The sequence below is a fragment of the Acomys russatus genome, chromosome 29 (genome assembly GCF_903995435.1).
Source record: "Acomys russatus chromosome 29, mAcoRus1.1, whole genome shotgun sequence".
In the NCBI taxonomy this organism is placed as follows: Eukaryota; Metazoa; Chordata; class Mammalia; order Rodentia; family Muridae; genus Acomys; species Acomys russatus.
In genome coordinates, this window is record NC_067165.1 from 25,852,530 (window position 1) to 25,975,929 (window position 123,400).

General features: G+C 50.1%; 2 protein-coding genes and 1 pseudogene across 4 annotated transcripts; 2 read left to right on the forward strand and 1 right to left on the reverse strand.

Annotated features, from left to right (window-relative positions):
* Window positions 1-32,198: 32,198 nt before the first annotated feature.
* Ptpru (protein tyrosine phosphatase receptor type U) lies at window positions 32,199-118,653 on the reverse strand. Of its 3 annotated transcripts, XM_051170947.1 has the most exons (31): window positions 118,473-118,653; window positions 103,266-103,397; window positions 100,012-100,283; window positions 99,479-99,560; window positions 99,258-99,373; window positions 98,808-98,982; window positions 98,111-98,404; window positions 86,285-86,593; window positions 73,481-73,590; window positions 73,018-73,219; window positions 72,584-72,686; window positions 70,434-70,707; window positions 69,637-69,673; window positions 68,718-68,856; window positions 65,948-65,977; window positions 64,479-64,636; window positions 53,523-53,713; window positions 52,975-53,050; window positions 52,469-52,545; window positions 45,548-45,584; window positions 44,804-44,901; window positions 44,594-44,710; window positions 43,739-43,893; window positions 40,828-40,963; window positions 40,207-40,356; window positions 37,173-37,346; window positions 35,551-35,691; window positions 34,573-34,698; window positions 34,284-34,441; window positions 32,605-32,740; window positions 32,199-32,414 (listed from the first exon to the last, which is right to left on the reverse strand). In XM_051170947.1, exons 1-31 carry the CDS (start codon window positions 118,543-118,545, stop codon window positions 32,352-32,354), a joined length of 4,341 nt encoding a protein of 1,446 aa, XP_051026904.1. In that variant the 5' UTR covers window positions 118,546-118,653; the 3' UTR covers window positions 32,199-32,351. The 3 variants fall into 3 exon arrangements, with proteins under 3 accessions (XP_051026904.1, XP_051026903.1, XP_051026902.1); XM_051170946.1 differs by lacking the exon at window positions 65,948-65,977 and having other exon boundaries at window positions 44,813-44,901; XM_051170945.1 differs by lacking the exon at window positions 65,948-65,977.
* On the forward strand, window positions 96,933-97,427 carry LOC127211162 (thymosin beta-10). Its single transcript, XM_051170944.1, has one exon. It carries the CDS (start codon window positions 97,003-97,005, stop codon window positions 97,135-97,137), a length of 135 nt encoding a protein of 44 aa, XP_051026901.1. The 5' UTR covers window positions 96,933-97,002; the 3' UTR covers window positions 97,138-97,427.
* Window positions 118,654-122,060: 3,407 nt separating the features above from the next.
* Window positions 122,061-122,383, forward strand: LOC127211161 (60S ribosomal protein L36-like; annotated as a pseudogene).
* The last annotated feature ends 1,017 nt before the right edge of the window (window positions 122,384-123,400 follow it).

Below are 123,400 nucleotides of genomic sequence, written 5' to 3' on the forward strand. Positions count from 1 at the left end.
TATAGAAACAGAAAGTAAATTAAGCTACGTTCAATTCAAGGCAAGCCACCAAAGATAAAAAAATACAAAATTATCTTTCTTAACACAACTCTACCCACCACCACTCACACAGGAAGCACATCTATGGACATTAAAACAGTCCCTGTTTAGACATTCTAGCAGGCCCTAGAAGGCCCTTGTTGTACCTCACACTCCCCTGGAAGGGATTTGCTGACCCTAGCTCCATCTCAAGCTAGTCGGAAACACCTTCCGCGGCGGAGGTGGCAGGTGAGACCAGCAGGGCTTGGGCAGCACCAGGAATGAGGGGCAGGTGTGTGGTAGGTGCTACAACCTGAGGGCCATTCTCCTGTAACAAAGGCTTCTGGAGGTGTCTAGCGAGCAGAGAGCATTGACCCTCCTCTGCCCACATCATAGTGACCATAGGCCCAGTTACCTCCTCAGTGCTCTGAGCCAGGGAACAGGACCAGCACCACCCACTGCTATGCTACAGCATGGCATGTACCATAGACTGATAGACAGGGTCCCTCCCTATCTCCCCTGGTCCCCAGGGACCAAGGGTGTGAATCCCATAGTCTCGCAGCCAAGATTTGTGCTCACTTTGCTGTGTGATCCTGGAGCGGGTAGGAAACTATGCTTTTCTGTACCTCAGTTTCCTCATCTGCAAAGGGAAGATAGTAAGAGCTTTTCCTTCTGAGCTCCGTTTAGGAACCCCAAGCTCTTTGCACAGTACCCAGCACAGAGCCTGGCACAGAGGGCATCCTCCGCCCCCAAGCAGCAGGTCTGCACCCAGGGCCTATAGGAGGGCTTACTAGTCTCACAATACTCACTGCTCCCTAAGTTCATTCCAGAAATACTGTAAGCAGTCCATAGCCTCCCTGTCCCACCCCAACACCTTCTCCCTCCCTCCCTCCCTCCCTCCCTCCCTCCCTCCCTCCCTCCCTCCCTATCCATCTTTGACAGGTCTGAGCTGGTTCTGGGTGGAAATGGATTTTCTGTCCCCATAAAAACCTCATAGAAAATGATCATATCTTCTATCGGATGAATGATGAAAGCAAAACCGCACCCGCAGTTAGGCTCTCCCGAGCGAGCAGGCTGCCTGCATACCTGAGAGGCTCATTAAGAGCTGTTTGGGAAATGTGCTCTCCTCGCCATTAAGTCACATTGTGTTAAAAGCAGTTTCCACTCCGCTGCCTGCTAAGTTTTCTCCTTTTCCCCTCCTTTCAAGTGAACGCAGCCCTGTTCGTTGCTACAGCCCCCCAAATTGATACATTACAGGCGGAGCTGTAAGTCCCTGGGTAATTGTATTAGTTTCTTTTCTTGTTGCATTTGACAAAGTAGCTGACAAAAGCAACTTCAGGGAGGGAAGGGTCTGTTTGAGCTTATGGTTTAAAGAAGGGACCCTCCTGGCTGTCTGTCTCGCGGCTGTGGAAGGCAGGGCAGTGGGAGAACCGAATGAGGCAGCTGGTTGCATCCTGTCCACAGTCAGGAAGTAGAGAAAGAGGAATGTCAGTCCTTGGCTCGCTCTCTCTTTTGTCCCTAGCTCGTGGGATGGTGCCACCAGGCATCCAGGGTGGGTTTTTTCTCTAGGAACAATTTCACAGGCATACCCAGTGGTTGTCTCTTGGCTAGTTCTAAAACAGTCAAGCTGACAGTGAAGGTTGGCCATCACGGTAGTTGTATTTGAAGAGGGGACCTTCGGAAGGTAATCAGAAGCGTATTGGGTCATGAGGATGGGGCCCCTCCCCATGACAGGATTAGTGCCTTTATAGGGAGGCAGCAAGCCCCTTAACTGGCATTGTGGTCTTGAACTTCAAGCCTCCAAAAGTAAGAGAAAAATAACTCTTGGTCATTTAAGCCTTCTATCAGGCAATGGCCTTTTATTATGGCAGCCTAAATTGGCGGTGACATTTATTCTTGAAAAAGACCTGTTCCGGGAGAAGAACTCGAGACTTCCTGAAAAGGTGCAGTGCTTTTAAAAGGCTGTATGGCTCAAACATGGCTGAGTGTGAGCATGTGACAGTGCCCAGTAGGCCATTAGGAAGAGGACTGAACAGGGCTTTTTGATTTGGGTTGGGGTGTTTGTGTGGTATGTGCACGTGTGTGTACATGCATGATTGCGTGTATGTGTGTGTGTATGTTAGAGATAAAGGGCACATGTGCACATGTGTGCAAATGTGTGTAGAAGCCGGAAGTCAACAGAAAATGTCTTGACCAGTAACTCTCAACTGTATCTTTGGAGATGGAATCCCACTGAGCTTGGAGCGCCCGCTAGACTGGCTATCCAGGAAGCTCCAGGAATCCCCCTACACCACTTTCCCCACAGCTAAGCTTACAGTCATGATCTACCATGGCTGGCTTTGTTTTTTTTAATATTTATTTATTTAAGTATACAGTGCTTCACCTTCATATATGTCTGCAGGCCAGAAGAGGGCAGCAGATCTCACTGTAGATGGTTGTGAGCCACCATCTGGTTGCTGGGAATTGAACTCAGGATCTTTGGAAGAGCAGGCAGTGCTCTTAACATCTGAGTCATCTCTCCAGCCAAGGGTTCTGGGAGATGGAGCCCAGCTCCTCATACTTGCGTGGTAATAACCCTGCTGACTGAGGCCTCTCCAGCCCCAGGTTAAACTGGTTTACTGCCAAGCCATTGTCTGTAGTTACCAGCCCCTAACTAGCACTGTGGAGGCCACTTTCATTTCAATATCCAGGGAAATAGTGAAGGTCTGGGTGAGTTCTCTCACCTCAGCGCCAGTCCTACAAAGCAGCCAGCTGCCTTTCCTTTCACCTGCACGGCTCTCCAGGGCCCAGATTTCCTCTTTAACCCCCACCCTTGGGCCTCCACATCCCGAGGCTGCAATCTCAGGACCTTTGTCTCAAGGGAATAAATAGAGTTAAAGGTGAAAGAGGACACCTGACATCATCCTCTGGCCTCTGCATGCATGCATGGGCATGCTCACCCTCACACACATATAAATATCACACACATGCAGACACACACACTCTCTATTTTTTTAACCTACTTTATTTAGGGTTCTTTAATGCCTCTACCTCCCTTCCATCCCACCGACCCTAAGTAGAAGAGAAAGAAGGTTAGTAGGGAGAGGGGAATTGGACCTTTTTAGACTCAGTTCCTTGGATCGATTCTGTTCTTTGTCATCAGGATTCCAGCAGTCCAGCAAAGCAACAGCAAACACATCAGCAAGAACAGGCAGCAGCAGAGACCAGCAGCAGCCTCTTCAAAGTTTTCTCCAGAGCATTTCTCTTTAGGAGCATCTGGAAGCAAAGCCAAACAATGTGGAGCGATGTCTCTGTGTTTTGGTGGCTCCTATTTATATCCTCTCTGAGTCCATATTAGGATGTTTTCCATCTGACAAAGACCAAACCCACACACGAGGCAGTTCCCAGCTGACAAAAATCATGAGTCCCCCTCTCCTGAGTCTGTTTCCAACCGACAAACATCACACTCCATCTCACAAGGCAGCTTCACATACCACACTTGGGATCAAAAGCAAAACCATGTTTACATCTAACACACACACACACACACACACACACACACACACACACACACACGATCTTCTATGACCAGGTTAGATTGCTCCTGAGTGTTTGCCTGAAAAACTCTAAGTAAATGCATAACAGAGATGCTCACACATCAGTGTATGCTACAGCCCTGTCCAGGGTAGATATGACATGGAAGCAACCCTGGTGTCCAACAACACAGGAACAGAGAAAGAAAATGTGGTATATATTCACGGTGGAATTTTGTTTGTCTGTTTCTTTGTTTCGGGAGACAGGGTCTCACTCTATTTAGCTCTGGCTCTCCTGGAATTTTCTCTATAGTATAGGATGGCCTTGAACTCACAAGAGATCTGCCTGCCTCTGCTTCTCAAGTGCCGGGATTAAAGGTGTGCGATACTACATGTGGCCACAGTGGAATTTTTTGAAAAGATATTTTATTTTTTATTTTTATGTGTGTGGGAGTTTTGCTTGTATGTGTATGTATGCACCATGTGTGTGCCATGTGTGCATGCTGTCCAAAGAGACTAGAAGCAGGAGCCTCTGGGCATGGAGTTAGTTACAGATGGCGGTGAGCCACCCAGTGGGTGATGGAAACCAGACCCAGGACCCCTGCAAGAGCCCTAACAGCTGAGCCGTCTCTCCGGCCTGCACAGTGTAATGTTTGATGAAAATCGTATTATTCACAGAAAAATAGATGCAACTCGGAAAATACTATTAACTGATTTAAGCCAGTTTCAGAAAAACAAGTACACTGTTCTCTCCTTGGTAGTTTCTAGGCACATAGTTTGTAGACACATAAACTCATGTGTGTACACTTGATGACATGACTGTCTCTGGGTGATGGAGGGGACTCATGGGGGGGGCAGAAAGGGAGGATAGTAGAGATGAGAGAAAACAGGCTCAGCATGTAGTCAGCACATGAAGGGAACAAAAAAAATAGCAAATAAATAATTTTAAAGGGTTGATGCTGTCAGTCATAGCAGCCCCCATAGCTCTGTAAAGCAACCTAGGCAACTTGTGTCACAATCTACATGCCAGAGATGTCTACAGCATACCTAACAGGAACCTACTGATTATATACCTGGCTGTACAGCCTCCAAGACTAGTCATCATTAAGTCGGTTAAAGTCAAGTGAAGTTGGAAGGCTTATTTCAGCTTCCCTCCAGTGACACTCAGACTTGGGTCCAAGACTTAGATTCTACAAGGCTGCTTCTCTACCCACACCCAACTATTTCAACAGGAAGCTGTGGGCATACACCCACTGGAAACCAACTTTCAATTTGCTTTTTATTTTATATGAATATTTTACTTTATATGAACATTTTGTCTGTATGCACGTATGTGCACCACAAATTTGCCTGGTACCCACGAGGTCAGAAGAGGGCATTAGATCCCTTAGAAGTGGAGTTACAGATGGTTGTGAGTCAGCATGTGGGCGCTGGGAATCAAGCCCCAGTCCTCTACAAGAATAACCAGTACTCTTAACCTCCGAGCCATCTCTCCAGCCCCAATTCTCACATTCCAACAGTAGTGTGGGTCCCTGAGACCCTAAAATCCAGGACCCTACTTGGTGAGCCTCTTTGCTGGTTGCAGCTCCCAAGGGTGAAGTATACCATGAGTGAGCATAGGCCTGGGGAGTGTCCCTGGAACAGCTGCTCCGAGGTTCTAGGTCTGCTGTGTGGTGACTGTGTGCCTGTGAGGCTCTCAAGATGGAGAGACCAGGGGTTGCATTGGGGTCTGGCCAAGGTTGGCTGTGTTTGTGTGTGTGTGTGTGTGTGTGAGAGAGAGAGAGAGAGAGAGAGAGAGAGAGAGAGAGAGAGAGAGAGAGACAGAGACAGAGACAGAGACAGAGACAGAGACAGAGAGACAGAGAGACATAGAGACAGAGACAGACAGAGACAGACAGAGACAGAGACAGAGAAATAGACAGAGAGAGACAGAGAGAAGGAGAGAGAGAGAGAGAAGAACTGTTTGTGTGTCTTGATTTTAAACATTTTGTAATATCGATGCCCATTGTATTCTACAAATGTGAAGTGCATCCTGGCCCTGGGATCAGCTGAGATGAAGCCTCCAGGCATCATCCCACAGGTATCACATATCTCCCTCCCCACAGTCCTGGGAATGAGGGTACCAGGGAACCCTGTCTGGTCTGGCTTGGTCAGGGTCAGATGGAGTTATCCCCTGCAGGGCCAGCTATTGTCAGTCCTGTCCCCGGTGACTCAGTGTCCCTAGGATGTGCTCTGAGCACAGCCAGTGCCGAGTCTAAGAAGAAGAGGAATTTGTTGGACATGTTCTGGGAGGTGGTGGAGACTTGTGGCTGGGGCTCTGGGCTTCCGTCCTCAGCCTCTGGTCTCTGCCCCTCACACTGTGTCCTTCCCACTTCTTTAAGAGCAGCTGCCTCAAGCCACACAATCAGATGTGCACCTCCACTCTCTCAAGATCACACCAGCACCCTGTTTGGAGTCATCAGAACACACAGAGTGTGTACCAAGGGCAAGCTCGGCAGGGGTGAGGGTGGGGGGCACTTCTGGGAGCTGAGGTCAGCTAAAACTTTACACCCGTTTCCCTCCACCAGAGCTTTAACATCCAGCACAGAGCACACACAAAGCAAACACTCCTGAAGGCTGTGGTGCATGCTGGGATACTACAGCAATGACAGCAGAATGGAGATGCTCCCTCAGCACCCCTCGGCCTGATCCTTCCTACCTCTCAGCTTCTTTAGGGCACTGCCCTCCACCCCGTTCCCTTCTCACATTCATGGTCTTCTCTCAGCCTCCCAGAATGCACTAGCTCCCACCTACCACAGGACCTTTATGCATACTTCCTCTATACCCAGATCAACCCCTGGTGGGTGTGGCTCCTCCTCACCTCCTTGGAGCAAGACTTTGTCTATATGACCATGTCTCTACTGGATACTATCTTGTTACAGGGTCAGAGCCGTCTTGGGCACAGCCTCGCCCTGGTTGTGATCAATTCACCATGTGCCCAGCAATTTGCTCTTCTGGTGGCTGCAAACTACTAAAAGGAGTCTGTGGGATAGACTTGGTCACCCTCCACAGGTCCTGTAGAAGGCACAGGAAACAAGATGGTGCTCAGTGGGCAGAGCTGTGATGATGCTCAGTCCCCTACATCTTCTCTTATTATGACAAGAAAACCATTGACAAACTCGGGAGTGCTCCCCAGTGTTGAGACGACTGTGGCCTCTGTCAAATCTGAGAGGTACTACTGGTAGAATAATGGCTTTTAGCTCAAGTCCATCCCCTTGAGGTCTGGCATCTTAAAATTCATAGACTCACAGCGTCTTGGGGCTGCAGGGAATTTCCTGGGCACTTACTGATAACCTGCCTGGCAGGAATAGATTTATGATAGTGCGTGTGCTTGCAACCTCACACACACACACTCATTCACTCACTCCTAGGGAGAAGACTTTATCTTCCTCCACTCGGCTTCTCCCCTTTCCCTGTCCTCTAAATGAGAATATTATCTTCGCAATATTATCTTAGGTTTCTGACGTGTGCGCGCATACTCGCGATTCTGAACCAGGAGATTCGGCCATTAAAAAAGAAAATCAGAGAAGAGACCAGGAAGAAAAAACTGATCTTTCCATGAAAAGAAGACAGGGAAGGAGACTGGCCCTGCAGACTCTTTCTGGGGGGGGGGGGGTTGTTGAGGTCAGGATGTGCACTGCAGTTCTCTGTGGGTGAGGAACACGTTGTGAGCATCCATTCTGGGGTACAAGCCACACCCCTATAGCTTGCCTTTCAAGATATTCAAGATGGCTATACTGAGGTGAAGTAGGACTCACAGTCCCGCTGTGACCCCAACACGAATACCTCAAAGTCAGGATGGGGTTGCATGCCATGTTTCTGTATCTGGTGGCCATTCAGATGATACCCTTGGTTAATAACTACCCAACAAATGGAGACAAAGAAGCCTTCAACACAAGACCGAGATCATACCTCCAAAAGGATAAGAGGGTTTTGTTTTTTGGTTCTTGGTTTTAGTTTTGGTTTTGGTTTGTTTTTTTTTCTGGAGCTAAGTGTAAGGGACCGTAGCCCAGGAACACAGATCTGGGTTACTGTAAACACCATGTTCCACTGTGGCAACAGTTTCACGGGCTTTTATAGTAACAGAACAAAGAAGGCCATAAATTAAGGTACTGTTCAAATACACTGCTGGGGACATCAGGTCACTGGGGTGCAACAGAGTGGGGAAATCTCCTCTATAGTCTTCAGATGTTATCTATGCCTCTCGTGGCCTTTGGGATGGCGGGGGCTAGAGAACTATTTGTACATCCCAGAAAGGACTTTACAAGGATGTTAGGTCAGGCAGAGGTGAGCAATAAATAACTATTAAGGGGCTAAAGATAGCCCCAGATAATTTGGCTCCAGCGCTGCACCGTTCTGCCCCTTCACAATCGCGGGTGTTCTGATCCGTCCATAGGCCATGCAGGATCCCTAACAAAGGTGTGGGGGCTCTTTTCTTTTCTGGAAACTTCAGCTCATAGAACAGAGCAGAGACTCCTTGCCTCTGCGACCTCACTTCACAGTGAATTTGAATGCCAAAAACTAAGACTATCCAAAGAGGGGTGAACAGAGCCACTGAACTCTTGGTATGAGTTGCGCCAACAGCCTGAGGTGGAGGTCCTAGATGCGGAAATAGACTCAGAGAGAGGACAAAAAATGGGCCTAATTTATACAGCCAGACAAGTCCCTCTGCTGGCTTTCCTACCATGATCTCTGTGTTCTTTCCACTCACTCCCTGGAGCAACATACAACTCCTGAGATCCGGGTAGGGGCCAAAGGTAAGTTGTCCGTGAGCTGGCCTTTCAATGGTACAAGCTATGTCAACAGATCAGGTGAAAGGCCCAGGGTTGTAGGGAAGCAAGTGGCCATAAATAAAAAAATATGGTTCATAACCAGGATGCTTATTTTGAAAGGAGAAAGTGGGGCAACACAAGGGAGGAGAGAGAGAGAGAGAGAGAGAGAGAGAGAGAGAGAGAGAGAGAGAGAGAGAGAGAGAGAGAGAGAGAGAAAGAACTCAGTCTGGGAAATGTGGAGCAGGCTTTCTGATAATAAACTGAGACCAGAATGTCAGAAGAGCCAGTCAGGCAAAATGGAAAGGAAAGGTCTTTCCTGTAGAAAGAGCTGCCTGTGCTGAGGCCCTGAGCCAGGAAGGAGCTTGGGCAAACTGGGAGTGGAGGTCCCAAGTGTGGCTGGAGCCTCCCAGGCCCTAGAACCAGTCAGGCAGGACCACATGGGCTATGGCAAGGATGCGTGGTGGTTTTAGCTGAGTCTAGTGTGTTCACAGCCCTCTCTGCCTTCAGTGTGGAGAGTGGCCAAAAGTCAGAACATATCCAAGTCCTCCCAGGAGCAGGTGATTAGAGCAGCAAGCAAAAGTGTACATGTCAGATGGCCAAAGACAGATCCCCTTGGTTTTAGACTCCCAGCCAACCCCAAGAAAATCAGTGCCTGCTGTTTAAGCACTTTAGTCTGGGACAGCCAATGTGAACCAAGGCACCACCCTCCCCCAAATACCTTATGGTATATATAGCGTTTGGCTCCTGACGTCAATTCTGTATTGATTTGCAGTTTGTTCTTTCTTCCATATGTATTAGACACTGATCTACAGAAAGACAAACAGCGCACCTGTTCCCTGAGTATCCCCAGGCCCCAGGTCGGCACTTCTTCCATAGTAAGTCCTCAATAAATGAAGAAGTCTAGCCAGGCGTGGTGGCGCACACCTTTAACCCCAGCACTCAGGAGGCAGAGGCAGGCGGATCGCTGTGAGTTCGAGGCCAGCCTGGTCTACAAAGTGAGTCCAGGATGGCCAAGGCTACACAGAGAAACCCTGTCTCAAAAAAAAAAAAAATGAAGAAGTCTAAGACAAACTTTTGTGGCACCAAGTTCTGCACCATCCGCCCCCTGAAGTGTAGTCCTGGACTGCCTCCTCTTCTCTGAGCCCAGTGTGCATCATCTGTTAAGTAGACCTGACCGCCATGCCAACTCCTGAGGGCCTATGAATCAATGGAAGATGAACACAGCCAAATTGCCCAGCTCCAAAATCAACAGATAGCATCTGTTGTGCTGTTGTTCTCCTGGCTGTGGTGAGTCCATTCACTCATCTGTCCCCTCCCTCAGCACCTGCCGGCACCTCTTCTGATGCCAGCTGCTGGCAAGACTGAAAAAAATATCACCCCGCCTTCTTAGCTGCAAACTCACCTGCTCACAGATCGTTGAGGGAAAAGGGGTCCGTAGCTCGGGGCTGTGTGTACACAGAAGTAGGACCAGCAAGTCAGGCTCCAGAGACAAGATGTTGAAGAAAAAAAAAGAGTTCACCATCCAGGCCAGCAGGAAGGGACCTACATTCAGGCAGAGAGACAGGAGGAGGCGAAATCAAGGACAGGTTTCAGCTGATGCCCAAGCCTTCGTGTGACTGGCATCGACCTAGATGATGGTGACTGTGTGTGCTGTGACCCCAAGGTATTGGGCACTGGGAAGTTGTTTCCAGGTGTGGGTGAGGCCTAAAGGCGGAGTGCTCTTACTAATTACTATAGAGCAGAATGGAGGGAGAAATTTGAAGACAGTGAGGCCAGGGGTGTTGACCCTGGAGCAGGAAGGACATTCAGCCAAGCTCTATGGAGAGCACAGAGGGTCAGGGCAGGCCACAGGTCAGGAGAAGAAGCGACCAGGCCAGTGGTGGCTAATCATGGAAACATGTATGTCTTAGGACATGTCTCCCTCAAATGCCTTACCAATGTCTGGGCCTTCCTGCCAAGCAGAGCTGGGCTAGCAAGTGGGGTGTGCCAAGTACGGTGCCAAGGCTGTGGGGTCAGAGTTGAGTCAAGCCAGGACAAGGCCATCATACTCACAAAGACGTCAGAAGGAACATTCTGTGAACCGGAACCAGGCCAGGAAACTTGATCAGCCAGTTTCCTCCCACCCTGCAACTGAATGAAAACACATTTATTTCCACGACACACTTGGTATTTGCAGGAGACAGTGCAATTGTTTTCTTTTTTGCACTGAGGAGGCAAGAAAAGAAAACTCCACCTGCCAAAACAGCCTTCCTCCCCCCAACACAGAGGACAGAGAAAGCTCCAGTCCCCAACTTACTGGTGCCTGAAATGTCAAGGCTTCTTCCTGAGGCTGCAGGCTTTGTTATTTGTCAAGATGCAAACAACTTCTCAGAAGTTGGGTCTTGAAAACAAACTTGTTTTCTTTAATTTTAAAAATATTTACTGAGTCCTTTCTTTAAGCAGACAATACCTAGAAGCTGGGGATAGAGAGATTTGATTAAGACTTGCTCAATAAACAAACCTCTCAAGGGATCAGCGGGCTGTGTGGGTGGGTGGCAGGTCAGTAGGTGCAGGGAGGAAGCCAGGCTCTGATGGTACTGAAGGATTGACAGTGGGCCCAAAGACTGGGAAACCACAGCAGTACATTTTGTAACTGTGTAAAGTCAGGCCTGAGCTGTCAGCTAAGGCTAAGAATCTCCCATTCGGAATGGGGGCACCACAAGACAAATGAATGCAGGCATGAACCCCTGGGGTGTGGTATCCTCCTGCCACTTAGCAGGCTTAGATGGAAGGCAGGATAAGGAAGAAGAGACCAAGCAGCAGGGAGCTCTCATTGATTGGGGCCACTTAATGACCTAAGGTAACAGCGTCTGAGTCAGTTCAGTACCCCTCCCTCCACTTCACTTCCCTCTTTCTCCTTCCAGAACTGTCCTGTGCCCACTCCCTTCACATAGACTGGATGGCCCATCCTTAGCTCCAAATATGGATTCTATTTGAGTAAGCAGCCAGTCTATCTCGTTCTGTTAAATACAGTGGTTGGTTCAGGGAAAGACACATAACTCTGTTTAGACCAAAGGTGATGTTGGGGTCGGAGTGGTGGGGTTCTTGAAAAAGGAACTGCTCTTTATTTGAAGGAAGCTTCTAGAAGGAACTCACTGTCCTCTTCTTCCCTTAGGCTGAGGATGTAGCCAGCCAGGACTCAAGGCAGCAGGTGGATGAGCACAGAGAGGAACTAGTGGAGACAAGTAGGATGGGGGTACACACCTGAAACCCCAAAGGTAGGAGGATCATTCAAACCTTGGCGCTCCAGGCCAGTCTGGACCACATAGCGAGACACAAAGAGACAACGAGAGAGGGGATAGGAGGGTAATGGCGATGGTGCTGAATGAACTGGTTAGTTTATAGTCAACTTGACACAAGCCTGAGTCGTCTGGGAAGAGAGACCCTCAATCGAGAAAATGACTCTGTCAGATTGGCCTGTAGATAAGTCTGTGGGTCATTTTCTTCCTTGGTGATTGTTGTAGCAGGGCCCAGTTCACTCTGCACACGGCCCTTGCTGGAAGGTAGTCCTGGGGTATTATTAGAAAGCAGACTGAGCAACCCAGTAAGTAGCATTCTTCCATGGTCCCTGCGTGGGTCCCTGACTCCAGGTTCCTGCCTTGAGTTCCTGCCCTGACTTAGCCTACATGATAGACTAGAATCAGAACGAGCAAGACAAATAAAAACCCTTTCCTCACCAAGTTGCTTTTGGTTATGACAGTTTATCAAAGTCATAGAAAGCTAAGACAATGATGACGGTGGCAGTGATTGTGATGATGGTGATGATGATGATGATTGTGGTGATTATGGTGATGATGGCAATGATGTGGTAATTACGGTGTTGATAATGATGATTGTGATGATGGTAATGGCAGCGGTGGTGATAGTAATGATGATGGCAATGCTGCTGATGGCGGTGCTGCTGGCAGCGACGAGGACAGTGATGATGAGTGTGATAATGATAATAATGATGGTAGGGATGATGGCAATGATGATGGTGGTGATGATGGTGGCAACAATGGTGAGGGTGATGATGATGGTGGCAGTGATGATGGTGGTGGTGATGGTGGCAGTGATGATGGTGGTGGTGATGGTGGCAGTGATGATGATGGTAGTGATGGTGGCAGTGATGGTGGTGGTGATGGTGGCAGTGATGATGGTGGTGGTGATGATGGTGGTGATGGTGGCAGTGATGATGGTGGTGGTGATGGTGGCAATGATGATGGTGGCAATGATTGATGGTGGCAGTGATGATGGTGGCAATGATTGATGGTGGTGGTGATAATGATAGCAATGACTATGATGATGATGATAATGGTGATGATGGTGGCAACAAGGTGAGGGTGATGATGATGGTGGCAATGATGATGATGATGTTGATGATGGTGGCAACAATGGTGATGGTGGTGGTGATGGCAATGATAATTGTGGTATTACAGATGTAAACCACTCTATCCAGCTTTTTAAAATATTTTATCCATTCTTTAAGAATGTTATACATGTATACAATGCATTTTTATCATATCAACTGCATCAAGCTTTGCAAGTGGGTTCAGGTTGTCCTGAACTCACTGGCCCTGTTTTTCTTTTCAAAAACCCCAAAGGGGGTTAATGAGACCGCCCAGTGATAAAATCACTTGCCACCAAGCCTGAGGGCCTGAGTTTGATCCCTGGACCCACATGGATGGTGGGAGGAAGAGAAGGAAATACAACAAATTGTCTTCTGAACCATATGCACACACCCTTCCCACTGCACACTCCAAACAAGTAAATAAATGTGATTTTTAATGTAAAGGAAAACAGTCCCAAGGACTTCCTGTTTGAGTGTATGCCATGCATGCTTATTCACCTGTGTTTGCATGTAGTTCCTTCTACTTTATGCCTGTGCATGATGATGGCTGCATGTAATTGACTCTGTGGGATGATATGTATTTTGCATTAAAAGATCTGGCATCTCCGAATACACAGGAAGATTTGCAAACCTAAGACAATATTTAGCTTGTACTTTATCCACTTCCTGAGTTGTTTCATCTCCACCCACAGCCCCGTGGTCGCAGCCACCCAGGTAGCATCTGCTTAGAAGAGAAAACTCTGCTATCCATGTGGTAGTGATACTGCCAAGCTTGGAAAATGCTGCAAGGATTTCAAGGTTCCAGGGCATGAGGAGCCCACAGACCCTTGCCAGCCTTCCACAGGTGTGGTTCTGAGCATAGACAGGGGATGAGTCAACTGTGAGGTTTGATCAAAGCTCAGCCATGGGTGGAGTCGAGCTAGACTCCAGATTCTATCTTTTTGTTTTGTTTTCATTTTGTGCTATGCGCTCTCTCTTTCTCTCCTCCCTCTCCTTCCCTCTCCCTCCCCAACCCTCCCCCCTCCCTCTCTCTCCCTCTCTCCCTCTCTCTCCCTCCCTCTCTCTCTCTCCCTCTCTCCCTCTCTCTCTCTCTCTCTCCCTCTCTCCCTCTCTCTCTCTCTCCTCTCTCCCCTCTCCTCTCCCCTCTCTCTCCTCCCTCTCTCTCTCTCTCCCTCTCTCTTTCTCTCTCTCTCCCTCTTTCTCTCTCTCTCTCCCTCTCTCTCCCTCTCTCTCTCTCTTTCCCTCCCTCTCTCTCTCCCTCCCCCCTCTCTCTCTGTCTCTATATCTCTCTCTGTGTGTGTATGTGTGTGTGTGTTATAGTGTATGCACACATGGGAGTAGGGTGGATGTAATATAGTATATTATTTATGAAGTGTGTATATATGCTGTGTGTAGTATATGCATGTGCCTGTGCAGAGTATATGTGTGTACACATGTCTATGTAGCAAATGCACTGGTGCACGCACATGTAGAGGCCAAAGGTCAACTTCAAGCATCTTCTCTATTCCTCTCCATCTGTTTGTGTGTGTGAGGTAGGGTAGGGTTTTCATTCTGTAGCTGTGGCTGATATGGAGCTCACTTTGTAGACCAGGCTGGCCTCAACACACAGAGGTTCTCTTGCCTGCTTCCTGAGTGCTGGGACTAAAGATGTGTACCACTGCATCAGGCTCTACCTTTGGGGAGGAGATGGGATCTCTCATTGAACCTACTAACCACCCAGCTAGACTGGCTGGGGTTCAGGTTCTCACTGCTACACCCAACCTTTTAAGTGGATGCTGGGGATCCGAACTCACATCCTCACACTTGCACAGCAAGCACCTTCTCCACTGAGTCCTCTACATAGCCTGAGACCAGGCTCTACCTCTCATGCTGTGGCACTGGAGGTGGTGTTTCATGGGCTGTGTCTAGTGAGATCTTGAGTCAGATCCCAATGAGCACCCCAGGGCAGCTGCTCTACAGTGGGTGCCTGTCACCATGATCCCTCTTATAAAGGATGACATGAACAGTCATTTTCTCAGATTCCCCATTTATGTTCCTTCTTGCCTGATCTGCTGGTGCGACACTTGCTGTCAGCTCCCTATGTATTCATGGGTTCAGCCACTGTTCGCACACGAACCTTTGTCCTCGTCAGCAGAGTTGATGCTCATTAAAGGAAAATCTCTTATACCACCAGCATCATGAGGATGTGCCTCCTGCCTCCTTCACCAGGGTGTGTGATCAGGCTTTCTGGGTATGACAGATTCATTGGCTTCCACTCATGCACGACTCTCTTGTCTGCCTTATCTAGCCAGTGGCATGGGTTTCACAGCTCTTCCCTGAAGAACAAGCCAACTTGAAGATTGACAGCTCCTTGTTCTCCTGCCATTCAATCAGCTCCACACAGGGGGCGGGGGATTGGGGGACCTGTTCTGGGCCAGACATGGTGATGAGGCCTTAATAAGAGGATCCCTAAGGAAGAGGCACCCCCAGTTTGCACACATGGAAAGGTCTAGATGACAGCAACATCCAACCATAATAAGTGGGGCCACAGCTTTCGTCTCTGGCCCTTCTCATCCTACAAGCCACGGTTCCTGTTGCATTTACCACCACAGGCTAAAAGCAATCCTCCTGCAAACATCTTTTGTCCTTCGTTCCTCCTCTTTTTTTTCCCCCCCATAAACATTTCCTTTCTCTTTTCTTCCACAAGTTTTTTTGCTCACAGCCCTATCGCTGACACGATCAAGTGGGCAGGCAACCCAGGATCTGGCATGCCCTGTCACTCACTGGGACAGTGAAGGGAATCTGGCTTCAGAGCATCTGTCTTAGTTAGGCCTTTATTGCTGTGAAGAGACACTATGACCGTGGCAACTCTTATAAAGGAAAACATTTCGTTGAGGCTGGTTTAGTTTCAGAGGTTTAGTCCATTACTGTCATGACAGGAAACATGGCTGCATGCAGGCAGACATAGTACTGGATAAGGAGTTGAGAGCTCTCCATCTTGATCCGCAGGCAGCCTCAGAAGAACTGTAAGCCACTAGGCCTAGTTTGAGTTTCTGAAACCTCAAAATCCACCTCATACTGGCATACTTCCTCCAACAAGGCCACACCCACCCCAACAAGGCCACACCCACCAAACAAAGCCACACCCACCAAACAAGGCCACACCTACTCCAACAAGGCCATGCTTCCTAATAGTGCCACTTCCTATAGACCAAGTAATCAAACACTTGAGCCTATGGAGGCCATACCTATCCAAACCACCATAGATAGCGTCCCACATTAGAAGAAAAAAGCCCAAGGCTCCACAACTTGCTACACACCAAAGGCAGCTCCCCACCCCACTCACCCCACTCACCCCCCTCCCCACTCAAGCTGCTTGGCTGGAGGATGACATCATAGCTGTGCTCTTTCTGGCAGCTCTGATGTGGAACTGCCCCTGCCCTGGGTGTCTCATCACCACAGAGGTGTAAGTAATGGGATTCGCTTCCTCTAGGTCTCATATGGCCCCTGTGGAATCTTAGGAAGGAGGGTTCATGGTAAACCCTGAGTGGGGATCCCAGGGTCCCTAACTCTCCAACCAGTGTCTCTAACAAAATAGGTACAGCATGGCACTGTGCCATCATGTTGTTTGTTGTCATCTGTTTTGTTTTGTATTACAAAGGGATTTTCTGTTGACTAAGACTGGCCTAGAGTTCCCTATGTAGCCCAGGCTGGCCACCTACAGCCTCTCCTTCCCCAGATGCTGGGGTTGCAAGCCTGTACCGCCACACTTGGCTTGGGTTTTCATGTTTGTTTACTTTTCATTTCCACATAGGCTACATCCTTCCAGCTCCTCAGAGCCCTCAGGAGGGGGGACAGAGCTACTGGATCCACGGCTCTGAACCAGGGGCTGCCTCCGCCCCAGTATGTGTGACTTTGGAGGGCCAATCATTTGCTACCCTGGGCCTCCATTCCCTCATCTGTAAGAAGCTCAGGTGTAACCAGACTTTTTACTACTTTGTGGGTTCTTCTTTCTTCTTTCACCCTTTCAACCCCCTAACAATAAATAGGAAAGAAAAAAGAATAGAGGGCAAAGGACGCGATGTTACCATTAGACTGCTTCCTGCTAATTAGGGGCATTGAGTTCCTTGGGGCAATTTTGGACTTTGCCATCAGGGTACCTAATTTCTTCGCACATAACTGCTTGACAAACTACAACCAGCAGCACCCAACCACCAACCAGCAACCCACCCTTGCCTATCGGGGCCCTAGCATTTGTATACCCTCTGAAAAGTCCCCAGAATCCAAATGTCACACAGTTTTTCAGAAACTATCTGCAGCTGGCAAAAACCACGCCTCTGCTAGAGCACGAGGCAAATCATACTCAGCTGCTTCAAAGCAGCCCCACATCCCCACACCTGGGATTAAAACAAAAACATATCCCCATGATATTTCTGAATTTTTAAAAAAGAAACCAAAATTATAAAATTCCAACTGCACCCAGGTACTCAGTTTGATGGCCCAGAGCGTCCTATGCCCCAAGGGTTTCAAAGTTGGAGGTGGCACATGGGCCATGAGACTGGTTGGCCTGGCAGCTACTGTTTCACATCTTAGAAAGATGCGATTCCTCACGCTGGGTTTAGAGCCCGAGTGCAGGGCTGAGCGAATGCAGAAGCCATGGTTCTCTGCAGTTGCTCATGTCGGGACCAGCGCGTGTCTGTTCTGAGCACTTCAGAGCAAGCCCCCAAGTCTACTGCAGACAAGTCTATCCCCCCAAAGCAGTATCTGCTAGAAGGAAAAATTGCAGTATGTTGCACGATAATACATTTTATTCCATCCCATAGCCTTTATTTAGCCAAAGTTGGAGTCTTCTGAAGAGGTCTCTGCCCTGTTTGGGAATGTTTCCCGGCAGGAGACATCATCCTGGGCAGGCAGAATCCCAAAGGACAAAGGACAGAAGGACATTAAGGAGAGAGTTTGGGGGCTCCAGGACAGACAGGGCAGCAGTGATGGGGAAGGGAAAGCAGCGCTGAGGGACCACATCATGGACAGCTAGCCAGGCAAGGCCTGTAAAGCCAGCATGGATGCAAGAGGATCAGGAATGTCTTTTTTTTTTTTTTTTTTTTTTTTTTTTTAATGCTTTGGTGTTTTGCCTGCATGTATGTCTGTATGAGGGTGTCAGACATCTTGGAGTTATAATCAGTTGTAAGCTCCCATGTGGGTGCTGGGAATTGAACTCGGGTCCTTTGGAAGAGCAGTCAGTGTTCTCAACCACTGAGCCATCTCTCCAGCCCTGGATTAGGAACATCTTACAAGCCCTAAAACAAGGGTTCTTGGGCCAACGTGCATCTGAGAAGATGCACAGTGAGGAAACGGAAGGGCAAGCCAGCATCTACATGGGCTATCAGGAACACTGATGTCTGCTCCTTCTAGGCCCCTCTCAGTCACCCTCCTAGTGTACATTTAGTTACCAACTTGAGGCATCAACTCTTCCTGTCCCTGTACTGGCACCTGCTGCACAAACAAGCAGGTTCCTCTGTGCTGGAGAAAGAGGGAAAGAAATGCAGACATCTGGAGTCAGAACCATCCAGATGCTGGGCACTGCCCTCAGCTGCAGGACTCAGAAAGAAAGGGAGACACAGGGCAGGATGCTGGAAGCATCTTCGTAGCATCTACAAACTCTGGTGTTCAAGCTGGTGGGTGCTGTGAGGATTCTTGCTGGCTGAGCTGACACGGTGGCGGGGGGACGAAATGAAAGTTCTCCGCAGGCCAAAGGGTTTCAAGAAATTGATTTCAATTAAAATTAAGTCTGGGGGGGGCACTTGGGCTACCTTTATGCAGGAAGCATAGATTATGGGGGAGCTGACAAGTTGGGGGAGAGGCAGAGGAAGGAGTGAAAAAGGATTAGGGGAGAGAAAAGTTGCACACAACAGAGGCAGACTCCCTGAACAGGCAATGAGGAAATTTATCCAGAGGATGGAGACAAATGGGTCTGAGGCAGGGAAGCAGAAACGCCCCAGCAGTGATGGCAGCTAAGCTGTCTGCTCTGGGCAGGCGAGCTAGGTGGGAGAGGAGGGGGCTCTGGAGGAAGTCAGGTTCCCGAAGAGCAGCAGGAAGATGATTGGGGGAGGGGCTTAAGAAGGGGAGGCAATTGAGTTGAAGGTGAGGGGAGCGAGCAGTCTGAAGGAGGGTTGGAAGAACTAAGGATGATGCTGCAGCCAGCTGGCCTTAGCTCCTGCCCCTTGGCGATATCACCAGTACTGGCTGGGTGCAGTTCTCTCGGTGGCTTCTCAGCAACTCAGAACAGAACAGACGTTAAGAGCGGCAGATGGTAGCAGTGGGAAAAGGCTGGGACTTAATAAGCGCTGTGGTTTGGATATGGTATGAGTGTGTCCCCCCAAGGTGTCATGCTCTGAAATTTAATCTCCATTGGAAGGTGTGAAGAGGCTGGAAAAGACCCAGCTCTGGAGTTTAGCAACGGGCCTTCGTGGAGCTGTGATGGAAATTAAACACAGGCGTCAGGGGAAAGCCCCAGGATTGGATCCTGATGGCTATACAAGGGGGGAAAGAAGGCGAGGCAGGCCCATAATCCCAGCCCATGAGACATGGAAGCCTGAGGATAAGGTGTCGACTAGCATCCTCAACTATATAGCTAGTTCAAGGCCAGCCTGGACTGCATGAGACCCTAGCTCAAAGAGGGAGAAGGCGAGGCTGAGGAGGAGAAAAAGGAGGAAGGAATCAGAAGAGACGCATGGACACCCACGTTCCCTGTCTCTTGCTACGTGAGGTCTCTGTTGTTACCCAGAAGACAAACCTCTGGGCACACCTGTGAGGGACTGTCTAGATAAGCAGTTCTCAACCTGTGGGTCGCCACCTCCTTTGAGGGTCAAATGACCCTTTCACAGGGGTCACCTAAGACCGTCAGAAGACACATGTGTTCACATTGCAATCCATAGCAGCAGCAAAATTACAGTTATAAGGTAGCAATGAAAATAATTTTATGGTTGGGGATGACCACAGCATGAGGAACTGTTTTAAAGGGGAGCAGCATCAGAAGGGTTGAGAACCACCAATCTAAATTAAGGTGAGCCTCCAGGCATGACGGTAGGGGTGTTACCTGGACTAAGTTCATTGAAGTGGGAAGACCCACCCACTGTGGGTGGCACCATTTCCTTGGCTGGGATCCTTGGCCTGGGCTCATCTCTAGCCAGTGGGCTACCATGGTCTGGATCATCTTCCATGGACAAGACCCTCCCTCTCTCCCTTCAAGTCTTAGCCCTTGGGACTGCCCTCTTCATCAGATCACAGAAGGAGTTCGTAGGGAGTCATAAAGCCCCTGAGAGTCTAGCCATTAGTACATAATTCTGCTCTAATTGCATATGGCCTCCGGGTCTTGGGAGGTGCTAACGTGTAAAGGCTTAGAGAGCTTCACTGAGGAGGGTGCTGGCTTGCATCTAAAGAAGTGGTTCTCAACCTGCGGGTCGTGACCCCCTTGGCAAACTCCTAACTCCAAAAATGTTTACACTACAGCTCATAACAGTAGCAAAATTACAGTGATGAAGTAACCGGGAAGACGGTTTTACGGATGGGAGAGGGGTCACCACAACATGAGGAATTAACTGTATTAGGAAGATTGAGAACCACTGATCTATGGGGAAGCCATCATCCATGGGGTGTCAAAGCCTTCTAGTGTGGCTATTTTAGGGTCACCCAGGCTCCTGTCAGTAACCCATGCTCTATAAGTAAGCCTAATACACTCAGTGGATCTCCAGGGTGAACTGTGGTGGAATCATACTTTGGGTTGTCACTGGGACCTTAGGAGGAGGGAACTGACACTGTTTGCATCTCCCCAGAAAAGGGACCCTCGAAACATCCCTTTAACTAATGTTTCTGTCTCCTAGTTAGAACAGACTGTGTAAGAAATAAATTGTTCTGGTCCATTTTCGGTGTGCATTGTGCTTAGAATTCATCAGAATTATGGGTGAGTGGGAGGCTCCAGGCCTTCTCCTAGCTGGCAGCTGGAACTTGCTCATCTCAGAACTCTGGGAGTAGCAGAGCACAGACATCTTTGTGACTGAGCCCAGGATCAGAAAAGAGGGTAGTCTAAAGCCCTATGGTGGTTTGAACAGGAATGGCCCCGAAAGACTCATGGGCTTGAATGCTTTGCCCATAGGGAGTGGCCTTGTTGGAATGGGTGTGGCCTTGCTAGAGGAAGTGTGTCACTGTAGGGGGCGGGCCTTAAGGTCTCCGATGCTCAAGCTCTGCCTAGTGTAGAACAGTCCCCTTCCGCTGCCTCTCCCCGATCAAGATGTAGAACTCTCGGCTACTCAAGCACCATGTCAGCCTACACACTGCCATGCCTCCCACCATGATATAATGGACTAACCCCCTAAAACTGCAAGCCACCCCCCAATTAGTTGTCCTTTATAAAGATTCGGCATGGTTATGGTGTCTCTTCACAGCAATGACACCCTCTATGACTAGCGCCAAATGAGATAACACTTTACACTGTCAACTAAAAGGATGAGGAATTCAACAAGTGGGCAAATTCTGGCTAAGAGGAATAGAGGAAAGAATTCCCGCTATCCAGAGACTTCAAAAGCCACTGTCCAATCAGCATGCAGCCCTTTTGCCGGCATATATTAAAAAACTGCCTCGTTTTCACTAGTCTCTTGAATTTATTATGATCTTCTTGTGGGCATGAGATCACTCCCAGTGCCTCTCCTTCATTAGTAGGCCAGTGCATTCTCAGGAGACGGGAAACAACACTGTACAAAGCGCTTCAAAGCGCATCTCCCAACCGGCGCCACACCTGAGCCCCCAGTAAGCCCTTGCACCCTTTAATTAGGTCATCTACTTGCAGGTGATGAGCGGTGCGGTAAGACTCGTTAATTCCATGGATAAGCCCACTATTCAATTTTCTCTGTTGTGAAGTCAGTTCTTTGAGAATGAGCGATTTTGCGTAGATTGCCGCAGTGCTGAGGGCGGATTCCAGGAACATGAATAGTGGTGCAGATGTAAATATCACCGTTGGGAACAGCAAATCCAGACAATTATTTTATCCCAGCAAGAAAGGACCCTTGTCCCTGGGTGATGGGACAAGCACAGTAAAATCAGCCTGACACAAGGGAGCTGCGCGGTCCAATCCAAGGAACATGTCAAATTCTGGGGTCCCATTAGCTTGTGTGTTGGGGGACTGAGTGCCAGTGGTGGCCGTACCTAGGGCAGCTGTTGATAAAAGATGGCTTGGGGTTTGGAGAGCACGCATATCATACACCCCAACCACAAGAGTCTCTTGCTTCATGGGAGCCCCCTGCATAAGAACAGGGACAGCTGGGTAAAGAAGTCAGTTGACAAATATGGAGCCCACCAATCATTCCAGTAGATGCCCTTTGGTGAACATTCACTTGGGACACGAGTCTGCAGTTCTGGACCTGTCCAGAATTCCCTGTCAGAGACCTAATCCCCTCCTGCAGCTTCCAAGTCCCTGACCAACCAGTCAGACCATCTCACTAACTGCTCTGTAATCAATGGAGATCCAGTGCTTCTTGGTCATCGCACTTTACTTCAAGTTCTACTACCAAAAAAAAATTTCCCTCACACTGTACCTTAGATTCCCCTCGGTGGGGTGATCATATCCCCACCTTATCTTTTGGATGGTTTTAAAAATGTAAACCCGACTTGGGGGTTTCATTCTTCAGTCAGCTGGTCATCAGGAATGCCACACAAAGACGGGAGTTTGGGGGAGAGGAGGCAGAAGTGGATGCTAAGGAAGTTTGAGCCGCTAACTCACGCGAGGGAGGTCCACTCAACATCAATCTCAGAGAATGAGGAAAGGCTGCTATTCAGAGCTAACCTTATAACTAGTTGTTTAAGAGAATCCTAAATGAGGGGGTGGAGAGATGGCTCAGTGGTTAAGAGAGATTGCTGCTCTTGCTAAGGACCAGAGTTCAATTCCCAGCACCTACATCAGGTGGCTTATAGAAACCTATAACTCAAGTGCTAGAAGATCCAGCGCCCTCTTCTGGCCTCTACAGTTAACTGCACTCATAAGTACATACACCCACACAGACACATAATTTTTTTCTTGTTGTTTTGTTTTTCTGAGACAAGGTTTCTTTCTGTAGCCTTGGCTGTCCTGGACTCACTTTGTAGACCAGGCTGGTGTTGAACTCATAGAGATCCACCTGCCTCTGCCTCTCCAAGTTCTGGGATTGCAGGCATATGCCACTGCACCCAACTCACTTATTTATTTATTTTTAATCTTTAAAATAAAAAGAGAGAACCCTAAATGGGTTCACAGGCCACGTGGCTACCACACTTTGGCCTCTAGCTTCTACTACATCAAGTAGCAAGCTAGATGCTACCCAGAAGGAAGGGAGGAAGTTTACTATGAAAGCCTAGAGAATTGTGCAGGATTCACCTTTAAGGGGTTGCCAGGGACTCCACACAGCATCCCTACTTTCTGTGGGTACCTGTATCACCAGTGGTCCCTCCCAATCATTAAAACCAAGAGACAAGGACTTGACTAGAGCCTCATGGAAGATTTACCAATAACTCAAGTAGCAAATACTAGGGGGTGTGCAAAGCCTGAGTTTCAGGCCACAGCACCACACGGAAAGTTAGCATGCACCCATGTATCGTGGTTTGCCTCTAAAGCACAAAAGCCTATCCAGTGCTGTGTCTATCTTCGTAGTTGGCAGGGTCCTTTGCAACAGCTTGACTTTCGCATAAGAGGAGACAGCTCCATGTCTTCTGCACCATGGAACCCTCGGACTTCTCCAAGACAGGAAAGCCTCTGAGAGTCCGCGTAACTTGTTCAGATGTTTTACCTGCTATTTCCTGAGAATGGTCAGCTTGCCGTTGGTCTAGTACGCTGGTGTGAGGCTTCTAGGTTCTCGGGCTGAGAATGCTGTTTATAGACTGTTTAATGAGAAGGAAAGAGATTGGGGGGGGGGGGTAGCACCCAGCAAGACTTGGAATGTAGACTGTTCGCCCCTTCCGGGTAGAAGATAACTGTTTCTCACAGCACCTGAGAATTGGTTTAGAGGAAAATCCAGTAGGTAGATCAGTGGTTACAAAGCATGGGTGCATTATGTTGGCCCTGCGAGTTTGGCTAACACCCGGATCTGGGGAAGGAGTGGGCCCATGCAGTGAGTATCTTTGATGATTAATTAAACTGACACAGTGGCAAACTACACTCTAAGTAACTATGGTTAGGAGGCTGGAGAAACAGATCCATAGGTACGACCACTTGCTGACCTTGTAGAAGACCCAGATTTGGTTCCCAGCACCTACTTGGTAGCTTACAGCCATCTGTAACTCTAGTTCCAGGGGATCGGATACCTTCTTCTGACCTGCATGAGCACCAAGTGTGCACATGATGCACATATATACATGTAGGTGAAACACACAAAAAATACTACTACTACTAATAATAATAATAATAAATAATAATAATAATAATAATAATAATAATAATAATAAATTTTAAAAATAAATTTAATTAATATAACCCATGGTTATACCAGCATAGCCCCAACCTTATCCAGTAAAACCTCTGCTAATGATGGACAGAGAGATCCAGTTCACGAGCACTAGAGAGAGACCCAAGAACTTCTGCTAAGGTTCTTCCTTCCATACTGGGTCGCACTTCATGAGTCAGAGACCCAAACTAGGGTTTCTTCCAGCGGCCAAGCATGCCCATTCCAGTTATACATTCAGAAACAGGAAATGACTAACTGTATGCTTAAGCCGAGCATCTATCACTGAACGACCTAAATCACCACCTTGATGGGGGCTACAGTAGCATTCTGTACCCTAGGGATTATCCCCTGTGCTCCAGAACCAGGACCTAGTAACATCCAAAGGTGGAGGTACCATCCTTCCTTGAGGGCAGTCTTCCCAGTAAAGGACTGCAGGATCCTGCAAGGGAGGATTGGAATTAGTTAGACATATGGAGCAGACTTACACCAATGCCACAGGAAGCTTCCCCAGGGGCTTGGCATCCTCTCCAACCAAGAGACTCTAAGTCGGTGAGCTACCTTATGTCTGGGAACTGGGAGTCAGGCCACATCTCACAGGTATGTGATTCAAGTCGGCTGTTGGCCAGTGCACGTCTAGTAGTACCTTGGATGATTTTCCTTTTATATAAAGCAAGCGATAATTCAGTAGGCAGTCCATCTATTTCTTTCCTTGGGACATGACGACCAGACTGTCATTACCAGAGATCACAGAGAGCCAACACTTTCAAAGTTCTGGGATAGCCACGCTGCCGTTCATAGGCGCGCTCCCATCTGCTTTTGGCTACTGAGGGAAAAAATTCAGCCTCTCCAAATATAAGGCTCTGTTGTTCCCATGAAATCAGGAAGCCCGTACAGACACAAGCATGCTAGAGTAATACTGACTGCAAAGGTGAGCATGCGCAGCATGTGTCTAGGACACGGGTTCTCTCCTTCATATATTCCCTTAATGCCTTCGTTATGAGTCTTCTTCCAGGAATTTGTATGTATCATGATTTGGGGAGGGGGCTACACATGTCAATTCTTTTCAATGCTCCTCCAATACCTGTCTCTCTGAGCTTCTGGAACCCCTCTTTTAGTTTTTGAAGCCCTTCCTCCACATTATGCCATAGGGCGTTATAACATCTCGATTGAATAAAACCCAAGCCACATTCATGGCCAAGTCTCAGCCAAGCAACCAAGTAGGCTGTCAGAGCCAACCTCAGCTGTAGAATTAGCACGTTAGATCCCTGATGCACCTCCATGAATTTAGAATGACTGCGTAATCCCTCCCCTCCTTAGGATGACCTCCCACACACATGCCCTGCCCAAGGATTACGTCAAGTCTCGCTGGTAGCAAACTTTTGCCTCACGTTTGCTGTGTAAACTCTCTGCGCTGCTGCCCCAGTGTGCGTCAGACCCTTTGAAGCACAGTAGGGTTTGGCCTCATTTCCGCATGTTATAATGGTAGCCAAGTGTCTTTGTGACCTGTCTTTAAAAGGTCTGCCCGTCCCTTTTCAAAATATCTGGCCCATGTAAGGCCATCACAGAGATTTTAAACAAAGGAAACTCAGTCTCCTCAAACACATTTTTAAAAAAAAAAAGTCATTTTTGTTGGCAGGGGAGGCCCTGTGGGTGACTCTGGGATCGAAGAGTCTCCATCCCACCGAATCCAATCAAATGTCTCTATCCCAGATGTGAGGCCTGAAGTCTTCTGTGAGTCATCCTCGAATTTTCCCACACGACACTTGCAGGTGTTGTAAACTCTAATGATGCGACCCACACAATCAAACTTTATGATTCATCTTTCAGCGATATCATCCCCGCGGCTACATAAAACCAAAGATGCCTTTGCAGGTGCCACGGACACACCACGGCTCTTCTATCATCTAAGCTGAGAGTTAAATGACCAGGCTTTGTCACTTGTCCTCTAGGGAGTGTGCTCCATCCGGTGCATTCAAGGATCTACCCCACCACCACACACATGCACCCACAGTCCCCATGACTGAAGTCATGGCCAAGTGCAGAAGTTAGCGGGGCACCCAAGACATGTGCTTCAGTTAGCACCATCATAGGTGATGGCATAATTACAGTCCCACCATGCCGTGGGTTGTGAGTCACCGGTTTCCTGTTGGCAAGGAGCTCAGCACTTTGCTCAAGGCCAAGGGTACAATGAAATCAATCAAAGTCCCATCTGTTGGAGTCTGTCTCCTGGGACCTCCTGGGTCCTGGTCAGTATCAGTGCGGAGCCAGTCAGGAGACAGAGCTCATGTCCCTAATAATGTAAACATGAACTTGAGGGTTTTAATATCAGGACTAATAATCCAACACAGGACAGTTAATCACTTAAGGCAGTAAAAGAGAGCCCTAAAGATCCAGAGACAGCCAATGAGACAATCAGTTAAGTCTCTGCAGGGGAAAAGTAAATAAGAGACAGACGGAGGGGCTGATGAGATGGCTCAGCCGATAAAGGTGATTGCTGCCAAGCCTGACGGTCTTGGATTGATCCTTGAGCCCTATATGGTAGAAGGCAAGAATTGACTATCACAAATTGTCCTCTGACCTCCACACACATGCCATGACAAAACACACACATACACACACACACACACACACACACACACACACACACACACACACACACACGTAAGTAAGTAACGTTTTAGAAAGTTTAAAGGATGGCTTCGGGAGCTTATCCTCCTTCCTTCAGCTAACTCAGGCCTCTACTATAAGGGAGACACACCACCAGAACATGCACCCTACAGGAGCTAAGAAATTGGCCAGGCCTTGTGGGCTAGCCTGGCCTATACCAAAGGCCCTCTGAGTGGGAGCATGATCCAAGCATATATGTTTGATATATAAAAGTGACTTCCAAGTAGAAACGGGGATGCATTGGGGGAGGGGGGAGACATCTGGAGCTGTCGCACATGGGTTTACAGAAGAGATGGGGACTGGGTCTTTGCCTTTGTGGTAAAGAAGCGAAAAGAAGGGAAGGAGAGCCCTGGAAGGGAGGAGAGCCTTTTCTACTGCAGTCACCCTCATATTCGTCTAGCGCCCTCTACTGACTGCCTCTAGCCTTGCTCCCTCTGGCAAATCTGTTAAGGGACCAGCTCCAATATGCCAAAGAAGGGTGTATTCAGCCAGTGTGATGGAGCACGCCTGTAATCCAGCACTCAGGAAGGCAGAGGCAGATGGATCGCTCTGAGTTTGAGGACAGCCTTGTCTACAAGGCAAGTCCAGGACAGCCAAGGCTAACACAGAGAAACCCTGTCTCAGGCGGAGGGGGTTCGGGGGGAGGTCTAGTCAGAGCTCAGTGGTGATAAATTAGTAGATGGCACAGGGAGAGAGGCAGATGGGGTGGGGCATGTGGGAGAGGGAGGAGGGGTGGGGCGTGGAGGCTGGGGTTTGAGCAAACAGTTATCAAGGAAGAAGGCAGAGAAATGAGTCCTTTGGAAGAGATGTTCACCTGGGCTGGGGCCCTCAAGAGTCAACACCCATCTCCATCTCACCTTAAAAAAAAAAAGAAAGAAAGAAAGAAAGAAAATTCAGTCACATACCAAACACAGCTCAAGAAAGCCACATTGTTCCGCTTTCAAATTAACAGAAAATCAAATTCCTGGACAGATTCCTTCTTCCCACCCCTGGGGATAAGTGGGAAGTGAGTTGAGACGCATTTTATTTTCTTGAAAAGACTCTCCCAGCTCCTCGGCTCCTGCTGAGTCAGGCTTCCCCCGCCCCCCCCCCCACCCCCGCTATCTGCAGACCCGGGACCTTCAATCATTCATTCAGCAACATTTCTACGGGTCTACAAGGAGCCAAACGCTGAGCCCAGGAGGATATTTGGCTGTGAGCTCAGTTAGCCTCCTCCCTGCGTCTGCGGCTAAGCAGCTCCCGGTGAGCATCAAGAGTGCTGAGCCCTGAATTAAGACCTGTCCAGCAACTGGTGCGGCTCAGATCTAAATCTTCCAGAATTTCCGGGCCAATTATATGACCTGGGTTCTAATTCTGCTTAGTTCTTTTCTGTGTGACCTAAAGTATTCATGCACATGTGCAAACAAACACACACACACAGGATTTTTTTCAAAGGAAGTTGTCACTGTTTTACTCACCAGGGGTCTCAGTGCCAGAGCCTCTTGACCCCCGCCCCATGTTAGACCCCATCATAAAATGAAACACTTCTAAGTGAAAAGTGCCTTTAACCCACTATCACAGCTGGCAACACCGTACCCAGAGAGTATAGGTGGCTTGGCCTCTGGTCACATGACCACCACCCAGCATTGCTATAGAGTGCACACTATTATATGAAAGGCTGCTGAGGTAGCTCAGCGGATGAGGATGCTGGCTTCCGAGGCTGATGACCTGAGTTGCACCCCCAGGATCCATGTTGTAGAAATTGTCCTCCGACCTCCACATCCACAGGCACTCTGGGGCACATGCACACCCACACACATATGCATACATACGTAACAACAAAAAAAGCTAAACTGTTGCAAACCAGGGAGAAACAGCCCTTATTGCGATACAAAATGCCCTTTATCAAAGGACAACTATGTCAGTAAAGAGTAAAGCATACTCAGCCCTTTTGAATATTTTGCCTCATAGCTAATCCTGCAAAAAAGGTACCATTGTATTCAATGTGGCGTGTTTAGGGGGCCATGCCCTGTCACTTCCTGGTCGACTATGAGGCCAGGAAGTCCAACCTTGATTTCTTGGTTCTAGAGCTGGCACCCCTTTCAACACCTAGCTGGGCCCCTGAAAGGCTTTGTGAGTTCAGGTGAGCAGACCAACACGTCCTCCCTTCCTTCCCTCCAAGTGCTAGGAATTCTGGGACACTGGGTTCAAAATAAGCCTCTTGTCAGACAAGAGATTCAGCAAGGGAAACACGGAAGCATTCCCTGTCCTCAAGGGGCTCAACACTGTGAGGGGCAAAGGAAAAAAAAAAAAAACAATGTCTGCACCACCCACAACACACATGCATCAGTTAGCTCTGGTATGTAACAAATAGTCCCCCATTCTTCCTGGCATAAGAAAGTCGCCCCAGGGTTCTAGAGGTTGGTCAGACAGCCTCTTCTAATTAATCACATTTACCCAACAGATCAGCTGGGTAGCCGAAAGGTTGTCGATGACCTCATCGGCAGGCCTGGCAGCTAGGACTGACTATTATGGGATGTGCCATGTCCCTCCAGGTGCTCTCCATCACCCAGTAGACTATGCAGGCTTCCTTACAGGGCATTGTTCCAGGACAATGCAAAACTGAGTGCCTCTGAGGTCAGGTAGTGTGAGAATCAAATCCATATATCAAAGCCAGTTTTCATGTAACTAGCAGGACACAGAACAGGAAGTATCTTGTCCAAGGGCACGCATGCACACACACACACACTCCAAGCTTGTGACAGAGCTAGGGGCAACCTGGTCCCATGAAGGAGCCTGAGGCTGGGTGTGGGCTGCTCAGCAAAGGGTGATTGTTCAGCAAAGGTCGTCTCTCCCTGTCCCATACCTACCATAAATTTAGCTACTGAACCCTTTCAGCCCCCATCGCCATCTCGTCAGACCACAGGATGGTTCCCACTTACTGATGAGAGGCTGAAGTCCACGGAGGGCGGCTGACCCACGTGACGCCCCCAGATGACTCACCTGGGGACTGTCTACCTGTCTGCCATCACCCTGGCCCAGCCACCCTGGAGCATGGCAGGCAACTTGACATCTCTAGATGGAGGCCATTGCCTTAGGAATGGCTCCAGAAGCCTGATGGTTAACATTGTCAAGCCTCTGGCCGCACCTGGATTGGGTTGAGGACCCACCTTACCTGTGGGAGTTACCATTGGTCTTGGACCAAACTAAAAGGAGGAAGGGAATTGAGGACCAACATCCATCATTGTCTGCTCCTTTATTTTAGGGGGTAACAGGCATCCCTGTGTGTGCATGCAGAGGCCAGGGGAAGAGTGTGTCTTCCTATATCGCCAGCCATATCACTTCCTTGAAACCGCGTCTCCCGCCGACCTGAAGCTCACCATTTTGGCTAGGCTGCCTGGCCAGTGAACTCCGGGACTCATTTGTCTTCGGTCTCTAATGTTGGGGTTATAGACATGTGCAGCCACACCCAGCTTTTATGTGGGTGCCGAGGACTTGAACTCTGGTCTTCATGCTTGCACAGCAAGCACTCTTACCTGGTTAATCCATCTCCTCAAGCCCTACTCTCTGCTTCTTGACTGCAAATGATTGTAACAGCTGCTTTGAGCATTGCCCCGTGCCTTCCCCACTATGATGACTAATCTTGATTGTCAACTTGACACACCAGGAAAAAGGGAACTTCAGTTGAAGAATCACCTCCATCACACTGGCTTTGTGGCCATGTCTGTGAGGAACTGTTTTTGCTTAATGGCTGATGTGGGAGGGTCCAGTTCACTGTGGACAGTACCATTCCTAGGCAGGTGACCCTGAGCTATGCAAGAAAGATAGCTGAACATGAGCCCGGAAACAATCCAATAACAGCGTTCCTCCTTGGTTTCTGCTTCAGGGTCCGGCTTTGAGTTCCTGCCTTAGCATCCTGCTCTGAATTCCTGCCTTAGGGTCCTGCTCTGAGTTCCTGCCCTAGGGTCCTGCTCTGAGTTCCTGCCTTAGGGTCCTGCTCTGAGTTCCTGCCTTAGGGTTCTGCTCTGAGTTCCTGCTTCAAAGTTCTGCTCTGAGTTCCTGCTTCAAAGTTTTGCTCTGAGTTCCTGCCTTGGCTTCACTCAAGGATGGACCTGTAAGATGAAATAAACACTTTTCTCTCAAAGATGCTTTTGGTCATGGTGTTTATCAGAGCAACAGAAACCAAACTAGAACACTCACTATAGAGTTGCCTGTACCCTTGAACTGTAACCCAGATTAACCCCTCCTCCCTTAAGCTGTCTTTGTCAGGTTCTGTTGCAGAAACAAGTACCTAATAGGCTGGGTGAAGGCAATAGGACCAGGGTCCCCTGGTACCACCTCTGTGGGGTGCCCTGGTCCGTACCTCTGCTGTTTAGTGGGTAGAATAGGCAAAACAAGCTTAGAATGTAGGCTCCTGACACACACTATACCAAGAGGCTGGGTAGGGAATCAGGCGCCCACCAGGCTGGTCAGTCACACACAGAGTCCCTGGGTGGCATTCAGAGAGCACGTTTATTTACAAAGCACTTTACAAACCTTACACCTCCCCACAGCCCCCTGTGAGGTAGGTCAGTAGTCATATCTACAGTTTACAGATGGGGAAATTGAGGCACAAAATGGGGGTGTGGCCTACCCCATTATAAAGAGAACTTCCCACCCTCCCATCAAAAAAAAAAAAAAAGCACTGGTCCTCCACCCCATAGCACCCCTTCTGAACTTTAGGAGCTGTCATCAGCCCTGCTCTACCCTGCCCCAACCCCATGGCAGCCTCACCAAGAGCCACAGGGGCCTCAAACTTTATCCATCGCCTTGTGGATCATCACCGGCCCAGGCTGAGCAGGACCGAGCCATGGAGGCCTGAAGGCCAGGAAAAGGGAGCTGAAGTGATATCATTCTGCATATCCTGGGCCAGGAGGGGATGGAGCCCAGGAGGGAGGCACAGGTCCTGTTGCAGGAAACTCAGAAGCAGAAGTAGGAAAAGCATGACAAGCAAAGCACCCCCGGGTCTGCAGGGGCAGTGGGGTGGAGAACGGAGCTGCAGGATGCTCAGCGTGTCCCATTGGCAAGACAGGGAAGAATCCCAGCTTCAGGACGCTCAGGCACTAAGCCAGGTGGGATTCAGCCCCTGCCAAGCCCCAGCGAGCCTCCGCCACGTGCAGAAGGGGCCACACTGGATGCAAACCTCGGATACTCTTTCTCCGCAGGCTCTCATTCATTTCTTGCCAACTACTGAAATGGGGTGGAGGAGCCTGGCCTGGGGTCCCTAGCACTGGCTGTTCTGGCCAGTGTCACTGTCCCAGGCAGGCTTCTCTGCACAGGTCTGCAGGGCCCTCTGGAGGTGGGGCTGGCTGCAGTCTTGCAAAGCTCTTCCTTGGCCTGCAGTCTTCCCATTGGGGGTCGCCAAGGCAGTGCATCATCATCATCATCCACTCCAGTGTCCTCCCCGTGGAATTATGGCTGAGCAAAGTTGGGGGCCAGAGGCCCTCCTCACCAGTCTGGGCTGATGGGCCACACCCTGGGTGCTCAGTGGGTGCCCCAGGCCAGGCGCCTGCTATCTCAGCTCCAGAGCTTCCAGGTACTCCAGGGCAACATCGTAACAGAAGTGATATTGATCCTGAGGAAAGAGGGAGCCTTGAGTCCTGGACATCTTCCAGAGAAAGGGAGTCAAGGGTGACGTTCTAGCAAGTCAGGGCTAGAACAGAGGACCAAAGTTGGGGACCAGACAGGGGTGTGGGGGTCCTGAGGAACCTGGTGGGGCTTGGATGGGGAGCTGACATGGCTGTGCTTGGGGTGCACCTCCTCACCATGGTCTCCACCATATTGGGCTTGTAGTTCCGAAGCATTTTGGCCGCAAAGAAAACATCCACCAGGCTGTGACAGCGGATCATCTCCAAGACTGTGGCGCAGGCGCAGAAGGTACCACTACGGCCGCCCCCGTTGCTAAAAGAAACACAGAAGAGGTTTGAGGCAGGACCTGGGAAGCTAAAGGTGAGGTGGAGCTAGGCAATCAAAAAGCCAGGAGCAAGCCAGGTGGTGGTGGCACACGCCTTTAATCCCAGTACTTGGGAGGCAGAGGCAGGGGGATCACTATGAGTTCAAAGCCAGCCTGGTCTACAAAGTCCAGGACAGTCAAGGCTACACAGAGAAACCCTGTCTTGAAGAAGAAGAAAAAAAGCAGAAACAAGGTCAGAGAGGCCAAAGGCGGGGGTAAGACTAAAGAGCCATGTAGGGTAGGCTAGGGGGATGACAGATAAGAAGTGGAGCCCAAAAGCTAGCCCTAGGACCAGAAGGTTAGAGGTAGTTCAGGGTTGCCATGGAGATTGACATCCAAAACTGTGAGTCGTGTCAGAAGATATCCTCAAAAACCTTGGCCTGTAGATTCCTAGGGGAAAGACCCAGCTACATTTCTAGTCACAGAGAGGGGCTGCTCAGAGGGCAACAAGCCCAAGAGCAAGATGGGAAATGAGAAGACCAGTCGGGGCCAACTGTGCAGATGCACAAGCCAAACGCAGGCACTTAGGCCAGCCTGGGGCCACCAGGGTTCCTCTCCCACCTTACCCTGTTCCCATGACTCAACATGAGCCTCCTGGGGGCCTAACTGCCCCCTAGCCTCCTGCTGCAGGCGTCTCTCACTAAAACCGAAGGCTAGCCCTGGGAGGACAGAGCCCAGGCTAGCACCGGGAGGCTCACAAAGCGCAAGAGCATGAAAAAGAGATGGCTATACCCAGTCACGAGTGAAAACACGCATCTCTGAATGGAAGTGCACATAAATGTATGAGTGAGTGGGATACGCACTAGAGAGAGATGTTTATATATGTTTAAACACGCATGCGTGCATGTATAAACAAAGACCAGGATCCCACTGGCATAAAGGGGATGCCACATGGAGCCAACAAGATGGCTCAGTGGGTACGGCTGCTTGCCACTAAGACTGGTGGCCTGAGTTCAATTCCCAGGACCTACACGGTGGAAGAACTGACTCCCGCAACTCCTGTTGAACTCTGACCGCCATACACACGCTCTCACACAAAAACATATGCATGGTGAGTACACGCGTGCACATGTGCGCGCACGCACACACACTAAATAAGCAAGTGTATTTTTTTTTTTACAGTTTTTAAAGAATGCTACAAGGAGCCAGCAAAATGCCTCAGTGGATATAGACACTTGCCATGCAAGCCTGGTGACCTGGGTTTGAGTCCCCAGAGCCCAAGTAAAGGTAAAAACAGAAAACCAACTCCACGAAGCTGTCCTCTGACCTCCAGACGTGTGCCATGTGCACACCTATACATCATACACACAGGCACATACAGGTGAAAAACAAATTTCTATAATCTCACGGGGGTGAGGTATTCTGACAAGACTCATTAAACCCAGCTAGTTGGAGAGCGCAGGCCATAATCTCTGAGCTCCTTTGTGCTGGCCCTGAGGGCGTCTGTCAGTCTCCAGCCCTTCACCCACCATCCTACCAGAGAGCACTCACAGACAATGTACCACGGTGCGCCCATCCCCGCTCTCCGCCTGCCACTTGTCCACCTCGGCCAACAGGTGCAGGAAGGCCTTCCTGGAGTCGGGCGTGTCCCGATAAGCTGACCAACGCAGGAACTGGAAGTGCCGTACCAGCAGGTGCCCCTCCTGCAGCTGGAGACACGGCAGCCAGGCAGAGAAACATAGCACAAAGGTCACAGGGGCCCCTGATGACCTCGAGAGGGTCACTAAAGGCAGCGTTGGCCACCCCAGATTCTCATCATTGGGCTCCTCAGGACACTCACCCGAGAAGTGTTCTGCACCCGGAACACTCGGGCCACCAAATCCTCATCAGCTGTGCCAGACACAAACTCCACCTCCATGAGGCCATACTGCTGCCGGCCTGGCTCTGGCCAGTACTGCAGACAGGGCTGGGACATGGAGAGGGAGCTGAATAGAACAAAGCTAGTCCCCACCGCAATGCCAGCTTTGGGGGTTCCACCCTGGCTCAGTGTCGGGCTCCAGACTCCGCTGTGGCACACCTATCTCCCCCATCAGAACACAAGGACAACTGCCCAGAGCCCTGATCACAACAAACTCTCCACAGACGGTGCCATCACCCCCGCAGCTGTGTGGCCAGAAGTCTCCGCTCTAACATGCTAGCTACATCCCACAGGTGTGTGTGTGTGGACTCCTGCATCCGACCTTGCTCTGGGAAGAGGCAGGCATAACCCCACCTATCCCAAACCAACAATGCCTCCTCCTTGCTCAGAGTCCAACTTCAGCTCAGCGACAGGACAGCCCCTGACGCTGGCTTCATTTCCCCATACTGCCCCCTGTAGACCTCACTGGAGATGGGAGAGTACAGAGGAGGCCCCTCAACACACACACACACACACACACACACACACACACACACACACACAAAGCACACATGTCCTGCAGCATAACAAGATAACATAGCCTACCCTAAGGCAAAGAGAAAGCAGGCACCTAGACAGTTTAGGGGAACTACTGCAAAAGCAGAAATTTTGAATGGGACTCTCCAGGGATGGGGAGCACAGCCCTGCCACCTCCCACTATGTGACCTGGGCGAAAGCAAAATGGCCAGCTCCATCTGAAGTCCTTGCTTATGGATTAGGAAACCAAGGCCCTGGGTGGGAGTGTGGCATTGCAAAGCTAACAGACAGCAGACAGCAGAGCTAGGCTCCCGGTCTCGACTCTGGGGACAGCGACTCTGGGGACAGCACCCATAAATGCACAGGGACCATGGCCAGCCTCACCCAGGCGGAGTTGGACTGGTTAAGCTGGTTGAGCATGACGATGGAGGTGCACCCATAGTCGTAGACCAGCCGCCAGAAGTCGGGCGTGGTACTCTGCAATGGGTGTAGGGTCACGATGAAGGCTGCGCTCCGTGTGTAGCTCTGTGGGGGGGGGGGGAGAGATGGTGGGGTGGGGGGGGAGTGGACAGCACTCAGCAGGGCCTTCTGATGGCCCTGACCAGTACTTCCCAGAAGTCAGAAACTTTCCTACAGACTGGACCATCCCAAACAGACCCCAGCTGACCCCTTCCCTCAGGCAAGCTCACCGGCATCTAAGAATGAGTCCCCAGGGATGCCAGGCCCACTACACGTGGTTGGAACCAGGTACTGAGGCTTCAGAGGGGACCAAGGCCAGAGCCACCCCTCCAGCCCCCATGTGTGTGTGTGTGCGTCTGTGTGTGTGTGTGCGTGCGTGCGTGCGTGCGTGCGTGCGTGCATGTGTGTGTGTGTGTGTGTGTGTGACTGAGGTGAAAATCAGGATAGAAGGGAGGTCACAAAATCCTGAGCTTCCATCCCAAACTATGATACTTCCTAGGACATACACATGGCACTGGGCTGGGTAATGGCATCTGTGAGCCTCTCCCGTGTGTCTCACTTCAGACACATCAAGGGTTCCCCCTTCCCCGTGCCTTGTGCTGTCCTGCTGAGGGGCTCTGGGTCACGAACTAGGCCACAAAAATCCTACCTCCTTCAGACAAACTTGGGGGGTGGAGCCCCCCTCCTCCATTTGCGGAGGTCCCCAGTTGTGTTGCTCGGTCCGGTTCCCTTCACTTATTCCTCCCCCCGATCAGTCGCTGTCCTTGGCTCTTTCCTCTCAGCAACTGTGTGTTCTCACTGCCTCACTCCTCGTCCCCCATCATAGCCTGGCCCTGATGTGTCTAGGAGGGCAAATCAGCCTGGCAGAGGGCCCAAGTCACACACACAGACAGCCTATCTAAAGTCCTGTTCTCTCCCATTTTCTGTAACATTTGCTTCTCTCCCCTGTCTGGCTCCTATAGCTCACTCTCAACTGGCTTTAAGAGGGGACAGGGACAGGAGAGAGACTCATAGATTCTTCTCAGAGGGTGTCATCCCCAGTCCCCAAGCCCCAGCAACCCATGTCCTGCTCTGTTTGTAATGCCCAGTAAAGAAGATGAAGTCCCTTGGGCCAGGCACGAGAGCGGGTCTGCTAAGTGGTTCCTGGGCCCTCAGACCACAATTAGATAAGGACCCAGGGGTCAAATCACCACTGCAGGCCAGAGCCTGGAGCTGGGTACAGCCCCCATCTCCTCAGAACAGGCTCCTCTGGCTCTAAATATCAGGGATCCCGTCCTGACCTCAAAATCCCCAGGGATCTGCACCCAAAGTCCTCGTATCACTTCTCCTGCCCCAGGCTCTGCTGGAACTGGTCCTGGAGGTGACCCTGCCTGAACTCTACTAAAGCTGTACTAAAGCTGACTGGCTGTAATACTAGAAGGGGAACATTGGATGGCCAGAGTCAAAGACTGATCGGGGTTAGGTCTGCCATGGGCCCCCCGTCTCACTGAGTGGGCAATGAGGGGGCTGTCCCTCTACCAGAGCCCCCTGCAGCCTGGAGCTCTCACATCAGTCAGGGCTGCATTGATGTAGTTGTTGGGGTCCCCGTCAGTGGAGATGAGGAAGGGCAGGCAGCGGTCCGGTGGTAGCACGTCCATGCTGCGGTTCTTGTCTCGGTTCCGGGGCAGCAGAGCGATGCTGCACTCCTCCACATCCAGCGGCGGCGTGACGGAGTTCAGCGTCTACAGAGAGGGAGATGAGGGGTGAGCCTAACACTGAGCAGAGCCTGATGCCCCAGGGCTCAGTGCATGGCAGGGCTATGGATGATAAACATTAGCTTGTCAGTTCTCTGAAAGCTGTAAACCTGAACCCACACCTCTTCCCTACAGCAGACCCCAGGCAGGAAGCAGAAGGTTTGGTCACAGCTCTGTCTAGACAAAATGTCACCCTGAATACCTGGCAAAGATGCTAGCCAGGGCTACAACATCTCTTCACCACACCTGCAGGCTGTAGGTACCGAAGTCTATTTCTCTCTTATTCTTAGGCAACCCTCCCAGGACCTCAAGTCTGTCATGCTCTCCAAAGCTGATACCTCTCTCCAGGAATCGCCAGCCACATTTCCCAGGCCACCCTATGCTGGCTCCAGAACGCGCAAGCCAGCAGGTCCCATATGGCTGAGGGAACATGGGAGCTCTGAGGAGAGGGAACCTCTGGGTCTCTGGCACCCAGAGATCAGCACGTTCGTATGGAGAGCAGCCTGCAGCATGGTGAGCCCAGCCCCACCCAAAACAAACCACCAGGGCCTAGCCCTATTGTGGGTCTAGCCTGAGGATCCGAGTTCAACGTCAGAGCCCATGCTTAAAAAAATAAAAGGCTTGTGCCCCGATTCCCTGATTGCTGGCACAAACTTGTCATCTCCGTAATGGGAGAGGGAGATAGGCAGGCCACCCCGCCCAGGGCCCCCAGACCTCCCCAGGACTGGCCAGCCTGGGTTACTTAGCAAGTTACATACCCATGAAAGACCTTTCTTTTATTTTTTTTAAGATTTATTTATTTATTATTGTGTATACAGTGCTCTTCCTGCATGTACACGTGCAGGCCAGGAAAGGGTGTCAGATCCCATTATAGGTGGTCGTGAGCCACCATGTGGGTGCTGGGAATTGAACTGAGGACCTCTGGAATGACAGTCAAAGCTCGTAACCTCTGAGCCATCTCTCCATCCCGAGACCTTTCTTTTAAAGGAAGGGCGGAGGAGAGGCAGACAGTATCTGAGGCCAGCACCTAAGGTTGCCCTCTGCCACCACCCCGATTCACACAGCGCTGAGCAGGCGGCACATGCCTGTAATTACAGCGCTAGGGAGGTAAAGGCAGAAGTGGCAGGGACACAAGGTCGTGCCTGTCTACACAGCAAGCTCAGGACCAAGCTGGCCTACATAAGACACTGTCTCAAAAACAAAACAAACAGAAAACAGCAGAACCAAGGACGGGCAGAGACCGAGCAGAGCATTGTCACTTGCATCCCTGGATCCAGCTACACCAGAGGGCACCTCCACGCTTGCAGTTGCTGGAGCCTCTGAGCTAGGTTTCTTAGGAAACAAGGAGAATCCAGAGCAATGGGAACTTCCTCTCTTTCCTGGGTGGCAAAATCAGGGCTCCTCACAGCTCCTCAAGGTAAGCCAGGATATGAACCCACATATACCTGACCCCAAAAGTCTGAGGTCACAACTGTTCTAACACATGTCCTTTCCAGTCGCCTAACTCTGTCCCTCCAGCTGGGTCTCAGGCCAGTCCTTCCTGCTTGGCGGTTAATAAGTACAGTACTAAGAACACCCAGTGTACTCGCACACACACACACCACATCTACATTCATACACACTTCTATACACACGCACATCCAACTCCTACACACACACACCCCACTCCTATATACACACTCACACACCCCACACCTACACACACACACACTCACACATCCTTCACCCACCTACTTACACACAAACAAACCTCACACCTATACACATACACACCTCACCTTATACATACTTACACACTTCTATACACACTGACATACCTAACTCTTATATACAGATTCACTCCACTGCTATATACACATAACCATGCCCGTGTGTGTGTGTGTGTGTGTATATATATACTCAATTTTACATCCCACACTCACATGCCCCACACCTATACACACTCACACACCACACACCTATACACACACTCCCCCCCACACCTATACACATATTCACATCTCACACTTACATACAGTCGTACACCTCACACCTATATCCACACACTTACACACCTCACACCTATACACACTCATACATCTCACACCTACACACACTTCACACCTATACACACATTCACACACCACACGCCTATATACACACTCACAACCACACGCCTATATACACACTCACACACCTCACACCTATATACACACTCACACACCTCACACCTATATACACACTCACACACCTCACACCTATATACACACTCACACACCTCATACCTATACACACTTACACATCTCACACCTACACACATTCACACATCTCACACCTATATACACACTTACACACCTCACACCTATATACACACTTACACACCTCACACCTATACACACACTTACACACCTCACACCTATACACACACTTACACACCTCACACCTATACACACACTTACACACCTCACACCTATATACACACTTACACATCTCACACCTATACACACACTTACACACCTCACACCTATATACACACTTACACACCTCACACCTATACACACACTTACACACCTCACACCTATATACACACTTACACACCTCACATCTACACACACTTACACACCTCACATCTACACCCACTTACACACCTCACACCTACACACACTCACACACCTCACACCTAGACATGCTCACACATCACGCCTATACACACACTCACACCTCACACCTATATACACACTCACACACCTCACACCTACATACACACCTCATACCTGTACACATACCTCATATCTACACATGCTCACACACCTCACACCTATACACACATTCACACACCTTGCACCTATACACACACTCATCTCCCCACCTGGAACTCTTCCCGAAGCTGGGAGGAGTTACTCTGAGGATCAATGCGGATCATCTCCCTATAGGTGGCTTTGAACTCGTTGACAGGGATGGTGGTCTCCCCACACAGGCAGGCCTCCAGGATTGCATCGTGGATGAAAATATATTGTTCCTGGAACAGGAGACGAGAATGTAAGAATGGGGAGGGGACTAGAAGCTGCGCTCTGCAGAAGGTGAAGGGCAAACAAGGCGGAAGCTGAGGCCAGGGCGGTCAGCTGAGGCCAGCCATCGCCTCAGCTCATTGCTCTCACATCCCAGAATTCCTAGCAGATCATCAGAGTGGTGAGGGGACAGTCCAAGGTCCCAGATCTAGTGAGGACACAAACCCTGGTACATGAGACTTTAGAGCCCTATCCCACCTCCCCACCTCTGCCATCTGACTCACCTAACACAACACCCTGAAGTTTAGAGAGACCTAAGAGGTCCCACTCCACCCCCAGGCGCCTGCCCGCCGCCATGTTTGAAATGGTCGGGGAAGGAAGGGCAGAGGATGCCAGGAAGGTGTTACTCCAGCTCTGAGCTCCATGGTAGAGACCCTGAGATCTAGATGGAGGGGAGAGGCAGGGACAGAGCTGGCCCAAACCTCAGTCTGGATCATGTTGACCCGCCGGGAACAGAGGGTTTTCACACAGTTGTAAATGTCCACGACCCCCTCACACTCGGCCATGTCCAGCATCACGTCGAGGACGATGTAGCAGCCGGTGCGGCCAGTGCCTGCACTGAGGGGAAGACAAGGCCAAAGCCACATCAGAGCCTCGGGCAGGCGCTCCAGACCAGGTACCTGCCATATCTATATAACTTAGGGGCTGGGAGCACACCAACAAGGAGGGGCTGTGAAACAAAGGCTGGAGTTTGCTGTAATGTGGCAGAGGACACAGTTGGGCACATAGAACAAGCCCTCCCTTGGGAGGGAAAGGACGGGAGGACACAGAAGTGAGGCTGGCTCAACTTAGCAACCAAGACTGGGGAGAGGGATGGAGGTGATGCTCAGAGTTCAAGCCAAGAACACGCTCTGCCCCCTGGATATCCCAGTCAACTCATATCTTTCAAAACCCCACACACTCACACCCATCCACATCCCCAGTGGGGCTTCCAGAACTCCCAGGCCCTCTTCCATGGTCTCAGACCAATATGGCTAGCTTCCATTAAAACACTTGTCACGTGATCCCTGCTTGCGTGGCTATCGCCCTACCTCCACCTAGAGCCGAGTGAGAGCAGGGCTGTGTCGAAGTCAATGCTGATGTGTGTGCTCAGCATAAGGAGCAGTGCTGATGGGGAGGAGGGCTGAGACCGAGGAGTACCCAGCTCAAAACACACAAGCACTTTTGGAAGACCTGGGCGGCATCCACTGGGACAGAATGCTCACAGTGGCCATTCTGTCCCTACACCGGTGTGTGCATTTCCTGCCAAGCAGCCACACGTTAGCGCAGTGGTTCTCAACCTGTGGGCTATGACCTTTTGGGAGTCGAACAGCCTCGCACAGGGTCACCCGAGACCATCAGAAAAGACAGCATGCTTACGTTACAATTCTTTAACAGCAGCAAAATTACAGTCATGAAGTAGCAATGAAAATAATTGTATGGTTGGGGGGGGCGGTCACCACAACAGGAGACACTGTGTTAAACGAGCATAGCATTAGGAAGGTTGAGAAGCACTGCTTTAGAACATCTTTAGTGCCGCCATTTTGTTTTAGCACCATAATTGCTGATGAAAGTCAGTGAAATGCCTGCAACAGAAAGTGGGGAGATACACCCTGGAGTGTGATGCTGTGTGGACGGACCTCACACACTGAGGTGAGGGGAGAAAGACACACAGCCTACAGCTCACACTGACGGACTCATTTCACACAAAGTTCCAACCCATGAAAGATTTCTACAGGGGAGAAGTCAGCGATTGCTCTGGGACGAGGGTACATTCCAGAACTTGGGCTCTGTGCGCGTGTGCACAGTGGGAGGGTAACACTTGTCCGTGTGTACAAGCATGTCAGGGGCCAGAGATCAACATCAGGTGTCATTCCTCAGGAGCACATTGTCCCTTCTGAGACAGGGTTTCCCGCTGTGACCTGGGGCTTGATGACTGGGCCATGCTGGCTGGCCAGTGAGGGTCAGGGATTTTCCTATCTCTGTCTCCCCAAGACCAGGATTTATAAACACATGCCTCCCAAGCCCAGCATTTTACATAGGTACTGGGTGATAAAACTCAGGTCCTTGGGCTCGCACAGTGAACCCTTCAGTCAGCCATCTCCCCGTCTCCGCACCCCCTGGGTCAGTTTCTCCATCTGAGGTTAAGCTAATGGTTCATTGTTCCTGATATAAACTACACTTTACATTATGGACTTTTCTGTATCAATTAGAGCTCATTCTTAAAAGGTGTTATATTGGGGCTGGAGAGATGGCTCAGAGGTTAAGAGCACTGGCTGCTCATCCAGAGGTCCTGGGTTCAATTCCCAGCACCCACATGGTGGTTCACAACCATCTATAATGGGACCTGATGCCCTTTTCTGCCATGAAGACATAGAGCATTCATATACATAAAGCATATAAATAAATATTTTAATGCAGTCTTAATGAGATCTGAAGAGAGAAGACAAGGACACACACAGAGAGGGGGGAGAAAAAGAGAGAGAGAGAGAGTGAGAGAGAACACTGTATTTTCTGGCATGTAAAATGACTGGGAATATAAGACGACCCCCACTTTTTCAGTTAAAATATAGAATTTGGAATATACTCACCACATAAGACTACCCCTCTTTGAATGCACACCCTGTACAACAGACTCAGGCATGTGTCTATTTGCCAGCAGCACACAGACAGCCAGGCACTTTATTAAATGCCAGCAGACAGCCAGTGCCAGCCTACACTGCCCCTTTAAGGCAAGCTCCACACTCAACCCAAAGACACTACAGCCCTCTGAGTCAAATGGGTGGGTTCTGGTGGAGAGCCAATCCACATTCATGTTCTCCTCTTTGAGATACAGTGAGATGTGTGCAACCTGCTCCTCTCTGCTTCATACTCCCCACATGGAGCAGGGAATCAGCCAAGGCACACACACCCCCACTATGTGCGCCAGACATATGAAGCAAGCTACAAATAAGTACCTGGCGTATAAGACGATCCCCAACTTTGGCACAGATTTTCAGGGGGTTAAAAAGTCATCATATGTGCTGGAAAATTTAATAGCTAGAATTCAAACAAGGGAAGACAGCCATGTGGTGTTTGGGAGTTGGTAAGAATACTGCAGATGAACCAGGATGAGCCACAGGGACTGTGGGCTTGCAGGCTCCATGACTCCTTGGCTCTGGTGAAGGGACTCCCGTAGGGTACCAACCTCAAAGCCAAAGCTCATGGGATCTTCAGGGAGTCATTCCCTCCCATCCTCTGTCTCCAAGCAGGCTGAACCCGAGCCCAGAACTCCTCAGGGACCTTGAACCTACCCGACCCCAGACCAGCTCCCCCAACCTAGGCCCGTCTCCTTGAGATCTCCAGTGTCCCCACCTGCAGTGGATGACAATGGGCCCAGCATCAGGTGGAGTGGAAGCCTTCACACGACGGATGAAGGCCAGCAGCCCCGTGGCATGGTAGGGGACGCCGTGCTCTGGCCATGCTGTGAAGTGGAACTGGCGGACCTCATGCCGGGCTGAGTAGCCTCTCTGTGGAAACCGCGGTGGTGACAGTCAGTTGCCAGCAGCACCCACTAGACACCTGCTGTATGCCAGGCTCTGGCAAGGTAGGTAGCAATGCCTATTGTGCATGTGAGAAAAGGAAGGGCCCGCACATACAGTCCCCTCTGCCAACACTGAGCAGGCGCACACACTCTGTGCTTGGACTGAGTCTGCCAGATGCTTAAAGCTATGCTGTCCAACACCCATCTTGCCCCTGGGTTGTGGTGCAAACAGAAGAGAGCACTGTGAGCTGGAGGCGTCATGCTTGCACAGCAAAGTACACTTGCCTACTGAGCCATCTGGCCAGCCCTCCTCTGAGGACTTTACAAAGTAATCAAGTGGGAACATGGACCCTGATACATGAGGAAACGCTCTGACCATCGTCTTTCTCATCTGCACAATGGGTCTGATGGTAAACACACATCTAGAGCCTCCTAGAGCTAAGACAACATGTGTAAGGGGCGCAGCACGGCGTCCCACACAGCAAGGAACAATGCAGGGCGGTCATGACATCCTCTTCACCATATCAAATGCCCGCTGGAATCTAGCAGGAACAATTACCATCCCACCCTTTAGATATGCTCTCAACAAGAAGGGCTTCCTTGCCCCTCCCTCCCCTTATCCACCCCCCCCCGACAATCCTGGGGCAATGCAGGCTCTACATGGAACAGGTGTGGGGAGTACTCACCCGCTCCAGGGCAAAGGTGCGCACCACATACTCAGCCAGCGTCTCTGTCTTTACCAGTGTGATCTTGATGTCCCCATACATGTCTGAGTCCTCAGGCCAGTAGCGGGAGCATTTTACCTGAGGCCCCCACAGCAGACGGTTCAGTGGGCTCTTAGCCGCCCCCCCAATGAGGCCCACCCTGTCCCCCAGCCCACCCTCAGCCCCGCTTACCCTGCCCACCTCTACCAGCTTGGTGATCATGACGATGCTCGCGCATTGTTCCTGCCACACCATGCGCCAGAAATCGTAGATCATCTCAGGCTTCGGCCCTAGGGGGCACAGAGGATGCCTGTCCCTGAGCAAGGTCCCTCTCCATGGCCAGCACACCGTGATGCCCGGTGACATCACCCTTTGCTGAGATGCCCCCAGGATCTGACCCCAACAGGGGCTTCTCACTCACTCCAATATCCCCCACCAACCACAACTTGATGCCTGTAGGGTCTAGAATGGGTGGTAGCAGGGAAGAGCCAGGCTGGAGAGCCTGGTGTCCTGAGTGAGCGTTAATGAGCTGTTTGGATGGTAGGCCCTCGGTCCATGGAGCAAAACCTCCAAGAGCGGTGGATAGAGAGGGAGCAGCAGAAAGGGACCCAGGTGGCCAGGTGGACCAAGAGGCATGCTCCATAACAGTGAGGATGGGCCTGGCCTGGCCAGCCCTTGCACATGCATCTCCACGAGGACACACATAGCCAGGATGCTGGGGATGGATTAGTGACATGGGGAGACACAAGCAGACAGGGGAGAAAGGCTGCAGTTAGATGCAAGAGACCCAGGCAGGCAGGGAGTGGGGGAGTGGGGGGTGGAGAGAAAAATGGGGAGACAGACAAGGGAGCTGAGCACATCAGCAGGGAAGGCAGGCACGCAGGCAGTAGACATTCCAGATCATGAGACGGTGACGCAGGCTGAGGGGCCAGGTACCTTGAGTGGCTATGAACTGGTTTGACCTCTGGTAGCCCTGAAAGAGGAGGATAGGGGCGGAGTGAATACCAAGGGCGCAGACCTCTGTTCCCTCAGACTCCCACCCCATCACCCTCTTTCCAGGAGCAGCATCCTCCGGAAACTCCCACCGTCGTGTCTCTGGATGAGGGTGGCCTTGTCCTTCCAGTCCCAAAGCAGAGACAAGGGATGCCAAGACACCAGGGTCTCGCTATGGAACCCCTGTGGAGGGTACTCCTCTGTGAGCCCAGCCAGACTCTCTCCATCCTCAAAGAAGGAGCGTTATCGGTTAACAACACGACCGCTGTTTGGAGACAAATGAAGCCCAGGATGGTGCTGTCCTGCCCCCAGAGTCCCAGAAACATAATCCACCCTGGACCCCAGATAGGGGAGAACCAATGGTTGGCAGAATGCCCAGTTTCTATCAGGGCATTCAGAATGGATGGTACTCTTCCCAGGGACCTCGGCTACCCAGAGCTTGGGAGGGCTTGGGGAAATCTTAAGGAGGGTTTCAAGTTGGAAGCAAAGGGCCCTTAGATAATATTTTTAAGCCTGTTTTACTGATAATGAGGACTATTCCTGAGATCAGGTGATAGCCCCACACTGTTCTAAGCACTACCATATGTCTTACATAAAAGAGAAGCTAAGAGCTACCTCATCCTCCATCCCCAGAGCCCTCAGGCCAGGTAGCACCAAAGCCACAATGGCCCCAAGGTCCCTCACAAGGCTGCATCTTTCCGGGACAAGAGCCAGCCAGGATGCTAAGGCAGGCACCGTGTACAAAATGCAATAGAGGCGGGTGCAAAAGAGAGGCACCACGCTCCACCCCTGGCTCCCAACACACTTCTTTGCAATTCCTCTAAACCCCTGAGCCTCTGGAACCCAGAGCAGTCTGGAGCCTGGCTGCCAGGGCCAACCCCAGCTGCCCTCAAGCAAACACCCCTTTCTTCTCTTGGCCTCCATCTTCACTTCACTAAAATAGATCGTGACAAGAGATCCCGCCCAGGGATGTGAGGTATGCAAATAGTGACGTGGGTTAAGCGGTTGTCACTGGGCCAAGCAGGACTATGAGCAGCTGTTATCATTAACCATGTTTCAAACGTCCAAAGAGTGATGATATCAAGAACTGCTCAGCTGGGCGTGGTGGCACAGATGCCTTTAACCCCAGCGCTCAGAAGGCAAAAGCAGGGCGCAGGGTGCAGGGTAAGCGACAGCTGGGAAGGTGACTTCCTGAGTGTTGGGGTCTAATCGACCTGGGCCCCTGTTGGCAAATTCCAACAAGCCCCAGCACTGATCAGTCAGTATAAATAACGGAGTAATGGAACCCAAGTAAAACAGATCAATTGGATGGAGGATGAGGTTCGGGGGTGGAGCCTTTGCCTAGAATTCGGGAGACTCTGGATTCTATTACGGAAAAAAAAAAATGATCCCAGTGATTGGATGTTATAAAATTCCTCTCTGTCACCACACCAACAGGAAAGCAGTTTGGCACTTTGGGTACACAGGGAACCCTGGGATATCGTCAGAGGCCAACTTGGGCTCAGAAGATGTGGGTGGATCTGGAAATATGCATTTCTGGCCAGTTCCTGGGCATTGCCCACACCGCAGAGGCTCAGACAGGGGAGTAGCCAGCAAGGCTGGACCTTTCTGAGGCCCTGTTGAGACTGGAAGATAATGGCTAGATAGCCTCATGGTTGCCCTGGAAAAACCAAAACCCCTTCAACGTGACTAACTAAAAAAACAAAAAGAAAAAACAAAAAAAGAACCACTCCGGAGTCACTCAGCCCTCCCTACCACAGCCTCTCCCAGTCTCTGCAGCAGGTCAGAGGGACAGCAGTGGTGGATGGGGAGGGTCCGTTCCTCGCTCACCCGGGCCTAGCAGGCAGTCAGGCCTGAAACAGGTTACCCTGAACTGCTTGTGTCCCTGCACCCAGCAAAATCAGTTTGCCTAAACTCCACCTCAACTCTAGTTCATCAACAGATTCAGAACTCTGTGCCTCCACCCTTACCCCGCCAGAGCCCAGCTCCGGGCATCAGTCCGTAAATAACAGAGGACCCAAACTCAGCTGCTGGACTGGGCTTGAGGATGTAGCTGCAGGGTAGAGAGCTTGTCTGGCATGAGAGAGACCCTGGGATCCATCCCCAGAATAAAAAGGAAGGAAACCTGATTGGTTGCCCAGTGTTTGGATGGTCTAAAAACTCAACCCTGTTACAACTGTTTCCAGTCCTTTCCAGGAGCCTATTCCTTCATTGTTTGAAAATTACATTTTGGAGAAAGCCTTGCCCAGGGTCATCCAACCTACTTTGTCACACAGACCTATTTGTTCTGTTTTAATATTTGTAAGTTTATGTGCATGCATGTGTGCCTGCGTGAGTTTATATGCACTGCGGGCACGCAGGAACAGCGAGGGCCAGAGGAAGGCATCAGATTCCCTAGAACTGGAATGACAGATGGCTGTGAGCAGCCTGTGGGTTGTTGGGAGTTGAACTCAGATCCTCTGGGAGAGCAGCCTGTGCTCTTAAGCACTGAGCATCTCTCCAGCGCCCCCCCCCCCCCCCGTGCAGCCCTAGTTGAAGCCAGTGTGTGAGCACACCACTCGCAATTCCCACACGTTCATTTCTTACAAACATTGTTTCCTTTGTGTGTGTGTGGAGAAGAGTGCATGGGCAAGAGTCACAGCACATGTGTGGAGGCCGAACGACGACCTACAGGAGTCCGCTCTCTCCTTCTCCCATGTGGGACCCCGGGGGCTCAAGCTCTGGTCATCAGACTGAGCAGCAGGCTCTCACCTGCTGAGCCTTCCCACAAGCCTTCACTCCTTAAATAAGGCACGTGTTATCAAACAATCATATCACACGAAGGACACAGACAGGTTTTGTTATGCATATGTGTGTATGTATGCACGTTCGAGTGTACGGGTACGCACGTGTGCAGGTGTGTGGGTGGGGGCGCTGCACATACAGGGAGGGTGCATGTGTGCGCATGTGTAGAAGACAGACATCAGCCTCAAGTACTATTCTCAGGACATCTGGCCTCCTCCTTGGAGACAGGGTCTCTCTTTGGCCCCATGCTTTACACTCAGGCGAAACTGGCGGGCCAGCCCCAAAGATCCCCTTGGCTCTACCTCCTTAGCGCTGGGATTGCAAGTATGAACCCCCACATGGGTTCTGGGTCTTGAACTTGGGTCCCTCACACTTGCAAAGGAAGCATTTACCAACTTGGTCATTCCCAAACCCCCCACAAATACAAGTTTTTTTTTTCCCTTTTTTTTTTCTTTCTTTTTTTTTTTTTTTATTAATTTATTCTTGTTACATCTCAATGTTTATCCCATCCCTTGTATCCTCCCATTCCTCTCCCCCCCCCCCATTTTCCCATTATTCCCCTCCCCTACGACTGTTCCTGAGGGGGAAATACAAGTTTTTAAATGATCATATCTTGAAGTAAAGTGATCAGACCGCTTTGCACACTTCCACTTTAGGGAGTAGCACCCACGAGGTCTGGACCTCACGCCCCGAGAAGCATCAGCAAGCATTAGGGACCACACGCCTGAACCCTCGCTGGAGTCTGAGTGGGTGGTGCTTGGGGGAGACTGGATTGATAACGCTGCTTTGGGGCCTTCCACAGGTCATTTCACCCTTTTCAGACTCAATATTCTCATCTGCAAATGGTCTTTTGCACAATTTAGCAGAGGTTAAACAACGCATTCTAGATACCTGACACTGGGCAGCTGCCGTCAGCAGCCACCCGATTGTTCGCTGGCATTTGAGGCAGCATAGAGCCCAGTCAGAGTTCTAAGAGTATTTCTTTATAGAGTCTGACAGAGGGAACCAAATGGGTAAGGTTCAAAGGCAAGTGGGTTACCACGGGAACCAGGAAGTCTAAGGCCGGTAAGGACCTGTGTTCACCACAACCCACAGGGGGCGCTGGGACTCAGCACATCGCTGTCTTTTGCAAACCTGATGGGCCTTTTACATTAGTGGATTTTACAAACCAACTGTGTGACTGCACTCAAAGTAAGGGGCACATCATGGATAATTGGCTGTCTCTGCCAAATGTGACTGGGGGGTGGGGGGGACCTTCACTTCCTATGTTAGTCTCTCCATGTTGTCTGGAAGTCTGATAATGAACAGAATTCTAACAATGATAATTTTTTTTTAAATGAAATCTTTTTATAAGGAGATAAAATGAAAAATGTAACCACAAAATAGCAAGGAATACCAGTCATTAAATAGTCTGGAATATAAGCCTGGCATACAGGAGCCTGAGGCAAAAGATTACTGTGAATTTGAGCCCGGCCTCAGCTGCATAGTAAGTTCCAAGCCAGCCCAGCTACAGAGTGAGACCCTATCTTGCAAAACCAAAATTAATAATAACGGTGATTATAAATATTATAAAAGTAACATCCTTTAAAAACCAAAGGAAGGCTAAATGAATTAAGGTTTTTTCTTTCTTTTTTATATTTATTTTGAAACAGATTAGCTTCAAACTTAATATGTAGCTGCGGATGACTTTAAATTTCTTTCTTTCTTTCTTTTTTGTATTTTGCTCTATTTATTTATTTATTTACTTATTTATTTACAGTGTCTCTCAATATAGCCCTGGCTGTCTGGAGCTCGCTCTGTAGACCAGGCCGGCCTTCTACTCAGAGATCCACCTGCCTCTGCCTCCCGAGTGCTGGGATTGAAGAAGTGTCCCAGCATACCCAGTGTTTATATGACGCTAGGTCTCAAACCCAGGGCTTCATGCAACACTGAATTGTCCCTAGCCTTTGTTTTAATTCTCAAAAGAGCAGAAGATATTATAATTCTTAAACTGATATTCAAATTAATTTTTTTGGTTAAAAAAAGAAAAAAGAAAGAAAGAAAAGAAAGCACAGTCAAATCGAGGCTAAATGGACGGCAAATTGGTTGGGGTCGAGTTTCAAGCAAACTGACCACAGAGGGATTTGAACACTAGGGAGATGCGCTCAAAGAGGACTGGCCCAGACCCGTCTGAAGACCTTGGACTCTCGGCAGTGGAGGCAAGGCCTCTCAGGGCGGCTTCCCTTCTCCACACACAAGAAGAGCCCTGCAGAACAGCAGAGCTGGTGAAGGTCACAGGAAATAGCTACACAGGGAGGCAAAGGTGATAGCAGTGACCAGCACCCCAACATAGCAGAGGGCGGCAGGGAATGTCTCCCAGCGAGGAGACAAAGTCTCCAGCCATGGCAGCCCCCCCGGCAGGCTGGTGGAATGGGTAGCTGGTGTTCGGTGTCAGGAGAGGGGAAAGAGGGAGAAAAAGAAAGAGAGAGCCAGCCAGCCAGAGCCTGTGAGAGAGCCCGGGACACAGCCAGTCCACCAGACAGGAGGAGGAGAGATACTTACTTGTCGGTTTATCCGAATCTTAATGATTCCAGTGAGGGAAACAGAACAAAGCAAAAGAGACAGATGTTAGGCCAGAGGTGGGTGGAGGTGGGCGGGACACAGGAGAGGCCAGAAAGGGTGATGTGAGCTGGCAGGCAGAACAGAGACAGGTGGCGAGGACTTAGGTGGAGAGAGGGATGGGCATGTCCCTGCCAGGGCCCAAGAGTACCAGGTAGAACCCCAATGCGCAAGGTCCGGGGTCTCCAAGCTGCCCAAGCCTGTGAGGCCAGGCTTGGCTCTTACCCCAGGCAAGGAACAGGATGGGAGGCAGGGAGAAGGCAAAGTATTCTGGGAAACAAGGGGCAGCACATTCAACTCCAGGAGGAAGATGGAAGAGGGAGAGGAGAGACATCTCCAGAGGTCCTGATGACCTCAGCCCTGGTAAACTGTGGCTTCCTCCTGAGCCTTCGACTTCTCTGTTTGTACCTGACTTTTCCCCCCTTCCTCCACAGACACACTGCTTCCTCCACCCAGTCTACACAGCCAGCCCTGGCTTTGCCACTCACTGGCTATGTGACACATTTCTTCTTGCCTATGCTTTTCTCAGCTAATCTGAAATGAATTTCCTTGCATGCTTCCTTCGATGTTAATCTGTTTCCCCTACTAGACTCTCTGTATCTTTTTTTTTTTTTTTAAGTAACAGTCACGTGTTCTCATCTCTATCCCCAGTGCCCAGGTGCTCAAAATACATTTTCTACACAATTAAAAGATGCTCTTTCAATCTCAGCTTGCTGCAGTCAAGTCCCTGGGCCTTGCCCAATTCCCATCACTGCCACCGCCACCCCCATCCACACCTGTGAAGCCTGCCCTCTCTTGGTCCCTCTCCCCACACTCTAGCCAGATCCAACAGTTGTCAGAACAGCCAAATGGTGAGCATCAGAGGCTAAGAAGACAGCCAAGCTGCGTCTGGGGTCCTTTCTTTGCCACTCTAGCTGTGTGACCTAGGGTCATCAGCTTCACCTCTCTGAGCTCCACCTTCTTCCCCTGTAAGGTGAGGTCACGTGTTATAGAGTGATAAGGTTATATATGAAATGTGAGACTGTGCATAAAGCGTTTATCACCGGGCTCAGTAAACACACCTCAGTGTATGTGAAGGACCACTATAATCAAAGTCAAAACACTTGAACAAGAAAAACACTTTCCTGACGGCCCTGGAAAACTGCCCAAGCCCTTAGCCTGACACTCAAGGCCTTTACCATCTAGGCCCCTGTAACTTCTTCTAAGTTTTCAGGCCCTTGCTGAGGCAGCTCCTCCCTTCCCTCAGTCTCTCTTCTGCCCTCAGACCTTTCTCTGTATTCCCCCATGGGCCAGCACAGCCCTCACAATGCTGTCCTGAAGGCTTCCCCCGACTCTCAGCTCCCCATCTCTGAGTTCCCTGGCACGCAATGCAACTCAGCCATTCAGACCCTCATTCATCCTCTGGTGGGTTTCTGCCTGCCTAGACAGTGAGCCTGGAGGGGACAGGGACAGGGACATAGAAAGGGGGGGGCAGGCACTCACGTCTATGTAGTTGGCAGAGATGTAGTCAGCATCCGGGTCTCCCAGCACTGGGTGCAGTTTCACTCGGTGACGGTCATCTGTGAACAGAGTGGCAGAGCAGGGCTGTGCCAGGGAGTCTAGCGCTTGGTAAGTGGGGAAGACCTCCTGGAGACAGGGGCAAGTGTCCAGGCAGGGATGCCAGGTAACCTTTATAAGGGCTCAGGGTTGATCAGTAAGCTGTGGGCACCCCATGAGGCTGGGCCAGGGGTTAGAGTCTGGGTATGGAGTTGAGGAAGATGAGCAGCAATTAGCTGTGTGACCGTGAGCTGAGATCTCAACCTCCAAATCTCATGTCTGAGAGAGGAGTGCACTGCCGCCCCTGTCACAGGACCATGAGTGAGACAACGGTGCAGCACACTATGTTCTCACCACAGCGGCCAAGGCCCTTGTGTCTCTGAGGATGAGACGACCCACTTCTTCACTCCCTCCTGTCACTGTGAGTCCCGGCCCCTTCCCCCAGAACTCACAGGCAGACACTGCTTCCTGCCGGCTGCCCTTGAGCTTGTCTTTCTTCTTCGTGGCATCCCAGCCTTCAAAGAAGCTCTGTCAAAGGGAATCTGATGGTCAGTGGGAGAGAGAGAGAGACCCCAAAACGAAGGCAGCGTGGAGGCAGGGCACAGAAAGGGCCAGGTTCAAAACACATGAGTGTGGCTGGAAGGAAGGTCAAAGTTCACAGAGTTTAGGCTACAAAAGTCTGAGTTTGAACTAGGAGGAGAAAAAAAGATGAAATGATAAAGATTAAGGGGGAGTTTAGGATTAAGCGCTGGCAGTGCTGGTGGTATGTATCCAGACAAGGGTGGCCGGAAACCAATCAGATGAGGGTCAGGGGTCAACCAGAGAGAGGACAGACTCGTGATCAGGGTGGAGATGAAATAGAACAGTGAGAAGCCAGACAGTCCGAGCTTGAAGCAATGGTCAGAGAGTCAAGGGCAAAGTGTTACGCTGAGGTGGGCACTGTCCGGGGAGGGTCCAGTGAGGGCTGGACCAAGAGTGGCCAAGCAGAAGCCGGGCTCACCTCATACTCCTGCTTGAAGCCGTAGCCCTCCGCCGTCCTCATCTGGTTGATGTGCTGCAGGAGGTCGGCCACACGGACTGCTGGGTGAAGCTGCCCTGTGTGATACGGGGAGCCCTTTCGGCCACATGGGCGCCGAGGAGAGCCCCCCAAGAGGCTGCTGGCCTCGGTGACCCCATTGCTTCGTTGGTCTCCTGCAGTCAGAGGGAGGGAAAAGGCCTCTCATATATATGTATGCCCGGCCCTAGAGCCAGGGAACACAGCCAACATGGAGGGTGGCTGGATCATTCTGTAGAGTCAGGCTTAGCAAGACCACCCTGTACGAGCCTCTGCAAACCTTTCCCTTCCGGGTCACGTTTCCCATCTACAAGATGAGCAAATCAACGGAGGTGACCCGTTGGGACTTCGTGGCTCTATCACCCTGTGACCCACTGACATCTTCACACCTCCGTGCTGGGTTCCACCGCTCAACCTGCACAGGGAAAGTTGGCAGAGACCTGGACCTGCCCTCCTCTTCCAGGGAACAATCTGGAACATTGGCAACTCCCAGCAATTACCCCCTCCCCATTCAAAGACAAGCCGAGCAAAATTAGCTTGCGCAGCCGCCCCCTCCACCGACAGTGCCAGGCACCTGAATAGAGTGTTTCTCCTGAGCCAGCACTTTGATTGTCAGCCAGTGAAGTGGCCCAGACGGGGGGGGGCACCCCACGGACCCCAGAACCTTCCAGACAGACACACCCCTTCCCTAGCGCTTAGAATCATCATCCTCAGTGACACTGTGCCTTGGTTCTGGAGCTCAGGCCTAAGGCTGAGGAAAACAGCCACCGTTTCTCCCACATGGAGCCCTCACTCACTGTCTGCCTCCCACTTGTGCTCAGGAAAGGCTGCGTGGCAGAGTGAAGACCTGTCCTCCACATGTCTCACTGGTCTCACCTGTCAGGGACTGTGACGGGATCTCTGGCAGGTGCCGCTCTGCCCTTCCCCGAGCCTCTCACGTGCTGTTCCCTTGATCTCAATATCCTTCCTCCCTGGTCCTTTATACTCAGAAAACTCTTACCTATCCCCCATGTCTCAGCCAAAAATGACCCCCTGGAGGCCTTCTCCATGGCAGGCCTATGCTCCTCCTCAGCAACCCACAGGGGAAGGATGAGTGCAAGATGCCCAGACCAGACTCCCCCCAACATCTGTGAGACCATTTCCTTGGTTTCCTATGCCCAGGTTTGAAACCTGCCTCCTGGCAGGAACTCAAGACCACAGAAGGGTCATCTTACTTTGCCATTACCCTCTCAGCAGCCTCAGTCCCAAAGATCCTACAGCTTAACAGAGATTAACTTCATCCTGTATTTAACTCTGAGTTCCTGTCACAGCTAGAGGAGTGTTTGGTACCTAGTTTATCATGTGGTCAGACACCCCACACCCTTAAACCTTACAGATGGGAAAGCTGAACCCGAAGCAGCAAGACGGGACTCCTGTCACAGTGGTAGGTATAATAAGGCTGCAAGATGGGTAAAGTGCTTCCCATACAAGCGTAAAGACCTGAGTTCAGATCCCCAGCACCCATGTAAGAAGCTAGGCTTAGTGTCAGACACCTGTCACCCCAGCACCTGGGAAGCAGGGAACTCGCTGGCCAGCCAGTCTAGCTGGGAGCTCCAAGTTCAGGGAGACCTTGTCTCACAAGATAAGGTGAAGAAGCAATTAAGGAAGGCATCCCCAAAACCTCTGGACTACACATGAGCCTGCAAACATCTGAATGCACATACACACACACACACACACACACGCACACACGCACACTACACATGAACATTTACACGCATGCGTGTACTTTGCCCACATGGACACTTACACACATGCATGTGTGTGAATGCCTACACACATTGCATGCACATATGAACCCTTATACATACATGGTCAGGCTCACATGAATATACAACTGCACCCATGAACACTTATATACACAAACGCACGAATTAGATAAAGAGAGGAGGAGATCTGTGTTTAAACGAGTCTGTGCTATTGCGATGTACACAAAAATAAGTATATTTCTTCCCTGTAAGACCCCTCGGGGCTTCCAGCATGTCTGCATGCATTTGAAATATTCAAGAGGCGAGTGGAAGGAGGACAGCTCCACATCTCAGCGTTCAGGGCTCTTCTGTGTTTTATGAAACACCCTTCAGGGGGCGGCAGGACCTCAGTGGAGAGTGACAGAGGCTCAGGCTCCATCAAGGCCCAGTTCTGCACGTGACCTTGCGGATGCTGCTTAGTCTGTCTAAACTTCCGCTTTTACATGTGAAATGGGAAAAAAAAAAAAAAAGCCGATGCTGTTCAACATGGCGGCGTAGAGGTTAAATAAGGCAACACGCGAGAGTCACCCAGAGCCTGGCACCAGCCACAGCCACCCACGGCAGCCACTGGCACTGTCAGTTGTTTCCAGGAAAAGGGAGTCCCAGAGTCCCTGAAAGCGAAGGCAGCTTAGCCCTTCTCCAGAGGGTGTCGCTGGTCCAACCTGAAAAGCCAGTTCCAAGAAGCAGCCACAACACACATTGAGGACACACAAGACTTCAAGAAGGGTTGGGGAGGGGGGCGGCTGGGGAGATAGCTCGGCCAGCAAAGCGCTTGCTACACAAGCCAGGTGGACCTGAGTTCAATCCCCAATACTCACGTAAGAAATATCCAGGCATGGTGGCGTGCACTGGGAGGCAGAGACAGTAGGACCCAGCATCCCTGGCAGCTCACAGGCCAAATAGTTTAGCCTAATGGATGAACTACAGGGTCCGCGAGAGACCCTGTCTTCTCAGGTGGTGAGTAATTGAAGAAGATACCTGATGTCAACTTCTGGCCTCTGATGCACACGCACACAGAGAGAGAGAGAGAGAGAGAGAGAGAGAGAGAGAGAGAGAGAGAGAGAAACATGCATACACACACAAATGCATACATACACACATACAGACACAAAGGATACTGACAGCTTGGCCCACAGACCCTAATCAGCCCACATGACCAGCAGGCACATAGGTGCCATCCATTTCTGATGACCAAGGACCAGGATGGAGCCAATGATGTGAAAGCCAAAGCTACATCCAGGCAGTTTACAGCTGAGCCCCCCCCAGAACAATGCAAGGTATTCTACAAATGAGGCCATGGGGAAAGGATGGGCTCCCATGCCATGGCCTGGTTTCCTGGCCTTAGAGAAGCCAGGTCCCCATACTCTTGGCTGTGGGATCTGAGAAGCACTCCCCACCCCATGCCAAGCTCTGTGCCAAGGACCAACTGGCTCACTCACCAGCAGGTTGATTGGGTAAATGCTTGCCTTGGGAGCATGAGCCCCAGTGACCACATAAAAAGCCAGGCATGGCAGCATCTGGCCGTAACCCCAATGCTGGGGGTAGGGCAGGATGGAGATGGGCTGGGGGCCCCAGTGCAGTGAGAGAAAAGCGGGAGCAAGCCAGCATAGGCACTCAACACCTCTGCTTCCTGGTGGCCTGATTCCGCTCTCTTCACCCTTCTCGTGTTGAGGGATTAAAACCATTGAAACAGTGAGCCAAAATAAGCCACGCCTCCCCGAAGCTGCCTTTATCTGGGCACTGAAAAGATCTAATACCTGCAACACAGTCTTCTGTTGTGAACCGAAATTGGGTCTCTGGCATACAAGAATCCTACCAAAAAAGGGTTGGTTGAGCCAACGGAGAGAGAGTAGACAAAGCTTGTGAAGGTTCTAAGACTCAGCTCCAGTCTCCTGGACACAATGGTTTTCCAGATGTCACAACCTGGTCTACATTATGTCCAACCTCCCCGTCCCAAACCACCCAAATCTCCCCTTTCCCAATGGCACTTGGCAGCAAGGCTTGTGGCCACCTGTGAGGGTTGAATGAAACAGGCCCTTTAGGTAGTAAGACCATTAGGATATGTGGCCTTGTTGGAGTGGGCGTGGCCTTGCTGGAGGAAGTGCATCACTGGGGGGTGGACTTTTAAGTTTCAGCAGCTCAGGCCAGGTCTAGTGGCTCACTTGCTCTTCCTGCGGCCTCTCTCAGCTATCTCTCCCAGCACCGCGACTGCCTGCCCGCCACCATGCTGACAATGGACTAACCTCTGAACTCTAAACCGGCCTCAATTAAACGTTTTCCTTACAAGAATTGCTTCACAGCCATGGAAACCCCAAGACCGCACCGTACCTCAACACCTACTCTCTCAGCCCCCACCAAGGGTGCCCAGCCCAGTGAGACACAGTCCTGGCCTTCCTCTGCCCGCCTCTATGCACTCATTTCTATTGTTTCTCCTTATGCGTTTGTCCTCCCCACCTCTGACTGCCTAAATCCTTCTGTGCCTTCAGACCCGGACCCATGCAGCATACACAAGTGCTGGCCATTTGTGAAGACATGGGCCACCTTCTGACTATGTAACCTGGACACGTGATGTCCCCCTCTCTGAGCCTCTTCCTGCCCCCCCCCAACTTGATTGTTTGTTTGTGTATTTATTTTTGAGATAAGTCTGAGGTAGCCTCCAAGTCCTTCTATAACCAAGGAGAACTCCTGCCTTCCCCAACCAAATGTTGGGTCGCCATGCCCTCCGGAAGTAATGCTTGTGGTCTAACCCAGAGCTTCTTTCACGTCAGGCAGGCACTTCGCCTACTGGAGCTATATCCATGGCCCTCTTTCTGTAAAGCGGAGGTGATGATCGCTACTAAAGCCATGTGAAACATCAGGAGTTCAAAGAGGCTGACTACGAAATGGGAATACGTGTTCGTCAAGCTCGGAAATGTACATGAAATAGATTCCCTGACAAATCCAACATCAAATTTGCATCACTTTCTGATATACGTGTGATATTTTTATAGACATATCAAAAAATCAAAAGTGATTCAAAAATAAGAAGTCTGAAAGCCTGACTCCTTTAAGGAAGTCGATTATGAATTTTAAATCTTGGGCTGGCGAGACAGCTTCGGGGGGGGGGATCCATGTACCCGTTCCCAACTCTGCCGGCCTGAATACGGTCCCTCGAGACCCACATGGTTAAAAGGAGAGAACCAAGTCTCACACGCTTCCTGTGACCACCACATACCCACACATATATGCATGTATGCACAGAAAAATAAGTAAATAAGAACATAACATATTTACAACTTCTCAGAACTCTTGATAGCACTAAATGTCTCCAGGACACACATGGAAGTTACCCTGATCCCCAGAGGGTCACTCTGGACTCCTTAGTTAGTCCTTGAGTTCCTCAAGCGAGGAGCTACATTCATTCACTTCTCTTCCTCTTCCTCCATCCTGCCCCCCTTTTCCAATAGCACTTAGCAGTAAGGCCTGTGCCCACCTCAACACCCACTCCTTTTTTTAAGACCCTTAAGGATTCTTATTTATTTATTTGTTTGTTTGTTTGTTTGAGGTTTTTGAGACAGGGTGTCTCTATGTAGTTCTGGCCATCCTGGAACTCACTCTGTTTTGGTTTGGTTTGGTTTGGTTTGGTTTGGTTTGGTTTTTCGAGACAGGATTTCTCTGTGTAGCCTTGGCTGTCTTGGACTCCCTTTGTAGACCAGGCTGGCCTCGAACTCACAAGAGATCTGCCTCCTTCTGCCTCCCGAGTGCTGGGATTAAAGGCGTGCATCACTACATCCAGTAAAATATAATGTGCTTTAAAAGAAATTTTTAAATCTTTCCATAAAGAAAACAATGCTCAAAAAGATTGTCTTTTGACAAATTCCACCACACTTTCCAGAAATTAATTACTCTAACCTCCCATGAAGAAGGAAAAAAGCAGAAACCCAATGCATTTATATAAAAAAAAAAAATCTGATACCAACACTAGCCAGGAAAAGAAGAAAGCAGAGCCATTTACAATAAGAGCCCACCAGGAAAGGCCACTTGAAGATCTTGAACAATAAATACAGTAAATTAGAAGATGTAAAAATGCCCCTCTCTTCATTAACACGCAAAAGGAAAGCCATGCCTATTGCAGTGCGTTCGGGAGAAAGGTCTGAGAAGTTTAATGAATGTTTAGTCTAAAACCGACTCAGTAAACCGGAACCTGAAGGGAGCTGTTAACCTGACAAGACATTTCAAATCTCAGACCCTCAGCAAGCTATTCTCCACATTTAAAGAATGAAAGCATCTTTTTTTTTTTTTTTAAGCCAATAAAGCAAGACAAAGACTTCTGCTATAAATGCTTCTACCCAATAGAATACTATAGCTACTGAGCGGTGATGTTCAGAAAGCCATGGAGAGAAAGGCCTAGAACCATTGTTCTCAACCCATTGGTCATGAGCCCCTTGGAGTCACATGGCAGATATTTACACTAGGATTCATAACAGTAACAAAATTACAGTTACGAAGTAATCTTATAGTTGGGGGTCACCACAACATGAGGAACCGTACGAAACGGCCGCAGCATTAGGAAGAGTGAGAACCACTGGCCTAGAAGAAACAGAAGCTCTGGTATCTGCAGATCCTCTGGCTGCGCTGGGAAACCTGAGAGATTCTAAGGAGAATGTCAATGAAGAAGTATGAATTTACGATCAAGTCACATATCAAAAAAAAAAAAAAAAAAAAACGCAAACCGGGTGTGGTAGCGCACGCCTTTAATCGTAGAGCTCGGATTCCAGAGGCAGGTGGTGGGGCTCTGTGAGCTGGAGGCCAACCTGGTCTACAGAGCAAGTTCCAGGATTAGGCAGTAATACATAGTGAGAGCCTCTCTCCAAAGGAGAAAGAGAAAAAAGAAGTGATGGAAAAGAATGGGAAAAGTTATTTTAAAGTGCACTGTTTGCAATAGCAGTCAGAAATAAAGAAAACAGTAGAAAGGTCAGCAGGTAAAGGGTGCTTGCCGGGAAGTCTGATGGTTTGAGTTCAATTCCTGGGACCCACAAAGTAGAATGAGAGACGTGACTCCCAAAAAGTTGTCCTCTGACCTACACACCAACAAACAGACAGACAGACAAACAGATACACACACACACACACACACACACACACACACACACACACACAACACGTAAGTAATGTAATTTTAAATTTTTAAGTAAGAGACCTAGGTATGGTACAGGCTGGTGGTAAAACATTGTGCTTGGTATGCACTGAGCCCTGGGTCCAGTCCTCAGCTGCAAGAAGGAGGGGGCCTGAACACACAGCTCACAAAGAATGTACAAGAGTTTCTGTGAAGAAGCAAGGTGATATGTGTCATGTTCAGAGAGGAAAGATGAAGCCACTTGAAAATATGATTCTAAGCCGGGCGTGGTGGCGCACACTTTAATCCCAGCACTTGAGAGAGGCAAAGACAGGTGGAGGCAGAGGCAGGTGGATCGCTGTGAGTTCAAGGCCAGCCTGAGTCCAGGACAGCCAAGGCTACACAGAGAAACTCTGTCTCGAAAAACCAAAAAAAATATATTTTTTTCTAAAATTTGTAACAAAGAGACTGAAATAAAATAAAAACCACGAAGAGCAAAAGGAGTGGGTGTGTCTCAGGTATTAAGAGAGCTGCGAGGGTCCTGTGATTTCAGCCCAGGGACCAGAAAACTGACTTGATAGAAGAAAGCCAGAACCCAAACCACACATCATGGTACCGTGACGCACCGACAGGGACTGACAACTCTGTGAATGGGTAAAGAGTGAGGGGCCCACAAGCTGACTCAGCAGGTAAAGGCGCTTGCCACACAAGCCTGGCAACCTGAGTTCGATCCCCCAAACACATCTGAATGCAGACCCCACAAAGTTGCCCCCCCAGCCTCCACATGTTCACACAGTACATGCTCCCCTGCCGCCCGCCCCCCGACCCATATCATACACACAGAAAATAAATCAAAACAAGAATTTTAAGAGAGAAAATGATGCAGAAGCTGTTCGTTATCCGTGTGAATAAAAGAAAATCCTTAATTCATGCCACACACAAAAATAGGTTCCAGAGAAACATTAAAATATGAATTGGAAAGCATTAAGTTCAAGGAAGCAAAGGGTTAAAAAAATGCCAAATGATGTATATATTTGTATGCATGTGTGTGCATACATGTGTGCATGAGTGTGTGTATGTGTGTGGGGGCATACATGGGTGCACAGGCGTGTATATACATGTGTGCAGGCAAGCATGTGTGTTACTGTGTGCACACACGCACATGCTCCTGTGGGTGGGTACACATGTGTGGCCAGGTGCAAGTGGACATGCATGTGGAAGTCAGAGGACAACACTGGGTGTTTCCCTCTATCACTCTCAAAGGTCTCTCCCCGGACCTGGAGCTCACCACTTCGGCTCCACTAGTTGGCCAGAGAGCTCCAGGGACCCACATGTGCCCAGCCTTTAATGGCTGAACTATCTCTCCAACCCTTGCCTGGTCTTTTAAAGGTCAGTTCTAGGACTTGAACTCAGGTCCTCGTGCTTGTGCGGCCAATGCTTTACAGAGTCATTTTCCCTTCCTGGCCCCAGAGAAAAAGTCTAAGGAGACAAAAAAAAAAAAAAAAAGCACAAGTCACAGAGGAAATCACTGACAAATGTGAGGACATTAAAATAAAGACTTTTCTATTCCTCCAAAGATGCTATAAATAACGCGGAAAGATGAGCTACAAACTGGGAAAAGATATTTGCAATTCATATGTGACAAATGATTATTATCCTGAATATATAAAGAACTCCTAAAAACCACTAAGAAAGCAACCCCCTCCAAAAAAAAAAAAAACCAAAAACCTAACAGAAAATGAGGTGGGAGATGTGAGCAGGCATTTCACGGAAGAAGAGGCCGGAATGCCAATCATGACTGGAAAATGCATCCAACCTCATTAGCACTCGGAGAAATGCAAATGAACACTATAGAAAATCACCATTTCATACAAACCAGCTCCGCCACGGGAAGGAGGCTGGCGGGTTTTAATCCCGGTGTACAGCAACAAAGTCCTTCCCGGTGGAAGGGGCAAAGCAAAACTGCTTTGGGAAACATCCTGGCCCTGGCTCACGAGGTTGAGGAAACAGGAACCTCATCACCCAATGAGTCTACATGTAGGAGCCCGCATGCAGGAGTCTCTAAAGACCTGTGGGCCAGTGCTTGCTCTCCACAGCCTCACTGTGGTAACCGGAAACCAGAAGCCCAACAGATAGTCACAAGGAACACAGCATGTTGGCCAGAGAGCTCCAGGGACCCTCACGTGCCTAGCCTTTAATGGCTGAACCATCTCTCCAACTCTTGCCTGGCCTTTTAAAGGTCATACGATGGAAAACTATGCAGCAGAGAACAGTTAATGAACTACGACAAAGCGAAGCATTCCTGTGGGCAAACGTGAGGGCACGACGTTGGCTTGGAAATTAGAGTGTGGGTTCCTTTTCGTGAAATTAGAAGATGAGTAAAAGTATACGTGTATGCGCACATGCCATCACTGACCTTAAAAGGCTAGAGAGAAGGCTGGAAGGACTGGAGAGGCAGCTCAGATGTTACAAGCTCACTGTCCTTTTGTTGTTGGTGGTTGTTTGTGTTGTTTCGTTTTGGTGGATGAGGTTGAGTTTTGAACCCAGGGACTCCTATGAGCTAGGTAAGCACTCTGCCAGTGCCCTGCCTTGCAGTCCAAGCATACACTGCTTTCACAGAGGACCCAGGTTGGGTTCCCAGCACCGACACTAGCTGGGGGGGCGGGGGCGGGGTGTAGGAGTTCCAACGCCCTCTGCTGTCATCCTCAGGTACTACCATCACATGATGGACATACACACACATATTAGGCAGGCACACATAAAACAAAAATAAATAAATCCTTTAAGAAACAATGGCCAGATAATTGTGAATACAAATTTGGGGGGGAGTATTTATATGAGGGTAGCAGGGGTGTTGTTGGAAGCGGCACTCTGCCACAGTTCTGATATTCACAGTTACGGCTTTAGCCATAAACAGTGGTTCAGTGTCATTCCCTATTTTGCTTTGTGTAAATCAACACTAAATAAAGTAAAAAAAGGATGGAAAATGAACAAAGTTAGGGCCTAGCACCTAGTAGCTGACTCGCTCCACTCTGGCCATCGGAATACAACACCAAGTGATTCACGGATGCTGTCTCATTTGCACACAGCAGCCCTGTGGGGAACTAGCTGGTCTACCAGGGGAGATGACCTTCTTCTCATCTTATATATGAAGAGACAGATGTCTAGAGAGCTTAATTAAGCAACTTGCCCTAAGCCACACGGCCTTATAAGGAAGAGAGTCCAGAAGCCAGCACAGGTCTTCGCGACTATAGACTGCTAGTCTCCTCCACAACTAACCCCCAGCTATGGGATCCCAGTGTGGGAAACAGTAGGCGCCCAATGAGAAGTGCAGGTGCAGCCGGGCGTGGTGGTGCACGCCTTTAGTCCCAGCACTCAGGAGGCAGAGGCAGGTGGAGCCCTGTGAGTTTGAGGCCAGCCTGGTCTACAAAGCGAGTCCAGGACAGCCAGGGATACACACAGAGAAAGCCTGTCTCGAAAAACAAAGAAGAAGAAGAAGAAGAAGAAGAAGAAGAAGAAGAAGAAGAAGAAGAAGAAGAAGAAGAAGAAGAAGAAGAAGAAAGAGAAGAAGAAGAGAAGAAGAAAGAAGAAGCAGAAAGAAGAAGCGAGCGAAAGAAGAAGAAAGAAGAAAGAGAAGAAGAAGAAGAAAGAAGAAGAAGAAGAAGAAGAAGAAGAAGAAAAGAAAGAAGAGAAGAAGAAGAAAAAGAAGAAGAAGAAGAAGAAGAGAGAAAGAAGAAAGAAGAAGAAGAAGAAGAAGAGAAGAAGAAGAAGAAGAAAGAAGAAGAAGAAGAAGAAGAAGAAGAAGAAGAAGAAGAAGAAGAAGAAAAGAAGTGAAGGTGTGCTCATCGCCTCAATGCCTCGCTGGCAGAACTCTTCTCAGCCTCTCCAAACACAGTGTCAGCACACCCAGTGTATTCTCTGAATTTCTGGGCAAGTGTTGATACACAGAAGGGAGAGGCCTTGGCAGGACTCTGTCCTGTGACCTCTGAGTCTGGTGGCTGGGGAGGAGCCAGTACTTACCCCGAGGGCTGTAGCCAGGAGCATCCATGAAGGATAAGCCCAGGCGCTCATCCTCCTGCAGGGTGCTCTGGTCTGTGAAGCTGCGGTCCACAGCACTCATCATGTGAGTCTTCTCCTGGCGGTAGTTGACAGTGGCTTTAGTCATGCTCACAGGCTTCCTGCAGAAGGAGACAGGTTGGAGACACTGGCACTGTGGGTGGGGCCAGCAGCACTCAGCTGTGGGCGGGAAGGCCCCCACTCTCAGAGCCCTTAGGCTCTGGATGCAGAAGGGACGCTGGCCTATACTTGTCACTGCCTGCCAAGAGCAGCCACGAGCTGGGTCCTTGTCTCCTATCCCTCCTGACTCCAAGGACTCAGGAGATGGAGGCCTAGTTAGATGCCACTGCGGAGCTCCCATCCCACAAACCGGGAAGATTAATCCATAGCAGGCTCCAAATGCCTGCCTCCCGAAAAATCCCTCCCTGGGAACCCCTTCCATCCTGCAGGAGGAGAGCCAGGCCTTATGGGGGCCTTATGAGGGTCTTCTCTGGCAGCTCACAGGTCACCCAGGAAACACCGGCTGTGGAACCCTATGGCCCATCTACCTGGCCGGCAAATGAGTGCAGCAAGAGGAAGGAAGGGCAGCCCTGGGACCTCTCATGGGTGGAGCCCTCAGGCTATGACTCCCAGGTACTTAGGGAAGGTGAGAGGCAGAGAACCCAGCTGTGTGTTTCTAAAGCTAAAAGGGCAAAAAGCCTACATGGAAATGGCCTGGGACCCATGTGGAGGCTGGGAAGACCCTGCCAAGCTGGCTGAACAGCAAGGCCCGAGAGAACCCTTCAGTGAGTGTATGCTGGCCTAGAAGGCAGTTTCCAGTGGTGTACCACAAGGCACTATTCCCAGCCAGGGGCCACCAGCCTCCTTGGAAAAACTACAAAAGCAATCAGACCCACAGAAGACAAAGCATGAGGTAGTGGGGGGGGGGGGCACTGAGGGGGGACACCTGACTCCACTGGCCTCCGGCTGATCTCAGTGTGAGAGCAGGCAGATGGAATTTAATGTACACACTCAAAAGTTCCGAATTTAGGTTCAAAAATTATCTGCACGAAATCACGGGGAGGGAAAGCAGCCGCGTCAGCAATTCCTTGGAGCAAAGGGAGAAAAACTGGGGGCTGGTTCTGGGAACCAACAGGATCGGGGGTGGGGGGTGGGGGGTACAGGTTCAGGAAGCTGGGGTGGGAGAGGAGGAGGCTGAACCTCAGTGGAGAAAAGTCACTGAAGGCCCGGAAGGTGATGTGAGCTGCAGGGTGGCTGGGGCGGGGTACAGAGCCAGCTCACTATAGAGGCAGTGCCTTGGCAAAGAGGAAAAATTCCACAAAGGGGGGGAGGGGAGGCCATGTAAAGGGGTTGACATAGCCAGAGAAGGAGAGGGCGGTGGGGAGGGCAGGCCCTGGGAGCCTCAGGGAGCCCGGGAGCCAGGAACTACTCACGGATAGTAGGAGTAGGCATAGCGGTCCCTCCTGGCAGCGTGCAAAGAGAAACAGCAATGTGGCCGGGCTTCCCTCCCAGAAGGAAGGGAGTGCACGGGTCAAGGGGACCATCCTCAAGCTACAGGCTGACCAGATTCAGTCGCCATTAGCTCAGGCTACAAGCCCTTCCAGCATCTTCCCTGCGTGTGCTGCTGAGGTGGGCAAGCAGTCTGAGGGATGCACAGCTTTTGTAAGTACACACACACACACACACACACACACACACACACACACACACACACTCCAAGGCACCTTCCCTCATCCAAGCCGGTTCTGGCCCTTGCCCTCAGGCTCTTCTCTGCAGCCTCCACAGCCCCTGAACAGGCAACCCCAAGCATACACCTAGAAAAGAGAGTAGCTAGGGACAAGGAGAGGCAGGATGGAGAAGCCCCAGCAAAGTGGAGAAGCCCCAGCAAGGTGGAGAAGTCCCAACAGGATAGAGAGCACCCAGCAAGACCCCTAGGCAAGCCTAGGACCCACTCTTCCCACCCTGACTGACCCTGACTATGGGGCTCATCAAGGAACCAGGCCACCCTCTCACTGGACATCTGAAGTGTGTGTGTGAAAAGCCTCACATTGAGCTAAGACTGCTGCTGACTGGTCGAACCCTTGCCTAGCATGCTCAAGGCTTGGGGCTCAATCTCCAGCACTGGGGAAAAAAGATCCCATTTCACAGATGAGGATACTAAAGTCACAGGTTGTCATGGCAAAGGCCAGAGTCCCCTAGGTCTCAGAATTTCTGCCTCAGGATCCTGGCCCAGGAACTCGCTCCGTGTTCCCTCCCTCAGGCCCAGGGGTTGGTGCCATACCTCCCACCCCACCCCCCGCCCCCGTCCATTACATTTGCAACACAGGCTGTTCTGAAACCTGTTTGGATTTGCTCTGTCCCAACCCAACCCACAGTGCAATGTGGGAGAGCCCTGAGGAGTGCACTGGCTCCCCAAGGCCAAGACCAGGGGACACAGTGATGGGACCCAGTGGAAGTAGCAAAGTGCAGAGCTGGGAAAGACAATAGTTTTAGGGGCCTCATAGATAGGCTTGGACAGGTATGGACATATGAGTTAGGGACTGTATGCTAGAGGCAGTCTCCTAGTGACACCCTGACTACATCTATGACCCACCCTGGCCTGGCCAGAGGCTCTGTTTGCAGGAGGTAGGGATGATACCCAATGTGGCCAATTCTCTCCTCTCAGGGGGAGATTTCTAAGACATTCCAGCAGCCCCATTTATAGCCTCCTACACCTGCACCCTACTTAGAGGCTCCGCTCAGGGCTACTGCTGGGCACACCTGCAGGGACCTACATTTGTAGTGAGGCCTGAGTTCAGAGCAAGGCCTACCACTTTACCTAACTGCTACGGGCAACTCACTTTAACTACAGAGTCTCCATTGGTGAACAGGGAGTCAGACCTGCTGTTTGTCGAGATCCAAGAAGGAAATGTTCTAGGATCGATCCCAAGTGCCAGAACCTCGTCTGGCACATTCTGCGTACTCAACCGCTAAAGCTCCTGGCACACAGTCATTTCTCATTAAGTGATCATTAAAAATACTGTCTCAAGACACTGTTCTGGAACTTCAGAAGAAGAAGAAGAAGAAAAACTGAACCTGAGCCCAAGATAGGCCATTCCCCACACACAACCTGCATTCTACCAGCACATTCTATCGCTATTGCTGACGGCCCCAGCCACTTCCTTGTCCCCTGCCTAAATCCTACTCATCTGCTCCTGGCAGCCCAGAGAGCCAGTGCCAACAGCCTGGCAGCAGCAGGGACTATCAAAGCCAGAGTCCAGAGGGGGAAGGATGAGACTGGCTCTGCCTCTGGCTCCTAGGGTGACCTTGGGCAGGTCCACTGCCCCCTGCATGGTTCAGTTAAGCTGGTTGAGCCACCATGCTGTGGAGGTGCCTGGTGAAGATGAGGTAATTGGGCCATGGGTGCAGGCAAAGAGGGTCTCAAGCAGGAGTCCCCACCCTTCCCCTAACTCTGCTTAACCATTGTGTGGGGGGCCCCAACTCTGCTTAATCATTGTGTGGGGGGTCCCAACTCTGCTTAACCATTGTGTTGGGGGTGGGGGCCTTGTTTTGGCACCCTGAGCCTTTGTCTTGCTTTTGAAACAGGATCTCACGTAGCCCAGGCAAGCGCTGAGCTCAGTATATAGCAAAGATGACAGAGAAGATGGCCTTGACCTTTTTGATCCTTCTGTGTCCATCTCTGGAATGTTAGGGTTACGCATGTGGGCCATCGTTTTGGGTTTAGGCCAGGCTGGGGACCGAACCTAGGACTTCATGTATGCTAGGCGAGCACTCTACAGAGAGAGGCGGAGATCGTCAGCTTTGACAGACTCTGTCGCTTTAAAACCATTCTAAACCCTAGAGCAGATGTCCTTCAACTCCCTGGCAGCTCTCGCACTCTGGACCTTTAGAGGGCCAAGTCACAGTCAGGTAGGTCCCTTCCAAGCCTTCCTTTTGGAACAGCCCCTGTCAGCAAAGGAGGGTAGAGCCTGCCTCCAGCAAAGCTCCTTGGCACCAGGCAGTGTACTCATTCCTGGATAGTGGCACCTGGCACCATCCAAGCCTATGCTTTACTCACAACAGTGCCCTTTGCTGAGCCTCTGACTCTCACTGTCCAGTACCCAAGGATCTGATCTACCAACTCCAGCCACGGCTCCTCTGTGCCCAGCAGGGCCTTCCAGGAATAGGGGGCCCCTGATGGGTCAGGGCACTGGCCCCACTCACCCTTTGCGGATGATGACAATGATGGCCCCCAGGAGGAGAATGAGGACAGCAAGGCCACCAGCACAGATGCCCAGGATGAGCCCCATCTCCTCTGATCTCTGGGACACCTCCAGGGGTCGCTTGCTCTCCTTGCAAGCAGCTGGGGAGAACACACAGAACAGAGAACCAAAGGATCAGAGACCGCCCAGGCCAGGATCTGAGTACCGAGGTACTAAATAGGCTGCACAAAACGCACATGTGCCCAGGCACTGCCCCACCGTCCATAGAGGCATCTCCCCACACACACACGCCCCGCATCCCATCCCCACCCCTACCTCTCAGCAGTAGCCCTGTTTTCATATTCTAGGTCAGTCTCCCGGAGCCTGCTCTTCTCCTTTTAGGCTCCCCAGAGCTGCCCCTAGGATCTCTGACAGAGAGCTGGGGACACCTGAGGCCTTCACACCTACCCTCATGCCCTCCTGCCAAGTGATGGAAGGCAGAAGGTACCAGTGCCAACAGATGATCCGCCCCAGGATGTAACCAACCTCATTCCACTGCTACAAGAGGGACTCACACCACAGCCTGTCCCCATCTGTCTCTCCTACCACAAGAAAAGAGACAGACACAGAACCCAGAACCAGGGACCAGTTACTGACACCCTCAAGATACAAACACACTGGCTTTTTTTCCACAGACTGGTCCCTGTCTCTATCATGGTCCCTTCTGTCACTGTGGGGAGTGTAAAGGGTGGGAGAAGCTGCTTGCTGTCCAGCTTGAGAGAAGAAGCCCTTAAAGAGGCCACCAGGTAGCTAAGACAGGAAGCCTGTCCTGCCCAGTGCCTGCCAAGTACAGCCCTATCCTCCCAAAGCCCTGGATCCCCTGGAGCTGCACAGATGAGAGGCCGGGCCTGGGCAGGGCTGGAGACACACAGCCGACTCACCTTTCCTGGCAATTCGGATGCAGTTCAGTCGGGTTTCCTAGAAGTACAGATAAAGGGGCTTAGTGACACAAAAGCCAAACCCACACTCCACAGATCAGGATCTCCAGTGAGGACTGCTCGTACATGGTCAAGGCTCACATGTCAGATGACAACTGTTAACTAAGGACGCTCCATAGAGCTGTGTCTTAAGACCAGCGAGGTCGGAGAACACAAAAACAGCATGGGAAAGTGGGGTAGAACCTCAGACATGAAGGCAGGAACTAGATCCAGGGGTCTACTTTAAAAAACAAAAAGCCAGGCAGTGGTGGCACATGCCTTTAATCCCAGCACTTCGGAGACAGAGGCAGTTGGATGGCTGTGAGTTCGAGGCCAGACTGATCTACAAAGCGAGTCCAGGACAGCCAGGGCTACACAGAGAAACCCTATCCTGCAATAAATAAATAAATAAATAAGATATTAAAAAAAAAAAAAAAAGGAGAAGCCAGGGCTGGAGCACTGAGGAGCCAGAAGCTCAGAGACTAGGGAGGAGCCCAGGGATGAAGAAGAGTCTGGGGTTGAGGTTGGGCCTGGGTCTCTAAGGCAGGGCCTCAAGATGCAAGGGGGCTTGGACAGCAGGAGTGTTGGGATGTCTGTGGGAAGAAGGCTGAGACCAGGAGGTTGAGGCTCAAGGAAACGGGGTTAGATATCAAGGAGTCTAGGACCAGGTCTCAGGTCTCAGTGGTAGGTCTCCCCGAAGGCTCCCCATCCTACCACCCACTACCGTAGCCTACCCCACCAGGCCCCAGCCAGCCCCTCACCCCTTTCAGGTGGCTTGCTGCCTGGAAGTAGATAAGGTAGGCCTTCCTGGGCTCGAGCGGTGGGTTCCAGAAGCCACGATAGGTCTGGTTGTCGCCCACGGTGAAAGGTGTGGCCTCAAGCAGGCTGCTGGCAGCCAGTTCAGCCCCAAAGTAGTGCACCAGGCCTCGAGCCAGTGCCGCCTCAAAGGTCAGAGGTACCGAGAAGCAGTCTGGACCTCCCGGCTCCCGCCGCAAGCGCCGTGGCCGCTCTTCCTCCACAACCACCTGGTACACGCTGGACAGGGAGGAGACAGTGCGAGTGACCACAGAGGGCCCAGAGGGCCTTTGGGTGGTGAAGGTCTGGGGCTTTAACTCCGCCTCTTTCTAGAACAGCAAGTTGCAGATGCTCCGAACCTCAGCTTCCTCCTCTGTAAGATGAAGTGACCCAGGGTACAGATGGACCGGACACTTAGCTAGTGAGTGCCCGTTGTTATCACTGCCACCAATTGTAGCCCTGCCCATTGACACTAAACCCTTAGGCCCACCAGACCTCATCAGTGAGCCAAGTTATGTGCCACACAGAACCTGGGACCCGAAAACAAATAATGACTCTTCCCTGGGTAAAAAATGACTAGGGCGAGGCCACATTTACTGTGTTCACGTAAGCAGCCCTGTGCTGGTCCTGAGGGATCTGGGCCTCCTGGAACTAACTGTCCCCAGCAGGATAGAGACGCTCACTAAGCAATCAAGCATGCCCTGGTGCCACTGTCTGCAGCCCCTCTCAACCCTAAGGCAGCCCTCTGTCTACAAATTAGAGCCCACTGTGCCCCACAGGGCCCTGCCGCCCTTGTGTCTCCTGACAGCCCTGGTTCTGTTTGTTTTAGCATCTCACTGAAGGGGCTTCGTCTGTGGGCCCCTCCAGCCCACCACGGAGCTCAGCCAGAGTGAATATGTGGGGGGGGGGGGGGTCTGGTGCGTTTAAATATTTCCCATCAGCCTCCCTCACAGCTCAGCCCGTGACAGACACTCACCCGTGACACCCCGGCTGACAGCCTCCGCTCTGGGAAGCAGGAAAGCCCTTGCCTTCCCTCCAGTTTCCGGTGCATGGAGTCAGTCACTGCCCGGCACAGAATCGCTACAAACACCAGCCCAGGTCCCTCTCAGTCCTCCCTCCCCCCCCCCGACCCCCAGGCTAGGGTCAAGCCTCCTCCAGCCTCAAGTACTCAAGCTAGAATGATGTCCAAGGAAATGGAGCCTCAGAGAGATGAGGGCACATGCCAGGGTCACCAGTCCACCATGTCCCATCTCCCTACTCCCATCTAGCTTGACCTGTCCAGCTCATAGGCTCCCTCGAGAGGACACTGAGGGAGAGCGTTCCCTGGTCCTCCCTGATGATGCCACACAAAGACCACACAGGAAAAGCACATAACATCGCAGGGGCCTGAGAGTCAGCTGTGGTGGCAAATACAGGAGAGACCCAGCGGGTGAGGAGGAGAAGGTGAGGGGCAGGGTGAGAAGGTAGATGGCTGCTAGGGCACACGAGCAATCTAACCGGCTTCATGGGGTCCCCACCAGTCCCCACTAGAGGAGGCCCAAGGGGCAGAGAGGCTCTGTGACTTCCAAAATCACACCCACCCTCACATCTCCATCCGAAACACACCACAAAGGGAACCCAGGCATGCCCACACTCACACACACTGCCCGTCTGTACTCCAGTACTTACATACTCGCACGCGCACACACGCACACACTCGCACAGCAGAGGCAGCCATAGTGACACCAGTAATCGCAGAGTCCTCTCTGAGAGTGGACACGGCTTTATCAGGCTGGTGATCTAGCCTTCTAGAATGCTCACTCATGTCTCCAGAAACAGAGCTAGCTAGAAAACACAAGGCCCTGAGAGTTTCATTTCTCCTGAACGTCTAATGAACCACCCTGGTGAGGCCTAAACCATTCCTTCTCCAAACTGGACTCTGTCTGGGACACCCATGATAGCTACCAGCAGAGACCTGTGGTCTTGGCTAGAAATGAGTGGCTCCAAGCTTTCCATTGCCCAGATTCATGGAGCACCCTCCTCAGCTCTGAGCCCGGGCAGGAAACTGGGTAATCGGATTGCTGGCCACATCAGAGGAGAGGCCTGTCGCCTACCCTCTCCACACAGGCTATCCTACCTGATAGGTGCTCCACGGCCCTGGGCCGGCCTCAGCAGCACAGTGATGGTGTTCTCAGACTCGCCCAGTGGTGACGGCATGTCAGCATAATCAAAGCTGGGAGCTGAGAAGAGACAGATGCAAGCACAGAGCCTGGCCACTGGGCCAGGAAGACTAGACCTCCAACCCACCCCGACCTCCACCCCCAACTTAACATCATCTTCCCTTGATCTAAGCTTCCGGGTCCCTGAGCTTAGGCCTCTGACCTCAACTCTCTGATTCCACCCACTGTAGCCTCCTCACTCCTCTGCTTTAGTCCCAACTCGTGCCTTCTGTCTTTAAATAGTTCGTTTTTTTTTCTCTCAGCAAAGTCCTCTGTACCCACACTAGGGTGCTCTACCCTTCAATATCCTTGGAGCCCTGGGACCCTAGACCCCCTCCGGGAAGATGCTCACCAGAGATGTTGGTGGTAATCTCGGTGAGAGCCGCCTGGCCGAAGCCCTTGCTGGTCCGAGCACGCACGGAGAACAGGTAAGTAGTGCCGGGGTGCAGGTTGGAGAAGACATGGTAAGTTTCATTGCGGAGTTTGGAGATGGTGCGCCGAGGGCCAGGCACGTTCACTGCTGGGTCTGAGGACTCAATGCTTTGGTAGCTGATCTGAGGGCAGAAGGAGCAGGTAGGTGGCACTGGACAGGAACTGGTGGCAGTATCCCAGGAACCCCACCCGCCACGATATCCATGGAAACTAGAAATGCACTGGGTGGCCCACTACCCTGCTCAGAATTCACACAGCCCAGTCTGAGCACCATGGAAGTAGCTTTGAGCCCCACCTCTGTCTTCCCCTATGTCTCTCTTTCCGTGTCACAGCACAGGAAGGCACTTTGACCTCTCCCACCTCCCACCTGGGCCCCTGTTCACCTCATACTGAGTGATGAGGCCATTGGGTTCCTGGGGCTCCTCCCACTTGAGAAAGATCATGTCTTCCAGTGGAGTGAAAGTTAGGGACTCAGCTGCGATCCCACCGGGCACTGGGAGGGAAGGGTGGAGGCAGAGGAAAATGAGCTAGGGCTTCAAATACCAGAGTTCGTGCTTCAGCCTTGCCTCTTACAGCTGTTCATCCTCCCTGAGCCTTACTTTCTGTATCTATGAAATGGGCACGGCGCAGCCCCTCTCTCACCAGAACTAAATAACGCGAGGCATGCAAAGCTCAAAGCTCACAAGGCCCGTGCCACAGGGGCCAACGTATTCCTCCCGCTTTCGTGGGCAAGCAGGTTCCGTTCAGGCACCTGCTCCAGCTGGTAGCTTTGATGAAATGTAGATATTTACCAGAGGAAGGAAAACAATTACCGACAGGGGGTCAGGATCATGGGTGGAGATGTTTTCCTGTCTAAAAAGATCTTAATTACATAAACAGTCTCAACGAGACTGAAGAGATTCAACCACACTGACAATTACATCATACACGCTGCCGTGAAAATTTCCACACGGTCTCTGTAGGCACGGTTCAGTTTGGCTTGGGCTGCAGTAGACACTCTTAACGACAAGCACAGCGGGGAGAGGGGATGGGCACGACGATGACGATGATGATGATGATGACAGCTTCTAACCGGGCAAACTCTTTGATAAACCTTTGTGAGGAGGGGGAAGGGGGTGGTCGGGCAGGGACAGTGGGACCAAGGATAAGAATCAATGAAAGCCAGGCTGAAGAGTCCAGTGGGTAAAGCATGGGGACCTGCAAAAGCCGGCCACCCCATTATGCATCTGTAACCCAGAGATAGGTGGATTTCTCAGGGCTCAACGGCTGGCCAGCCAAGGAGATTCAGGCTCAGTGAGATCTTGTCTAAAGAAAGAAGGTGATGAGCAGTAGAGAAAGACACACAGCATCTCTCTCACACACACACACACACACACACACACACACACACACAAAACAAAACAAAACAAAACAAAGAAAGCTAAGCACTTAGTTTTGGTTTGGTTTGGTTTGGTTTTTTTTTTTAAGCAATTCTAAGTGTCATTAAGATCACAGAACCACAAAAGTTTCATTCACTGCTAGTGGAGTATAAATTGGCACAATCACGGCCAGTGGAAAACTGTCTCACTAAATCTACTAAAGATGCACACACACACACACACACACACACACATCCTTGCACACCAGCCATTTTTTCTCTCTCTCTCTCTCTCTCTCACACACACACACACACACACACACACACACACACACATGACACATGAATACTTACCAAAAATAACCGGCCTACACTCTCTTCAAAGCATTGTTCAAAGTAACCCCAGATTGGAATCCACCCAGATACTCACCAACAGTTAACAGAAAGTAAATGCAGAGGATTCGTTGCTACAATGAACCATGCACAGCCTTGAGAATGCATTTGCTAGGACCGTGCACGCCACGGTCAGATCTCCTGAGAGCCTAAAGTTCATAGAAACAAGTGGGCACCGAGCGAACATCTACTGGGTGGTTCTGCTTACACAAAGCCGAGAGGCAAGAAAAAAAATTAATACATGATATTATCTACTAGGACAATGGTCACCCTTGGGAGGTGGCCAATGGAGGGAACATTAGTGGCCTCCTGGATCCTGGTGGATGAGATTTCTTCAATTGGATGTGAGTTTCTTGGAGTGTCCAGTCTATGGGGATTTATTGGACTGACCACTTAGGATAAGCACCCTAGATGGAAGGAGGCAGCCTGACCATAGCCCTGGGGAGCCGCTGACATGCAGCGATCATGAGAATAAAGTAGTCTGTTGTTCAACTACAGTCTGTGTGTGCAAAGCTCCCTGGGGCAATCCCAGCCATTGCTTGCTCCTGCCTGAGAAAATCCTCAGTGTGTACGCCCATGCTGAAGGTGAGTGGTGTCTGGGGAAAAACCAATGAGGCAGGCTGAATTTTATATGGGCTATGGCTATATATAAAATATACAGGGGCTGGAGAGATGGCTCCCATGGTTAGGGGCACTGGCTGCTCTTCTAGAGGTCCTGAGTTCAATTCCCACCACCCACTTGACGGGTCACAACTGTCTATAACTCCTGTTCTGGAGGATCTGACACCCTCACCCAGACATACACGCATGCAAAATACCAATATTTAGAAAACACAAATAAATAAATTATTAAAAAAGGAAATATGTGCCAGGAGGTGGTGGGCGCACACCTTTAATCCCAGGACTCGGGAGGCAGAGGCAGGTGGATCACTGTGAGTTCGAGGCCAGCCTGGTCTACAGTACAAGTCCAGGACAGCCATGGCTACACAGAGAAACCTTGTCTCAACAAACAAAAAATAAATAAATAGATAAAATAAAATTTAAAATATGCATATTATGTGCATATATATAATTCAGAATAGAAAACTGCACACATAGGCAACAAGAAACCTATGAGTCAGTCCTCTCACAGGTCCCTGGGAATCTGCAAGAATTCAAAGAAGGCTTTAGACATGTCCTGGCAGAAGAGTGCCGCTGCGAGGAGTCGCATGTCTGTCAGGTGTGGTGGCGTGGACCTGTAAGCCCAACAGTTGGAAAACAGAAGCAGAAAAAACATCATAAATTCAAGGGTAACCTGCACTACTGGTGAGGCTACCAAAAAAAAATCAAAACCTTAAAAATAAGTAATTCAGGATGGGAACGAAGTTGGGGGTAAAGTGTGTGCTTAGCATGTGCAAGGCCAGGGGTTCACTCTCCAGCGCCTAAACAAAACAACAAAACCAGCATCAGGCCCAGGTTTATGAAGCCCTGCCCTGCCAATCACAGACTCACTTTGTGATGAGGGTGGTCGGGGGAGGGTTGTATGCCTTAATATATAGATCCCATCCACACCGGCATCTGACATGAGCCATGTCAGTGAATTCGGGCAGTGTGATGTATACAGAACACTGCGCCCAACAGTGGCAGGATGAGATAGGGGAGACATCCACCAAAATTTAACCACTTGCTGGGCCACAAGGCAAGGTTCAAATTTCAAAAGAACTTAATTTAAAATTCCTACTCTAACCACAGTGGATTAGGCTAGAAATTAATAGCAAAAGAAAAAAAAAGATAATTAATTAGAAGTCCTCCTTGGTGGACTGGGGCTGTGTCTCACTGGTACAGTGCTGGCCTTGCATGCATAAATCCCAGGTATCAATATCAATGCCCAGTAACACACACACACACACACACACACACACACACACACACACACACACACACGTTCTAAGTGCTTAGAAATTAGACAAAGTGGCTTGGCCGTAGTGGCACATGCCTTTAATCCCAGCACTCCGGAGGCAGAGGCACATAGATGAATCTCTGAGTTCGAGGTCAGTCTGGTCTAAAGAGTGAGTTCTAAGACAGTCAGGGTTACACAGAGAAACCCTGTCTTAAAAAATAAAGTCACACACACACACACACACACACACACACACACACACACACACACTTCTGCTTGCTTCCCAGGAGGCCTGTGGGGCATCAAGTAAGCACCCACATACACACACCCTGCCAGCTTCTGCCCACCAACTCCCTTGAAAGCACACCCAACAGTGGTAAACTGAACTCCATACCCTGTGCTCTATTTCCTGCTCCACAACTCTGCTTGCTTTTTCAGAGACCTGCCAGACCCAGGGAAACCAGGGAAACCCCTCCAGCTTTTAACCCACTGCCCGCCAACTCCCCTGAAAACACCTCCAACAGCAGGGAAACTGCACCCCACTTCCTATGCTCCGTTTCCTGTCCCTCAATTCTGTCTGCTTTCCTGAAGGCCTGCTGGCACCAGGGACGCCAGTCAACCCCCTCTTTCCCCAAGGCCCTGCCTGCCAACTTGTCTGAAAGCATATCCAACAAACACAGCAGTAACTGCACCGCAAACCCCTGCAATCCATTTCCTGCCCCACAACACTGCCTTCATTCATGCAGCCTGTAGTCACCAGGGACAACCAGGTAAGGCCCAGCCCCAAACCCTTGCCTTCCATATTCCCCTAAAACACACCCATCAGATATAATCTGCACCTCAAGCCCTGAACTCCATTTTCTAGCCCACAACCCAGCCTGCTGTCCTGAAGGCTGACCAGCGCTGAGTACCCCAGGCCAGGCTGGTACTAGGGGCCCCAGAGGCAAGAGTAGCACCCAAAACCCTAAAGGCCATGCAGGCCACAAAAACCCGAGGGGAGACACCCTACTGGACCTGAAGATTAACTAGTCATCATAAATCCATGCAGACTAAGACATAAACAGAGAGGAAACAGAAACCAAGGGGAAAATATTTTTTAAAAACCCACCCATACGACAAAGATAAACTTAGAAATCAGCATCTAAACCTATAATAATTGCAAACCCCAGATGGCTAAAAAGCCAGCATAAAGACACAATCAACAACAGCCAGGGCAATTGGCACCACCAGAGCCCATCAAGCCCTGGATATCCTAACACAGTTGAAGCACAAGAAAATGACCTTAAATCCAATCTTATGAAGATTATATAGGCCTTTCAAGAGGAAATTAATAAATCCCTTAAAGAAATACAGGAAAATACAATCAAACAGGTGAAAGAAATGAATAAAACTGTTCAAGACCTTAAAGTGGAAATAGAAGCAATAAAGAAAACACAGAGAGAATCCTAGAGATGGAAAAACCTAGAAAAGAGAACAGGAACTACAGACATAAGCATCACCAACAGAATACAAGAGATGGAAGAGAGAATCTCAAGTGTAGAAGGTAAAAGAGAAGAAATCAATACATCAGTCAAAGAAAACATTAAGTCTAAAAAGTTCCTGACATCCAGCAACTCTGGGACACTATGAAAAGACCAAACCTAAGAATAATAGGAATAGAAGAAGGAGAAGATTCCCAGGTCAAAAGTCCAGAAAATATTTTCAACAAAATCACAGAAGAAAATGTTTCTGAAAGAGATGCCAATAAATATATAAGACTCTTACAGAACACCAAATAGATCTGACCAGAAATGAAAATTCTCCCATGAGGGGAAAAGGTCAAGTAACATACAAAGGCAGACCTATCAGAATTACACCTAACATCTCAACAGAGACTCTAAAAGTCAGAAGGGCCTGGACAGATGTCTTGCAATCTTTAGGAGACCACAGATATCAGACCAGACTACTATATGCAGCAAAACCTTCAATCACCATAGAGGGAGAAAGCAAGATATTCCATGACAAAACCAAATTTAATTTAAATATCTTTCCACAAATCCAGGCAAGAAAATGCAGGATATAAATAATTACACACAAGGGGCTGGAGAGATGGCTCAGTGGTTAAGAGCACCGTCTGCTCTTCCAGAGGTCCTGAGTTCAATTCCCAGCAACCACATGGTGGCTCACAACCATCTATAATGTGATCTGATGATAAAGTACTCATATACAATAAATAAAATAAAAAAACAAAATAAGAAATAAATAATTACACACTAGAAAAACCAAAAGAAGGGACATGCACACACACATGCACACATACACACACACACTACCACCACCAACATCAAAATAACAGGATTAACAATCATTCGTCACTAATATCTCTCAACATCAATGGACTCAACTCTCCAATAAAAAGACACAGGCTAACAGAATGGATGTGAAAACGGGATCCATCATTCTTCTGCATACAAGAAACACACTTTAGCAACAAAGATAGACATTACCTCAGGGTAAGGCAAAATGACTCAAGAAGCAAGCTATAGTAGCCATTTTAATATCTAATAAAATAGACGTTCAACAAAAACTAATCAAAAGAGATGGGGAAGAGCACTTCATACTCATCAAAGGTAAAATGCACCAGGAAGACATCTTAATCCAGAATATCTATACCCCAAATGCAAAGGCACCCACATTCAAAAAAGAAACATTACTAAAGCTTAAATCACATATCAAACCCCACACATTAATAGTGGTAGACCTTCAACACCCCACTTTCACCAAAGGATTAGTCATCCAGACAGAAACTAAACAGAGAAATAATGAAACTAACAGATGCCATTAGTCAAATGGACCTAACAGATATCTATAGGACATTCTTCCTAAACACAAAGGAAGACACCTTCTTCTCAACACCTCACAGAACTTTCTCCAAAATTGACCATATAGTCTATCACAAAGCATATCTTAACAGATACAAGAAAATTGAAATAACCCTCTGTATCTTACCAGATCATCGTATACTAAAGCTGGATTTCAACAACAACATAAATAACAGAATGGAAAGTGAACAACTCTCTATTCAATGTCCATTGGGTCAGGAAGAAAGAAACAAACAAAGAAAGAAAGAAGAAAGATAGAAAAAGACTTTGTGGCTATGTTGTAGAATGTACAACATACCTAAACTTATGGGAAACAATGAAACCAGTGTTAAGAGGAAAGTTCATAGCACTAAGTGCCTTCATAAAGAAATGAGTGAGATCCCATACTAGCAGCTTAACAGCACACCTGAAAACTCTAGAACAAAAATGAGCAAAAGAAGTATACACCAGGAACACACCCAAGAGGAGTGGACAGCAGGAAATAATCAAACTCAGGCCTGAAATCAAGAAATTAGAAACAAAGAGAACAACACAAAGAATCAATGAAACCAAGAGTTGGTTCTTTGAGAAAATCAACAAGATAGACAAACCCTCGGCCAAACTAAAAGGTAGAGAATATTCAAATTAACAAAATCATAAATGAAAAGGGGGACATAACAACAGACACCAAGGAAGTCCAAAGAATCATTAGGTCTTTCTTCAAAAACTCATGATCCACAAAATTGGAAAATCTAAATGAAATGGAATATTTTTTTGATAGACACCACTTACCAAAGTTAAATCAAGATCAGGTAAACCATTTAAACAGGCTTATAACTCCTAAGGAAATATAAGCAGTCATTAAAAATCTCTCAACCAAAAAATGCCAAGGTCAGATGGGTTGCTTATTGTTTGTTTGTTTGTTTCTTGAGACAGGGTTTCTCTGTATTATAACCTTGGCTGTCCTGGACTTCCTTTGTAGACCAGGCTGACCTCGAACTCACAGTGATCCTCCTGCCTCTGCCTTCCTGAGTGCTGGGATGCACCACCACACCAGCTAAGGGACAGATGGTCTTAGTGCACAGATCAAAATATAGCTAAGGCCAATACTCCTCAAGTTTTTCCACAAAACAGAAACAGAAGGAAGGCTGCCAAATACATTTCATGAGGTCACAGTCACCCTGGTACTTAAACCACACAAAGATTCAATCAAGAAAGGTAATTTCAGACCAATCTTTCTTATGGACAATGATGCAAAATCATTCAATAAAATACTTGCAAACCAAATCCAAAATCACATTAAAAACATCATCCTCCATGATCAAGCAGGCTTCATCCCAGAGATGCAGGATGCTTCAACATATGAAAATCCATCAACATAATCCACCATATAAACAAACTGAAAGAAAAAAAACACATGATCATCTCATTAGATGCTGAAAAAGCCTTTGACAAAACCTAACACCCCTTTATGATGAAATTCTTGGAGAGATCAGGGATACAAGATGCATACCTAAACACAATAAAGGCAATATACAGCAAGCCATAGCCAACATCAAATTAAATGGAGGGAAACTTAAAGCAATTCCACTAAAATCAGGGACAAGACAAGGCTGTCCTCTCTCTCCATATCGATTTCATATAGAACTTGAAGTTCTGGCGAGAGCAATAAAACAACTGAAGGAGATCAAGGGGATACAAATTGGAAAGGTAGAAGACAAAGTATCGCTATTCACAGATGATATGGTAGTGTACAGAAGTGAGCCCAAAATTTCTACCAGAGAACTCCTACGGCTGATAAACACTTGCAGCAAAGTGGCTGGATACAAAATCAACTCAAAAACAAAATGAAACAAACAAACAACAACAAAAAAAAAATCCATAGCCCTCCTATACACAAATGATAAACAGGCTGAGAAAGAAATTATGGAAACAACACCCTTCACAATAGCCACAAATAATCTAAAATATCTTGGTGTAATGCTAACCAAGCAAGTGAAAGACCCGTATGACAAGAACTTCAAGTCTTTGATGAAAGAAACTGAAGAAGATAACAGAAGATGGAAAGATCTCACATGCCCATGGATTGGTAGGATTAACGTAGTAAAATTGGCTTTCTTAACAAAAGCAATCTACAGATTCAACGCAATTCCCATCAAAATTCCAACACAATTCTTCATAGTCCTTGAAAGAACAATTCTCAACTTTGTATGGAAGAACAAAAAACCCAGAGTAGCTAAAAGAACTTCTTGAGGTATCACCATCCCTGATTTCAAGCTGTACTACAGAGCAACAGTAATAAAAACCACATGGTACTGCCACAAACACAGACAGGTTGACAAATCAAGCCAAATCAGAAACCCAGAAGTAAACCCATACATTTATGGACAGTTGATTTTTTTACAAAGAAGCCAAAACTGTATGTAGGCATACGGTTATTTTGTAATTCAAATGCCATTTTCTGTAGCCCCCATAATGGGATGCAATCCTTGGCTCCCCAATTGTCCCCTAATATGCCAAAAAAAAAGCAGCTTATAGTCAATCACTAAGAAGGGGAGAGAATAGGGTTGGACTTCCTGCCAGCCAGGGGAGGAGAACTTAGAAGAGAAAGTAGGGGGATTCAGGAAAGGAGAGGTCCAAGAGACATCAGGAGAGAGGAGCTGGAGCAAGCCAGCTACAAAGTGCAAGAATCGCTGGGATGCACCCTGGGAGGAAACCAAATTAGCTTAGAGGGTTATGAATAGAGTAATAACTGCTCAGTTATTGTGTTATGAGGCTTATTATTTGTGAAGACAGATTAAAACAAAAGAGGCTCAGTTATTTGTGTGATAGCCAGGTTAAGAGAGAAACTAAGAGAAACAAACAGTTTATAAAAATAACTATAACAAGTATACAGTGGAAAAAAGAAAGCATCTTCAACAAATGGTGCTGGTCTAACTGGATGTCTGCATGTAGAAGAATGCAAACAGATCCATATCTATCACTCTGCACAAAACTCAAGTGCAAGTAGATCAATGACCTCAACATAAAACCAGATACACTAAATCTGATAGAAGAGAAAATGGGGAAGAGCCTTGAACACATTGGCACAGGAGACAACTTCCTGAACAGAACACCAACAGCTCAGGCACTAAGATCAACAAATAATAAATGGGACCTCATAAAACTTAAAAGTTTCTGTAAGGCAAAGGGCACTATCAAAAGGACAAAATGGCAGCCTACAGAATGAGAAAAGATCTTCACCAACCCTACATCCAACAGAGGGCTGATATCCAAAATTATTATAACGAACCCAAGAAATTAGACATCAACAAATCAAATAACCCAATTTTAAAATGGGGTATAGAGCTGAGCGTGGTGGCACATGCCTTTAATGCTTGCACTTGGGAGGCAGAGGCAGGCAGATCTCTGTGAGTTCAAGACCAGCCTGGTCTACAAAGGGAGTCCAGGACAGCCAAGATAACACGGAGAAACCCTGTCTTGACAAACTAAAAAAAAAAAAGGAGGGGAGGGAGTACATATCTAAGCAAGGAATTCTTAACAGAGGAATCTTTAATGGCCGAGAAGCACTTTAAAAAATGTTCAACATCCTTAGTCATTAGAGAAATGCAAATCAAAACATCTATGAGATTCCAGCTTTCACCTGTCAGAATGGCCAAGATCAAATACTACAGAGACAGCACATGCTGATTAGGATGTGGAACAAGGGGAACACTCCTCCAGTGCTGGGGTACTGGTGGCAGTGCACACTTGTGCAACCACTTTGGAAATCAATTTGGCAGTTTCTCTGAAAATTGGAACTAGTTCCACCTCCAGACCCAGCTATGCTACTCCTGGGCATATCCCCAAAAGATGCTCCACCATACCACAAGGACACGGTGTTCATAGTGGTGTTCGTAATAGCCAAAACTGGAAACAACCTAGATGTCTCTCAACCTAAGAATGGATAAAGAAAATGTGGTACATTTACACAATAAAATATTACTCAGCTATTAAAAACAATGAATGACATAAATAAGTAAATAAAAACAATGACATCATGAAATTTGCAAGAAGTAGATGGAACTAGAAAAGATCATCCTGAGTGAAGTAACCCAGACTCAGAAAGATAAACATGGTATGTACTCACTTATAAGTGGATATTAGCCAGAAAGTTCTGGAGAACCATGCTACGGTCCAAAGACCCACAGAAGCTAAGTCACAAGGAGGCTCCAAAGGGGGACACTTGAACGTCACTGAGAAGAGGAAACAGAATAGACTTGGGGGGGGAGGGAGGGAATCAGATAGGGGGGGACACTTGAATGTCACTGAGAAGAGGAAACAGAATAGACTTGGGGGGGGGAGGGAATCAGATGGGGGGGACACTTGAACGTCACTGAGAAGAGGAAACAGAATAGACTTGGGGGGAGGGAGGGAATCAGATGGGGGGGGACACTTGAACGTCACTGAGAAGAGGAAACAGAATAGACTTGGGGGGAGGGAGGGAATCAGATAGGGGGGGACACTTGAACGTCACTGAGAAGAGGAAACAGAATAGACTTGGGGGGGAGGGAGGGAATCAGATAGGGGGGGACACTTGAACGTCACTGAGAAGAGGAAACAGAATAGACTTGGGGGGGGGGGAATCAGATAGGGGAGGGGTAGGAATGAGAGCAGGAGAGATGGAATAGGGGGAGCAGAGGGAGAGAATACAAGGAAAGAGAATTGGAATCTAGGGTAGAGGTGGGGCAATCTCTAGGAGGAGCTAGAAACCTAGACAATGGAAACTCCCAGGAGTCTGTGCAGGCAACCCTAGCTAAGACTCCTAGCAATGGGGGATACGGAACCTGAAACAGCCATCTCCTATAACCAGAAAAACTTCCAATGGAGGGACTGGGACACTAACCCAGTCACAAAACCTTAGACCCACAATTGGTCCTGCCAGCAAAATATGCAGGGGTAAAGATGGAGCAGAAATTGAGGGAATGACCAACCAAAACTGGCCCGGCTTGAGACCCATGCCCTGAGAGAGAGCCCACCGCTGACACTACTAATGATAATCTGTTATACTTGCAGACAGCTGCCTAGCATAACTGTCATCTGAGAGGCTTCACCCAGCAACTCATGGAAACAGATGCAGAGACCCACAGCCACACATTAGGCAGAGCGTGGGGAATCCCATGGAAGGACAAAGGGTTGTAGGAGCCAGAGTCACAAGAAAACTTACAGAACCAACTAACCTGGGCACATAGGGGCCCACAAAGACTTAACCACCAACCAGAGAGCATGCATGGGACAGACCTACGCCCTCTGTATATATGTAACAGCTGTGCAGCTTGGGCCTCATGTGGGACTCCTAATATCAGGAGCAGGGGCTGTCTCTCATTGTTGCCTGCCTTTGAATCCCTTTCCCCTAACTGGGCGGCCTTGCCTAGCCACAATAGGAGCTGTGCTTAGTCCTACTACAATTTGAAACCCATGGGAGGCCTCCCTTTTTCTGAGCCTCTTCTGAGGAGAAAGGGAGGACTGGAGGATGGCAAGGAGGGAAGAGGGAGGGACTGGGAGGAGAGGAGGACGGGGAGGCTGCAGTCAGGATGTAAGATAAATAAATCAAATTTTTTAAAAGCCCCCTCACCCCAAAAAAGAAAGAAAGAAAGAAAATAAGCAAAGTAACTCTAAATAACTTTTGAGTCAAAGAGGGAATTATTACAGCAATTAGAAAATATTTTAAGCTGAGACGTAATGAAAATAGAACATATCAGAACTTTCATTTGGGCTGAGGACAGAGCTCGGTGCTGCCAAACACCTGCTTACCATGAACAAGTCTAAGGTAAAGCCCCAGTCAGGATGACAATAAACACTATGGGACGCGGCTCAAGTAGAGAGTAAAGAAAAAACATACAGGATTGGAGAGATAGCTCGGAGGTTAAGAGCACTGACTATTCTTCCAAAGGCCCTGAGTTCAATTCCCAGCAACCACATGATGGCTTGCAACCATCTACAATAAGATATGGTGCCCTCTTCTGGCCTGCAGGTGTTATATGCAGGCAGAACACTGTGTACTAAATAAATAAATCTTTAAAAAGAAAGAAAGAAAGAAAGAAAGAAAGACAGAAAGAAAGAAAAAGAAAAAACATACAGCTTTAAATGCATGCATTAGAAATTAGGCTCAAGCCAAGCACAGTGACACATACCTCCAACCCCAGCACTGAGAAGGATGAAGCAAAAGGCAAAAGGGTTAGAAGTAGAGGCCAGCCTCTGCTACACAGCAAGACCATGTTAGAAACGGGGGGGGGGGGGGCTGGAATAAAGGATCGAAAAGCTAATGGTGGGACTGGAGAGGGGCTCAGTTGGTAAAGCACTTGCTATGGAAACAGGAGGATCCAGGTTTGGATCTCCAGCACTCATTTAAAAAGCCAGGCACAATTTTTAACATGCGAATGAAACCCCAGCGCTCAGGGAAGGCGGGCAGAGATGGGAGGATCCCTGGTTCAGTCACAGGCTGTCTCCAAAAATAAATAAATAAATAAAAGACAGAAAGTGACTGAATCTGTCCAAATCTATTTCACAAGTGAAAACTGTTATTTAAAACCTTGCCATGGGGAACATTCCTGGTCCAAATAACCTAGGAACCCACTGTCTCCCCAGGAATGAGTAATGACCACCACTGCCTTGTCAGAGTTCCCTACTCCAATCAGAGCCATGGCCCTGGGTGTGGGAGGCCCTTGGGGATGCTTACCGTCTTCGTCTGTCTGGAAGGTGACCTCCTTGCCCTCCTTGCGCCCCTCAGGGTTTGTGAGGATCAGACGCACGTGGACGTTCCTGAATGGCAGCAGATTCTTGATGGTGTAGCGGCTGGCACCCCGCTCCATCTTCACGCACTCGCGGATGGTCTGATTGTGGCTGCCACCCAGGGTGTAGTGATAGCAAAGGGTCACAGCATAGGTGTGGCAGCGCGTCACGTTGTAGCCCAGGGGCTCCCACTGTAGGGTCAGCTGACGAGCCTGGATCTCAGCAAAAGCCAGGCCTTTGGGGGCCCTCATGGGCTCTGGGGACAAAGGAAGCAGGGAGAAGGTTGAGGGAATGGGAAGAGAAAAAGAAGGAGAGGAAGGGAGCATCAACCAACGGCCAGAAATCGTTCTTCCTCTGCTCCTAGCACCCTCAGAACTGAACAGGCTGAAGTAGAGCATGGTCTGGCATAAGGGGAGACACGTCTGAATCTTGGCTCTATCACCTGCAGCCGGCAATCACTGCCTGAATGATTAGGCCTCTCTCTGCCTCGATTTCCTGAACTGCTTAAATGTGGATTCCCCACACAGAAGCAAGGCTCCCTCGGAGGACAGATGGACTATACTGTGGCTATTATGGTAATACACGTGAACCAGGCATGGCAAAGAGTAACGCTCCATAACCCATAAAAAACAGCAACTACTGGGCCGACGGGATGGCTCAGTGGGGTAAAGACACTTGGTGAAGCCTAATGACCTGAGTCCAATTCCTGAGACCCATCTTGTAAAAGAAAAGAACTAACTCCATGGGGTTGTCCTTTGACTTCCACATTCACAGTGTGTCTAACACACACATACACACACACACACACACACACACTACCTAGACAGACGGATGGATGGGAGGACAGATAAATGGATGAACAGATGGATAGATATTGCCAGTATGGTGGCACATGCCTATAATCCCAGCACTCAGGAGGAGGTCAGCCTGGGCTACATAGTGAATCCCTGTCTCATAATAAAAAGGTATGCTCTAAATTAGCACAATTTCCCCTCCTAGTTCAAGAACATTCTGAACTACACTGGGCCACTCAGAATCAACTTGTTGCTATAGTTTCATCGTTTCTAAACTTGTTGCGAAACCATTTATAGTAATAGAGAGAGAATTACAGTAGTATGTACAAACCAGGATGACGGGAGCGATGACAGCAAATAGTGCCGTGTGACAGAGAACGTTCGGAGAGCAGAAACAGAAATCTACGTCATTATGTCAGAGAGGGAGGGTTCTACAGGTAAGGTGCAAAGTCAATGGTGAGCTCCCCAACCGCCAAACCCAGAAGGAAAATGCAATCTGCTGGCACAGTGATAATACTGGCAGTTAATAGTTGGGGGATTTGGGAAGTGTCCAACATCTTTCTACAGGCTTTAAAATGTCTTAACTCATTCCTTCTTTGTTGAAACCCAAAGAGGCAGGGTCTGTCCTTGACCCTGCCATACAAACGAGAAAGCAGAGTCATGGAGCTCAGGTGAGGAGTGTCCACAGTTAAGAATCAGAGGCGAAGCTAGGATCTAAACCCAATCGGGCTGGCACCAGAACCCATGCTCTTACCTGTGGGTGCCCTGGTCCCCAGGCGGAACTCACCCTCAAAAAACAATAGTCACACCACTCATGCCTTGAAGAGACACATCTACTCCAACAGGAGAGAGAGAGAGAGAGAGAGAGAGAGAGAGGCCATGCTACACAGTCTCTTAATGACTCCATTTGCCTAAAATATGTGTCCATTTTGGTTTTTTGGGGTTTTGGAGGGTATTTGTTTGTTTACTTGTTTTTGTTTGTTGGTTTTTGGTTTCTTTTGGTTTTTTTGTTGTTGTTGTTGTTGTTGTTGTTGTTGTTTGTTTTTTGAGACAGGGTTTCTCTGCGTAGCCTTGGCTATCCTGGACTCTATTTGTAGACCAGGCTGGCCTTGAACTCGCAGTGATCCGCCTGCCTCTGCCTCCCGAATGCTGGGATTAAAGGCATGTGCCAGCACGCCCCAGCTATGTTCTCATTTTGTAAGTAAAGAAACTAAGGACCTGGAGAGATGGCTTAGTAGGCAAAAATGCTTGCTTTTGCAAGGGTGAGGATTGAGTTCAATTCCCAGAGTCCACATACAAATGGATGTGGTAGTGTGTGCTTGTAATCCCAGAACCTAGGAGGCAGAGGCAGAGGCAGAGGCAGGGGCAGACAGGCTCTCGGGACTCAATGGTCAGCCAGCCTGGCTTATCTGGTGAGTTCTAGGCCAGCACATGACCCTGCCTCAAAACCAAAAGGTGGGGCCTCAGTATGGTTCCCAGGACACAGTAGAAGGAAAGAACCGCCTCCTGCAAATTGTTCTCCAACCCCCACACTGGTATGTACACACACACACACACACACACACACACACACACACACACACACACACACACACACACATACCTCCTGTGGGATTTGGATAAGGACAGATCAAGGTCAAGGCACACTGGCCAGATAGAAAGAAACTTCAGACTTCAATGAACAAGACTGCAATGGCTCCATCACCACAGCAGCCGCAGCAGCCTGGCTCCTGGTGATCAGTCTTTCCATGGAGGGCTTTAGGCTGAGGATTTCCAGACCTTCCCAGTTTTCAAAAGAACTAGAAATTCAGGATTTTTTATATGAAATATGCAGATTTCTAAGCACTAAACAACCTGCTCAGGCTCTTCAAAGCAACACTCAGGACTCAAGACAGCAGCCTCTGCCACAGAGAGTAAATGCCAGTTCAGGAGGGCATCTTCCTCTCTAGCAGCTGGGTGGCCCTGGTCCACATCAAAAGACTGAGGGTCCCTCTTCTCTTCAGTCCTGACCAGCTCCCAGGGCTCCAACACGATGTTGACTAAGACCAATATGCTGACTGAAGGCTGCGAATCTATATCTTGCTTCCAAAGGCCATCTGCCACCAAGGCACTCCCTTCAGCTGCCAACACACACTGGCAAGACAGCTTAGGGACCATCAATCCCTATCGGAGTGAATCCCATAGGCCACTCAGAGACCAGAGGGCAGGGGGCTCAGGAAAGCAGGAAGTAGCATGTAGCTTCTATTAAATTAACCCAGAAAGGGTTGGTTGTAATAGTGCCAAAGAGCATTCTAATACCTCTGTCTCGTGGAAGGAGCTTTAGACGGGGTCAAGGGCATCCAAGGTCACATCCTGCATCCACTCTCACTAACTACAACTCCAGGAAGGTTACTTAACCCTTCTGCATCACTGATGACAAGGGAGGAAAGGATGCCTACTTTAAAACAGCGAGTTATCCCAGCGTCGGGTGGGAATGGGGGTCAGAGGACCGGAAGTTCTGGGTCATCCTCAGCTTCCAAGCAAGTTGAACACCAGCCTGAGACTCTATCCCAAAGACAAATAACAACAACAAAACCACCTCCTTTAAAGACCAAATATAAGCAGACACCTGCCTGTGATCCCGGCACTTAGGAGGTAGAGGCCAGAGCACTGGTTCTCGGCCTCCCTAACGCTGTGACCTCTTAATACAACTCCTCCATGCTATGTTGACTCCCAAGTATCCAATTAATTTTGTTGCCACCTCATAACCGTAATTTTGCTACTGTTGTGAATCGTAATGTAAAAATCTGTGCTTTCTGATGGTCTGAGGTGACCCCCTGCGAAAAGGTCGTTTGAACCCCTAACAGGGATCGTGACCCACAGGTTGAGAACCGTTGGGCTTAGGGGGAAATCAAGACTTTAAGGTTATCTTCAGTTATGCAGTGAGTTGTGGGTTAGCATGACTCGGGGAAAAAAAAAAAAAAAACAAAAAAAGAGGAAACGTAAGCATCACAGGGGACATGGTGGACCAGAGTGCCCAGCCAATAGTAATCAATAAGGAGCCGTGTGCACCAGAGTGAAACTTCTGAAGCAATGTGAGTTGGTGGAAGCATGCCGCAAAGCAATAACGTGTCAGAGCCCTTCCTCTAATCGCTCCCGACGGCTTACCCTGAAGAATACGATTCACGAAAATAAGAAAGAACAGAAAGCATTTAATTTTCCCATGTAGTATTATAATAATAAGGAGAGAGAAACAAACAGCCCAGCAATCTGGGGACACTGGGTAGATGTCTACAGGCAATAACATAATTACAGGCAGTGTCGCACATGCACGGGCACCAGGCGAACGAAGCCGAATCCTGCGTGCCCGCTCCATCCCAATGACAAGCGTGTGAAAATGTGCACTGAAGACATATGGGCAGAGACTGGAACAAGACAGAAAAATTAAGACAGCTGTTGAGCTAGGATGGTGTGATTCAGAGAGGCTTTTTTTTTAAGCCTTTAACTGGTGCAATATTATTGTTTTTACAGTAAATAATAGAGTGGAGGGAATTGTGGGCCTGCAGAGCCTGACAACACAGCTGCCCAAGAGCAAAACAACCCCAGGCCAGGCTCCAGGGCCGTAATAACAGCAAAGAGGAGCCTGTGATTAGGAGGGACGGGTGGGAGGAGGTCTTTGTTTTGAGTCTACCCACCTGGCCCCGTCCCTACCCTGGCTAGCCTAAGGGAAGTGTTTATCTGTACCTGGCAACGAGTGGACACTTGGCCCGAGGCAGAGGCAGTGATACCTGCTGTCCCTGTCACCACTCATTGGAAATCAAGAGGTGCCAGCAGCCGTGGCTGGTGCTGATTCTCAATCTGGCAGAATCTAGGGTCGCCTGTGAGGGGCTTTCTTGGTGACGTTAACTGAGGTGGAAAGAATCGCCTGAACGTGGGTTCCATGATACCATGACTTGGATCCCAGACTGAGTGAAAGGGAGCCGTGGAGCTGAGCACCAGCACCCAGTCCTCTATGCTCAGACAGTGCCTGCAATGTGGCCAGCTGCGTCAAGCACCTGCTGCCTTGACTTGCCCCGCCATAACGGACCGGGCCCTCAAAATGTGAGCCAAGACAAACTCTTCCTCAAGTCGTTTGCCTCAGGATATTTTATCACAGCAACAGTAAAGTAACTAAGACACTAGCTCTCCCTTTGGCTCTGCTGTGGATCACAGTGCAGATTTGGTCAAGGGACTGAATTTCTAAATATTAGTTTATTCGCCTATAAGATGGGAATGGTCAAAAGTTATGACTGCTGGGTAATAGCCTCAAATCATGAGGAATTGAATCAGGCGTATTGGGCTCTTAGCGATAGAGTGAATGGCTCGACTCAGCCTGATCATTCAGTGTTGTCCCCACATCTGCAAGTAGACTGGGTTCCGCATCAGGTGGGCTGGTCCAGGTGCTGCCTGCTTCTGGACAGGAACAGAGAAACCTCAAGATCAAAGGTCCCATTTCTCTCTCTCTCTGAAGCAGCCAAAGGGCTCAGAGCAAGTGTTAGTTACAATTGGTTCTTTTTAAAATGAGATTGCTGGTATCAGACAGCAGTGGAAACTCGGGTGTTCCGAAAGCCTGTGATGATACCTCAGTGTTACAGCCCTTTGGTTAAGCCGGTGTATTAACAACAGGGGTCCAGGCAAAAGCTTGAAACCGACCGGAAGGCAATTCCAGCAGGATGCAGATCCAGCAAGCACTGACCTCAACGTGATGGGGTGGGCCTCAGAGGCTGCCTAATCATGACACACCAGCGAACAGCAGAAGATCGAAAAGGCTGCGCAGGAGGCTGCCTAATCGGAGCCCAAGTGGGGGTGGGGGAGCCCAGAAGCCCTTGGCTGTCATGGTGGAGGAATGGAATGAGAGAGCAAGCAAGCCAGTCTTTATTTCGTGAATTGGGGACATTATAAACCTTGGGCAGTGGGAGGGGTTTCAAGGGTGAATGTGTTTGATTCTCTAGGGTTGATCTACAATGTAACAACACACCCCTATCATAAAAGGAAGAAAGCAACACTTAATTATCCTATGGATGGGGGAAGAACTCCAGGTACAGTTAAAGGCCATTGGTTGAGAGCCAAGACACCAAGACATCTTATTAGCACAGGGTGGGTATCTCCAGGAATCCCCAGGTGCTTACTGACCAGCTTTCTTATCAGAGAAGGATTGGGCTTGTAACCTCACTAAGGGCTATGTGACTCTCCTTAGGGGTTCTGAGGTTCCCCAGATCAGGAGGAGAGGGAACCCAGCTGAGAGAACTGGTCATCTTATACCGAGCTCAGAGGCTATCTGGAAATGCCAGACTTCGACCTTACAGCAGGGTCCTATCATTCAGCTCCACAGGCAGAAACAATTCACCCAGGTATCAAAACAACCCACTCTGCTCCCAGTCAAACTACAAAAAAATAGCTGTAACTTCCTGGTAGTTACCCGTTTGTGTGTGGGGGTGGGTGTGTGGGTGGGTGTGTCTGTCTGTCTGTCTCTCTGCTGTCTGTCAGTCTGTCTGTCTGTCCTGCAGCCTCTCTAAATGTATTCTACCTTCATTCCACAGAAAGGCTGAGGCCCTTCATTGATCCAATAAAGCAGCCTTAGCCCGCTGAGATTGAGTCTGTCTGTCTCTCTGCATCATTATCCATTCAATGACCATGCAACCTGAAGGTGGGTGTGTGTGTGTGCATGCCTGAGTCTTCTGCCTCCACTCAACCACACACACACTGACTACAGACACACACTACTGCACTCATCTCTTTTACATAGCTGACAGTAAGTACTTTTTTCACTGAGCCATTTCCCCAGCCCACCAACCTGGGTTGTTGACCCACTGTCTGATTGCAAGCAAGTCCCTTCCCCCATTCGGGTTTCAGTGTCCCCATCTGCACATTCAGGAGAGTGCCAGAGAGATTTTCCATGGGCCTCAAGCTCTGATTTCTTTTATTCTAAGTGGCAAATCAAAGATTCCTTTGGAACACAAAGGACACCATAATGATGGCAGCTGTCACTTATGGCGTGCCTGTGGTGTGCCAGGCACATCACTTCACGTGCACGTAATGTGCTCCCTACAGTTGCCCAGATTAACCCAAAACACTGCAGGACCCCAAGGATCAGCTTCACATCAGGCCATCTCCTCATTTACACGCCCCAAAAACCTAAACAGGGGTTTTCAACCTCAACATTGGACAGCTGTCCCTGGCCTCTACCTCTTAATGCTGGTAGCACCCACCACCACCAGCGGCTAGTATGACAGGCAACATGTCTCCAGGCATCAGCAAATGTCCCCTAGGAGAGAAAAATCACCACCGCTGTTGAGAATACTAACATGAGCAATGTGATCCCGCCACATCTCTGTACCGACAACTTTCAGATCCGTACCAGCAGGTTGCATCCTTCCCTCAGTCCCTTGCTCATCCATCCAGCTGCCTGGTGGAGATCGCCAATGGCACATTTAATGGCATCTCAAAGCCATTGCGTCCAACGCACAGCTCCTGATCTATGACATCCCCCAGGTCAGTTCCCCCCACCAACTCTGCTGCCATGGGCTCCTTTGCAGTAAGTGACAGCTCCATCCATCCAGTTACTCAAGCAAAACACCTCGGAGCATCCCGGACTCTCTATTTGTTTCTCCTTCATCCCACAGCGGATCTATCGGCAGATGTCATTGACTTCAGAACCAACAAGACTGAGCAGCTTGTCATCACTGTCACCGTGGTCACTTCCACTCGGCTCCTGGCTACCATCCCTGGCTTCAGTAGCTGTGGGCACCTCCCCACAGGTCTCCTTCAGAAATCTTTGTCCTCTGTCACAATTTGACTCTCTGTTGCTGTGATATATCCCATGACACAGGCATCTTGGGGAAGAAAGCATTCATGTGGCGTACACTCCCACATCATGGTCCATCATCTACAGAAGCCAGGACAAGAGCTCGAGGCAGGAGCTGAAGCAGAGACCACAGAGGAACACTGCTTGCTGGTGTGTTCTCTCTCTCTTTCTCTCCCCCTCCCCCACCCCCCGTCCCTTGCTCGACCTGCTTTCTTTCTTTCTTTCTTTCTTTCTTTCTTTCTTTCTTTTGGGGGAGGGGAGGGATTGGTTGTTTTGTTGGGGTTTTTTTGTTTGGTTGGTTGGGTTTTTTTGTTTTGTTTTGTTTTGTTTTGTTTTTTGAGACAAGGTTTCTCTGTGTAGCCTTGGCTGTCCTGGACTCACTCTGTAGACCAGGTTGGCCTTGAACTCACAGCGATCCACCTGCCTCTGCCTCCCAAGTGCTGGGATTAAAGGCTTGCGCCATCACGCCTGGCAAACCTGCTTTCTTATAAAACCTAAGATCACCTGCCTAAAGGTGACACCACCCACAGTGAGCTAGGCTCTCCCGTGTCAACCTTTAATCAAGAAGATGCCCCACAGACACGCTCACAGGATCATCTGATGTAGGCTTTCCCTCCCTTGAGGACCCCTCTTCCTAGGTGACTTGTGTCCGGTTGACAAAACTAGCCATCACACCCCCCCACACACACACACACACACAGCCAATCCTCCGTGATGTCTCCAGAGCAGACCTTCTGAGCAGCAGTTGCGCATGCTCACTCTTGCTCTCCAAGCCCTGCCATCACTCCCCAGCTCACTCGCCTCTGAATCTGACATCCCTCGCCCTCCTTATGCATCCTTCTGTACAGGTCTCCTCCGTAACTCCAGGCCTTTGCACTGAATGGCCTGCCTGTCTGTCTGGACCGTCCCTTCCCCAGATGTCCCCTTCCAGGACACCACCTAGCTCAGCCCTTCACCTCCCTCATGACTCTGCTCAGATGCCACCATCTCAGTAAGATGGTCCTTCAGCTTCTTATAAATAGCAACTTCCGCCCCCTCCCCAGTCCCCGCCCTGATTTATTCCTCCTCACACACTTATCACCATCTGACAGACTATATATTCCACTTGTTTACTTATTTGTCATCTGCCTCCTTCTGCCAGGACACAAGCTCCCTGAAGAGTCTTAAGAGAACTCAAATGCTGGTGGCCTCTGTCTAGGGTGCAGCCATGTATCCCTAGCAACTGTGACACTACCTGGCACATAATAGACACTCAATAAGCATTCGCTGCCTGAGTCTTTACGCTACCCCATATGGTACAGATTAATGTTGTTTTCGCTTATAAAACAAGATGAATGAAGCTCTCTCTCAGGGGGCATGTCACCCCATGCAGACCACTCAGTTAGAGAGAAATCACTGCAGGGACCCTGACCCACCCCACCCCCAAGTATCTCTCTCCCGCAGCCTGGCATTGAACTAGACTTCAGCTGACTCCCCCAAACCAGCTTTACTAACACTGAAGAATGTGAATTGCAGGCTGTCACGATGACTCAGTAGGTAAAAAATGCTTGCTGTCAAACCTGGCAACTTGAGTTCGATCCCCAGGACCCACGTGGTGAAAGGAGAGAACAGACTCCAGTAAGCTGTCCTCCAGCCTCCACGTGTGCACTGTGCCAGGCGCGTGCCCACACACACACAAACACTAAGTAAATACATTTACCAAAACGGGAAAAAAAAAAAACCTAAATATCAATTGTAAAAACTGTTTGACTCTTAACGTTAACCTCACACATTATCCAAAACAGACCGTGGTTGTAGAGATGAAACTGTTACACTTTTAGATAAAAATAAATAAATAAATAAATAAATAAATAAATAAATAAATAGAAAAAAAAATACAAGAAGATCTTCAAGAGTTAGCCTAGGGCTAGGCCAGAGACTCTTATGATTGACTCCAAATGCACTGGGCAGTTTGAGAAACAGAACTTCATCAAAATTTAAAATGTTTGCTCTCCATCGCTGTAGACAATGAGGAGACAAGATCCCTACTGGGAGAAATACCTACAGATTTACACCCATTAATACATTAATAATGCGTTCTAGATATACCTAATATCTAGAATACATAAGAGGTCTCAAAACTCAATAGGAAAAAAAGCAACTCTATTAAGAAGCGAGCAATGGTATGGAGAGTACAGGCAGCAGCAGTCACGTGAGGGAAGATGTTCAGCAACATTAGACCCTTAAGAAATGCAAATAAGGGCTGGGAGGGAGGGAGGGAGGGAAGAAAGGAGGGAGGGAGGGCTCAGCTATTAGAAGCAATTGCTGCTCTTGTCAAGATCCTGTGGTTCGGTCCCCAGCAACCACATCAGGTGTTTCACAACTACCTGTAAGTCCAGCTCCAGGGGGAATCCAATGCCCTCTTCTCTGGTACCAGCACTCAGTAAGTGCACATAACACACACACACACACACACACACACACACACACACACACACACAAAATAAATATTCTTAAAACTTGTACAAAATACTGTTCATGATGGTCAGAAGGCATAATCAAGTGTCTGTCAGTGGTGAGCGGACACACGCTACACAAGAGACAGCAATGCTGACTCACCATAGCAGGACTCAGGCCAAATGAGAGAGCCGCCAGCAAAAGACTCCAAACCCTCACACATGGTTCTAGTATGTAAAATACCTACAAGGAGTATATCAAGAGAGATGGCAAGTGGCCTCGCGCTTGCCTAGGGCTTCAGGATCTGGGTAAGCTGGGTGACTGCTAAATGATGCAAGGGTGCCACCCAGGGCGGTGACATGTTCTGAACGCAATCACATTAACGGCTGCACAACTCCAGAAATGCTGAAAGCCTCTAAACTGTGAGCTTTCGTGACCGACATGTACAAATACAGATTGTGCTGCAACAAATCTGCTACCTCCTCCCCCCCCCAAAAAAAAAATTCTGAAAGAAGCAATTCCAAAAAGGTTATATAGGTCTCTTGCTGCAGCAACGCGAGTGGGAGCACCTGGAGCGCGAGCTCGGAGCGAGACTTCACGGGTTGCAAGAAAATGGCAGACAAGCCGGACATGGGGGAAATCGCCAGCTTTGATAAGGCCAAGCTGAAGAAAACCGAGACGCAGGAGAAGAACACCCTGCCGACCAAAGAGACCATTGAACAGGAAAAGAGAAGTGAAATTTCCTAAAAGCCTAGGAGGATTTCCCCCACCCCATCCCACCCCGTCATCTCCAAGACCCCCCTCGTGATGCGGAGGAAGAACCACCTGCAAGATGGACGCGAGCCACAAGCTGCACTGTGAACCCAGGCACTCCACGCCGATGCCACCGGCCCGCGGGTCTCTGAAGCGGGACCCCCACCCCTACTATAATCGGACTGCCAAATTTCACCGGTTTGCCCTGGGATATTATAGAAAATTATTTGTATGATTGATGAAAATAAAACACACCTCGTGGCAAAAAAAAAAAAAAAAAGAAAGGTTATATACTACATGATGTCATTTACAGAACATTCTGGAGATGACAAGGTTCTAGCAATGAAGGACAGATCTGTGGTCACTGTGAAGCCTGCTCCCCGTTTCTTATTAGTCTTCTGGGTACAGGGGCATCATGGGTCCCTTAGCAACTGCTACTTTCCTCCTAAACAAGGGAAGTACAATGCCAGGCCCAGGGAATCCAGATAAAATCCATCACACACAATTTTTTAATTGATGGTGTTTAAGAAGACAGAAACTGCACCTGGCCAATTAAGTGCATCTTTGCCACGTACTGGCTGTGTGTTCTTTGCCCAGTCAATTAACATCTCCTGTCTCAGTCACCCCATCTGTGAAATAGGTATGACAACAGTAGCTATCTCATAGTGTTCTGCTAAGTTTTCTTTTTAATTTTCTTCGTTGGCATTTTTGGTTTGGTTTGATTTGAGTGGAGGGCAGGTTGATTTGGTGTTTTCTTTGTCTCTTTTGTTTGTCTTGTTTTTTTGTTTTGGTTTTGGTTTTTTGTTTGTTTGTTTGTTTGTTTTTAGACAGGCTATAGAGAAGTAGCTCAGGCTGGCCTCCAGAGTGCTTACCTTGTGGTAAGGATGAAGTCAGTAAAGGCATGTTTGTCAGGAGGCCTTGCTGCCTCTGTGGAAAGGGCGCCTCCCCCCCCCCCCCCACAACCCACCTGCGCACTTGGTCCGGCTGAGCAGAGGTGGCCCTGGGCGGCCTGTGCCTCCATCCCCTGGGCGCGTGAGCAGCACGCTGATCTCATATTCAGTGTCAGGGTCCAGATGCCACAGCTTATAGGTCTGCAGGTTAACAGCGTGCACCTCAGCCCACGGGCCCCGAGCCATGCGGTACTCGATCTCCTTGCGCACGATTGGCCCATCGCCGATGATGGAGTTGGTGTTGAGCTGGATGATGAGGTAGGTGGGGCCTGCACGCAGCAGCTGTGGGGGCGCGATGGGGGTGGGAGGCTCTGCAAGGATATGCAGAAAAGGAGGAGCCTACTGGTGCCACCACGTCGCCCTAGAACTCAGCCACACCCACTCCGAACACCCAAGCACAGGCCTGGCGGACCCCAACCCACTACATGGAAGGCTCATGTAGACAGCACCACGTGCTGTACTCCCCTCGCACGCATCCAGCTCATCCCTCCTCCGGGTGACACTGTTCAGGTCACAGCCAGCAATTAACTCTGCACCCCATTCCGCTCCCATCACGAAACCCTCCTTATCTTCCTAGGCCCCTCAAGCTCCTATCAAGCCCTCGACAAACCCTGCCCTGGGATCCCCACCAGGCACTCTTCAGACACAACCCTGCAGAATCCCGCCTTCTCCTGACCCCGCCCCTCGGGCCTTCCTCTTAGCCAATCCGCTGACCTTTAACAATGAGCTCTGCGAAGTTGGAGACGCCAGCGCCACGTGGGGCCTGGGACACGCAGCGGTACAGATCCTGTTCTGAGCGTCCTACAGAGGCCAACGGGAAAGTGGCCAGGAAGCGACGGTGGCTGATGTGCCGCACCCCGGCCGCAGGCACCATTACCCCACTCTGCCGCTAGAAGGAAAGAGGAATGGGAGAGTTAAGGAGCGGTCCAACCTAGCCGCTTATATGAGTCTCTACTATTCCCAGGGACATTGGAGGATCCAAGAGCTGCCCTGCACCCTGGGTTAAGGGGAATCCAAGCTGGCAGAGCACAGCCTATGGGAGGCAAGACACAGTTGTATAGATGCTGGGGTATAAGGGGAGGACTCAAACCCCACAAAGGGAACCAAGCCCAGCGGTAGCCCTCAGCTACCTTCCTGAGCCAAGTCTTCGTGGGACGCCCTCACCTGCAGGAGGAAGCGCTCTGCCTCTGCAGCTCTGCCTGCCGCCATGCATTGGAAGGATGCGTTCTGGCCCGCATTCACCTCCACGTCTCCCAGACGGGAGAAGTGAGGAGCCTTTGCTGTGGGAAAACAGGCAGAGCCCCAGCATGAGCTGGGCCTGCGTTGCCCTGCAGGCAGGAGCCAAGGCTACCCTCATCCTTGTGTCCCGGTGGACTGGGACTCACCGCAGGGGTAGCTGAATAGCAAGATGTCATCTAAGCCTATGTAGCCCTTCTGGTCTGGGGAGATGAGGGCCTCAAACAGCACCTGAGAGAAGCAGGAGGCCAGCTGTTTAGTCCAATGCAGCTTGGGGCCCCAACCCAAGCCCTCTCCACCAAGCGATGCCAACCCAGCTCACACAGACCCTCACTACCAACCCAGCTGCTTCAGAGGTGTGGCCAGAGAAAGCGAAGTCAAGGTCAAGGCCAGAAGTTCCAATCTCAACTCAGACAACTCCCTCAAAGCAGCAGAAGTCTTCTAGTCAGACAGAATTTCCAGTTGCGTACTGTTCCGACTTGCCATCAACACTGGCCACCATATTAACAATGACCTCTGACGCTGTACCCACACTGACCCCAGACTAACTCCAAACCTGACCCCAGATTGACTCCCAGTGCCGAACAGATATTAATTCCAACTTAGTCTGACCTTGGGGTGGCCTGCCCCTGTCCTTACCTCCAACCCCAAGGAAGCTGATCACTGACTGAACCCAGCCCACCTGATACTCGTTGGGCCAGAAGGTGCTGACAGCCAGTTCAGCCTGGTGCCACTGATGGCCGTGGGATCCAGTCATATTCCACACAGCACGGCCCAGAGGGCCTCCATTCACACGTACATAGACGCCTAGGGTGCCCGGGCTGTGCCCGTCCCGGCTATACAGGAAGTAGCTGAACTGTACACAATGGGTGTCATTCTCGCTCAGAGTCTGGAAGATGATATGGGCTCTCTGGCCTGGAGCATGCTGGGAAGCATTGACCATCAAGTAGGCACCTGGGGAGAGAAAAAGAAGAGGCAGGAGGTGAGGAAAACTTAGAGGAGGCCAACAGTCGCTGTGAGAAAGGACAGAAACAAGGGCCCAGCAGAAATCAAGGATTCTGACCTCCTGAGTTCTCACATGGAGTAGATCACTCTGCTCCCCAGGGTCTGTTTCCCAAAAGAGAAAGCACAGACTCAACCTTATCAAAGCCCATATGGCCCCTCACCATCCACATATCACCAGTTTCCCAAGCTCTGTGCTGTCCTGGAAGGTAAGGATTAGGGCACTTGTCTTAGGGGTCAAGAGGCTGGCATAGGGCAGGTCCTCTGAGGCCACTGGTTCCAAAAGCTCACCCACTTCCCCCGTGCTGTGTGCTTCCCTCTGCCTCTGGTCATTCATTGAGCGTGTGACAGTCCTGCTACCAGCCTGTCGTGCCTCGGGCCTTTGCTTGCGTTCTCACACACAGGCTCCGAGCCCATGCTTGAAAAATATGGAGGACAGACTGAATGAAAGCATTAATTTCCCTTCCCCCACCTGCCCCCCCCCCGGGGATTCCAACACAAACACCCCTAGTTCCAACCTGAAGATCCCCCATGTGTTATGGATTGGGGGTGTGGGGGGGGAGGGACATGCAGCTGCCAAGGAGAGGCCCAAAGCCACCTTTGCACCCTAGCACAGCAGGCACTGGGCACCGCCCCTCCTCCCAGGCTTGGCTGGCAGCACATTCTGAGCCTGCTCAGGAGGGCTCCCCAGGGGACTCAGCTAGAAGGAGCTCATTCATTCATCTCTGTGAGCCTGGAGCCCTGTGGAAGGTGGCTGCTGCTTGTGCCCTGCAGAGGGAGGGAACGAACCTCCAGGTCCCCTGTCCCCACTGGAACCCTAGAAGGCACACATCTTAGCCAGACACTTGTTGGCCACCTCCTGTGGACTCTCCTCTCCCCGAAGGCAGCTCCGTCTTCTAGTGTGACACCTTGGGTTCTCCTCTGTTCCCTGCAGCCCTCCCTGCTCTGACATGTGCGTCCTGCCCTCCTCTGAGACTAATACCCCTTGTTTCATTTCCATCCACAAGGACTTTTTCTAGACTATCCGCCAAGCTCACCGTTCCTGCCAAGCACCGTTCCTTCCCGCACCTTCACCAAGGAAGACCACAGGTCTGGAAAACATGAATCTAAGCCAGAACACATACACCTGAGTGCCTACTAAGACCTGGAATAAATAGCTGGATCTAGGGGTGCACAGAGGTCACGTGGAGTCCCTGCAGGGTTAAGGTACCATTATGTGTCTCTCTCAAACAAGCTAAACAGCAATAGCCCTAAAACATATACAAGGATGGGGGACCCTGAAGAAACAGATGAACACACCCAGAGTGACACAGATGGGCAAGACCAGAGTGCTAGGGAAGGCTGTAGTGGAAGCATGGTGTGCTTCCAGAGCCCAGCCAGCTAGCCAACCAGCCGGCCAACCAGCCAGCCAACCAGTCGGCCAATCAGCCGGCCAACCAGCCAGGCCCGGAGGGACCTCTCACCTATAGTGGCTTGTCCACCCATCACTAAGAACTGCCGATTCCCTGGCCTGCTCTTGCCAGCAGACACCATACTGTGAGTTGAATGGCCAAGGTCCTGAGCCACCTCTATAACAGGACATAGGGGAGGGAGACTGGCTGACGGTTCTGAAGTTCCCTCACAGTCTATCCTACAACACACACCTCATTGGTAATGAAGTGGCTTGTTTGTCTCTCTCATCCTTTTCTTTTCTTTTCTTTTTTTTTTTTTTTTTTTTTTTTTTTTTTGGTTTTTCAAGACAGGGTTTCTCTGTGTAGCCTTGGCTGTCCTGGACTCACTTTGTACACCACACTGGCCTCTGCCTCACTAGTGCTGGGATTAAAGGTGTGTGCCACTACGGCCCAGCCCCTTTTCTTTTTTCTTTAAAAAAATTTTTTTTAGCCAGGCATGGTGGCACATGTCTTTAATCCCAGCACTCGGGAGGCAGAGGTAGGTGGGTCCCTGTGAGTTCGAGGTCAGCCCGGTCTACAAAGCAAGTCCAGGACGGCAAGGCTACACAGAGAAACCCTGTCTCAGAAAAAAAAAATTGTTTTAATTTTTTTGATTTTATGTGTTTGGGTGTTTTGCCTACATGTCTGTGTGCCACATATGTGCAATTCCTGAAGAAGCCATGAGAAAGCACTGGATCCCCTAGAACTGGCTATGGTCATGAGCCACCATGTGGATGCTGGGAATTAAACCTCTGAAAGAGGTCCTCTGAAAGAGCAGCCAGTGCTCTAACCACTGAGCAATATCTACACACACACACACACACACACACACACACACACACATACACACACACACCTTTTCTCTTTTCTTCCAGTTTTATTTTAGGGTCAGTATCTGACCAAGTAGCCCAGGCTAGCCTCAAACTTGTAACCCTCCTGCCCTAGCTTCATGTCCATTCTTCTTTTAATTCTCAATTGATTCTGTACCCAGTGAGGTGGGAGGTGGGGGGAGGGGGGCTACTAGTCACCAGGCTCTCTCAATATCCTCAACAACAGCAACTATACAACTGACACCCTGGCCCTCTTTGTGCCCTGTGGCCTGGGCTACTGTTCTCCCGCTTCACAGTCAAGACAGCAAGGGCTCAGAGAAGTTGAGCAGCTTGTCCGAAGCCACTGGGGGACCAGGATTTGAACCCATGTCTTTATGATTCCAGAGTGATTGTTCTCAAGGCCATCATATGAGTACCAAAATTTACATCTTATCCCCCTGATCCCCAGTGCTCAAGATGCCCAAAAAAAAAAAAAAATCCCTGGTGCTGAAGTAGGAGCAGAGTACAGTGAAAGTTAGGAAGGATCCAGGGCTCCCAAAACGAAGGCAGAGGCATCTCAAGGATCTGATGTCACCTCTTCAAGTCCCAGAAAGAGCAGGAGACCCTGGGGGAAGAACTGGGGAAGACCTGGAAGAAGAAAAACAAATAATAACAATGATGGAGAACAGGCTCACCATGGGGCAGGTCCGCAGGGGCCCGGGTGCCAGGGTGGATCCGCACTTGCTCCCACTGGAAGTCATCATACTGAGCCTGGCTGTACTCGCAGGGCACGGCGGGGTCACTCACCTCCTCGAAGGTGCAGCCAGCTGTGAGGGCAAAGCCTGGTTAGTTAAGCTCAGGCAAGCCCACTGACCAGGAGGACCCCAACACCGCCCTTCGATTTCCCTCACTGTCCCCTCCTTCTACCCAAGCCACCCTCTTCCCCTCCTTATCATGGCTCCCTCCAACTAACAAAATTCTCCCTCCCTCCTCCACCCTAGCATCCTCCCCTCCCCCCCCCCCACCCTACCCCCACCATTGTCCCCTACCAATACCAAGACTTTCCACTGCCCACTTTCCCAGGATCCCCTACAGCTCAACCATCCATCAAGACTCTCCTTAATTTAAAAAACAAACAAACAAACAAACAAACAAACAAAACCAGCCATCATTACTGTTGCATCCCCAAGGCCTCAAATCAACCTACAAGCTCAGCACTAGATTCATCCCGCTTTACAGGCCTGGAAACAGAGGCCCCGGTTTAGCAAGATGCTGAGCACCAAGTGCTTAACATCCCCTCTGTGTCAGTTGACAATGTAATAGATGCCGATAGATGCCAAGGGGATTCAATCACTGCCCAAAGACAATCAACTTAGATCTTGGTCCCCGAGGATGTGACACGGTACAGCCCTGTCTGGATTGGACACATGTGTGACAAGAGGATGCTAATTCTGGTGACCGGAGACCAAGGATTGATAATCTGAATGACAAGGAAGGGATGGAGGGGCCCGAGATGCACGTGAATCCCCAGGTTGGTAGTGACGTCATCTGTGTCTCAAGCCAGTTCATCAGCACCTGGAGGTGGCACCAAATAAGCCTGAACCACACTGGTTCAAGAGAAAAGGATCTGAGCTGGGCCTTGTACCCACTCCACAGCCCTAGTGTCTGCAGCCCCAGCAAACTGAGCAGAGTGTTGAGAGAAGTGGCAGGCCAGGCCCATCCCGCCCGCCTGCCTGCCTGCCAGTCACAGGTACTCTTCCCCAATTTGGCAGATGAGATGACTGAAGCCCTGAGAAGCAAAGGCCTTTGCCCCCACGGTACAGTACAGGTAGCAGCTCTGTGGTGGCTGCTGGAAACCTGGGGGCAGACTTAGAACTCAATCTTGACTTCGCCATTTGCCAGTCTCAGCAACTCTGAGCAAGCCGCTTCTCCTTCTGAGCCTCGGTTTCCCCACATGGAATTGCTGAAGATTTACAACATCCGACACGTGGGAGCACTCAGGAAACAGCAGTTTAGGTGGTGCCGAGGGATCCGGTCTGAGGAAAAGAAACCAGATTTGGATCCATGCCCATCCGAAGTTCACACTCCCCAGAAATATGAGAAAGGGCAGGATGAGCTGCTTCTGGGTCTCAAGAGGAAGAGGGGCGAGACAGACGTGAGCGGCACAGACGGGACAGGCAACAAGTGGTTTCCCGTTGAGGGCTGGCTGGCTGGCTTGCGCCAGTTTGCATGTTTCTACCGGCCCTGTGAAAACACGCAGGCAGAGCCAGGCGTGACTGGGCTCATCACTGTGTGCACGTGCCTGCGTCGAGCAGACAGGGGGTAGTGAGGGAGCCCACAATGTTTTGTGTCTCTTTGTTTGAAAAGCTCTAGTCAGCGCTGTGCCCTGAGGCCTGAGGTAAGTGAGTTTTAATGTCCTCTAAGTTAGGAGGGCCTCAGCTCTCCCTTTTGCAAAATGCCGACAGAGGAGAACACTCACTTCCTGCCTGTGGGGGTCCCAGCCAATCACTGTGGCAGGCTATAGGGAAAAATACAATTTAGATCCCAGGCTAGAGTCAGGTCTTTCTGATTCCTACCCAAAGGCAAAGTAGCCGTCCCAGGCACCTCCTCCAGGGTCCTGTCAGGCTTGAGGTTGCTAGCCCTATGGGTTCTTTCCATGGTCCTGAGCCAGGCACATGACCAGACCGCCCTCCCACCCCACCCAGAGCCTACTGACCTCAGACTAACAGCCAGACTAACAGTCTCTACTCAGAACAGCCTAACCTGCTGGCCACAATTACAGGATTCCCTCAGATGACCGACCATAGCCAGAATGGTGCCCTGTTAACTGTGCCTGGCCAGAGTGACCCCATTCTGATCCATATGCCAGTCTCCTAAATGACAGTCAAGTGGTCACCAGACTCACTGACTCCTGCCCTCTCTGTGACCACAGTCAGGATGACCAATTCCATCCGTGGTGACCTCTTAACCAGAGTGACTATTCTCGCTAATCCGTAGTCAGAGGCCAACCTGGGCCTGGCCCAGCTCAACTCCCATCTCTGAAGAGAGTACATCTCCCAAAGGGACTTCAGCACTGCCACAAGGGGGCGCCAAAAACCACCCTGTCTGTCCTGCCTACCGCGGCCAACCTGCATGAGGAACATTTACAAAGTAGTACTGTTGTTATTCTTGTCATACAGATGGATACGGTGACGCTCACAATGTGCAGAAGACAGATATTAAAGCACCTGTCTTTATCTGAGGAGAGAGAGAGACACACAGACAAAATAAGACTCGGATTTGGTCGCACACACAAGGCTTTGTCCCCTTGACAGTGTAGTGCAGGGGTGACGGTGATGAGCTCTATAAGAGGCACAAGAATGACTAAGGGCGGACAGGAGCGGGGGGTGAGCTCAGCCATAGAGGAGCTTGGCCTATCATGTGTGAGGCCCTAGGTTTGATTCCCATCATGGGGAACGAGGCTGGGGAGAAAAAGAAAGATGCTCTGTCTTGCTTTGGGGGCTTCCTAGCCTGAGCAAAGGTGAAGAAATGAAAGCTGAGAAGGGTCCCGGCTAACAGTGGGGAATGGACAAACAAAGAAAAGTCAAGGGGAGGCTACATCTGAGCTGAGCCTGGGACCATAGGGGTGAAGGGAGGAAGGAAGGTAGCCACTTTGTCCTCGGCAAAGGGAGGCTGGCTGACATGATGGGGAACAGGAGGCTGAGGTCAGTTCTTAGAAAGCCTTGGATGCCAGGGTGTATGAGGACCACTGGTGTGCGTGCGTGTGTGTGTGTGTGTGTGTGTGTGTGTGTGTGTGTGTGTGTGTTACCTAGCTGAGAAGACTACTGGTGTGTGTGTGTTTGTGTGTGTATATTTGTGTGTTACCTAGCTGAGAAGATGAGTGGGGTGTGTGTGTGTGTGTGTGTGTGTGTGTGTGTGTGTGTGTGCGTGTGTGTTACCTAGCTAAGAGGAGATGCTCCTCATGTTGAACTGAGGAGCCACAGAAGGTGCTGAAGCAAAGAATGCCTGGGTTCTGATGGTTCAAGCAGGTGGCTTTTCCAGAGCACAGTGGGGTCAGGTAGGAACTAGGGACGAAGCTACCAGATGGTCTGGAGCCTGATGTCAGAAACTAGCAAAAAAAAAAAGAAAAAAGAAAAAAGAAAAAAAAAGGTGGGGGGGCTGGGGCTGAGATCTCATCCTGGATACAAATAGCACACACTTCTGTCAATAAAGTGCATAAGTACATGTGCATGCACATGGGCGCATACACACACACACACACACACACACTTCCCCAGCCCAACTCAAGTCCAGGCCAAGGCATAGTCTAAGTTAGGCTGGGGATGGGGAGAAAAGACAAGGCCCCCCTTTGGGCACCTCATCTCTGCAGAGAGCTCTCAGGGTGAATCAGTGCAGGACCCCAGTGTTCCCCCAGCCTCAGCTCCAACTGGCCCAGCAACATTCCTCCGCTAATCTCCCCAATCTGGCCAGGCGGTTGCCTGAGCAACCGTCAACCACAATTTGGGAAGAAGGGGAATGGCTTATCCACATCCGGCAGGCTCTGGGCTGGATGATGTCAGGGACCAGCAACCTCTAGAGGAGCCTGGGAGGAGTCCCCCCCTCCGGGGTCTCCACACACCTCTCTCTGTCTCTCTCTCTCTCTCTCATGTGTTTGTGGGTGTGTATATGTGTGTGTGTTTACCTAGCTAAGAGGACCACTGGTGTGTGTGTTACTTATCTAAAAGGACCATTGGTGTGTGTGTGTGTGTGGTGTGTGTGTGTGTGTGTGTGTTTTGTGCGTTACCTAGCTGAGAGGACCTGTGTGTTCGTGTGTATGTATGTATATGTGTTACCTAGCTGAGAGAACCACTAGTGTGTGTGTGTGTGTGTGTGTGTGTGTGTGTTTTGTGTGTTACCTAGCTGAGAGAACCACTAGTGTGTGTGTGTGTGTGTGTGTGTTTTGTGTGTTACCTAGCTGTGAGGACTACTGGTGTGTGTGTAATTGTGTGTGTGTGTGCGTGTGTTACCTAGCTATGAGGACCACTGGTGGGTGGGTGTGTTTTGTGTGTTATTTAGCTGGGAGAACCATTGGGGTGTGGGTGTGGGTGTGTGTGTGCACACACCCACACCCACACGCACATGTGTTACCTAGCTGTGAGGGGACCACTGGTACAAAACACTCAATTAATAGCATAGAATCTGCACCTCAGTCTTGCTGTGCCCCTGGGTCCCTTCATGACTTAGCACATGACTTCCCTTCTCTAACCCCAGTCAGGATGACCTTTCAGACTGATTCCATGCAGGGTAACCTCTTAGACAGCATGACCCCTTCTCCCAATCTCTGGCCAGCCAGCCCCAGCCCTGGGTCTCTAGGCCAGGCCCAGTTCTGTTTCTCAACTATGAAATAGGAACGGGGGTTATGACTCTGACTTCATTTGTGTGAGTTTACAGTGCCGGGCGTGGTGGTGCACTCCTCTGATCCCAGGACTTGGGAGACGGAGGAACAGGCTTGAGGATCAGGAATTTGAGGTCATCCTCGGCTACATAAATGAGTTCCAGACCAGGATAGGCTCCGTGAGATCCTGTCTCAAATAAGCCAATAGTAATCAGAACACCAATAACAAAACGAGGTGTCACACAGGCGGTGAGGGTACACATAGGAAGGCATGGGTATCTGCCAGCATGGGGCTCTCAGAAATACTGTAAAGTTGATTCATGGAAAATATGTATGAGCAGAAAAACATAGATCCATTCTATGGTAGGCATGGGCCTGCCTGCGGGAGGTGAGTATTTGTATAGGACAGAAAGAGTTGGTGTGTGTGTGTGTGTGTGTGTGTGTGTGTGTGTGTGTGTGTGTGTGTGTGTGTGTGTGTTGCACCAGCCTGTCCCCCTCTAGCCAGAGTCGACAAGGGAAGTGCTCTCAGCCTACTGCACCTGCAGCCATGTGCTTTCTGAAGACCCTGAATAAACAGAGTTTGTTTGCAATGAGATTTTTATTCTCTCTGTTTTCTCAACAAAACGTCCAGTTCCCAGGGGTAGCCCCAGAAGAAACAAAACTTCTCTGGACAGACTGTAAATCTACAGGCTGGGGCCTCACAGTGCCAGGCTCAATTCAACCATAACTTAGGGGGCCCCATATACAATCCCAGCAGCAATGCCAGCCTGTTTCACCCTCCCTCCCTCTTCTAGGTCACTGAACTCAACCCTGAACAATCTTGCCCAACCTAACCCTGTCCCAGATGGTTTGCCCCAACTCTGGATGCTTAGCTCTCACCTCTTCCCTTCCTCAAATCAGAAAATGGCTTCTATGCTTTTGAACCCCATCCTCAAGCCCTTGATATAACAAATGGCCAACTGTGCCCAGATTTATTAAAATACCAACATCCCAGCTAGTCTAACCTCCATCAGCTGCACCAAGTTCAAAGATGTGACTATGGTCTACCCCAAGGCCAACACATCCAAATGGAGGTCCAGCATCCTAGAGTTGACTACAAGAGCCCTGAGTAGCTGACAGGAAAGCACAGTAGGGCTGGCAGCAAAATACCCATATAACCAGAGAGAGTTCAACAACCAAGGAGACCACCAAGGGCTGGATACAAACGGAGAAAGCTGGGAACCAACACAGAGCCTGGCAAGGCCAGCATCCTGCTATGTCCACTGTGTATGAAAGAAAGTCATCTGCAACTGGCGGGGCTCACAGCAGACCCTTCCTCCATCTGTATGGCCAACACAGACCATGAATCCAAAGTTGGCAAGAGAGCTGCTATATTGGCAATCCAGGGCTGGACCCCAGAGGGAAAAGACTGCACAGAAGTACAGCAGGCAGAACACATAGGTCTTGTGCAGGGCAAACGCCCCACACCAGAGCCAGATAACACAGTGCAGGCTAAAGAACACAGACGTGCACCTGCTCTATGGAAAGGGAGGGCAGTACGATGCTATGATGGGGTGTGCTGAAGATGCAGAGCACAACAGACCCAATCCCGTAATTCTGTACAAGGCTGCAAAGCACACAGCATGTACAGCCCCCAGCACTGGCATCTGCTAGGCATGGAGGAGCTAGCTGGTCGGGGCTGTGCACCGTGGACCCACATTCATCTTGGGTCTAGGTCACCATGTGGGTGGGGCAGAATGGTGGGTGATAGGCTCACGCCTTTCTTGGGCCCCAGACGCCAGCAGAGGACCCAGTACCAAACAGCAGCTTCCTCCTAGAAAGGGTCGGCCTGGCACAGGCATGTGGGCTGGTACAGAGATGCAGGAAGGAAAGGATAGAACCCCATCCAGAACCAAGTACCGGGGATACCAACCTAGTCCCGATAAAGAAACCAAATGTAGTCATCAGGACCTGGGTATGCGCAGACTCCAGGGATGAGCGAGAGGCATCGAAAAACTGAGGTGCTGGGATGACGCCCTATGGAACAATGGATTCGGTTCAATGGCTCTGTCTGGAAGTTCAGTGGAGCGCTCACCACCTGGCAGGAAGCCATATCCTCTCAATGGAATCAGCCCCTTTTGGAGGGAGGAGAGAGGAGACAGTACAACTTAGCAGGCTGGGGACGCTGGGGAAGTTCCGGGACTCACGAGCTCTTCTCCCAAGGTTATGTAAGCAGTAACAGCTCCTAGAGAGAGTAAGGCTCTCTGTGAGCTGCCGCCAGGGATGGTGCTTTCAGGCGTCATTCCCCACGCTGGGGTGGGCTTTTCCCAAATGCAGCTGCCTTTGAGTTACCGGCGTTTCTGCAAGGAACCACATTAAACCCCATGTACCACTCTAGACTCGGATAGAATCGCTTCTTTGGTCCGTGGGGTGAATAGATGTTTGTTTGTGTCTCCCCAGGAGAAGCCACATAATGCAACCCTACAGAGGACAGACGCGTGACAAGGTTGGCTTTCCAGGTGGCAGTCCTGTGCGGTTCAGAAGCAAAGCAAACCTCAAGCTTTCCCCAGCCCCAGCAAAGAGTGGCCAAGTTATGTGCAGTAGGAACCAGAGAGGCACCATCACACAGAGGACACGCAAAGATGGGACCCTGCCAGGACTATCCACAGAAAGCTGTCCACAGCCAACACCTGGACGCCTTCACTCAGGGAAAGGCTGAGGTGACATGGGGCAGCTTCAGGCAGCTGTGGTATGGTGTGGAGGCTGGGCTGTTAGACACATGTCCAGTGCAGTACAATGGAGCGGTGGGACAATGAGGCAAGGTCTACTGTGTTCCTGAGACATAATGGCAGCATGCGGAGGACTGGGCCGAGAAACAGGAGGGTCCACATGGCCAGGGCAGTGCAGATGCCCACTTCAAAAAAGATGCAGTGCACCATGTGCCAACATAAAGAATAGTGCAGTAGACCATGTGTTGGCAATGAGCTGCCACCTGAGGTGCTGTGCCCAAAGCCCAGGTGAGTCTACATGCCTGATGCTGCGACAGACTGCTCTAAATGTAAACATACAGTGTGGCTATAGAAAGCCGTGCGCTGATCTCAGCCGTGGTACCCTGTGAGGGTTTTCTACCCAGACATCCAGAAAAATCTGCCTTCTCAATGTTACCCTGGTACCCAGCAGTGTGAGTACCACACCATGGAAGAGAGCCACAAGGAAAGCACATGGCAGGACAGCTGCAGGATGGAAGCTCTGATCAGCAGGATGCTGCAGAAACGGAGTGCACAGAAACTCCCAAGAACCCCCGTGTCTCTGTGGCCCAGTATCCCTAAGTCAAATAGCGTAGGTTGAGTCACAGGGCAGTATGGGGACACCGGGTGCAAAAACCCCAGACTGCACTCACCCCGAGCAGGCCAGGGACACAGTGCCTCTGTCTACCTTGAGACAGACATTGGTACATTGTGAAAGTGCTGTTGAAATCTCTTGGGGATACAGTGACGGGGAGTCCCTGGAAGCCTCCAGTTTTCCCAGTCTGGACTGCCTGTGAGATGGAGGCCAAGCCGGCTTCCACTGTCCTGTGGGCTTCTGGTCACCCTTGCTCTCTCCAATCCCCCACCTCCACCCCAACATCTTCCAGTGACCCTCCAAGGGCACAGGATAAAGGCGCTGCCACCCATAGGACAGGCGGCACCAAGTCCAGCACACACTATCCAGGTATTTCTCTCGGACAAGGCCTTGGAGTACTGGCAGGCAAACAATGGATTTGGATTCTACTGAAAATCTTTTGGACAATTACAGCACATCCCCTGGCCCCCAGCCCAGGGTAGGGCAGTATGGGGCAGTACAGGAGAGATAGGAGGAGGGGCTCATTGGATCACAGCCTGGAACAGGATGTGGCATGAACAGGAGGCAGAAAGAGGAGAAAAGCCAGCAGCAACAAGCCTGCATCCTCACCCCTCCCCGGCCAGCACCATCACCTCTCCCCAGGCCTGGACTTCATCAGGAGCCAAGAACAAACTTTTCCAAGCACATGGGAGGCCTGCAAATGCTCACACACAGAGACACACACATTTAAGAATAATTCACATTTATATGGTGCTCACTGTGTACCAAGATGTATTCTAGACTAAATATGTCCAAATATAAAACCCAGCGCATCATCCTGGGCACCGTGTAACATCTCCATCCTCATTTCCCTAGTAGGGTCACTCCAAGGCCCAGAGAGGTCAGTACCCGCCCAGATGTCACACAGCTGGAAGCAATGGAGCCAGAAATGAGAACTCAGATGGTGTGGTCTCAGAGCCACCCCGTTCCAACCCATCACACTCTAGGCGCAAACACACATTTATTTACACACATGCACAACACAAGAAGGATCCACACGCACACCTGCTCATTCTAAACAGCATGCATCTGCTCTCTCAGTTGAGACCCACTCATGTCCAGATAGGCTTCTGTCACCTCTCAGCTATCATTGTCCCTCATCTGCCTACTCTTTATCCCCCAGCTGCCCCTCAACCTGGTCGTGCCTCCAACACCACCTGCCTCATTGCCAGCTGTCCCATTCTCACACGCACCACCATGACCAGCAGCCAGTTGCACTCTTAGCCCCTTCAGACTAGCTGAGGTCCAATCTTATAGGTCCCTCCGACACCACTTCCCACTGCTTCAGCCTAATCCCTTTTCTACCTTCAAATTGCAGCAACAACCCACACCCACCCACACTCACACCCACTCCAACTGCCTTTCTCTTGTCCCCTTTGGGTCCAATTTTAAGTCCTGAGCTCCGTGTGGTGGGAATCTTTTTAAGACACCTGCCCCCCCGGGTCACACAGGCATAGCATCTTCAGAGTTGGCCACCACAGGGGGACTCCACCACCTACCACTCTGCAAGCCACTTAAGGAAGCCTATTAGCCCACACTGGCAGCCCTCTGCATCCCAGGCCCTCCCTCTACCCCTTTTGAACTGTCCCTGTGATGTCCAAGGGTTTAAACCAATCCAAACACTCCATGAGCACCTGCCGTATACCACTAAGGGAACCAGAGATGACCAAAAAACCCCAGCTCAGCCCTTAAGGGGGCTCCCAGCAAAAGAAAGGCAGACTAAGATCATTTGGGCCTTAGGAGACAAGTCCATTCCATTGCCTGGGTGGGGGCTGGGTGGCTTTACTGTGACAACAAGGAGCTGAAATGGAGGGAGAAGAGGGTCTCAGCAAAAGGCACAGAATTGTCACAAGGCAGGCTCTGGAGTTCTGGATATAAAACAGATGAGTAGGCACAGGGTTTAAGGACAAGTGACATAAGGAATGGGCTGCCCGGGCTGCCATGTTATGGTTGGGGTTTAGCCTTGGGAGCAGAGGACACTTGAGGCAAGGGAGTGACAGCACACTGTGACAGCCTTGCAAAGGGCCCTTTGGTCACAGGGCAGAGAAGAAGCTACTGTGACTGGCAAGATGTAATGAAGATTGTTGGGGGTTTGGGGAGTACAGGACTAGCGCAGAGCAATGGTCTGTCTATCCACACCAGCGCCACTCTCTGCAGAGGCCAGGCCACACTAAAACTCTGCATGCCGGTTCAGAGCAGTGCTCCTCCGCCTTCCTAAGCCTTTAATACTGTTCCTCCTGTTATGGTGATCTCCAACCATAAAGTCATTTTGTTGCTACTCCGTAACTGTAATTTTGCTACTGTTACAGATTGTGATGTAACTATCTGACATGCGAGATATCTGATAGCCAACCCCCCCCCCAAGGGGTCAGGACCCACAGGTTGAGAATCACTGTTTTAGACAGTCCACAGAACATTCTAGTGAGTATGGGAACATCCTCTACCCACGCTTGCCAATACGCTGATAACCACCAGCGATGTGTAACAGTTGACGTCTTGAAACTTGGCTCCAGCAACTGATGAACTAAATTAGTATTTTAATTAATTGTACCTAATTTAAATTTAATAGCCACATGTGAGTAAGATGCCACCGCTGCAAGCAAAGAGCCTTGCCATCACCTTGGAAGGCTCTATTGGATAAGATGGTCTGGACTGGATGGTCATGGGCCCACAGAACCTGGAGGCACCATCCTGAACATCAGAGCCACCATCCGATCTGCACCCCAATATTCTCACACTGTGGGATAGGTGCACCCAACTCTGAGGCACAAGGAAACTCCCCACCCAGACAACTCTGTACCATTCCAGGAAGGAGGTGCTGGAGGCTCCCCAGAGGTAATGGCAGCTGTTTCTTCCCAACTCCAAACTCAGATCTAACCACACCAAGGTGACCGACCCTTGACAGGCCATGCATAGGCACTGTGGCCCACCGCCCCCCCATCCTCCATTTCACACACATGCGTGAACACACTCATGCCTCACCCTGACTGCCCAGACGACACAGGTGTATACATCTGTCTGTCTTCCCCTCAACCCCTACTATCATAGCCTCTCTTCTCTCCAGCTCAGGAACAGACCCTCGGGATCCAGGAGGAAGGTTGTAGCCTCCTCGACCCAGCCCACAATCCGGGACTGAGTATTAAAGGAATGTCTGCCTGACATGGGCCCTCATTTTCCCTCCCCATGTACAGACTGACAGTTGAGACTCCAAGCCTCATCAACGGTTGTCCTGATGGCAGGGGGCTGGAACTCTCTGGATTGGACAAGCGGAGCCAGCTGCTAGGGGTGGGGCCGGGGCAGGGGGAGCGGTCGGAGGCAGCGGTCTCTGCCTCTGGGGGGAGGGGCCCTTCCAGTCTCTGCTTAGGGACTCAACCTCTTTAACTCATAGCTCCCAGATGATACTTTCTGGACATGGCCTTTTCACAACATAACACCATCTACCCGCAGAATCTTCTAGATTCTTACTGAGGGAGGGGAAAAAAAAAAAAAAAACTCTTCCTTCCATTCTGTCTTCAGTGGAGTCATTGCGCCCCCATCTGGCATCTCCAGCTCTGCATGTGACCCACTTGACTCCATTCATTCATTGTTATTTTATTTATTTCTTTTTAATGCGGTGTCTCGGTAAGTAGCCGTGTCTAGCATGGAATTCACCATGCAGCTCGGGTAACCTCAACGCTGCAATCAGCCCTCCTGCCTCAGCCTCCTCAGTGCTTGGATTACAAGACTCAACTGTACTACTTCATTCATTCATGTATGTCACATCCGTTTACTTGGACGAGGAGGCTCAGGCCCTTATGCCTGACGCTAAGTATTTGAAGGTGCACGGTGACTTTCCTCACAGAGTCCCTGGTCTAGCAAGGGTGGCAGGACTAAGAGATTGTAACTATCATATAAATATCTGATCATATTTTAAAAATCATATAAAAAAAAATCTGATCAACTCCTACCTTCCCATTCCTGGGCTCAAACAGAGAAAAACCAAGGAAGGCTTCAAGGAGGAGGTGATGTCTAAGCTGAGAGACAAGCTAGGGACTCACATATGAAGATGCGGAAGCACGGGGTCCTGGAGAAAAAGCAGTTTGCACAAGGCACAGAGAAGAGATGGTGGGCAGCGGGTACTCAGGGACTACTGGTAAAGAAGGCTAGCCAAAACACAGACTTCCCGGAACAAGATGAGGTGGGCTGGAGGGGGCCAGGGCGCTAGAACACTGACAGAGCTAAGAAGGAAAGATTTAACTCTGAAAGTAACGAGGAGGATTTGGAGAGAGGCTTAAAACATGCGTTTTTAGGAAGAACTCTGGCCCAGGAAGGAGAGAAAGAAGAGGTGGAGGAGGCGTGGGATAGGACAGTTAAGACACAAGAGAAAGCCGGGGCGTGGTGGCGTGCGCCTTTAATCCCAGCACTCGGGAGGCAGAGGCAGGTGGATCAATGTGAGTTCGAGGCCAACCTGATCTACAAAGCTAGTCTAGGACAGCCAAGGCTACACAGAGAAACCCTGTCTCAAAAAAAAACAAAAACAAAAACAAAAACAAAAAGACACAATAGGAAGGCAGAAAGCCTGGCACAGCTGGGTGCTACAAGTCCAGCTGGGGCCAGCACCAAGGATAGCAGTATGACTCCAACAAGCAGGCTACAGGCCCTCAACCTCTCTGGCCATCAGACATAAGCAGGACCCAGCCGAGAAGTGTGGTGTAGGAACTGGGCCACCCTCCTGGCATTCTGCCTAGCCCCCTTTTTCAGCCCCAGAGAGAAGGCCAGGCTGCCCTGACAAGCCCTCATTGCCCAGCCTGAAACCACCGAGCACCTATCTCTCCCTCCTTCCTGCTGTCCGCAGCTCCAGAGACAGACTTCACCGGAGCCGAGAGCCACCATACCCAGACCCCCACTGGTGACTAGGGAGACAGGCAGGGGACTGGATTCACTCCTTGCCATCTCCCTCCTGCCCTGAGCTTCTCAATCAGTCTCTAATAGTAAATTCTTCAAGGGTGCTGGGCACTTTAGAAGTAAAGTGATGTTCCCAAGGTCTCTCTCTCTCTCTCTCCTTCTCTCTCTCTCTCTCTCTCTCTCACACACACACACACACACACACACACACACACACACACACACACAGAGCAAGTAGCAGAAGCGAAATTTGAGCCCACATTCCTCCAGGTTTCAAATTAACCTCTGGGGCTTTGCCACACCCCTCCAACCCATCTTGTGGTCTCCCCCAACCTGGGGACTTTACATTCTACCACGCACGATCATTAGTAAGATCATGAAGCAGATGGGGAAACTGAGGCTCAGGGAAGAGAATAACCTGCAGTAAGTCTCACTCTCAAACCTTTAACCTGACAGTCCTCCGCCATGACAAGTGAGGCAAATGCCTATTCTCAAAACAAGTGATGGGGTCTGGGAGTACAGAGAGTTCGGTCTCAAAGTGGGGGAAGGTTGGAGGGGTTGAAAAAGGTCTAAGAGGCACGTTGCCTGAGTCACCCTCTGGGGTACCAGGAGGTCAAAACTGAAGCTGAACAGCGTGGCCCCAAAGCTGCAAGGCAAGGCCAAGACAGCTCCAGCGGGGGCGGGGCCTTGAACTAGATCCCCAGAGGACAGCTGTCTGGGGCAGGCGGCTTGGAGTCTCTCCTCCTGCCTGAGGCGGCAGCGCGTGTCTCGGCTCTGCTTCCACCCGGGGCGGCTTCCAGCTACCCCACGCCGGGTGGCGGGGGCCAAGGGAGGAGGAAACCCTGGAAGAGAGATGGCGCTAGCCCGCTGGAGGGGCGGAGGCCTAGGGGCCAGGCCTCAGGAAAGGACTGTGTACCACGCACATACACAAGCACACTGACACACCGTCCACCCAGCACGCGATGCGATGCGCTCGCGGACGCACAGACACAGGACACACACATTCAGACACGCGAATACACACGCGCGCACACACACGCACACACTCCAAAAAGGACACCAGACTCCAAAGCACACTCAAGCACGCGATCACACTGCAGGCCGAGTGGGAGCCCCACGCACACATTCACACACACGTCCGCACGCGCGGGCCCGGCTGGCCGGGAGGCCGCACAAAGTTGCAAAGCAGACGCAGGCAACGTCCCCGGAGACCGAGGCGTCCCCGGCGCCTCTGGCCAGCCACGACGGGGACGCCGTCCCGCGGCCTCCAGCCAGGCCCTGCGGGGGCCCCGACGCCGCAGCCCCGCCCGCACCCGGGTGTGCCCCACGCGCCACCCCCAACCCAGGCGCCCCGCGGCCCTGGCGCCGCCTCGGAACAGCCGCCAGACAGCGCCGCGCGGAACTTGCGAAACAACAAACGGCCCGAAATGTCGGAGCCAGCAGCTACAGCCGCGTCTCTCCCCGACTCTTTCCCTCGCCAGCCGCAGGGCCGCCCCAGCCTCCGAGGGATGCCGCGGGGACAACTTGTTCCGACCGGGTGCGCCACTCACACGCGCGCGCGCGATCATTCACACACTCACATATGCACACATGCCCTCGGCTCCCGGCCACATTCGACCACGGCCCAGGAGCGCCCCACTCTCTCAGCGTTCCTAGCCACGCAGCCAACGCGCACCAACACAGTCACATCCGCTCCAGACACGCTCCCCTACACGCATTCCCCGCATCCCTGGCATTCACTCGGACCCACACAGCACCGCACATCCTAAACACTCCCATAGGGTCACTAGTGGGCACAGAGCACACACAGATTCCGACCCCGTTCCCATGCCTGCACACGCACACCACACGCGTCCCTGGGCCCACACTCGGGCTGGATCCACAGAACCCTCGCAGCACACGCATAAACAAACACGCGGGTTCTCAAACGCACCAGCAACAGCACTCCCGCCTGGGGAATTAAAAAAAAAAAAAAAGCCAACAAATACAACAGTATTAGACGCAACTCCAGCAAGCCACCGAAACTCAGATACACAACCGACTTGGCAGCATGGGCAGACAGGAGCCAGCGCACACCCGGTGCCCCACTCAGGCGACACTCACACCAGCACACTCACCACATCCGCGGCACACTCGCATCCTCAGCTTGCACACAAACTACGGCCACGGCGATCACAGACACTCGGAGTACACGACCAGGCGTCTCGCACTCCAACACGCTCGACGAGCCATCCTCGGCCCCCGGCGCTCGTGGGATAAGCTCAGAGGGACCGCGCGCGCTTACCTGCGGGAGTCTCGGTCTCGGGCGCGCAGAACTGGAAGGTGAGCGCCAGGACCAGAGCCTGAGCGCGGGCCATGGCTGGGGCGCCGCTGCCTCGGTCCTAGGGACACGCTGCTGGCGAGGCGACGCCGCCAGAGCCCGAGCCCGAGCCCTAGGCAAGCGGGAGCCGTAGCGGAGCAGCGCCGCGCGGAGCGGGACTGGCGCGGAGTCCAGAGCGGGAGCCCGAGCGAGCCGGGAGCTGACGTCAGGCCCCCGGGCACGAGTTCCGCGGTCTCGAGGCGTCCTCTGCTGGCGGTGGCGCGCGCTGCGCCCAGGGTCCCTGGGATAGCGGGCCCCTGTGAGCCCTTCCCCCACTCTGGCACCCCGTCGAGAAGACCCATGCGCCAGTGCCGGTATTCACGTCGATATTTGTTGGGTATTCGTTGCCCAAGACTGAGACTGTGTGACCCAGGTACACTTGGCTCCTCTGTCCCCTTGGTTGCTTAAGTTCTTTCTGCCTTAACAGTTCCGAATAACATACATTCCCGCCTCCCTCCAATGACAGAGCACTCATCATCCACCAAAAACAAAAAAACCCATAAAACAAAAACAACAAAAAGAATAACAATGTTGGTCCTTTGGAATGTTGGCTTTCACTTTCAGTGACACGAAATTCACCTCTCTCACTAACTCTCTTGCCTTCTACAGTAGCCTCCGGCTACTCAGTGTAAGTAAATTTGGAACTCTGGCCAGTCCAAGTTCTAGCACAACCACCAGCAAATTAGTGTCAGTGACTACTTAAGACCAGGCACCACGTATGTGCCTTGCCCACCGGGCTCCGTTAATCTTCACCATCGTCCTAGGAGGCACAGACCACTCTAATCCCATTACACAGTTGAGAGAAATTGAGGTCATAGATCGTGACTTTCCCAAGATCTGAATCAAGGTCATCTGGCTTGAACTTCGCAAAAAACAGAGTCACATGGAAATGCCTTCGTTTTTCAAATAGTGATCAGATACAGGCTCATTGGCTCAATTATTACTGTAGGCCAAGGAGGAGATTTAAAGTCTTCATTGCCGCCGTCGTCATCATCATCATCATCATCTCTGGGAGCTGGAGAGATGGCTCAGCAGTTAGGACCACTTACAGCTCTTGTAGAGGACCCAGGATAGATTTCCCAGCATCCTTGTCCAGTGGCTTGACCGCTTGTAACTGCAGCTCCAGGGCATCTGCCCAGCCTTATATGCCACCGCACTCCCATGCACAAAGACACATATAACTTAAAACTAAAACATAAACTTGTGGGCTGGAGAGATGGCCCAGAGATTAAGAGTATCCTCTGCCCTTCCAAAGGTCTTGAGTTCAATTCCCAGCAACCAGACGGTGGTTGACAGCCATCTATAATGAGATCTGCTGCTCTCTTCTGGCATGCAGGTATACATGCCAGGCAGAATACTGTAACCATAATAAATAAATAAATCGTAATAAAAAAATAAAGCATACGTTTATTTAATAATTTATTTATGTTTATGTTATATACATTGATGTTTTTGACTGTATGTATGTCCATGTAAGGGTGTCAGATCCACTGGAACAGGAGTTATAGACAGTTGTGGGTGCTGGGAATTGAATCCCTGTCCTCTGGAAGAGCAGTCAGTGCTGTTAACCACTGAGCCATCTTTCCAGCTCCCTAAAAGATAAATTTTTTTTTCAAATCTTCACCCTCACAAAGCTTATTTTGGGGGCATGGGTGGGGTGAGGAAGAGACGTGAAGGGAATCAACAGTAGGGAAAGTGGATTTGGTACTTATCCCCATTTTTAGAGTGTGGGCTCCTCTAGGGAAGCTTTGCTCCCCAGGGCCTGGAATCCCGCCTCCCCAATAAGGAGCAAATGAGAGAGTAACTGATAACGAGTAGTCATAGACATGGTCCTTGCTTGCGCGATGAGTTCACGCGGCAATTAGAAATCGATGGATATGTTAACTGCAACCTGAGACATGCATCCTCATGGCAATGAACTCTGCAACAAGGAACACAAACGGAGCACGGCGGGGGGGGGGGGGGGGGGACAGGAAGGAGGAGCAGTGACCTGCTTTAGAGAAGATGGCCCAAGGGGCCTTTGCTGTGGAAGTGGCATGATGCCACATGATCTGAAACCTGCAGGATGACGAGCTAGCCTCAAGCCGACCAACTGGAAGGAACACCGCAGGCAGAAGAGCTAGCCTGGGCAAAGAGAGACTGGATCTAAGAAGGAAGCCTAGGGAGGCTGGAATGAAATGGTGAAAAGGAAAGGCAGGTGCAGCTGGAGAAGTCGCCAGGGCCTGCAGACCACACAGAGAGCTGATTAAGGAAAGCCATTGGGGATTGACCCCTAAGAGAAGGATAAGCCACTGATGTGATAAGTGGGGGAGTCTTGAGTTCTGATTTGTTCTTATGTTCACTCTCCCAGAACTAACGACAGAGACATCGAATGAACGTATTTAAGTACACGTCCAGGCATATGTAAGCCCTTCCTGTTTCCAGCCCCTTCCCTCAGCCGGCTCACAGGCAGGAGGCTGACGTACTGAGAAGTGTGGCCCTGAGGCTAGAAAGGGAAGAATGGAATGTGCCTGGCCTCCTTGGCTCCTCCCTTGTAACCATAAGTCCAAGCTGAAACAAGACAGGGGGCAAAGGCAGAGCTGGCGAGGACCAGAGCGTTAAATTGAGAGTCACAGGAGACAGAGATAGAGGGAGGGAAGGTGGTAGATAGGCAAGATAGAAATACATGCTGAAAAAAGAAAGAAAGAAAGAAAGAAAGAAAGAAAGAAAGAAATACATGCTGAAACAGAAAAGAGATCAGGCAGCCAGGGGGTGGGCGGGATTGGGGGGGGCACTGAAATATCTTTTTTAGGAAATCTCTAGTTTTGAGGTGCGGAAACTGAGAATCTTGGAGCACAAGGTGTTTGCCTAAGGTCACCCACTTCCATGAAAGTGTTGGGATTTGAACTTCAATCTTATTGATTACACATTCCCTTGATCCTTGGGCAGGGGGCAACCTCAGAAACTATGCTGACCGGAGAGGGCCAATGTTAGCAACAGGTGGACAGGTGAAGTAAACGTTATTCCCTTTTACTTTAAACAGGACCAACCACAAACTTCAACACTCTTTGAAAAGTGAGGAAAAGTCCTGGCTTGGAGTGACTGGCCCAAATCTAAGACGAATAGGATACCACAGTCAATGCCAGGTCAGGAAGAAATTCAATTACTTGCAACTCATGGAATATTTACGACGCCTATCCTGTGCTAGGCCCCGTATTGAGTGCTGGCATCCTGGAGATGAACTAAAGGCGCCCCCCACTCTTGCCTGGAGGGGGAAGTGGGCATACGAGGTAGTATCCTAAAGGCCATAACATTAGCGCAGAGAAAATGCAGAGGCATCAGGGTTGACTCAATAAAACAGTGTCTGGACCCGGAATTCCCGGAAAATTCTTTCAGGCAGTATCAACCTGAATAAAAGCTAAGACAAGAAAGAGGTGGCATAGGTGGAGTCAGGTGTAGTTGGGTCACTGGCTATGTCCAGTGTAAGAGTGTAAGATAGCTTCCTGTCGCGGCCGCCATCGGAGAGCAACAGTCATGACCCTGCGCTACCTCATGGCCGTGGGCCTCAACAAGGGCCACAAAGTGACAAAGAACATCAGCAAGCCGAGGCACAGCCAGCGCACCAAGTTCGTGCGGGACATGATCAGGGAGGTGTGCGGCTTCGCACCCTACTAGCGGCGCGCCATGGAGCTGCTCAAGGTGTCCAAGGACAAGCGCGTGCTCAAGTTCATCAAGAAGCAGGTGGGCACGCACATCTGGGCCAAGAGGAAGCGAGAGGAGCTTAGCAAGGTGCTGGCAGCCATGAGGAAGGCCGCGGCCAAGAAGGACTGACGCCCCCTCCCTCAATAAACGTTTGTGCACAGTTAAAAAAAAAAAAGAGTGTAAGATAAAGCCAGAAGGACAGGGTAGGCGTATGGCCTTGAAATACACAGCTAAGACCATGAGGCTTGAACCCCTTCATCGGTGGTTCTCAAACTGTGCCCCTGGTTGAGCCCAGATGGCCTAGACAAAAAGTGAAAGGCTGTAGGGATGTGGAGGGAGATAAGTCCAGCCTCCACGAGGAAGGCTTGATGGTGATCCTCCAGGCTTTTAATTGGCTGCCCAGGGAGGAAAAAGAGCCAGGAAGTGATGGGGAGAGACAAATAGAAACATCTCAATGTCACCTAGAGGGTCCTACAGCAGAGGGACCTTATGAACTTCCTGGCACAAGTACATCTGCCTGTCCCTGTGAAAATGGGTGAGCAGGGCTGAGCTTCGTGTTCACATGGGTGTGCATGCACATACGTAACGGTGGGGCCAGGCTTTCCTCCCACTGGTAGGCATCAGCTTTCACTAATAAATGCAGTGATGGCGCACATACTTGAGGCAAGCCTTAGTGTTTTATATGTGATCTTTTTCGTTTCATCTGGACAACCTATCCCTGTATCAGTTTTAGAATGTGCTAAAGGCTTCGAGGGGTCCTATCTCCCTCAGTCTTCAAGACAACTTTGAGACTATTAGTCTCTCAATTTGTTATTGGTTTTTTTCTTTGCCTCGTTAGAGATCAAAGCCAGGATCCCACACATGCTAAGTGTGTGCTCTACCACTGAGGTACAGCCCTAATTCAGTTCCCTTAACTTTAACCATGAGGGAAATGGAGACACAAAGAAGCCAAATGACTAATTCAAACATCAAACAGCCAGAAAATGGCAGAACCAGGACTTAAATCTAGATTTGCTTGAGTCCAGTTCCCAAAAGATTAACTCTGTGCTTTGCTGGGCTCTCTATCTTAGAGAAAAGTGTGTTTGCTTCCCACGGCAAGCTTTGGGCCAATCACCATTGTCCTTCAAAAACCCTCTAACACTTAATCCCCAGGTTACCGCATCATACTCTGG

Excerpts from the sequence above, each read along its gene's own strand:
- Ptpru (XM_051170947.1), bottom strand. The coding sequence starts at position 118,545 with ATGGCCCGCGCTCAGGCTCTGGTCCTGGCGCTCACCTTCCAGTTCTGC. Across the intron at positions 98,405-98,807 it reads CGCAGAGCTCATTGTTAAAG|AGCCTCCCACCCCCATCGCG; the intron begins GTCAGCGGATTG and ends ATATCCTTGCAG. Across the intron at positions 53,051-53,522 it reads GCTTCAAGCAGGAGTATGAG|AGCTTCTTTGAAGGCTGGGA; the intron begins GTGAGCCCGGCT and ends TCCCTTTGACAG.
- LOC127211162 (XM_051170944.1), top strand. The coding sequence starts at position 97,003 with ATGGCAGACAAGCCGGACATGGGGGAAATCGCCAGCTTTGATAAGGCC.